General features: G+C 44.4%; 2 protein-coding genes and 1 non-coding gene across 10 annotated transcripts; 1 reads left to right on the top strand and 2 right to left on the bottom strand.

Annotated features, from left to right (window-relative positions):
• Nucleotides 1-974: 974 nt before the first annotated feature.
• Nucleotides 975-111,673, top strand: LYN (LYN proto-oncogene, Src family tyrosine kinase). Of its 8 annotated transcripts, none has more exons than XM_061123329.1 (13): nt 975-1,105; nt 62,953-63,089; nt 66,709-66,754; nt 67,891-67,996; nt 70,163-70,261; nt 70,384-70,487; nt 70,876-71,025; nt 72,442-72,594; nt 80,834-81,016; nt 83,342-83,418; nt 104,634-104,787; nt 106,643-106,774; nt 109,999-111,673. In XM_061123329.1, the coding sequence occupies exons 2-13, from the start codon at nt 62,958-62,960 to the stop codon at nt 110,199-110,201; spliced, it is 1,539 nt and encodes a 512-aa protein (XP_060979312.1). In that variant the 5' UTR covers nt 975-1,105; nt 62,953-62,957; the 3' UTR covers nt 110,202-111,673. The 8 variants fall into 8 exon arrangements, with proteins under 8 accessions (XP_060979312.1, XP_060979315.1, XP_060979311.1 ...); XM_061123332.1 differs by having other exon boundaries at nt 62,953-63,026; XM_061123328.1 differs by lacking the exon at nt 975-1,105 and adding an exon at nt 24,141-24,272.
• Nucleotides 111,674-138,881: 27,208 nt separating this feature from the next.
• RPS20 (ribosomal protein S20) lies at nt 138,882-140,510 on the bottom strand. The gene is made up of 4 exons (XM_061123336.1): nt 140,354-140,510; nt 140,072-140,171; nt 139,741-139,814; nt 138,882-139,101 (listed from the first exon to the last, which is right to left on the bottom strand). The coding sequence occupies exons 1-4, from the start codon at nt 140,354-140,356 to the stop codon at nt 138,919-138,921; spliced, it is 360 nt and encodes a 119-aa protein (XP_060979319.1). The 5' UTR covers nt 140,357-140,510; the 3' UTR covers nt 138,882-138,918.
• On the bottom strand, nt 139,885-139,951 carry LOC133042923 (small nucleolar RNA U54). The gene has a single exon (XR_009689626.1). It is a non-coding gene; the product is annotated as a small nucleolar RNA U54 (small nucleolar RNA).
• Nucleotides 140,511-144,179: the final 3,669 nt, after the last annotated feature.

The raw sequence follows: 144,179 nt of genomic DNA on the forward strand, positions 1-144,179 counted from the left end.
GCCCTATGCAGGTGTCTGCTGTTGACATAAACTCCAAAATCTACTACAGGGGACTAATTATTTCCTTGTAAATTCTGAGCTGCAGTGCAATGCTGGGATTCCAGGGAGCAGGAATCTTGCTTAGAACGTGTGGGTCAGACACTGATTCTCTACCCTGGGTTTTTAAGTGGTATTTACTCAGTTGGACCATGAGCTTGAAGATGAAGTCTTGTTTCAACAAACACTGGTCAGGTATGTGCAGCACGCAAGGATGCTGAGATGGTAGGAGGGAAAGATTAGGGCGATCATGACCGTGTGCAAGGCGCAGTGCCCTTTATAACCTCCCAGCAGCCCTGTCTCCATTTTTCCAGGAGGAAATTGAAGTCTTAAGGAACCAGGTAACTGCCAGACCATCTAACGCCACGGCCACCTCCACCCCCATCAGTACGCCCCCAGGTACACCCTTAAGGACAGACTCTACGGGTTAAGAGCTAAAGGAGACCCGGAGCATCCTCTTTCCAGAGGACTCCAAATGTTGGGGGACCCGAGCGCCCCCTCTGCTGCCAGGAGCACCCCTCTTCCTAATACTGGGGAGTAGGCTGGAAGGGAAGGAACCGAGACGCGAGGGGCTCCTTCGCTGTGCAGGACGCCAGCTGCCGGGCGAGCACCTGGAAGACCCTTCAGTCCGTCTGCAGGCTCCCGGGCTCTGCGCACCGGGACGCAAGTCTGTGCCTTCGAAGCGCTGCGCGACGGCCACGCCAGCGCCCCAAACCTTGGGCAGGGGCCAAACGGTCACTTCCCCGCCCTCCAGGCGCGGTATGCAAATCCGAGCACCAGGAAGTAGCTGGGACCTCCCGGCCGAGCTCGGCGACGGCCAGTTCCTCCGCCACTGCTCCGGGCCGCCGCCGCCGCTCGCTCCGGGCCGTGGCGCCTCCGGGCCGGTCGCCCTGCAGCCTCCAGCCCGCGGCAGGCGGGGCGGCCGCGCCACCCAGGCCCCCGCCCGCACCCCGCACCCCGCGCGCCTCCGCCTCGTCCTGCCTCGCCGGGCCGCCCCGTCGCGGCCCCATTTCGGACCCTCGGCCACCGTGGAGCGCCGCCGCCGCCCCGCGACTCACACACGGAGCTGGTGAGTCCCGGGCGGGACCCGGGAGGGGTGGAGGGGGGCTGCAGCGCGGGAGTGGGGAGCGCGCGGCAGGGCGGTGAGTACGCTCGGATGCCTTCCGCCCGCGGAGACTCGGCCCCGGGAGCGCGATCGCGGGGGCAGGCGGCTCCGCAGGTGTCTCGGTGCCCCGGGCGCAGGGGCGGGGCGGGTGCACCGCGGAGCCCTCCGGAGCTGCCTCTAGGGCCGGATGCTGTCCCCGCGCGGGCGGGGAAGCCCGTCTCCACGCGGAGCGCGCGCGCGGCGGGGATCCCCGAGGGGACCCCAGGCCTGCACAGTCGGGTCTCCCCTGCGGACCCCGGGGCCCCTCCGCGAACTGCGGGCATCTGCCCTTCTCGGGGCCCGGGCGGAGCTTGACGTCCGGGCGCTGCGGCGGAGGCGGTGCGCACCCTCCCGCCGAGCCCGGCGCCTCCCGGCCTGCGGAGCCGCAGCCCCGAGCCCCCTGCGGCCAAGAGGAAGCGAGAGTTATTTTAAGAATTCAGGGGTTGCCTTTCCTTCGCCTTGGGGGAAGGGTGTGAGCGTCAGTTCCCACTTTGCTGCGTTATCTCGGCCACTGTGGTGTCTTCGAGATGCTGAGCATTTATGTTTCATCTAATAGCAAGCGTGATCGTGGGGTATGTGTCTATGTGTGTGTGTGTCTGTTTGAATTACCCCAAATCCACCCAACTTCTTTGTCATCTCAGAAACTCGAGTTGAACCCAGGCTTCTCAGTTTCCTAGCTAAGTGTGAACTGGGGCCCGTTACTGAAATTCTCGGTTAGGGTTTCCTTGTCTACCTTCTGAGCTATTTATTGCATGTAAAGCTCCAAGCACATACTAGGCATTCCATAAACGGGGCTGTTATTATTGCAAATAATTTTGTCCATAACAACGAGACTCCCTGGTTCTTTGCAGTTTGATGATTTTAAACCTAAGACGGCTTATCCAATTTAGCCACTTGACCTTACTGATACACTGCATAATAAATACACCAGTGATTTACTGTCCCAAAGCAGTTCCCGGAGTCTGGCTCAGGCTAAGAACAAGCCAATGAGGAGGTTTGACTTACTTTTGATTTTTTGGCTACCCCCAGCTGTCTGTAGGGTTCAGAAGGGCTGGGGTGGGTGTAGGGGGTGGGTCTCTCTCTCCAGCACCTTCTAAAGCAGGGTGGAGGGAAATAGGCACTTACCAAGTCCTCGGAATCTGTCTTGTTAAGGTAAGCTCTGCCGGAAAAGGGTAGGATTCAGGTGGCTCCTTGTTCTGTCTTGGAAGTCAGTGTTTTGAGGCTTGAAGACATTTAATTTGATCACAAGAGGCTCTTGATGATTGGTCCTCTTTGGGTGCAGAATGGGGTAACCTTCTTCCTGAGAGAAGGATAGAGGGCAGCCGATGTGAAGGGAGAAAAAACAGGAGCCAGGAAGCCTGAGTTTGGGTGTCTTCCATCACTTATCAGAGCTGTGATTTGGGATAAATTACTTGGACCATTTATCCCATCAACATCTCCTTCACAGTGGTAATTAGCATTATATTATGATTTGCCCATATGTGTATAGTCTATTTTCACCACTACAATTAAATGTCCGTGAAAACAGCTTTGTCTGGTTTGTCCAAAAGGCCAGCCCTGGTGCCTGTCACACGGTCGAGATTGCTTGGAAGAAGGAAGGAGGGTCTCCTCCAAGCCTGGCCCCGTGCAAGTCTGAGGAACAGGGCTGGCCCCTAAGGCATCTGTAGCCCACTGGCCCTCTAGTCCTGGCTTCTAAAATGGGAATTGGAGGAACTTGACAGTCAAGCTATCCCAGTGCTAGAGTTCTCCGCTCAGGACTGGTTTCCGTGCTGTAACACTGGGAGAGAAGTCTTGATTTGGAGTGGTAAGATGCAGCCTGCAAAGCTGACATCTGGGCAAGCTGTTATGCAATCAAAAAGACACACAACATCCTAGAATCATCAATGTTGGAAAAGTTTGTAGAGTACTTGTGTGATACCTGAATGCTGCCCATGGCATTCTCTTAGCAGAAAAGTAGTCCAGCGAGGTAGTGATTCAATGATTCCCAAAGCTTTTTAGTTCCATTATTTTTGTATTAAAAAAAAAAAAAAAACCAAGACATTTGAGATGCTAACTGGTTCAAATGAATATATGGTGTTGTAACTTACAAACATGAAATCATATTATCCATAAACGAACCCATATTCATTTAAAATCTGCACAAATGGGAACACATGCCCCCCAGCATGGAACATTGCTATGGCCCACTCACACCACTGATCTGTGACCTCCGCGTCCTCAGGCTTGGGGAGAGTTGACAAGGAAACGTCATCACATCACTAGTTGGGAGGCTGATCAGTGACATGTTAATGTCAGAGACAGTCTCAGACCTTTCCTTGGCTCCTCTGCCAATGGTGGTACTGATGATTTTTGCTGATCCAGGGCTCTGAAGCCTTCTGAACACTGATTTCCTCCAAACCTCTCAGGACCCTGCACGGTAGGCAGGGACCAAAAAAAAAAAGAGGCGGGTTGCGGGGGGTGGGTTGGCATGTCCAAGGTCACAGGCCTGATTAAGTAGTCTCGTTGGGCCTAGTAGGTATGTTTTCCCACTCCAACTCTAAGAGCTTTTCCCACTTTTCTGCCTTTGGATCTGTAGTAGGTACTCCATTACTTAAAAGTAAAGAAATGAACTCATCATTCAATAAACATTTTAAGGACAGAATCACAAGGTCATCTTCTTCTATCACATGGAGAAGGTCTACACTAAGGAACTGTCAGAGTAAATGAGCTGGTGGACAAGTGAGCAGGGTGCGGAGGCTGTTCTGTCGAGCTGAGTTTCTGTGCCTTTCAACTTTGCTACCTGCTCAGGGAAAGGGGAGCCCTGATAAGTCCCCAGATGACATCTGTCCTGGTCACTGTCAGAGCAGCACTAGTCACTGCCTTCAGGGCTATTCCATGCTTATGGGTCAGCATGATGTTGTTGTTTAGTCGCTAAGTCGTGCCCAGCACTTTTCTGACCCCATGGACTGTAGCCCACCAGGCTCTTCTATCCTTGGGATTTCCCAGGCAAGAATCTTGGAGTGGTTTGCCATTTCCTTTTTCAGAGGATCTTCCCGACCCAGGGGTCCAATCCGAGTCTCCTGCATTGGCAGGTGTAATCTTTACCACTGAGCTACCTGGGAAGCCCCTGGGACAGTATAGAAACACTCAATGATACTTTGTAAAAAAGCTCCCCCTAGCTTCTTTATAAACCCTACCTGTATGGTTTTTTTTTGTTTTTTTTTTTTTTATAAACCAACCCTGTATAGTTGTTATAACAGTGAGAGGTGTCATTCGAGGGGAACATACCAGGTGAGGAGACAGGGCCCATGGGATGCATGTGGAAACACGCAGCCTCCTTCCTGGGCTCCTGTTGTGGACCAGGCTCATCCTAAGTCCACACTCCTATAATGGATAGACATTCCTTCCCAGCTTTTAAGACTGATGAGAAGGACAAGGAAGAGGAAGTTGGTCAGAAGTACTGAAAGATTTCTTACAGCTGCCTGGTTTCCTGATACTTAAATTGTGAAACCTTGAGTTCAGTCTCTCATCATTTCTGACATTTATTTTGAGTAAGTTCCCATTTGGGGGAGAAGCCCATGAGTAGAAAATAGTATGGAAATCTTCCCATAGTGGTGGTTTAGTTGCTAAGTCCTGTCTGACTCTTGCGACCCCACAGACTGTAGGCTCCTCTGTCAATGGGATATTCGAGATGAGAACACTGGAGTGGGTAGCCATGCCATTCCCTTCTTCAAGGGACCTTCCCCACCCAGGAATTGAACCCGGATCTCATGCATTGCAGGCAGATTATTTACTGACTGAGCTGCGAGGGAAGCCCTGCCCATGGAGGGATTCAAATTTTTGGAACACACCAGTTTAAAGACTCAGACCTTCTTTCAGATTCCCTTGACTGCATTAGCTGAAAGGGCTGTCTTGTCATTTAGAACAACAAGTTTCAGGAGTTACTTGGGATGATGTGTGGAAAAGGCTCATCCATGCTGGCCAGTTGCAGGGGCTATTATCACCCTGGTTCTTCCCTCTTGGGCTTTCTCTTCAGTCTTGTCCTGACGTTCACTTTGCCTTGTTGTTCTTGTTCAGTTGCTCAGTTGTGTCAGACTCTTCCTGACCCCACGGACTACAGCACGCCAGCTTTCCCTGTCCTTCACCATCTTCTGGAGCCTGCTCAAACTCATGTCCATTGAGTTGGTGATGCCATCCAACCTCTCATCCTCTGTCGTCCCTTTTCTCCTCCTGCTTTCAATCTTACCCGGCATCAGGGTCTTTTCCAGTGAGTTGGCTCATTGCATCAGGTGGCCGAAGTATTGGAACTTCAGCATCAGTCCTTCCAGTGAATATTCAGGGCTGATTTCCTTTAGAATTGATTGGTTTGAGCTCCTTACAGTCCAAGGGACTCTCAAGAGTCTTTTCCAACACCACAGTTTGAAAGCATCAATTCTTGGGCACTCAACCATTTCTAGCTCTCCCATCTGTATAAGACTACTAGAAAAACCATAGCTTTGACTATATAGACCTTTGTTGGCAAAATAATGTCTCTGCTTTTTAGTATGCTGTCTAGGTTGGTCATAGGTTTTCTTACAAGGAGCAAGTGGCTTTTAATTTCATGGCTGCAGTTACTGTCTGCATCTTAGTACTGACTAAGCATCAACACTCCCGATTTGCTGCCAAGCTGTTTAATGGCAGTTGTGTTTATAATCAGAATACAATTTTCCTTTTATAGAACTCTTCCAAAAAGTGTTGGTTACTTATCTCTGCTTTATGTACCGTCGACGTATGTCCAGTCTCTCCTCTCTAACTCTCCTCTCTTCAACTCTTTTCTCACTGTCTTACAGAGCCTGCATTGATAGGAACTGACCATTATTGGTTAACCTCAGTGTAACTGTGTTCTTTCTTCATTGTGCTTAGATGTGTAAGTGATGTTCCATAAAATGATGGACGAATGGGGATATGTTAACAGAGACCATTGGATGGATGTTTCTTGGTGCTTGCTGTGAGCTCTGCTCTCGATGAGCCGTAGGACTCGGAGAAGGAAGTCTTCATTGAGAGGTTCCGAGGGTCTTTAAGTGTCTCATTTCCTTTTTACCATTCACACTTAAGACAAAGTCAGATGTTATCGGGCCTGCCCACACTCTCCCCCTTTCTTTTTTTTTTTTTTAATTTTAGTTTTTTAACACCAAAAACATTTTGTACTGGGGTGTAGCCAATTAACAATGCGGTGATAGTTTCAGGTGGACAGCAAAGGGACTCAGCCCTACATATACATGTATCCATTCTCTCCCAAACCCCTTCCATCCAGACTGGTGCATAACACTGAGCAGAGTGCCATGTGCCATATAATAGGTTTTTATTGGTTATCCATTTTAAATATAGCAGTGTGTACATGACCTTCCCAAAGTCCTTAACTATATCCCTTCTTCCCGGCAACCATGAGTTCGTTTTCTAAGTCTGTGAGTCTCTTTCTGTTTTGTAAGTTCATTTGTATCATTTCTTTTTTAGATTCCACATATAAAGGATGTCCTATAATATTTCTCCTTCTCTGCCTGGCTTACTTCACTTGGTGTGACTCTCTAGGTCCATCCATGTTGCTGCAAATAGCCTTATTTCATTCTTTTTAATGGCTTCACACTCCCCCCTTTCTGTAAGCATCTAACATCACTCTCTGTATTGACCCCGAGTCATGCTGGTTGGAAGATCACTGTCAGCTCTCCCCAGTTCCCCGTTCCCTCTCCACTGGTCCAGGGCTTGGTGGGAACTGTGGTGACTTTTTGGCACTGGTGTGGGTCCCCAGTGAGACAGTAAGGCAGGTCTGGGCTCATCCTGCCTCCAGCCAGAGTGGAGATGTCTCCCAGGTGCTGGGCCTTCCGGGTGCCTCCAGTCTTCCTGGAAACGTTAACCCACACAGGGGCGAGGGCAGCTGAGAAGCTTGTCTCAGAGGGACTGTCTGGAGAGGGAGGCCCACTTCTGCTTTCCAGAGGGAAGCTGGGTCATAGAGCACAGAACTGCAGTGGGAGGCCCCAAGAAAGTGATACTTCCTTCTGCTTCGAAGGCCCAGGCCCGTCATTTGCCTGCAGCCCCACCTTCCTCACCACCCAGCCCTGCTTTTTCCTCTGGGTTGGGGTTCTTTCTACCATCTTCTTGGCAGTTGGTCCTTGAGAAGGCGGAAGGGAGGGGAGGGGAGGGAGGAACAGAATGAAGACAGTCCTCAGTGCGGAGCCTCCTGGGGTGGGGAGACGACTCCCACGGCCATGCTGGATTGTTCAGCCACAGAAAGATGTTCGTTTTGAAATTCTCCATCATGGAAATCATTACAAAACTCTGAGTAGAGGTTTTGAAATCTTTTAATGTTCAGGCAGTATAATTATTTCTTAATCTTAACTACAGTGGTTCAGTGCTGTTTTAAAAATTCTTTAAAAAAATAATAAAAATTCTTTAAGCTGTGTTAGTCAGTCGTGGCCAACTCTTTGTGACTCCCATGGGTGCAGCCTGTCAGGCTCCTCTGTCCAGGGGATTCTCCAGGCAAGAATACTCGAGAGGGTTGCCATTTCCTTCTCTAGGGGATCTTCCTGACCTAGGGATCAAATCTGGGTCTCCTACATTTGAAGGCAGATTTTTTACTATCTGAGCTACCAGCCTCTCCTTAAATACTTGGGGTAGATCAGTGACCTTTCAAACTTCTTTGACCTTGATCCATATCAAGAAGCATCATGTTTTATCTTGTGCCAGAATGCACATCCACCTGTATGTAAAGAAAGAAAGAGGAAGAGAGAAAGGAAATTTGGTGAAAAGCCCCTCCCCACAGCTTGTAGGGGGCGGGGAGTGTGACCCCAGGCAGTCCTCTGAGACCACCTTGGTGAGATGTAAAATACACAGAAGTGAGGAGTCCCTGGTGAGCTGGTGGTTAGGACTTTCTGCTTTCACTGCTGTGGCCTGGGTTCAGTCCTTGGTCTGGGAACTATGATCTAGCAAGCAGCTTGGCCCCAAAATAACTACATAAGTAAAGTAAAACACACAGAGGTGAGCCCAGCTATTCTATAAGCTCCTGTCCAATAAGGTTTATTACACAAACACAAATTAAGATACGTCTGGCTTTCCATGTGGCACTAGTGGTAAAGAACCCGCCTGTCAATGCAGAAGAACATAAGAGATGCCGGTACGATCCCTGGGTTGGGAAGATCCCCTGGAGGGCATGGCAACCCATTCCAGTATTCTTGCCTGGAGAATCCCATGGACAGAGGAGCCTGGCGGGCTACAGTCCATGGAGTCACAAAGAATCGAATATGACTGAAGCAACTTAGCATGCATACAATGAATGGTATACCTTGTAAATATCTTTCAAATAGAATTAAATTATACTTACTACTGTGAAAGATGTTCTTTAAAAAGCTGAACACAAGCTGAACAGTAATATATATTACCATTTCTGAAATACAGTGTTTATGTTGACACAATGATAAACTATGAATATCAATGAGTTTTTTATACTAAAGTTTTCAGTACTGATTTTTTTTGGGTGATGGGTGAATGCTGATTTTTCTTTTTTATGTCTTTCTTTTGTTACAAAGATTATGACTTATGTGGTTTTAGGACAGTGGTGTAATGGGCCATGACGCGTAATAAGCTGGCGTGACAGCAGGAAACTTTAAAGCAAAAATGGCACTTTTGATGGTTGTGTGGATATCATTGTAGGCAGACCGACCCTAGAGGAACTCATGCATTGCAGACAGTGTAAGCAGACATAATATTTTCCTAAAGAAGTGTCTACTGATATTTACTCATATTTAGTACTGAGAACCATTTGTTAGGCCCAGTTTCGGGGAGGAAACGCCGCGGGGGAGAAGGGGTCTGGGGTGGGGAGAACAGACAGGTTCGCACAGCATCCCTGGGTGGCCAGGCAATGATGAGGCGGTTCGCACAGGCACGAAGGACACGTGCCCCCAGGACCCTCAGTGTTGGATTTCACTGTGTAGACCAAGGTGAATCTTGTAGAAAGTCTTTGTAGGAAACCATTTTTTTTTTTTTTTCCCATCACAATCACCTTCTTGACTAGACTCTTATGTAACAAAGTATTGATGATGTTGCCAAGAAATGTAGAGACACGGAGACACTAAGTGATGGCTAAGTGTCCTCTGAATAGGTGAGTGTCATCCTCTGAATAGGTGGGTGATTAACAGGGGGAGGAATGGGGACTTCCACAGAAATTAACCAGGGGCTGGAAAGTAGTATTTATTGCCTTTGTACATGACCTCAGACTCATTTGTAATCACTAGCGAGCAGATACTTGGTCACTCCCCTGGCAGGTGATGACCTTGTCCAGACATTTATCTGAATCTTCTTGATGAGGCAACACTGCTGAGGGGAAAAAGGAGTTGAGTTCTAAGTTTCTGTAGGGTTATCAATATTTTCCATTTGACTTAAATGCAGACTGTTGGGCTTTCCCTGCAGTCCAGTGGTCAGGACTCTGGGCTCTCAGTGCAGGGGGCATGGGCTCGATTCCCAAAGGGTGCCAATAAATAAGTAAATAAATAAATGGAGACTGCTCTACAGCAGTGGCTTGGTGTTGGCCTTGTTCTTACCATATACAAATTGGTGTGTTTAAAAACATCACCATAACCAGGAATGGCAGCAGTTGGACAAAGTGGGATAATCAGGCAATTCTGCAAAGAATGCCCTTGCATAATCAGACATGGCCTGTTGAATATCTGCTGTATTCAGTGCCTGTTGCATGCTAAATTGCATCAGTCATGTGCAACTCTTTGCAACCCTATGGACTGCAGCCCCCAAGGGATTATTAGTTTTAACCTTGAGAGGAGATAGTGTAATGTGGTGGAAAGAAGATGGTCTTCCAGGTGACACAAACCAGAAGTCAGGTGAACTTCTGATCTGCCTGGGGCACCAGGAATCACCAGAGGCTAGGGGGTGAGCTCAGTGTTCTTGGCATTCAAAGATGCCCTCAGGAGTGGGACATGGGGCCATAGCGTGGTTCTCAGAGCAAGATTGGTTTTGCCCTAGACGGGTGAACACAGCACTCTGCAAACAGAAGGGCAGGACTCTTGGTGACAGTGAGGGGATGATGCTTGGTCATGTAGGGTTGGGGGAGAAGGAATTTACCACTTGAAGACCTTAAAGGGAGGCATCCTTAAATAATGAGAGACTTTATCATCCAAAGAGTGATGGACAAATACAATAGTGGACGTGCTCCTAGCTTCAAATAAGTTGCTCATACACAGTTTATGGCCATTAGGATAATTAAACACGCACCCGAAGGGTTGGCTTTTGTCTCTCTGGACCGTGTGGACTTTTCCAGCTGTTTCAACTTTAGTGCATGGCAGGTGTACATAAAAAACAAAATTCAACAAGTTCAGTTTCATAACTGTCTACATACCTTTTATTTTATGGTTTTCAATTATCTTTAAAGTTTTAAGTAAGTGAAGATAACCACTAAATGAGAAATTGATGGTCATTTTCCATAAATTCCTTTATCTGTGGATAACCTTTCAAAATTTTAATAGAAAAAATTTCTGAGCAGTTTGGTAAATGACTCAAATATTACCTTATTCCTATAGTTCTGTCTTCAGCGAAGGCTGTGCTGCACAGCTCCATTTAACAAATGACTCATCCCCTCTGGTGTCAAGTGTCAGCCACTGGACTCTGGACATCACCTGTCTACCTTGGTGTCCAACATGAAAATCAGACTCTCAGAGGAGGAAGATATCTTGGCTGTGTTTCTCGAACATAGGCCTTATCAAGCAGTCACTTTCTCTTGAGCACTGAGTCTCAAAAGTTAGCATCTGTCCCAGTGATGCTAACGGTGGTAGAGGAAGTGATGTTGTGAGAAGCACTGTGACAGGTATATATCCCCGTTGGCCAAAGTCGCCCATTTCATTTTTGCCCAGCTGTGGATATTAAAGAGTTTTTTTGTCTTGTACTATAATGTCTTATTTCTATGGTTTCTGCTTGTTGGTTCTAGTTCTGTGCTGTTTCTGCACAGTTGAAGCCAGCCGCTGTGGGACTGACTACCCAACCACTGTGGCTGTAAGTATGGAATGTGTAGGGACATAGCTGTTGTACTGTCCACCAGCACTATTACTTCACCTCTCTTCTAACAGAGCCCAGATTATGTTAAGATCCAGCTTCTCCATGCAAGTTTCTGCAAAAGTTTTCCACATCCCCATCTATAAACTGGCTCTGATTGGTTAAATGCTACTATTCTTACCAGTGATTGGTTCATGAGTGGTATACTTTGGGTTGGATGGTAATCAGTGAAAAAAAAGATGTTCCACAGATGGTCCAAAGATACAAACAGAAAAGGTGTAGGAGAGAGAGGAAAGAAGGAAAGTCAGACCTGGACAAAAGATAAAAAAAAAAAAAACACAATATGTGAAAGTCAGGAAATTGGAAATTGGAAAGAAGATAGTGTAAGTTATTCTGATCACTAATTTGTGATGTATACTGTATGTGGTTATCTGCTCTATGTTTGTCCTAGTCGCACAGACCGGTGTGGAATTAATGCTGATAACTGGGCTTCTGTAATCACAGTGGATTTTTTAAAATGTATATTTATTGGGAGAAAATTTATGACAAACCTAGACAGTGATTAAAAAGCAGAGACATCACTTTGCTGACAAAGGTCCATATAGTCAAAACCATGGTTTTTCCAGTAGTCATGTTTGAATGTGAGAGTTGGACCATAAAGAAGATTGATCACCCAAGAATTGATGCTTTTGAATTGTGGTACTGGAGAAGACTCTTGAGAGTCCCTTGGACAACAAGGAGATCAAACCAGTCAATCCTACAGGAAATCAACCCATAAATTCATTGGAAGGACTGATGCTGAAGCTCTAATACTTTGGCCACCTGATTCGAAGGACTGACTCATTGGAAAAGACCCTGATGCTGAGAAAGATTGAGGGAAGGAGGAGAAGGGGGTGACAGAGATGAGATGGTTGGATGGCATCACCAACTCAATGGACATGAGTTTGAGCAAACTCCAGGAGATAGTGAAGGACAGAGAAGCCTGGCGTGCTGCAGTCCATGGGGTTGCAAAGAGTCGGACACGACTATGCGACTGAACAGCAGCATATTTAAAAATACTGAGTGTTATGTGTCAGGCATTGTGGTGGGTTCTTGGGGGAAACATAAGCCTTAATAAGTGTGAACTTCCTGTCCTAAAGAGTTTATTGTGTTCTAGTCTGTCTGGGCTGTTCACACACCAGAGGCTGACAAATTAACTTGCTGTGGTCATGGGTGGGACAGTTACTTGCTCAGGAAATCCCTAGGCATCTGAATCAGTGCACAGAAACCAAGAGTTCTGGTAAAGAAGGAAGGCAGCGTGTGAAGTGGTTAGAGCACAGTATATGAAATTAATCACATTTGGCTTCAAATTCCAGGTTTGTCTCTTCCTAGTCATAAGGTGCTGGTTTTGCTGACCTCAGATTTAAACCTCAGAAGCTGGTTGTGGGGATTCCAGAATGTAACAGGTTCAGAACTAAACTATATTTGAAGCACATAGCCAATGGTAGTCATTGTTATGAACAAAAGAAAGTTGCTTAGGATCATTACTACCAAAAAAATCAAACTGACAGAAAGAAAACCCAGAAGATAACAAATGTTGGTGAGGATATAGAGAAATTGGAATCTTTCTGCACTGCTGTTGGTACTGTGAAATGGTGCAGACCCTTTGGAAAACAGTATGGCAGTTACTCCCAAAATTAAACACAGAATTACCTTTCAATTCAGCAGTTCCACTTGTCGGTATAGACCCCCCAGAATTGAAAGGGGGGTCTCCAAGAGATATCTGTACACCTACATTCATAGTAGCATTATTCACAATAGCCAGGGGGTGGAAGCAACCCAAATGTCCATCAACAGGTGAATGGATAAACAAAATGTGGTATATACATACAAGGGAATATCATACAGCCTTGAAAAGGAAGGAGACTCTGATGCAGGCTACAACACAGATAAATCTTGAAAACAGTATGTTAAGAGAAATAAAAGGACAAATATTGTATGATTCCATCTATGAGATCCTTTTGCTGTTGTTCATTTGCTAAAGTCCTGTCCAACTTTTTACGACCCCATGAGTTGCAGCTTGCTGGGCTTCTGTGTCCTTCACTATCTCCTGGAGTTTGCTGAAACTCATGTCTGTTGAATTGGTGATGCCATCCAACCACCTCATCCTCTGCCACTCTTCTCCTCCTGCCCTCAATCTTTCCCAGCATCCGTGTCATTTCCAATGACTCAGCTCTTCGTATCAGGTGCCCAAAGAATTAGAGCTTCTGCATCAGTCCTTTCAATGAATATTCAGGGTTGATTTCCTTTAGGATTGACTGGTTTGGTCAGAAGTCAAATTTATAGAGACAGGAAATAGAATGGTGGTTGCCAGGGGCTGGGGGAAGGAGAAAAGTAGTTGTTTGATGGGCCTGGAATTTCAGTGTTGTAAGATGAAAAGAGTTCTGGAGATGCGTGATGATGGTCACACGAAATTATGTAGGCACTTATTTGTACAATTAAAGATGGTTAAGATGTGAGTTTTGTTATGTGTATTTTAATACAATTTAGAAATGATTTTTTAAAAGTTGTCGAACTTCTCTGGGGATCCAGTGGTTAAGACTCTGCCTTCCAATGCAGAGAGTATGGGTTTGACCCTGGTCAGGGAGCTGAGATCCTACATGATTCATGGCCTTAAAACCAAAACATTAAAAAAAAAAAAAAAGAAAGAAGCAATAAAGAGACTAAACAAAAGTCAGTATTCAATAAAAAGACTTTTAAAAATTAAAAAAAATTTAAAAAAGTTAACTTGGTAAGCAGAAAAGTAAAAGTTGCTCAGTTGTGCCCAACTTTTTGCAACCCCATAGACTGTAGCCCACCAGGCTCCTCTGTCCATGGAATTCTCCAGGCAAGAATACCGGAGTTAGTAGCGGTTTCCTTCTCTAGGGGATCTTCCCAACGCAGGGGCTGAACCCATGTCTCCTACATTGGAGGCAGATTCTTTACCGTCTGAGCCACCAGGGAAGTCCCTGGTAAGCAGAACTGTGTACAAATATTGATAGATGAGGGTGGTCTGGAAACCAGTTAGAAGCTTGTAAGCATGGGCTTCCCTGGTGACTCAGCTGGTAAAGAATCTGCCTGCAATGCGGGAGACCTGGGTTCGATCCCTGGGTTGGGAAGATACTCTGGAGAAGGAAATGGCAACCCACTCCAGTATTCTTGCCTGGAAAATTCCATGGACAGAAGAGCCTGGTAGGCTACAGTCCTTGGGGTCGCAAAGAGTCGGACACCACTGAGCAACTTCACTTTCACTTTCACCCATTCCAATATTCTAGCCTGGAGAATTCCATGGACAGAGGAGCCTAACAGGCTACGGTCCATTGGGTCCCAAAGAGTTGGACATAATAGGAAATTATGTCCAATTTTGTCCAAAATTTCCAAATTACATAATAGGAAAGAATATTTTCAGTGAATTTCTTAATACATGTGAAGAGGTTTTTTTTTTTTTTTTTTTTTAACTTTCCTAGCATAGGGTTTTTTTTTTTTTTTCTTCTTTTAATGTAAGTATAATGTATATGGAGCAAAATACCAAAACACAGACAAGCCTAGGGCTTCTCTGGTGGCTCAGATAGTAAAGAACCTGCCTGCGATGCAGGAGACCCGGGTTCAATCCCTGGGTCTAGAAGTTCCTCTGGAGAAGGAAATGGCAAACCTAGCTGAAAGCAGATCCTCCTGTAACCCCCACCCCAGATCAAGAAGCAGAACGATGCGCACAGCCAGCATCTCCGGGTGCCTCCCCCCGATACATAGTACTTTGTCTCCTCAAAGGCATCTGCCTTCCTGCTTCAAGTTTTAGTTCAGTTTCCCACTTTGGCTTTTTCACAATAAAGTGTAAGAGACTGAAGAGCTGCACAGAGCCATTTGGCTTGGCAGATGAACAAGTTTTCAAGCTGTGGGTTTGGCTGGCACAGGCATGATAGAGGGCAGGTCCTGGTCAGGTTTTATACCCTGGATATTCAGCTGCCAAAACTCTCACACTGTGGGTTTGATCAGAGCCTTATTTAAATACCTGTTTATCCGACCATTAGTTAGTAAAATTAGATTGCACTCACCATATATAGCTTGTTTTTCTACTCATCTCTGCATCGCTCAGTAAATGTATAAATGCAAATGTGGAAATGTGGGTGTGATAAGGGTGGTTTCCAGTGACCCACAAGTAATCAAACATCCTGCTGTGCACACAGACATTTGAAAGTGCCAACTGGCTTTGTGAATTCAGTTATGAGAGTCCTCATAAAAGGGGACTCGTTTTTCTGATGTGAAGGAACACAGCACCCTTGTGACTGACTGTTCCGCTTCTTGTAGTTTTGACATTTATTTTGGTTGGAGGTGAGAGGGTACTGTCGTTTGACCTGCAGGATGCATTAACCCATGAAGTAATGCTTCATCTGTTCATGATTTGGAAACATTTCTCAGATGCTCCCTGGACATGAATGTGCAGGCTTACGACTTGCCCACCCATCCATCAACTTTCAATAGCAGAATTGTTCCATAAATGCTCAGGAATTCAAAATGTTTTTTAAAGTGGGCTGAAGTTTTAACAATTTTTTTCCTGTAATTGAGATCTAATCTTACTGCACTGTGGTCAGAAAAGATGACTGGAATGATTTCAATTTTTTTGAATTTTCCAAGACCAGATTTATGGCCCAGGATGTGATCTATTCTGGAGAAGGTTCCGTGTGCACTTGAGAAAAAGGTGAAGTTGATTGTTTTGGGGTGAAATGTCCTATAGATATCAATTAGGTCTAGCTGGTCCATTGTGTCATTTAAGGTTTGTGTTTCCTTGTTAATTTTCTGTTTAGTTGATCTATCCATAGTTGTGAGTGGGGTATTAAAGTCTCCCACTATTATTGTGTTACTATTAATTTCCTCTTTCATACTCATTAGCGTTTGCCGTACATATTGCGGTGCTCCTATGTTGGGTGCATATATATTTATAATTGTTATAGCTTCTTCTTTGATTGATCCTTTGATCATTATGTAGTGTCCTTCTTTGTCTCTTTTCACATCCTTTATTTGAAAGTCTATTTTATCTGATATGAGTATTGCGACTCCTGCTTTCTTTTGGTCTCCGTTTGCATGAAATATTTTTTTCCAGCCCTTCACTTTTAGTCTGTATGTGTCTCTTGTTTTGAGGTGGGTCTCTTGTAGACAGCATATATAGGGGTCTTGTTTTTGTATCCATTCAGCCAATCTTTGTCTTTTGGTTGGGGCATTCAACACATTTACATTTAGGGTAATTATTGATAGGTGTGGTCCCGTTGCCATTTACTTTGTTGTTTTGGGTTCACGTTTATACAACCTTTCTGCATTTCCTGTCTAGAGAAGATCCTTTAGCATTTGTTGAAGAGCTGGTTTGGTGGTGCTGAATTCTCTCAGCTTTTGCTTATCTGTAAAGCTTTTGAATTCTCCTTCATATCTGAATGAGATCCTTGCTGGATACAGTAATCTAGGTTGTAGGTTATTCTCTTTCATTACTTTCAGTACGTCCTGCCATTCCCTTCTGGCCTGGAGGGTTTCTATTGATAGATCAGCTGTTATCCTTATGGGAATCCCTTTGTGTGTTATTTGTTGTTTTTCCCTTGCTGCTTTTAATATTTGTTCTTTGTGTTTGATCTTTGTTAATTTGATTAATATGTGTCTTGGGGTGTTTCGCCTTGGGTTTATCCTGTTTGGGACTCTCTGGGTTTCTTGGATTTGGGTGGCTATTTCCTTCCCCATTTTAGGGAAGTTTTCAGCTATTATCTCCTCGAGTATTTTCTCATGGCCTTTCTTTTTGTCTTCTTCTTCTGGAACTCCTATGATTCGAATGTTGGGGCGTTTCACAGTGTCCCAGAGGTCCCTGAGGTTGTCCTCATTTCTTTTGATCCTTTTTTCTTTTTTCCTCTCTGCTTCATTTATTTCCACCATTTTATCTTCTACCTCACTTATCCTATCTTCAGCCTCCGTTATTCTACTCTTGGTTCCCTCCAAAGTGTTTTTGATCTCATTCATTGCATTATTCATTTTTAATTGACTCTTTTTTATTTCTTCTAGGTCTTTATTAAACAGTTCTTGAATCTTTTCAATCTTTGTTTCCAGGCTATTTATCTGTAACTCCATTTTGTTTTCAAGATTTTGGATCATTTTTATTATCATTATTCTAAATTCTTTTTCAGGTAGATTCCCTATCTCCTCCTCTTTTGTTTGACTTGGTGGGCATTTTTCATGTTCCTTTACCTGTTGGGTATTTCTTTGCCTTTTCATCTTGTTTAGATTGCTGTATCTGGAGTGGGCTTTCTGTATTCTGGAGGTCTGTGGTTCCTTTTTGTTGTGGAGGATTAACTCAGTGGGTGGGGTTAGACGATTGGCTTGTCAAGATTTCCTGGTTAGGGAAGCTTGCGTCAGTGTTCTGGTGCGTGGAACTTGATTTCTTCTCTTTGGAGAGCAATGGAGTGCCCAGTAATGAGTTTTGAGATGGGTCTATGTGTTAGGTGTGACCTTGGGCAGCCTGTATGTTGACGTTCAGGGCTATGTTCCTGCGTTGCTGGAGAATTTGCGTGGTATGTCTTGCTCTAAAACTTATTGGCTCTTGGGTGGTGGTTGGTTTCAGTGTAGGTATGGAGGCTTTTGGACGGTCACTTATTACTTAAAGTTCCATGTAGTCAGGAGTTTTCTGGTGTTCTCAGGTTTTGGGCTTAAGTCTCCTGCCTCTGGATTTCAGTTTTATTCTTCCTGTAGTCTCAGGACTTCTCCAACTATACAGCCCTGATAAGAAAACTTCTAGGTTAATGGCTAAAAGATTGTCCCCCGTTAGGGACACCCAGAGAGGTTCACAGAGTCACATGAAGAAGAGGAGAGGGAGGAGCCAGGACATGGAAGCAACCTAGATGCCCATCAGCAGATGAATGGATAAGGAAGCTGTGGTACATATACACCATGGAGTATTACTCAGCCATTAAAAAGAATTCATTTGAACCAGTCCTAATGAGATGGATGAAGCTGGAGCCCATTATACAGAGTGAAGTAAGCCAGAAAGATAAAGAACATTACAGCATACTAACACATATATATGGAATTTAGAAAGGTGATAACGATAACCCTATATGCAAAACAGAAAAAGAGACACAGAAATACAGAACAGACTTTTGAACTTTGTGGGAGAATGTGAGGGTGGGATATTTCAAAAGAACAGCATGTATACTATCTATGGTGAAACAGATCACCAGCCCAGGTGGGATGCATGAGACAAGTGCTCGGGCCTGGTGCACTGGGAAGACCCAGAGGAATCGGGTGGAGAGGGAGGTGGGAGGGGGGATCGGGATTGGGAATACATGTAAATCCAAGGCTGATTCATATCAATGTATGACAAAACCCACTGGAAAAAAAAAAATAATAATAATAAATAAAGTGGGCTGAAGAATGTAACTTTCTATTTCATATGAAATATGAAGAATACAGTCAGGTAGCAGAGTACAGAGGTATCCATCTTCCTGTGAAGAAGTCACGGTTGTGGTCCAGACATCAAGGCTGGGAATGACCCCGCCCCGGGGCAGTCGCTGAGCCCAGGGTTGGAGTGCCCACAGCTCCAGCCCCAGGTTCATCTTCCTCCAGCTGCTGCGTTTTCACTGCTGGATGATCCACAGGAATTGGAACCAGGAGGGAAGGTGGGGATGGAGGGAGAGGAGGATTAGCAAGGGGACTGGCCAGAGCAGGGCAGCTTTCCAGGGAAGAAGTGATTTCCTCAGTTGAGAATAAAAAAAAAGAAAAGATGGAAAAACAGTTTAACCAGCTTCCTTACCTATGGTGTGCATTGGCAACAATCTAGCAGCTTCTGAGAACCGTGTTGCTCCAGGGTGACCTTGAGGTGTCTGTCGAGCAGAAGGATTCTTGTAGTACTTATTTTCTTTTAAATCTACCTAAAAAAAATAAAGGTCCCTCCAGAAGAATCCTCTAAGATGGTACAGGGTGGTGTTATTCAACCTGAATGAAAGTTATTAAGGAGCAGACCTTGGGAAGCTGAGCTATAGATTCTAGGGGTGAAACTCTGGGCATTTGCACTGCTGCTGTACAGATGTGAGAGCTGGACCATAAAGGAGGCTGAGTGCCAAAGAATTGATGCTTTCAAATTGTGTTGCTGGAGAAGACTCTTGGACAGCAAGAGATCAAACCAGTCAATCCTGAAGGAGATCAACCTGGAATATTCATTGGAAGGACTGAAGCTGAAGTTCCAGTAGTTTGGCCACCTGATGTGAAGAGCTGATTATTTGGAAAAGACCCTGATGCTGGGAAAGATTGAAGGCAAGAGGAGAAGGGAGTGACAGAGGATGAGATGGTTGGATGGCATCACTGACTCAATGGACATGAGTTTGAGCAAACTCCAGGAGGTGGTGAAGGACAGGGATGCCTGGCATGCTGCAGTCCATGCGGTCACAAAGAATCGGACATGCCTTAGCAACTGAACAACTACAAAATTCTGCTGCCTGCTCCCCCAATCCTGCTTCCTCAGGGGAGATGACCCTGCTCTTAACTCCTAGGTTTCCTATGGGCAGCAGGGTCCAATAGCCCCGACTCCTCACTTGGAGAGCAATTATGGCCTTTGCCTCTCTCAGGCTGTCACTGGCATCAGGGGAGATGGGGTCATTTAAGTCAGTGCTTCCTCTTCTTTGTGAGAGGAGGAATGTCCTGTGGGCGGGACAGATAGAGGACAGGTCACGTGACCTGGCTCCACCTTCGCAGGTGTGAGTCCTCCCTTTCAGAGGTATCATCTCGAGCAAGTCATCTGACTTCTCACGTCTCCCTGTGGCCATCTGCTAGGTGGCAGTTCGTAACAGAAGGTCTTTTGAAGTTCAGCTATGTTTATTTGTATGGATGTACTTGAAACATAATAAAGGCCTAACAAATATTTCATATTTGCTTTTCTTTTTGCTCAAGTGATCATTTTTTTTAGCCATGATAGTCTTTAGGGGGCTGATTCTGTGCAACAATATGGAAGTGACTGCAGAGATTTTGAGAGGGTTGTGGTCCTCTGAACTTAGGTGCACGCTTGGACTTGAGCCCGAAGTGCATTTGGAAATGTTTGTTCAAGCTCAGAGCACCATGTGTGGCTGAAAGGGAGAAAATGTCTGGATGAGCGATGGATAGAGGAGGGAACACACCAGATGACTTATGTTTTTCATGCTGCCTGGGCTCTGTAGGGAGCTAAAGGACCTCTGTAGCTCGCAGGTCCCAAAATTCAGACTGTCTTACTAATGACTAGGTCAAGGTGAGCCTGGAAATCCACTCTGAACTTTCTTTCTGTGGAGGAGACTGATGTCCGAGGCCCAAGCAGAAAAGGAGCTGGGAATGATTAGTTCGGGCACATTAGTTAAATTGCCAAAATGAAAGCCAGTTTCCTTCTTAATTGGAAGAATCTTCTTTTTTCTTTCTTTCTTTTTGGCCACAGGCTTTTGGGCTTCCCTGGTGGCTCGGATGGTAAAGAATCTGCTTGCAGTGCAGGTGACCTGGGTTCAGTCCCTGGGCGGGAGAGATCTCCTGGAGAAGGGAATGGCAACCCACTCCAGTATTCTTGCCTGCAGAATCCCATGGACAGAGTAGCCTGTTGGGTAACAGTCCATGGGATCACAAAGAGGTGTACACAACTGAGCAACTAACATACACTCTTGCAGGATCTTGGTTTCCTGACCAGGGCTGGAACCTGGGCTGGGGCAGTGAAAGTGCCAAGTCCTAACCACTGGACCACCAGGGATTTCCCAGAAGAATCTTACAATGATGCCAGCACTGTTATTACTTGCCTGACTTTTGTATCAGGCCATAATTACCTTTTACAGAAAATATAATAAAAAGAGCAATCATGTATTGAGCACGTGTCCTCTGTTAGATGACCATCCCTTAGAAGGCTTGTTATTGATATTCTTGGTATTGTTAAGGAAACCAAGACTTAGAGATAATAAATGCCTTCTCCTTGACCTGTGTGCATGCTCAGTCAGTCAGTCATGTCCAACTCTTTGTGACCCCATGGACTATAGCCCTCCAGGGTCCTCTGTCCATGGGATTCTCCAGGCAAGAGTACTGGGGTGGATTGCCTTGCCGTCCTCCAGGGGATCTGCCCGACCCAGGGATCCAACTCAGTCTCCTGTGTTTCCTACATTGATAGGTGTGTTCCTTACCCACTGAGCCACCTGGGAAGTCTACTTTCTTTGGTTACTAAGTAAATGGAATATGAGACAGCTCGACTCCCAGGCTGATGTGTTTTATTTAACATTGAAAGGTTATTTTTTAAAAACTCATGGTTATAATATGTGGAAGGTAATATCCTGGATAGTTTATCAAGTTGACTTTATACATTAACTTGAATGCAAACACAGGAATGCAACTCCTCCTGAGAGATCAATAATAAATACAGCTCGGGGACATTTACTGGGCACAGACTGTGTACGTCATCCATTATTCTAAACATTGCTAAGTTTTTATTCACTTAATCCTCACAACAACCTTATGAAATCGGTACAGTTATCATCCCCGTTTTTTGTGGATAATTGAAGGTTAATTAACTTGCCCAGTGTTAACACGCCCACATCTCTGTGGGGTGGAGCTCGAATTTGAATCCTGGAAATCTGACTTTTAAGGCCAACTCTACAGCTATACAGTTCCAAGATGCAACATCTCTGACCTGAGGGAGAAAAAAACCCAGACACTCACAACCAGCCAAAGCAAGAGAGAGCCTTCAGTTCTGACAGTTTGGTGTCATTCTTACTATGATCACAACTTGCAAAGACAAATAAAATTGAAATATTGAAATTGAGCTGAAAATCTGAACATTAAATCAAGAGCCTAATGTGATTAGGATAAAGCAGCTGATTTTATATGCATTAACTTCAACTGGTAACTCCATTTCTCTCTAGTGTCCTGGTCACCATTTGTTAGGAAAGAAATGATTTTCCTCTGCTGGTCAAGCAAAGCAAATCAGTTGTTTTGTAGTGAAGATTGAATCATTCTTGGATTAGCCTTTTCTTCATAGTCCCCTCAAATTTTTCTTTTGCTAAGTTCTCATGTAGCTTGGGGTTTTCTTCCTAATGAAGCAATATCTTACATTATCACAACTCTTTAAAATGCAGCTACAAAGCCTTGGACTTTGAAAAGTTATTAAGATTATAGTTAATAGATTACTAATGGCAAAGGGCTGGATAAAAGGCAAAGAACACGGATCTGGTGAGTCATACATCCATCCTTGCCTCACTACCTTCCTCTGTTCCTTGTGGCATTTTCCGGGATGAATTCAAGATCATCTATGGTTAAGCCTCGGCTAAACCGATTTATTCCCTGGGAAGCGTGTCAACCCTCTGGACAGTGTCTCCATTCAGCACTTGGGTACCCCTTGCTTGCTGTCTCTCTATGGTTCCTCGATGGGCTGTTTCCATTTCTGAATGATTGCTCTCCAAAAAAAATTAAAAGGAAAGTGGATGAGACTTCAACTTTCTTTAGAAGGAAAAATGTATTAGGATCCCTCGACTTCCTTTCATTCCTGGGGTGCCAGGTGACTCTTGAAGTAAAATCCCAATTTTCTCTGGTCTTGATGAAGTCAGTATAAGCAGAAGTGTTTTGACTTTGACGTTAACATAAACATTGCTGTTTAATCTCCACGTCAGTCCTTTTGTTCATTCTTGGGCCCCTACAGGATCCTCTTTTGGTCTATCTTGTGGCCTGGCTGCAACCACTTCTAGGGATTTTCCAGGACCAATAGTCCCCAGATATGGTGCCTGAAGGCTGGGCGTTGGCAGAGGTTGTGTGTCATCCTTGCTTTCTGTGGGCAGGAGGATAGAGCTGGAGGAGTCTTGTGTCCATATTTTTGATGCCGATCCACAAGCAACATGAGTCATACACTGAAATAAATCCAATTGACTGACAGTTTCGACCCGCTGCTGGTCGTGTAAGAACCTCTGGGCTGTAGAACTGCTGCTCCGTCCAGGACCAGCCACTTGCTTGAGATCGTTTGGAGGCTGGGCTGCGTGCAGAGGAGAGAACTCCTTGCTGAGTAGCTCGTGCTCGTTCTTTGTCTAATTGCCCTCTCTGGTTCAACCAAATGTAAACAGATGAGAAGAACCTAAGCCAGAAAGGGCGCTCGGACTGTGACTTGGGTAATAAACTACCCCAAGGTCATAATGGACTCATTCCTGGATAGACATGGGATTGAGTCTAAGGTGAGAAAAGCTGAATGAATGAGTGAGGATATGTCGTCATTTAAAAAATGTCTCACTGTGTTTATGCAGTCAGTAGACCAGATGTTAGATGGAGCCCCTCTTTGACTGTTTCTTTCAAGTTTTCAAGAGAACAATGTGAGCTTATGGGGAACAGTGAAAATTACCTGTTTTTGGCTCTGCTGGGTTTTACTTGCTGCACGGGCTTTTCTGTCTAGTTTCAACTACTCTCTAGTTGCAGTGCGTGAGCTTCTCACTTGGTGGCTTCTCTTGCTGCGGCTCCCAGGCTCTAGAGCATAGGCTCAGCTGCAGACACGAGCCTAGCTGCACTGCAGCATGAGGGATCCTCCTGGCCCAGGGACCGAACCCTTGTCCCCTGCACTATCGGGTGCTCCTGTGTGCCAGACCTGTGGGGTAAAATTAAAAACATGAACTAAACCCCAGTAAGAGAAGAATAATGAATCGAATTCCAGTTGACCCTTGAACAACATGGGTTTGAATTGCATGTGTCCACTTATACCTGGATCTCTTTCCTTAGTAAATACTACAGTACTACGATCTGCCTTGCTTGAATCTGCGGATGTGGTAAACCAGGGCTGACTGTAGAGGTGTCCATGGATTTTCCTCTCCAAGGGGACAACACCCTTAGCCCCACCCTGTTCAAGGGTCAACTATGCTTCTGATATATTTTTTTTTTTTTATTAGTTGGAGGCCAATCACTTCACAACATTTCAGTGGGTTTTGTCATACATTGATATGAATCAGCCATGGATTTACACGTCTTCCCCATCCCAATCCCCGCTCCCACCTCCCTCTCCACCGGATTCCTCTGGGTCTTCCCAGTGCTGCTTCTGATATTTTTGACTGCCAATGTTTCGTGAAATGAACTGGTTGGTAATTTTCTGCTGTTCTAAGTTTTACCTTTAAGGTGAGGAGAAAAGTTATTTCCTAGGAGGCTGCTCTTCACTGTAAGTTCTTTCTATTTCTGTGTTGATAGTATAATCTGAATTCACTGGGTTTATTGAGACTTTATCATTTATAAGTGATGATTAGTTTATTGTTTGTTTATATAGAACTTAAGCTATTTTGTTGTTTATGTAGATCTTGAGGTTTACAATTTGAAGTAGCTCTGCTTTTCATAAACATTCATTCTCTGAGCATTGATTATAAACTATAAGGTAGAAGGACTCTTGAACTAAAGGAAAATGATAGTGATAGTTTTATAGTAGATAAATCTGAGATAAGTATAAGTGAATTAATATTTTTCATAAAATATGCCCCAAAGCTAATACTTTGCAAATACTACCATTTTCTTATGGTTAGAGTATAACCAAATCCAGGGCTAAATAACTTTCCATTTGGGGCCAAGTGGAACAAAATAAAGTTCATAGAATAAAATTAAAAGTTCACAGTTTCTAGAATAAAAAATAAAGTTTGCAGAAGACAAATTGTGATAGGAAAATCAATTTTGCTGCACCAGCAAATTTTTAATAGTGGGCTCCATTTACTAATCAGTGTTGGTTTTTTTTTCCCGTGCTGTTTTTTTCTGATTTGAGTTCAGGTATGGGGTTAGGTTGGTGGTGGATAAATTCCAATGTCCACTCTTGCGTAAGAGCATGAAATTGTAATGCAATATGAGATGTAGCAGCTAGCCAGCAGGACATCTGAAATTAAATCATCTATGGCCTGCCTTGGCTTTCCTGGTAGCTCAGTTGGTAAAGAATCCACCTGCAGTGCAGGAGACCTGGGTTCTGTTCCTGGGTCAGGAAGATTTGCTGGAGAAGGGAAAGGCTACCCACTCCAGTATTCTAGCCTGGAGAATTCCATGGACTGTATAGTCCAAGGGGTCACAAAGAGTTGGACACGACTGAGCGAATTTCACTTTGGGCTTCCCTGATAGCTCAGTTGGTAAAGAATCTGCCTGCAATTCAGGAGACCCCGATTCGATTCCTGGGTCAGGAAGATCTGCTGAAGAAGGGATAGGCTACCCATGTCAGTATTCTTGGGCTTCCCTTGTGGCTCAACTGGTAAAGAATCCCCCTGCAATGCGGGAGACCTGGGTTCCATCCCTGGGTTGGGACGATCCCCTGGAGAAGGGAATGGCTACCCACTCCAGTGTTCTGGCCTGGAGAATTCCATGGACTGTATAGTCCATGGGGTCGCAAAGAGTCGGACACAACTGAGTGACTTTCACTTTCACATAGCCCATCTGGGTTTCCCCAATGGCTCAGCAATAAAGAATCTGCCTGTAATGCAGGAGATGCGGGTTCGATCCCTGGGTTGAGAAGATCCCTGGAGGAGGGCATGCAACCCACTCCTGTACACTTGCATGGAGAATCCTATGGACAGAGAAGCCTGTTGTTGCTAGGGTTGCAAAGAGTCAGACTTGACTGAGCAACTGAATACAACACAAGACACATGGCATGTCTATTACTATGATTTCTATTCTGAAGTGGAGTTCAGTATCTGATAGAAGGATCCCAACACCATTGGACTGTAAAGTCTTTTTCAGAGTAGGTGAAGTCAAAGTATAGGGTTTTTCTAGTGGTTCTCAGCCCTGGCTGCTCACTGGAGTCAATGGGGGAGCATTTAATTCTCCCTGGGCCCAAGCTGCACCCCACCTAATAAAAGGGGGATAGTGGAGGCATGGGTGCTTTTTATTCTTTTTTAAAGATTTTTTGGATGTGGACCATTTTTAAGATAGTTCACTGAATTTGTTACAATATTGCTTCTGTTTTATGCTTCGGTATTTTGGCTGTGGGATCTTAGCTCTCTGACCAGGGATTGAACCCGTGCAGACTGCATTGGAAGGTGAAGTCTTAACTACTGGACCACCAGGGAAGTCCCCATTGGCGCTTTTTAGCACTCTCCTCGAAACCCTGCCTGTGTACCAAGGTTGAACCACTTCACCAGATCCAGCTGTTGAGGATGTCCGGGCTGTATGGATTGAAGTTCAGATCAGTGAATTCAGATGTCCTATTGATATCTGGTCAGTTCCCACCTGAGTGTCAAATGTCTTGAGAGCTGAGATGTGCGGAATAGCTCCCTGTCCCTGGAGAAGGGGCTACCACACTGGGCACCAGTTAGGAGGGTGGGGTGTCTCTGGGTTTAGAGGGCCTGCACCCCCAGTCTCCCCCCCACACACACTCCAGAAGCTTGAGGGTGGGGCGGGACACCCCAGCTGCTGGGAGAGCCTCAGCCTCCAACACAGCAAGTCCAGGTTGTGTTGTGAGGCATGTGGGTACACAGAGCTCCTCCTGCTTCCGACCATCTCCCTTGCACTAGGGGACCACTCCCCTCCCCCCAGGACTCCAAGGTTTGAGGGTCACTCATGACCTCTGCAGAGCAAGGCTCTGTCAAAGCAACCCATGAGAGAGAAAGGAAGTCCGTGTAGGAGCCAGGAAGTAGCATAGTGCCGTTGTAGCTCGTTCAGAGGTTTTGTTTTGTTTTTAACATCCAGATTGACCTAAGTCTCGGAGATGGGGCACTTGTTTAGGCAGAGGGCTAGGGTGGTGAGATTTATCCTGTGAGCTCTGGGCAAATTACCGCATCTCCGAGCTGCTCTTTCACCATCTGTTAGAATTTCTTATCAGGATTGCTTGTGAAAGAGCGTGTGAAAACGGTTTGTTAAGAAAAGGAAAGAAAAGAAAAGAATCCCATTCAATCTCCAGCTTGGGGTGCTGGCCCTCTCGTCTTGGGGGGAAGGAGCAGACTTCTGGGAAACCAGTAGCCCTGCCTGAAAGCTGTTACCCTTTTCCGGCATCATTTGCATTGGTTCCATGAACCATTAGGGTCCATTAAAAAAAAAACAAAACCAAAAAATGCTGACAATCACAGCATGCTGGCGAAGGCGAGGGTGTGGGGAGACTGGAGTGGAAATGGTCCAGCCACTGTAGGAAGCCATTCAGTGGTTTATTATAAAATTCCACATACAAATGCCTCACAGGCAAGCCTTTCTACTTCTGGGTATTTATGCGAGAGGGATGAAGACGCATGTCCACAAAAAGATGTGTACGGTGATGTATATAGCAACTCTTTTCATAATATATACATAAAACAAAAATCCTGTGCATAAAACAAATGTTCATTATCAGAAGAGTGATTCAATAAAGCTGGATGAATGTATTCATAAAATAGGACTACTCAAACCAAAAAAAAAAAAGACACTGCTCCAACAATGACTGGTTGAATCTCCAAAACATCATATTAAGTGAAGGATTGATAAGTCAAACACAAAGAAATACATACTGTCTGATCTTGTTTCTCGGAAGGTCACGAACAGTGGCCAAGGGGAGGAGGTGACTTAGAAGTGGACCCAAGGGTGCTGAGGTTGTGTCCACACAGAACATGGCCATTCTGCATCTTGCTTTGGAAACTGGGATTGTGGGTGGAGACATTATCAAAAAACTGATCTCACAGAGCATTTAAGATCTGTGCATTTTAGTCTACACATTTTATGGGGGGTGGATAATTAAAATTTATTTTTCTTCTTCCTTTTTTTTTTTATTGTGATATACCTAACACAACATTTACTATTGTAACCATTTTAATTTTTTTTAGTTAAAAAATTTCTGGCCACAACGGCTTGGCTTGCAGGACCTTAGTTCCCTGACCAGGGGTGGAACTCTATCAGCAGTAAAAGCGGGGAGTCCTAATCGCTGAACCACCAGGGTTAACCACTGTTAAGTGTCCTGTGACATTAAAAACATTCTCACTGTCCTGCAACCCTCATCACCATCCGTCTCCAAGAGACTCTCTATATTTTGCCTCAGTAAGAACAGCACACTAAAAACGGTGTCATGTGGTGAGGTCAGTTCAGCTGTAACTGAGGTGTTGGCCACATGTGTCCGGACACACAGGACCATCTGCTTTCTGCTGCGGCTCCCAAGCGCAGTGGACACTGTTCTGCTGGACACCTGTGCCCTCCACATCAGCATGGACTTGCCTGCTTCTCCACTGACCAAGAACTCCCAAGGGTCGAGATAGTCCTGCTCATCGCCCTTCCCCGCCATCCGTGTGAGGAAGGCTCCCATGACTGTGTGCTGAACACCTAGTGGTCCTCATGCCAGCAAGCAGCCTGGTACCTTTCCAAGGCTTTCTCAAAGAAAACAGTGCTGCATCTGTTCAATGGCTCAAGAAACCATGTGCGAATTTAGAGTCTTGAACTGAGGAACCTTTTGCACTATTTCCTGTAACCACTGCTTCTGGTTAGCATGTGCGTTCATGTCTCTTGTTCCTTCTTGCTGGAGTCAACTCTCAGGCTCTCCCACCCGACACGGGGCCTTCAGCACTTCCCTTCCTCCTTCTCCTGCGGTTTCCTGGCCCGCCTTCAGGTTGCCTATCTACCCAGCGCAAAGAGCCTGGACCAGTGCAAATATGCCATTCCTCTAGCAGCTCAGAAAAGTCCAAACTAAGACCTCATGTTTTTCTTCTTCAGAAACTCCAACAATTGCCAGGAATCAGAAGGATTATAAAATAAGGGGTGGGGTCTTTGCATGTTGCAATGGGAGGACCTGGCCGCCTTGCTTCTCAGCTGAGTCACAGATGGTCCCCTGCAGGCCCTTCTTCCTCTCCGGAGCCCCAAAGCCAGAAATAGAGTCGTGTGTGATAAGGGCTTCCATTCCCGGACAGCTGAACAGTTTGTGCCATTTCAAAACTGCATAATCCTGTTCAGACACAGTTTTTAATATGTGTTCAGCATTTCCATCCATGGTCTCAATTGCATGCATTTTCTTCACCAGAAAATGCAACCAGCTTACACTGAAAAGAGTGTTTTGCTTAAGGCTGAAGAGTTCCTGCTTTCAACCTACCTTGTAATTTTCATCGTGTCTTTTCCTAGCATTCATATCAATACCGTGGACTCTTAGCTTCCCACTACATTTTTTAAATTACCTCTTTAAAATACAATGAAACGCTCGAATAAGACACTATCCCATCTATCACCTGGTGGGACTAAGACTGATCTCCTGGTGACTCTGAACTTGGAGGGTGGGCGGAAGCACCGTGCAACAGGCAGGAATGTGATTTCACTGTTTGAGAGGGAAAAGTCTGAGTTTGGGGCAGAAAAGGTTATTTGGGGATGTCAACATATTATTATGAAAGTTGGACACGCTGCAGTGAAGACTGCTTACAATGTAAGGAAATCTCGTTTTACAGACGGGAAACTCATTCATTCATTAATCAGCAGTATGTCTTAGTGGTTTAGTTTAGTTGCTGAGTTGTGTCTGACTGTTTGTGACCCCATGGACTGTAGCCCACCAGTCTCCTCTATCCATGGGATTTCCCAGGCAAGAATACTGGAGTGGGTTGCCATTTCCTACTGCAGGGGATCTTCCAAACCCAGGGATTGAACCAAATTATCTCGTCTCTTGCATTGGTGGGCAGGTTCTTTACCACTAGTACCCTCTGGGAAATCCTAGAGAGGGTTGCCAGATTTAACAAATACAAATACAGAATGTCCAGGTTACAATTGAGTTTCAGGCATGCAGTGAATGAATTTTTAGTATATCTCATGCAGTGTTTGGTACGCCCTTATACTAAACAATGATTGGCTGTTTCGTGAAATGCCAGTGTTGCTGGGTGTCCTGCGTTTTCTCTGGCAGTGGGAGGCTGTGGGGCTGGAGCCGGGAGGTCAGACTGAGGACGGGCAGGGGATGTCCATGGGGAAGCCTTGCTGATGAGCTGGGTCTGGGGAGTGAGACAGAGGAGTGCAGGATGACTTCGGGGTCTCCAGCCTTAGCACCTAGGAGGCCCTTTACTGAGCTGGAGAAGATGGGGCAGGAAGCGTGTGTGTTGTTATGCTGGCAAGCCTTGTTTAAGGGCGTGTAAACAGGAAGACATGGACATCTCGTGAATTGTTCCTCGCTTCTCCGTACAGGCCCACCCCTCCAACTGTCTCCCCTTCCTCCTCCCCCACCCCCCATCTTGTGTTCTCTGCTCCAAAGGAATAGAGAAAAGCAGTTCAGGACATAGGTGACTGAGACAAGCTATTTTCTAAATAAACATTTAGATCCCCTAGAGAAGGGAATGGTAGCCCACTCCAGTAGTCTTGCTTGGAGAATCCCATGGACGGAGGAGCCTGGCGGGCTATAGTCCTTGGGGTCACAAAGAGTCAGACATGACTGAGCAACTAACACTTGCACACGTTCAAGCTGCTACTAAGGGAAATGGTGGGAAAAAAGAAATGTGCTTCCTAGGAACTGGGCTATAGAATATTTCTATTAATAGTTCATTGTGTAATATTTCTATGTGCCTCTTTTGCAATGTGTCTTTAAGGATCCATCCATAGGCATAATGAAACAGGACAAACAGGACAGTTTTTGCAATGAAGTGGCTGTGTGGACAGCCAAGGACAGGCAAAATAAACTGGGTGCAGAAGTGTCTTAGTCACAGCTTTTATAAAATCCAACATTACAATGACACCAAACATTACAACTATAATATCTAACGTTACAATTGGGCTTTACAATTGGGTTCAGTGGCAAAGAATCCACCTGTCAGTGCAGGAGAGGTGGGTTTGATTCCTGGGTTGGGAGGGTCCCTTGAAGGAAGAAATGTCAATCTACTCCAGCATTCTTGCCGGGACAGTGGAGCCTGGTGGGCTACAGTCCATGGGGTCACAAAAGAGTCAGACTCGACTTGGTAACTAAACAAACATTACAACTAACTGCATGCTACACTGAAGTATTTTCTGAAATTTTAGCCTAAATAAGAATTTTAGCCTTCTCATTTCTATGTTTATAAAGAAAAAACAAGTGTATACAAGCACAGTTGTGGTACTGCATTTTCTGATTAAAAAGATACATCTTTTTTTTTAATTGGACTACAGATATTAAGATTTCTTTTAAAGTGGTCCTTGTAAAAAGTTCATTCTCCTTGACTTTATTCTTATGTAGGGTGAAGCCACTTGATTAAATAAATATTTTGATTACAGAGGGTTTGGATGTAAAATGGCCCCTTATCCAGAGAATGTTTTGCAAAAGTGAAAACTGGGCATATGCCATGACTTTGTCTTTTTCTCCACCCCTTCTACTTAAATCTTCTAGTAAAACAATTTTACCAAAAATTCCGTATGAACAGTCAAGAAGGCTTATTACTGTTGCTCTATTTCCAAAGTTGCTCTGCTTTCAGTGGGGGACAGAATGTCCCCGAAATCAAACCAGGAGGATCACCTGTAATGTTTGTTATGAATGCTCACTTGCTTCACGTGGATTTGAATTCAGGGGTCTGCCTAGGGCAGGGTCCAAGAAGCTGTGTTTTTAACAAATACGCCAGCCATTTTCATGGGCTGGCAAATCTGGAAAACACTGGCTTGAGTGAAAGAATTAAAAGATAGTCATTGAGGACTTCCCTGGTGGCTCAATGGTAAAGAATCCACCTGTCAACGCAGGAGACAAGAGTTCCATCCTTGGTCCAGGAAGATCCCACATGCTTCAGGTTAACTTAACCTGTACATAACTAACTACTGAGCCCGTGCCTAGAGCCTGTGCTCCTCAACAAGAGAAGCCACCACGACGAGAAGCCCAGGCACTGTAACAAAGAGTCGCCCCTGCTCGCTGCAACTAGAGAAAGCCCTCACGCAGCAGCAGAGACCCAGCACAGTTAATAAATAGATAAATAATTTTAAAAATAAAATACAGTCATTGAATTCCAACTATCTTGAAGGTGTGAGTGAAAGAGCCTTTTGAGAGATTGGAGGAGAAATAACAGCACATAAGTGGTCTCATTAGTTACACAGTTCATCAGAGTTTGTTGACTGTCTGCCGATGGGCTTAAAAGCATCTGGGGCACTGATGGTGCTGCGTGGACAAGACAGGAGCCAGGACGGATGGTCAGTTCTGCCCGGTAGCTCCGGACGGCTTTGCACAGAGGACGAGGCATTTGAAATGGTTCATTTGAAACCAGAAAGAGGAGGTTGCTTATGGGCTGGTGGGGTGGGTGGGGAGGGGTTGTTATTCCAGGAAGGAGCAGGTGTGATGGTTAGAGGAGAATGGGGCCCTCAGGTGTGGGGTTTCCATGGAGCTGGTCCTTAGGGTGCGTGGAGCGAGATGAGCGGCTTGTGGAACCAAGAATGTAGGCTGCTGTGAGGGGAGAGTCTTGCCAAGCTCCATCGTGTGAGGAACGAGGAAACGGCAGAGAGCTGCAGTTGTTTTTGGAAAGATAACTGGAAGAGCACCGAGTGGCGTGGCGGATGGGCTGGGGGTGGGGTAGAGGGAAAACAAGAGGGCTGAAAACCAGGGTAGAGAGTTTCAAACTCGGCTCTGGTGGGAGTGTGAGTCCCGAGATAAGTGAGGGGGTCCAGGCCCAACTTCCAAGAGGCACAGAGAGCAGTGTGTCCCCAGGAGACCAGCCCTCTGCTCCCTAGAAGCATCTGAAGTATTAACATGAAACCTGCTGGAATGACCCCATACCTCAGGGAGCGAATGTTCCCTTCAAGTGAGAGTAGAGAAGAAAAAGCCAGAATGTTCCAGTCTCCATGTGTGAGAGGCTTCAGTCCCTTGGGTCTCAGGGCGGGAGGGGCCCTGCAGGTGGGTTGGCACAACCAGCAGCCTTCACTGGGTGCTGCTTGGACCAGCTGAGGCGTCCAGGCACCAGTCCAAGCCCCGGGGTGTCTTCCAGATTCTGCGGGGAACCCACACATCTGCATCTCCGTGTGACCTGTGTTCCTCGTCCCTCCTCTCCACCAGCCTCATGCTCCCCTCCAGACATGAGAAAGCACCTTCTCAGAACAAAAGCCGGTAGATTCACCTACTTGGTGAAGGGAGAAAGACCAAGGAAAATGCTGTGTTTTTTTTCACTCCCCGACCTTGTTCATTGTGTTTGTAGCGTGGGAACCCAGTTTGAAAAAAATGTGGAAAAGGTGAACAATGACAGTGGGTTTGGTGTTGGGGGATCCTAGGCTGCCAGACTAGGAGGGGGCTTCAACCTTCTGTTGCCCAAGGTTTCTCCTGCTTAGAATTAGGATAAGTGAATGACATCCATGTAGACGGGGAGTTCAGATGGATGTGTGTGTGCGCTCAGTTGATAAGTTATATCCTACTCTTTGCAACTCCATGGACTATAGCTCGCCTGCCAGGCTCGTCTGTCCGTGGGATTTTCCAGGCAAGAATACTGGACTGGGTTTCCATTCCCTTCTCCAGAGGATTTTCCCAACCCAGGGATTGAACCTGTGTCTCCTGCATTGGCAGATGGATTCTTTACCACTGTGCCACGTGGGAAGCCAGATGGGTTTGTGAATTAAATGTAAAAGACCCATTTTATAGTAACACACATTAACCCGGGGTTGATGACTGAGGCTGTGCTTCGTCTTGAAGCCTCATCTGTTATCTGCTCTTCCTTTTGAAAGATGTCTTCTCATTTCAGTTTCCATGGCACTGCATTGCAGTGGTCCAAGATCTCTGAATTCTAGAACTGGTTGCTGCCTGCATTGCACTGCAGCCCTTACTGTCCTTTGCCCGATCTTCTATGATTTTGTTCTGCAGTTCTGGACAGGGACTGGTCAGAAACACCAACCCCCTGCCCTCTACCCCCAGAGAACCAGCCCCTCTCGGGGTGGAACCAGCAGTCTGGGTCTGAGAGAACCTCCAGCGATTCTTACACCTGCGGTAAGGTCCAGAACCACTGATTCACTGGCGCAGTCTCCTTGTTTTACCGACAAGACAGTGATGCCCCAGGTCCAGCTGGGGAGTGGTGTTTGTAACCCATTTCCCAGGAGATGCTGAAGTAGCTGGTCTAGATGACTTCTTAAGTCTCCCCAGCTCAGAAATGTTGACTCTGTTGTCTGTAAAGTGTTGGGGGTTTGGGGGGGTGGTGGGACTTGTCACGTTTCTTAAGTAGATGTTTCTATCTGCCAGTTTCTGCCCTCAGAGGTGTATTCTGTAATCACTCCTTCCGTCTGCCCTCTGCCAAGCTCACCCCTGTGGTCCTGTTTTTCTATCCCAACAGCTCACCCCACCTGCTAAGAAACCCTCTACCTATCAGCATCTAAGGGCCGGTCTTACCCATCCACAGAGGGCAGCTGTTCTGGGTGGGTGATGGGGCACAGTGGTCCTCAGTTGCACTGCATGCTCTCAGGTATGGACTCTCGGGGTTTGGGGGGCAAGTGGTGCTGACCTGAGAGCAAGCAAGTCAACTCAGGCTCCAAGGTTTACTGTCTCTGTCACCTTGCAGGAGTTACTTTACCTGTCAAAGCCTCAAGTTTCTCATCTGTTAAATGGAGATAATATTATATCTGAAAGACTGTTCTAAGTAGTAACTGAAACAATCCATGTAAAGAACTTGACACAGTACCAAGTACACAGTAAGAGTTCCATAGACATTGGCTTTGAAACCAGTAAATTGGAACTGATGAGGTTGTGTTTCCCATGGTGTGCTGTTCTCTCGTTTAAAAATAGTGCTTCTAACTCTGTTCAGTGTTGTGTGGCAGCCTGGATGGGACAGGGGTTCAGGTGAGTTCAGATGGTTCAGGGAAGAATGTGAAAGTCACTCAGTCATGTCCGACTCTTTGCGACCCGTGGACTGTACAGTCTGTGGAATTCTCCAGGCCAGAATACTGGAGTGGGTAGCCCTTCCCTTCTCTAGAGACTCTTCCCAACTCAGGAATTGAACCCAGGTCTCCCACATTGCAGGCGGATTCTTTACCAGCAGAGCCACCAGGGAAGCCCAGGGAAGAATGGATACCTGTATATGTATGACTAAGTCCTTTCACTGTTCCCCTGAAACTATCACAGCACTATTAATCGGCTATTTGTCATGCAGTCGCCAAGTTGTGTCCAACTCTTTGCAACCCCACGGACTGCAGCACACCAGGCTTCCCTGTCCTTCACTATCTCCCGGAGTTTGCTCAAACTCATGTCCATTGAATCAGTAATGCCATCCAATCATCTCGTCCTCTGTAGTCCCCTTCTCCTGCCTTCAATCTTTCCTAGCATTTGGGTCTTTTCCAATGAGTCGGCTCTTCACATCAGGTAGTCAAAGTATTGGAGCTTCAGCTTCAGCATCAGTCCTGCCAGTGAATATTCAGGGCTATACTCCAATATAAAATAAAAAGTTAAAAAATAATAAAAAATAAAAATAGTGCTTTTCAGGCTAAATTTTGTGCTTATCCTGGACTTTATCAGATTACTAGGGGTAATTTTGAAAGGTTTATGCCTTATTTCCAGACCTGACACCACTCTGGGAGGGTGTGTGCAGGGTGCAGATCCCAGAGCAGCGGAGATGGTTCCACTGGAACAGGGGTTCTAGGTGGGTGTCCTGCCTTTGATGCTGATTCCTGAGCACCAGATGTGAAGGAAGGTGTAAACCCCTCACCGTGTCCTGCATGTCACGACGCCCCACCCCTGAGGGACAAGCGCACACTGACCTAGAGGTGTGGGGGTGGTAACATTGTGTGCGTGTGTGTGTGTGTGTGTGTGTGTGTGCAAGCGTGCTGTGTTTGGTTGCTCAGCTGTGTCTGACGCTTTGCGACCCCATGGACTGTAGCCCCCCAGGATCCTCTGTCCATGGGGATTCTCCCGGCAAGAATACTGGAGTGGGTTGCTATGCCCTCCTCCAGGGGATCTTTCCAACCCAGGGATCCAACCCAGGTTTCCTGCATTGCAGACAGATTCTTTACTGTCTGAGCCCCCAAGGGAAGCCCGTGTGTGTGTATACAGACAGAAAAATAAAAGACCAGGTTTCTGTTCATTTGGAATGATGACGGGCTTCCCAGATGACTCAGTGGTAAAGAACCCGCCTGTCAATGCAGGAAAACAGGTTTGATCCCTGGGTGAGAGAGATCCCCTGGAGGAGGAAATGACATCCCACTCCAGTATTCTTGCTGGGATAATCCCATAAGAGAGGAGTAGGCTACAGTCCATGGGGTCGCAAAGGGGCAGACATGACTGAAAGGGACTGATCATGCTGAGATCAGCAAGAGTCATTCTTTTGCAGTTGTTCTTCAAACATTTTTACACACTGGATACGCTAATGATATTGTGTCCAACTTATTGAGAGAATGAAGGAGGGGGAGCTGGTGATATGAACTGAAGAAAGAAGGGAAGAAAAGAGTGCTCCTTGAGGGGAGACCCATGTCTGGAAGGTGTCTGCAGCTCCTGTGTCTCTTAGGGTAGATTCAACAAGTGACAGTGAACCCCCAGCTGCATGGAATTTGAGCTGGAAAAGATGGACATTTGGTTTGACCCACGAGTACTGTGAATGAGGAGACAGTGGATGTCTAGACCAGGTAAAGGAATAGTGCATCCGGGATCCTCAGTGGTAGTCACTGTACTCAGTTCCCCCCAGATTCCCTGATTGGAATTTGTCAGCTGCGGCTCCACAAATAAGATGAGTCTAAACTAGATAACCTGTGGCATTAGTAGTTCTTTGGGTTCCCATGGAAACCTGCTCTGGCCACAGCGTAAGCAGAAAGGAGGAAATATTGGAAGGAAGCTGAGGTCTTACACAAAACTGCCCTGAGCTGAAGGAAGGGCTGAGTAAGCGAGTCTGCAGTGCTCAGGACAAGGGCATCTGGAGACCTCTCACTTCAGATGCTGGGCAGCCCAGCCCTCTGCCCACTCCGTCTCTGATCCACATGTGGGACTCAGTGGTTCTGTTCCCTTCAGTAGGGTCCTCACCATGAACATGTTCTCACCCAGACCTTGCTCACCAACCGTCCCATCCCTCGCCTCCTGTTAACCTGCTTTTTCTGCATCACACTCACCACCACCTAGAAGTCTTAGACTTGGAGACTCCCCTGGAGGTCCAGTAATTAAGATTCTGCCTTCCAATGCAAGGGGTTCGGGTTCCATCCCGAGTGGGATAAGTCAGATCCCTCATGGCCTTGGGGCCAAAAAACCAAAACGTGAAACAGAAGCAATATTGTAACAAATTCAATAAAGACTTCAAAAATGGTATGCATCCAGAAAATCTTTTTTAAAAAGGAATGATTAAAAAGTTTTAGACTTACTTGTTCACCTGTGGAGATTTAAAATTACCGACGCCCAGGCCTGACCCTCAGAGATCCTGATTGGAGTGGTCTGGCGTAGAACCGGAGCTTGGGTGTTTTCCCTAAAAGCCCCATGATATCCAATGCCTAGCTCAGCTTAAGAATCAAGGCCTAAGTGGGCCTTACACATACACTACTATGTGTAAAATAAACAACAAGAACCTGCTCTACAGCCCAGGGAACTCCTCTCAGTGCTCTGTGGTGACAAAGTGAGGATGTGTGCACACGTGTGGCTGAGTCCCTTTGCTGTGCAGCAACTAACACAACAGTGTAAAGCAACTAAACTCCAATAATAATAATAATAAAAGAGCCGTGGCCTAATAAACACATTGGTAGACCAAACACAGGACGTGCTGCCACCAGCACAGCTGAAAATACGCTTAAAAGAATTGAGTGACACTTATGGTTGACGAGGGGAAGGGGTAGGTAGGTAGGTAGGTAGTTTGGGATGGACATGTACAAATCAGTATATTTAAAATGGATAACCAACAAGGACCTACCATCCCACACAAGGGACTCTGCTCAGTGTTATGTGGCAGCGTGGATGGGAGGGGAGTTTGGGGGAGAATGGATACATTATATGTATGGCTGAGTCCCTTCGCTGTCCACTTGAGTCGATCACAGTATTGTTAATCAGCTATACTCCCATACGATATAAAAAGTTTCTTTTCAAAAAAAGAATTGAGCGACACATGTAGAAAGGATTCTTTGGGAAGAATCGGGCAGTTGTGAGTAAGCACACATAAGTGATGTTGACAAGAGCCCTCCCAAAGTAGGTGCCCTGGGGGTAGGGGACAGTGGCCCCGGTTTCCCAGTAAGTCCACGGAGATGGGGGAAGTAAATGACTTCCCAAGGTCGACCAGTAGCTCAACAGTCATACATTCAATCTGCATCTACACCTCTCTGATCCTGAGTGACACTCTTTTCTCCATGGTTCCCTTGTGGGGCCACATGGGGGCTGTGGGTGAGGCCCCCTACTCCCTTGCCTGGAGGTTAAAACCAGAGGAGCTGATGGCACAAGGAAGGATTGTTGAAGATTTGGTTGTGTTACTAAGGGAGGGCACATTTTTAGCAAAAACCAGAGGCGAGAAGGAGAACCTCAATTACTGCAAGAAAAGCAGAAGTCGCTGGGCGTTCAGGGCTAATGAACGGAAATGTGAGGGATCTAAGTGTGAGAGTCTGAACCTAAAAGCAGTTTGGTTAAAAGCAGAGAAAGAAGTAGAGGCAGGGAGAAAAGAAAGAGTGGGTTTTGTCTCCTTAGGGAATTGAGATGTTATTCAGTGGTTGCACTTTTAGCGTTTTGGTGAGAGGGGCAAACAGAAATATGAATGATCTGTTAATGTTGTACTTTTCATCCAAATAGTGGCATGAAAGAGTCTTCCCTGGGGAGAACAGAAAGCCCCCCCTGTGTCGGGGTGGTTTGGAAACGGGTTGCTTTTTACCAGGAGGGATGGACCACGGGACTGCGGGTTCTTACAGAAAAAAAATCTGTAATCCTTTTGGGTTTAACCATTAGGCAAATTGAGCTTCCTGGTTTCAGAAAGAGAAAACAGACCCGTGGGAACAAGAAACTTCCTCCTCCTGGGGCTACTTGAAAGGCCTGCTGTGCCCGTCTGAGTCTCCAGCTCAGCGTGAGGCTGGCTGGAGGGCTTCCCGGAGGTGGAAGGGTGATGGGCAGAGAACGGCCGCATTGCAGGAGGAACTCCGGACATGGTGGCTGAGGCTGCAGGCTTGGGCCTTGGGGTCTGAAGCACCTAAGCTGCCTTTTCATTCGATGTAAACCTGGGGAGTGAAGGACCGGGGGACTGAATCGTGTCCCCGCTGTTTGCCCCTTAGTCCTCTGGGTCCTTCAGCCAACCACACTTGGAGGCCAAAAATAGAATTCTTCAGGCTTTTACTCTCTTGGTGACAAAATCAGAGAAGAGACCCAAAGCCAGTTGAAAAAGAAAGACCTGTAAGTACAGAACTCGTTTGTCTGCCAGATGGGTGAGTGGGGGCTGTAAGACAGTGAGAGGCTTGAGCAGTTCAGTGAGGGGAGCCCCCTGTGAGTGGGGAGGGTTCTGTAATCTGGCCCACTTCCATCTCAGGGAAGGGAACAAAAGTCTGGGATGGGGCTGAAGGTGAGGTGCCTTAGAGGCCTGTCTGCAGTGCTGTGCAAACTGTAACGCTTTAGTTGGTGAAACCCACACTTGTAAAGGCTCCCTAGTGATTTTTATTTAGCAGTATTGTTTGTGCCAAAGGTCCCATGAGCCTTTCTTCTCTATAATCTGGCTCTCCCTGTTTGGGGGGATGGGAAGGGAAAATGGGAAGTAATGCATTGTTTACTGTTTTGAGGTGGAGGGATTAACATATGCTGTTGTATTTAATCCTCACAATAACCCTTGAAGGAGTAGTGTTATCTGCATGGTCCAGATGAGTAGGATGAAGTTCAATTAAGTAACTGGCTGACGTTTTTATGGCTCTTAATAAATACAGGAGTCAGGTTGGACCCAAATTTCCTCATCCTAAAGCCCTTGGTGCCTTCATTTGGGAGAAATAACTGAGTCGAGATTTCAGCCCAGATGGTTTGAATGGCCACAGGCTGAGTGAATAGGTGGCTGCCATGGTCTAGATTTGCCTGAAACTAAAACAATTTGGGGAACTAACATTTGTTGATCATCTATTATAAACCAGATAGATTGTGGCTAATAAAAATAATGGGATCTACCTACAGAATTGCTTCTAACTGCAAACTACTGTATCTGTTCGGTTCAGTCACTCAGTTGAGTTTGACTCTTTGCGACCCTATGGACTGCAGCACGCCAGGCCTCCTTGTCCATCATCAACTCCCGGAGTTGACTCAAACTCATGTCTATTGAGTCGGTGATGCCATCCAAGCATCTCATCCTCTGTCGTCCCCTTCTCCTCCCGCCTTCAGTCTTTCCCAGCATAGTCCGTGGAATTTCTAAGTTCAGCTTCAATTCAATGGAGGTGTTTTGCTGTGTCATGGTGACCAGGTCAGGGGACTGTGTGTGTCTCAGTGGTGGAAGCAGGGTGGTGTACAAGGAGGCTGAGTGGATAGTATGTCAAGGAGTTTACAGTCTCCATGGAGGAGACAGACGCAGACACATTAACAGCAGCTGATGCAGGAGTTACAGACCCACATAAAACAGGACCGTTGGTGGTGTCCTGGGGCTTGCAGCTACATCCCAAATCGATTATGGAGAGAAGTGGTCAGGGAGAGAAGGATGTAGGCAAGACTCAGTCTGAATTAGGCTTTGGAGAATCAGTGGGATTGGCCTACATGGGGAGGCAGAATGGCGCTACCATGTCAGTAAATGCAAGTTTCTGTCCTTGTCACACTGAGCGGCAAGACAGACTGGAGCCAGGCTGTGAGGAGCTGTGTGGGGCCAGCTGAACACTTGCAGTTTTCTCCTGTTGACAGTACTAGAGATGTTGGTAGCAGAATTTGAGATGATGGTATAGTAGTAATAATGGTGTCTTAACACTTCCTGAGCATTTATTCTGCTGTGTCCTCTGTGCCACGATGAATATGTATGAGCATTTCCAAGTGCCAAGCTCTGTTCTCCAGACTGGCAGTCCAGTGGGGTACAGACCTGACAAAAGTCCCGGCTCTCACAGGACTTGCCGTTCATCAAAGATGGACAAGGCATATGCTAAAATAGATCCTGTAAGCTAAATTTGTGTGATCGTGCCATGGAGAAATGTGAATACGGAGTGGTGGGCAAGGAGTGGGTGAATGAGAGCACATCTCAGTTTTGAAGCTTGCCTCTGCGTAAAGGTAGAATTCATTCATTTAATCAGGTGAAGAGTAGAAGGTGGGTCTGATGGATCCTGAATGTAAATGAAAAGATGAGATGATAATTCAGAAATTTGAGCCCAGAGTAGGGAAAAGCCTGATGCCACAGAGACTGGCCAGAAGGCAACCACACTACCCAGAATAGTCACATCTAAAGTGGACCTTTTAGTCATTAGTATCATGTAAGGTTTAGTAGAGGGCATCCCCAGTGACTCAATGGGTAAAGAATCCACCTGCAGTAAGACCCAGAGGAGACATGGGTTCAATCTCTGGGTCTGGAAGATTCCCTGGAGAACGAAATGGCAACCCACTCCAGTATTCTTGCCTGTAGAATCCCGTGGACAGAGGTGTCTGGCAGGCACCAAGAGTGGGGTCGCAAAGAGTGGGCCACGACTGAGCAGCTGAGCATGCACACAGAGTTTAGTAGAGAAAGAAGACTAATGTAGGGGAAAACCGTCAGAATGACGCTATTGGCCTTGTCCGTGCCTTTCCCTAAGCTTAGAAACCCAGCGAGGTTACCCGGAAAGTGACAAGGGCCCAATGGAGAATAAAATGGGACTGCAGAGATGACAGAGGTTTTGATCCTGGGTGACGAGGATGTTGGGGAAAATGAGAGATTTGCCCTACGAGTAATGGAAATTCAACAGAATAGCCATCATGCTGTTTAATTGATTTAGAATTTTCTGGAAGTGACGGGGCATCCGGTCCAGCATCAGTACTCCCTGAGAATCAGTGTTTTCTGCTCAGAGCACAGTGGACAGCCTGGAAGGTGACGGGGTGGGTTTCCAGCGCCAGCACCCCAGCCCCCTCCCCCCACGTGCACCTGCCGGGGCCCCACCCTCCACCCTCTTTCAGCCTGGCTGCTTCAGCTGACAGCACCCACCTGCTGCATCTTCCCCCTCCTGCTGCTGCTCACTGTGTAAAGTTACAGATTCACAGGGCCCCAGCCCCCTCGGTTCACAACCCCCTGAGGGTCTCAGTAAGTTTTTCACAGCAATCTTAGAGCAGAACACCAGAGCCCCATTCCCTAGGGAGTCAGGTCCAAACCACTTCACACACATTCGTTATCACAACTCAGTACCATTTTGAAAAATAATAATGGTGCTAGCAGTAAAGAACCCGCCTGCCAATGCAGGAGACATAAGAGATACAGGTTTGATCCCTGGGTCAGGAAGATCCCCTGGAGGAGGGCGTGGCAACCCACTCCAGTATTCTTGCCTAGAGAATCCCATGGGCAGAGAAGCCTGACAGGCTACAGTCCATGGGGTCACAAAGAGTCACGACTGAGTGACTAACACTTAGCCAATTAACAATGTTGGGATAGTTTCAGGTGGACAGCAGACGGACTCAGCCATACATAGACGTGTATCCATCTCCCCAACGCCCCTCCCCATCCAGGCTGCCGCATGACATTGAGCAGAATTCCTGTGTGGTACTGGTCCTGGTTGGTTATCCATTTTAAATAAAAAGATCATACTTCTATGAAAGTAAAGCAGTGTCGCTTGTCATAGACATTTTGGAAGTGGAGAGGGAGAAAAATAAAAACTGACCATAGAAGCGTGAAAGTGTTTTTATTTTAATTTTGATTTAAACAAAAATTTTTCTAAAGTTTATTTTATTGTATTAATAATAACCAAGTGTTTTCCACTTGTAATTTTAAAACCCATCAATATAATAACGCTGTACTGATTCTCTCCCCCTCCCGTTCTGATTTCATTTGATTTGAATAGTTCTTTCTGGACTTGTTCCTACGTATGTCATCATAACGTGGATTCAGTTTTAATCTGGCCTTGTTAAAATGTTACGTTATAAACATTGTTTTATTCAGTCACAGAGTTCTTTTAGCCATTCTTAAAAATGGATGCTTGTCACTTTCAAGGAGATGTTGTCGTTCTTGTTCAGTTGCTCAGTTGTGTCCTAGTCTTTGCGACCCCATGAACTGCAGCACACCAGCCTTCCCTGTCCTTCACCATCTCCCAGAGTTTGCTCAGACTCATGTCCGTTGAGTCAGTGATGCCATCCAACCATCTCATCCTCTGTCATCCCCTTCTCCTCCTGTCTTCCATCTTCCCCAGTATCAGGGTCTTTTCCAAGGAATCAGTTCTTCAAATCAGGTGGCCAAAGTATTGGCGTTTCAGTTTCAGCATCAGTCCTTCCAATGACTCTTCAGGACTGATTTCCTTTAGGATGGACTGGTTGGGTCTCCTTGCAGTCCAAGGGACTCTCAAGAGTCTTCTCCAGCACTACAGTTTAAAAACATTAATTCTTTGGCACTTAGGCTTCTTTATGGTCCAACTCACATCATTCAAGGAGATACTTGCACATCATTTAAAAACCAAAACAACTGAAACACTTTGAAACATCAGACGCTCACCCCTCCTTCCTAGCACCCACCATCCATTTTACTCACCGGGTCCAACCACTTTCTTATCCTCAATTCCAATAGCTCTACACAATGGTGGAGTCTCTTGAATGCTACCATATAGTTTAGGTGTCTGCTACCGTCCTATTTTTACTTAATCAACTTACTGAACTGTTGATTGACAGCAGTGGTTCTTCAGGATTGCTAATTTCTGATAAAATCCTGTTCATTATGCAAATATGTGTGTGTACTCAGGGTTGCCTCATCTGATGGTCTCTGTCTTTCTGTCTTTTTATGTCTAATTTAGTTGTATCTTTCGTTGATTGTAGATGGCTACAGGAATATCATTAGGAACATGACTTTAATAAACATTAGTAAACTTCTACCTCTTATCAGTTATTTTTCCAAGCTATCATTGTAGAAGTTTGGGAATTCAGTTAAGAGGATTTAACAAGATTCTATTGTATTTTACATAACGATGATTAAGGCAGAGCAGCCTGCCCTTGATCATTGCGATCTTTGCAAAGATTGGGTGCTAGGAAGGGACACGCTAGTAGCTGTGGACAACTTTTCTCAGCAGAAATATTTTAAGGTAATACAGTCATTTCAAAATTGAGGATACATTTTTCTAAAATATCAACTCAGAAGTATGTGGCTCCATGCCCATTCTGTCACAAATTTTAATCTATTCAATTTTTTAAAAATTAATACTTTATTTTTCGGGGTAGCTTCAGGTTTCCAGAAACATTTAGTGGAAAGTACAGAGGGTTTTCCATGTAGTACTCACCACCTTCTCGGTTTCCCCTAATTATTAACATCTTGCATAGTGTGGTGCATTTATTACAATGGATGAGCCAGTATTAATATTAATACATTGTGATGAATGCACATCCACTGTTTTCATTGGGTTTACTCTTGGGGCTGTACCTTTTGTGGGTCTGACAAATGTGTAATGACATGTGTCTACTATTACGGTGTCATACAGAATAGCTCAGTACCCACAAAATCCCCTGTGTTCCACCCATTCATTCCTTCCTCTCTCTGAACCACTGGCAACCACTGACCTTTTAACTGTTTCCATAGTTTTGCCTCTTCCAGAAATGTCATGGCGTTGGAATTATACATTATGTAGTTTTTTCATACTGGCTTTTTTTCATTTAGCAATGTGCATCTAAGTATCCTCCATGCCTTTTTATGACTTGATAGCTCATTTCCTTTTGTTGATAAATAATATTTTGTTGTGTGGTTGGACCACAGTGTGTTCCTCCAGTCGCCCACTGAAGGATATCTTAGTAGTGTCCAAGTCTTGGCAGTTATAAATAAAGCTGTTATAAACATCCATATGCATGTTTTGCTGTGAACTTAAGTTTTCAGTTCATTTGGATAAATAGCAAGTAGTAGAATTACTGAATCAGGTACTAAGGGTGTGTTTAGTTTTGTAAGAAATTGCCCAGCTGTTTTCTGAAGCGGCTACACCATTTTGATTCCCCAGCAGTGAATGGAAGGTCCTCTCCTTCTGCCTTTTGTCCAGACTTGGGTGGTGTCAGTGTTTGGATGTTTGTCTCTCTCGTAGGTGCATGGTGGTATCTCACTGTTTTCATCCACATCTCCCTCATGACATGATGTGGGCCATCTTTCATAGGCTTAGTGGCCATCTTTCTGCCTTCTTTGGTGAGGTGTCTGTTCAGATCTCATACTCATTTTTCGATTGGGTTGTTTTTGTATTATTGATTTTTAAGAATTCTTGTGTATTTTTTTAGACACCAGTCCTTTATTTGTATTTTGCAAAGATCTCCCAGCTTGTGCTTGTCTTTTAATTTTCTTTTGCAGAGCAGAAGTTTTTAACTTTAATAAAGTCCAGCTTTATCAGTTTTTTTCTTCTATGGCTCATACTTTTGGTTTTTTTATTTAAAAAGTCATTGCCAAACTCATGGTCAGCTGGATTTTCTCCTATGTCATCTTCCAGGGGGTGTATAGTTTTACATTTTACACTTAGTTCTGTTATGCATTTTGAGTTAGTTTTTGTAAAAGATATAAGATCTGGATCTAGATTAACCTTTCCTTTTGCATTTGGGTGTCCAGTTTTTCCAGCACTACTTATTGAAAAGACTGTCATTTCTCCATTGAATTGCCATTGCTCCTTTGTAAAAGACAAATTGACTATTTCTGGGCTGTCTGTTCTGTTTACTATACTTTTATTTTTTAAAATTTTTATGCTATTCAGAATGGTGTTTCCACTATAATCTGTACAGTTTTGTGCATACAGTACTACAGTTTTTAGACTGTTTGTTGTAGTGTTTACTATACTTTTACAGTATAGGTGTTTGGCTTTTTTGCTGTTGTTGTTACCTTCAGTGGAAATAGAATCTATTGGTAGCTACTCTTGGCTTGACTTCTTTGAGCCTTAGTTCCTTCATAAGAGGGAGAGGTGATTGTCATTCTTGACAGAGGACGAGATGGTTGGATGGCATCACTGACTTGATGGATATGAGTTTGGGCAAACTCTGGGAGATGGTAAAGGACAGGGAAGGCTGGCCTGCTGCAGTTCATGGGATCACAAAGAGTCGGATGTGACTGAACAACAACTGTTCTAGTTTTATCTCATGATACTAGTTTGTATTGTATTTAAGTATGGAGCCAGGGTGGTGATTTTCTCGTAGAAAGTTTCTGGGTCTAGTCCAACAAACACCAGGTCTGTGTGTGTGTTTGTGAGTCTGTATCTGTGTGTGTAAGCAGGGTGGCAGGCATCTATTGGACAGAATTTTTGGCTATGAATGTCCTTTACATATTATAAAAGAATAGTAGACCTGCCTTTCTCTGATGAGTGACAAAGCATATTGTTCTGTCCCAGTCTGTGACAGAACATATCAATACGTAAGCTCATTACCAGTAATTGAAACATCAGATTTTCTGCCATGGGGGGACACTTGGAAATGTTGGAGACATTTTTGTTGTTCTATCTAGCCATGTGGAGCAGGCAGGGGTGTCACTGGAATGTCGTGGGTAGAAGCCAAAGATGCTGCTAATGACCTTACAATGCACTGGACAGAGCCTACAACATATAATTTTTTGGTTCAGAATGTCAATAGTACTGAGGCTGAGAAAGCCTGTTGCAGAGATGCAGACTTATTTATATCTGTGGGCATGTTTTCCTCTTGCTTTAGCCTCAAGAAAACCTGAAGTTCTGGAGATTTTTGGTCTGCATCTCACAACTGTGCAGACCACTTAAGATATGACCTTCAGCTTTGAGCTATCTTGGGCTTAGTTTCACTTTTTCTCAATTTCATAATAATTTCTATTTTGTTACATCTATTTATGTAATCCTGACTTAAACTTTTTTTTAATTGGAGTACAGCCAGTTAACAAACAATGTCGTGGTAGTTTCAGGCGAACAGTGAAGGGACTCAGCCATACTTACACATGTATCCATTCTCCCCCAAACTCCCCTCCCATCCAGGCTGCTACATGACATTGAGTAGAGTTCCCTCTGCTGTACAGTAAAACCTGACTAACTCTTAAAGTTGAATTTAAACATATCATTTTATATATTTCTAAAGAGAAGCGGCTGGACCACTGATTCTAAAATTCTGAGGCTGGAAATAAGGTTGATGTTCCATCTGCTTCTTGGTGGGTTGTGCATACAGAATTCAGACTCTGCTTTGAATTTCCTCTTCTGGTCCTTGAAATGACACGTTTTCCCTGTGATACCTAACTTTCCATTAGCTCATCTTGTTTTCATAGTGTTCCCTTTTACTGTGAGGAGAAGCGAAACCAAAAACCCCCACTTGTTTCAGCAATCCCCCGTGTCTTCCTCTGTGTGAAATTGCTCAACTAAGAGTTATGCAAATAGGATCAGCTTTGTGTACTCAGTCCCGGGGACTGTCACCGGCATGTTTGGTGGGTTTGTTGTCACGAGAGAGTCAGGACCCTGGCCCCCTCTCGTATAGCTCAGCCCCCAGCCTCCGCCCGGCCTCACCCACCCCTTCCCCACCTCTTACCTCGTTCCCGGCATGGATCTTGGCATGACCTTCCAACTGCCTTAGAGTCAAAGAGAAGAAGGCTTGGAGGTATCCCTGGAACCTACCTCTTGTGTCCACATGAGGAACTGAGTGCTTGTCGCCTCCTGAGATAGCCAGCAGGCGCTTTCTGTCCGTCCAGGGTATGCTGGTATGCGCCTCCTGGACACGGAGCCATTTTCCTGATATCTGTAACCATCTACATGATTGACATTTCATTTCCAAGTGATCTTAGCAAATGTAGATGGATGATGGCTCCGGTTGGAGTCTCCACAGGTTCTTTCCTCCTACAGATTCTCTGGGTTTGAAGGACCTTAGGTTATGGGTTCAGATTCTCTTGTTTTAAAATTTCCATCCATTTTTCTACAAGTTTATGTATGTGTGTGCATATTATATGTTATATATATACTTATATATACTAGAGACTTTGTATATGTATGTATAATTTACACAAAATAAAAACATCTTTTAAAATTTTAGATTAAGGGTAATTAAACACATGACCTAAGATTCTTCAAACTCTGATATGTGTTTTGTATACATATATATATATCTGAATAGGAAATTATATAAATGCCATATATATATACACACACACTCACGTAGGGCTTCCCAGCTGGCATTAGTGGTAAAGAACCCGCCTGCCAATGCAGGAGACATAAGAGACACAGGTTCCGTCCCTAGGTCTTGAAAATCCCCTGGAGGAGGGCATGGTAATCCATTCCAGTATTATTGCCTAGAGAATCCCCATGGACAGAGGAACCTGGTGGGCTACAGTCCATGGGATCACAAAGAGTCAGACACGACTGAAGCAACTTAGCACACATGTACACATACATGTAAATATATATACATATATGATAAGAAGAAAAAGGCAAACCCCATAATACCTGCAAACTCATCACCTGTAGATGAACATTGTGATATTTTAGGATATTTCTTCCTAGATACTTTTCCTACCTGTTTATATCATTTCTCCTCACAAAAAAAATGGCATCTGGCTATATGTGTTGCTTTTTGACTTAAATATATTGTGAATATCTTTTTATGTCAACAGATATAGTGTGCAATATTTTAATGACTACTAGTATTCTTTTTTGTTGAGGTATCATGTTCTAGACCAATTTTACAAAAGTCAGTTGCCTGAAGGCCAATTTGATAAAGTTATCAAATGTTCCAATTTACCAGAAGACGTGCTTCTTTGAACTACTTGAATATTATTTCTATTTTTAAAGAAACTTTAGGCATTTTAATGTTCTCCTGCTAGTTCTTCAAATGGCATATCAACTCTGAGAGTTGTGCAATTAAAAACTTATAATTTTAAGTTTAAATTTAAATTTAGAAGGATCAGAAACTAATTGGAAGTGATCAACCATTCTCAACACAGGGACTTCCCTGGTGGTCCAGTGGCTAAGACTCCTCACTCCCAATGTAGGGGGCCTAGGTTTGATCCCTGGCTGGGAACTAGATCCCACATGCCACGACTAAAGATCCTGCATACCACAGCTAAGACCTGGTGCAGCCAAATAAATAAATGAATATTTTTAAAAAAACATTCCCAACACATATGGTATGCTAAATGTCTGGATTCTAAGGATAAGTTAGGCTGCGTTGATCTGTCGGCTGTTTGTAAAATCAGTTGACATGAAAGGATTAGAAAAATCTTGAGATGTGGAAAGGAAGTGAGGGTGTATAGAGGAATTTGAGAAAGAAGCAGAAGACTTGAGCCTCAGACAAAGCAAAAAACATGCCACTATGTTCAAAGGAATTTTTAAAAATTAACTTGTCCTAAAAGTTAAGAAATGAAGTAGGAAACTACAGAAAAATCGTTTCTCTTATTATGTGTTAGTTGCTCAGTTGTGTCTGACTCTTTGCAACCCCATGGACTGCAGTCCGCCGGACTTCTCTGTCCATGGAATTCTCCAGGCAAGAATACTAAAGTGGGTTGCCATTCCCTTCTCCAGGATATCTCCTATTACACTTAAGCTAATTACTGTTTCCAAAATTACATTCATAAATATTTCAATTTTAATCTCTAAAAGATAAAGAGTCACATTTTCAACATAAATTTAATACCATTATTAAACATAAAAATGATAATTCCTTATCATCAAATATTCAATAAATGATCAAATTTCTTCAGTTATCTCATAACTATTCTTAATAATTTGGCTACCAGTTACTAGTAATCAAAGCTAATATGGTAACCCACTGCAGTATTCTTGACTGGAAAATCCCATGAACAGAGGAGCCTGGTAGGCTACAGTCCATGGAGTTGCAGAGTCGGAGACTACTGAACGACTGAGCATGCACACACAAGGCTAATATAGTTCTAAGAAGACTCAACAATTCTTAGTTTCTAAAAATAGCACATTCTTTTAAAAAAGAATCATAGAAATCTTCAAAAGTTTTTTTTCTTCAAAAGGTTTTAAAACAATTACATTGGATAAGAATTATTATACCCTTAAGCTATTGAATACTAACACAAACCAGCAGTAAACTTAAGCTGTTAAAACATCACATCAAATATGAAATTATATACACTACACAAAGAGTTAAAAGATACAAAATTTGGTAAATTTATCATCTTGTAAGGTGAAAATCCTCAGAGAATTGGTTTTGGGTGAAATGAATTTCAAGAGCTAGTCTCCATTTGTTTAACCAATGACGTATTATCTGGCAAACAAGTCTGTTTTTCTTTTTTCTTTTAATTTATTTTTTAAATTGAAGCATAGTTAATTTACCATGTTGTGTTAGTTTCAGGTGTATAGCAAAGTGATTCAGTTATATATAGTTTTACATACACACACACACACACACACACACACACACACATATGGGCTTCCCTGGTAGCTTAGCGGCAAAAAATCCACCTGCCAATGCAGAAGACATGGGTTCTATCCCTGGGTCAGGAAGATGCCCTGGAGATGGAAACTGCAATCCACGCCAGTATTCTTGCCTGGGAAATCCCATGGACTGAGGAAGCTGATGGGCTGCAGTCCATGAGGTAGCAAAGAGTCAGACACAACTTAGCAACTAAATGACAGTGACATATAACTATATAGTCTATATTTACATTCTTTTCCATTATAAGTTATTTCAAAATACTGAGTATAGTTCCCTGTGCTATACAGTGGGGCCAGTTGATTATCTATTTTACACACAGTAGTGTATATATGTTACTCCCAAACTCCTAATTTGTCTCTCCATCACCTTTCTTCTTTGTTACCCATAAAGTTTGTTTTCTATGTCTGTCTTTTTCTGTTTTGTAAATAAGTTCATTTGTGTCATTTTTTAGATTACACGTATGTGATATATGATATTTGTCTGTCTCTGCCTGGCTTACTTCACTTAGTATGATCATCTCTAGGTCCATTTATGTTGCTGTAAATGACATTGTTTCATACTTTTTATGGTTCAATAATTTTCTATTATATATATATATATATAATACCATTTGCATATATATGGTATATGTATATATATATATATATGCACATATGTACCAAATCTTCTTTATCAATTCGTCTGTTGATGGACACTTAGGTTTCTTCCATGTCAAACAAGTCTATTTCTGATTGGATGGTATTATAATACAGTCTCACAATAAAAATACCTTTCTTAAGAGCTTTGTGTAACTACCCGGTTATTTTCTTAGAAATCTCTTATTGCGAGTGGTGTGGGTGTTGTGTTGAGAAGTGGATACATTTTAAAGGCCCTTGATATATGCTGACATACTCTCTCGCGCCGCCCACCAATTTCATTTCATGGTGAGGAGATGAGAATCCTGAGACCAGCTTAGTCTTGTCCATAACTACAGGACCATCCAGGCCAGACCTGCAGCTAGACATCTGGGTTCCTAACTTCCCCACACCTTTTGTCACTTCTCCACTCTCCTCCAAGCAAGAGCTAGATTTCTCTTCCACTTTCTTTGTGTTGGACACCAAACCTCCAGGTATTTGAACTTCATCTACCTCTGAAACTATCTTGCATTTCTTTCTGGACTCACTCTAATTAATGTAGTGATAAAAACAGTACCAGGTTATTAAATTTCCAAAAATGCAGTTGATTTGCCGTCTTTCATATCTGACTGTTATTTCGAAAGATCTCTGTGTCACAGGATACGTTCACATTTTTATGCCACACGTTCGTGTTATAGTTCATTGCCCGATCCCCGGGTCTTCCTGAAGCTGCACCTGGGTCTTAAAGCACAAAATAAAGAAATGGTTTCAAACTGAATAAAGATGTCAGCAAACATGAGGTATATTAAAATGGATCAGATTTTTATTTCAAAGGCTTGAAGAAGAGTTAATGAAGAGGGAATCAGCCGTAATGCACTGGGTCTCTCATTTCAGCATGGACGGGGGCTTTTTAAAATTAATTTTTATTGATACACTTTTAGTATACTCATGGGTTGTAAAACCATCACCACTCTCTAATTCTGAAAACTGATGCATCTTCTGTGAAACAGTCTTGCAGATTTTTCACACTTCAGTTCAACTGTGCAAAAAATGAAAAAGGGAAAGAAAGGAAAAAGGAGGGAAAAGAAAATTTCACATTATCTAACTCTTCTCTCTCCAGCTCTCTGAGTAGCAGCAGGTGGGAAAACAATCTTAAGTTGACCGACTGGGGTCAAATCATTTCCATTTTAAACAGTCTGTTTTCCATTGTGACTCTACACCTTCAAGATGAGAGTTGTCCTTGTTTCTTCTGCTGTCTTCCAAGATGTCGATAGGTACAAGTTTCTCTTGTATTATTTGGGGAGAAAGAAGCCATCCCCTACCTTAACCAAATGGATGATATTAGTACACGTGGAAATGCCTATTGTTGTTCAGTCACTAAGTCAGTCCAACCCATGGACTGCAGCACACCAGGCTCCTCTGTCCATCTCTATCTCCCAGAATTTGCACAAACTCAGGTCCATTAAGTCGGTGATGCCATCCAACCATCTCATCCTCTGTCATCCCCTTCTCCTCCTGCCCTAAATCTTTCCCAGCATCAGGGTCTTTTCTATGAATCAGCTCTTCACATCAGGTGACCAAAGTATTGGAGCTTCAGCATCAGTCCTTCCAATGAGTATTCAAGGTTGATTTCCTTTAGGATTGACTGGTTTGATCTCCTTGCTGTCCAAGGGACTCTCAAGAGCCTTCTCCAGCACCACAGTTCAAAAGCAACAATTCTTGGGCACTCAGCCTTCTTTATGGTCCAGCTTTCACATCTGTAGATGACTACTGGAAAAACCATAGCTGTGACTAAGTGGACCTTTGTTCAAACAGCAATGTTGGTCTAAAGTGATTTAGACCTTAGCGGGGGCTTTATAGTAGAGAAAGACAACTACTTAAGTTGTAATTGATGGTTCTGATCATGAAGTTGAGTTCTGATGCTCCCTCTTCTTCTGTCCCCCTCCTCGCCCAGGATACCCAGGAGGATTTTCTTTTTTTTTTTTTATCAATATTTTACTCTTTTTTTTTTCATTTATTTTTATTAGTTGGAGGCTAATTACTTTACAATATTGTAGTGGTTTTTGTCATACATTGACATGAATCAGCCATGGATTTACATGTATTCCCCATCCCGATCCCCCCTCCCATCTCCCTCTCCACCCGATTCCTCTGGGTCTTCCCAGTGCACCAGGCCCGAGCACTTGTCTCATGCATCCAGCCTGGGCTGGTGATCTGTTTCACCCTAAATAATGTACGTGTTTCGATGCTGTTCTCTCGAAACATCCCACCCTCGCCTTCTCCCACAGAGTCCAAAAATCTGTTCTGTTCATCTGTGTCTCTTTTTCTGTTTTGCATATAGGGTTATCGTTACCATCTTTCTAAATTCCATATATATGCGTTAGTATGCTGTATTGGTCTTTATCTTACTTCACTCTGTATGATGGGCTCCAGTTTCATCCATCTCATTAGAACTGATTCAAATGAATTCTTTTTAATGGCTGAGTAATATTCCATGGTGTATATGTACCACAGCTTCCTTATCCATTCATCTGCTGATGGGCATCTAGGTTGCGTCCATGTCCTGGCTATTATAAACAGTGCTGCGATGAACATTGGGGTGCACGTGTCTCTTTCAGATCTGGTTTCCTCAGTGTGTATGCCCAGAAGTGGGATTGCTGGGTCATATGGCAGTTCTAATTCCAGTTTTTTAAGAAATCTCCACACTGTTCCCAGGAGGCTTTTCTGACCCCTCTCTCTCTTATAAACAGTTTGGAGAAAAGGTCACAACTCTTCCCTGGGCTTTGCATCTCTAAAAAAGCCTCCAAAAGTAAAGGAAAGTAAAGGAAAAAGGAAAACGGTCAAAGGGCATCTGTAAGGTTTCTGTTTGGGCAGGCAAGGTACATCTCTCAGGCTACATAACCAGTACCAGGTTGCCCAGATAAGAATTGTCTTGGGAGGGAGGTAGGAGTGGGGATCGGGATGGGGAACACATGTAAATCCATGGCTGATTCATGTCAATGTATGGCAAAAACCACTACAATACTAAAGTAATTAGCCTCCAACTAATAAAAATAAATGGAAAAAAAAAAAAAAAAAAGAGTTGTCTTGGGGATGAGTCCCTGTGAATGATCCTGGAACCAAGCTCAACCTGCTTTGGAAGCTCAAGACCACTTTTGTCTGGGATCGTAGGCACCCATTCCTATGTTCCTGGGACTTCCTTTCTCCTCTGAGGCTCCCTCACTCAGCTCTTCTGGAGGTGAGCTCCTTGCATGGTCAGGCAAGAGGCCTTGGGTGGTTGGGAGTACAGCTCCAAGGCCTTTGGGCTCAGGTCCACTTTGACAGGGACCTTTGATCACCAGGCATGGGTCTATCTCTGGTAGTGTCTTCCTGGTCTGCACTGTGCCAGTCAGAGCGAGCAAGTCCTCACCTTCCTCTCGTCTCCCACATGCTGTCTGTCTCCTGCCCTAGAGATGCTTCTGGTCACTCCAGAATGACCACTTACATTTCACAAGGTCAGGCCAAAGGGGGCCGGGGGGGGGCACTTCAGAACCTCTGGATGCGTTATTCACTAGCTCCTGGGAAAGCGTAGTGCAAATGTACACATTCAGTCTGGGAAGTTGCAGTGAAGTGAAAAAAAAAAAATGTTTTTGTTGAGTTTCTGTGTGGCTGCTGGAATAAAGGCACCCATCTTTAAAGAAAGCAAATACATCAGTCATCATAAAAAGAAAATGCTAAGTCATAATAAAAACAAAACAAAGCAAAAAAAAAATTTCTTTGGTAGCACTTTGTAAAGGCAAGAAATTTATGTTCTCAGGGGTTAAATTCTAATACCTTTGTTTTTTGATTTTAAGATCTCGGATTCTGAACATAAATGTGTGGAATAGCTGTTAAAATGTGAGTTCAGATTTAAAGGGGAAGTAGCAATCCAATTTCCTGTTTTTATTTCTTTTAGCTCTCAGAATAGGAGAAACTGGTGATTTAAAAATCTTTCTATAGCCAAGAGGTGAATTTATATGAACTTCAGGCTGAAGTGGCCATGATGGAATATCTTTTAAACTTGTGAAACTTATGGTGAAAAACAAAATATTACCTGAAATGTATATTATGTAAATCCAAACTCAGGAACCTCTTTCATTGCAGAATTCCTTCCCCTCAAAGATCCATCTAGTCAAAGCTATGATTTTTCCAGTATTCATGTATGGATGTGAGGGTTGGGTTATAAAGAAAGCTGAGCACTGAAGAATTGATGCTTTTGAACTGTGGTGTTGGAGAAGACTTTTTGGAGTCTCTTGGTCTGCAAGGAGATCCAACCAGTCCACCCTAAAGGAAATCAGTCCTGAATATTCATTGGAAGGACTGATGCTGAAGCTGAAACTCCAATACTTTGGCTACCTGATGCAAAGAACTGACTCTTTTCTAAGACCCTGATGCTGGGAAAGATTGAAGGCGGGAGGAGAAGGGGGCGACAGAGGATGAGACGGTTGGATGGCATCACCGACTCGATGGACATGAGTTTGAGTAAGCTCCAGGAGTTGGTGATGGACAGGGAGGCCTGGTGTGCTGTAGTCCATGGGGTCGCAAAGAGTCAGACATGACTGAGCGACTGAACTGAACTGAATACACACATTTATGTTCACATCATCATGTTAGTAAAGTGGACAGCAGGGCTTCCCTGGTGGCTCAGTGGTAAAGGATTTACCTGCCAATGCAGGAGACATGGATTTGATCCCTGATCCAGGAAGATCCCACATCCTGCATAGCTACTCAGCCCGTGCACCACAACTATTGAGCCTGTGCTCTAGAGCCTGGCAGCCACAACTACTGAGCCCTCAAGCTGCAACTATTGAAGTCTGAGCGCCCACAACAAGAGAAGCCACCACAGTGAGAAGCCTGAGAACGGCAACTAGAGACCGGTCCCAGGTCCCGGCAACTAGAGAAAAGCCCATGCAGCCACAAAGACTCAGCACAGCCAAAAATAAGTAAATACAATTTTTTTTTTTAAAAGTAGACAACAGAGTGACCTGATGTCTAGGCTACCTTGCCTAACAGAGGGGAGGTGGGAGAAGGGAGAAAAGCTCCATTTAGAAGGTGTAAATGGGGCATGTGCCAGCCAGAAGCTGATTTGGGAAGTGTGCTGCTGCAAGTCCCTCTTTGGGGTGAAATGGGGTTTCCTTGTGCTTCTCATCACAGCTTCTCTCTCTCCCAGTAATGGAAGGAAACCTAGCCTTTGGGCTACATTTATTTATGTGTTATTTAGCAGAGATGTATATAGCTGTTATTACGTGCTGCTTTACTTCTAAGCACTTTACAAATATTACTTGTTTAAGGCACGTCACCCTCATAACAAACTGATGAGCAAGATGAAGTGATCTCCATTTTTTTTCAGAAGGAAACTGAAGCACAGAGGTTAGGTTGCTGGCCAAGACCACACAATTAATAATTGAGGGATGCAGGATTTGAGTTTAGCAATCTGACTTCACAGTTCTTTTCTCCAAAATATTTTGCAAATTGTGGTGTCTTTCTTAGGAATTTTTAAATATATATATATTTTGGCTGCACAGTGGGGCTTATGGGATCTCAGTTCCTGGGCCAGGGATGGAACCCAGCTGACCACAGTGACAGTACCAAATCCTAACCACTAGGCCACCAGGAAACTCCCTTCCTTAGACATTTTTAAGAGAAAATTTCTATATGGGCTGCTGCACCTTACAAGTGGACTTCAGAACCTAAGCAAGTTGATGGTGGGATCCTTTCAAACTATTTTCTGTGCACATTAATTATACACGGATGTGTGCATGTGTGTGTGTGTGTGTGTGTGTGTGTGTGCTGATTGATTACATAAATTGATGGATATATATTAATTTTTCTCAATTAACAATGATTGGTGGTCAAGAGCATCCAAGTTATGCAAATCTCTCTTTTTAACCCTCCTCACTCTTATAATATGCTCAGTTCAGTTCCGTTTAGTCACTCAGTTGTGTCTGACTCTTTGCGACCCCATGGACCGCAGCACGACAGGCCTCCCTGTCCATCACCAACTCCCGGAGTTTACCCAAACTCATGTCCATTGAGTTGGTGTTGCCATCCAACCATCTCATCCTCTGTCATCCCCTTCTCTTCCTGCTTTCATACTGTTCATGGGGTTCTCTAGGCAAGAATACTGAAGTGGTTTGCCATTCCCTTCTCCAGTGGACCACATTTTGTCAGAACTCTCCACCATAACCCGTCCATCTTGGTGGCCTTACATGGCATGGCTTAGTTTCATTGAGTTAGACAAGACTATGATCCATGTGATATAATATGTTAGTTTGGCCTAATTTAATGAGCTCTCCCGTATCAGGATTCCCTGGTGGCTCAGATGGTAAAGAATCTGCCTGCAATGTAGGAAACCTGGGTTCAATTCCTGGGTTGCTAAGATCCCCTGGAGCAGGGAATGGAAACCCACTCGAGTATTCTTGCCTGGAGAATGAAATAGACAAAGGAGCCTGGCAGGCTACAGTCCATGGGGTCGCAAAGGGTCAGACATGACTGAACAACTAACACACAACACAACCCCTGTTGATGGACATCTAGATTGTCTGTGTCTGTCATATAAATAACACCAATATGAACATCCTTGTGCTCTGTGTAAGCACATCTAAAGAACAAATTCTCTACAAGTTCTCACCATAAAAACAAACAAACAAGAACAACAAAAACCCCTAAAAGTGTGAAGTGATGAATGTGTTAACTGTTTTGGGGTTATCTTTTCACAATATGTAAGTATATCGAATCATCACATTGTACACCTTAAACTTATACAATGGTATATGTCAATTATATCTCAATAAAGCTGGAGAGAGAGACTTCCCTGCTGATTTAGGTTCCCTAAAGAACCTCCCGTCCAATGCAGAGGACGGGGGTTTGAGCCCTGGTCGGGAAGCTAGGATCCCACATGCCACAGAGCCACTAAACCCAAGTGCCACAACTAGAGAGGCCCGCATGCAGCAACGAAGACCCAGCAAAGCCAGTAAATCAATAAGATTGTCAAAAAAAAAAAAAAAAGCTGGAGAGAGAGAAAAAAGAACAACTTCTCAGAAGTGGAATTCCAGGTGGACAGCTGCTTCCTTGCTGAGCATGTGGATAACTGTGGGACATTATTTGGTCTGACCATGTGCAGCCTGATGATAAACGAGGACTCATAATTAGCCTTTTATCCCAGAGTTTCTTCAGGTTTTTCTTCTTTAAACAAAGATTTTAGCATTCGAAGGCCCTTCAGTGAGGATGGGGCACCACTAATGGATATTTGCCCCAGTGAACGTCTGGACAGAAAAGTCGCCCAATCCTGTTTTCTGGATATGTTGGTGGAGGTCCCTTTGTGACAGAGAGTCGCCTACTGTCTGTGTCTGGTTCGATCATCTACTTGAGTTTCTATGATGAACAGCATCCTGGGGGTATATTTTCATGTCAGACCCTCAGGTATTATCATGATTAATTCAGATATGCTGGGAAAGATTGAGAGCAGGAGGAGAAGGGGGTCAACAGAGGATGAGATGGTTGGATGGCATCACTGACTCAATGGACATGAGTCTGAGCAAACTCCGGGAGATGGTGAAGGACAGGGAAGCTTGGTGTGCTTCAGTCCATGGGGGTCACAAAGAATCAGACATGACTAAACAACTGAACAACAACGGAGTCCACATGTAAAATGTGCTTTCATTTACTGTTTAAAAAGAAATATCAAATACATTGCTGACAACACTTTATGTGAAGCCCATCCTATGAAACTTTAGAAATTTTATGCTGGGGTGTCCCCGTCCACTGTGGACCCAGGTCAGCTTCCTCTTTCCCAGGAGAGCGCCCTGTGATGCTGGCTGTGGCTCTTCCTGCCGGAAAGCTCCAACTGCAAATCTGGATCCACATTTACATTGTCTTCTTTTCCTCACCTAGAGTTTTCTGTTTCCAGTTTGTTAAACTCACTTTTTGGTAGAAGCATTTCAAATCCTTTTTGAGAAAGAAGCAGGCTATAAAAAACAGTGTCTTCAGCATCATTAATAATGAGATAAAACACGTTTTAAAATAGCTGTTTTTTGGCAAAAAGATAAGGAGAAAAAGCACATACTTCAGGTGAAAGCTATGTGAGTCCACCATTCACTTGTATGATGGTTTGAGGCCAGTCAGATAATCTCTCACGCCTCCATTTACTCCTCTGTAAAATGGGATTAATAATAATAATACCTGGGTCATGGGGTTTCTTCGAGGATTAGATGAGATGCTCAGAAAATTACAGATATTTAATTCAAAAATAAATACTAAGGTGTAAATCCTTATAAAGCATGGCTCCTGTCACTCGCAAACACGTAACTGGGCTCTCAGTTTTTGTTGGGGGGCCCTGGGTTTTGTGTTTTTCTGGTGTCATGGCACAGTGAAAAGAATTGAGGACCTGGTGCTGTTTGTCCTCTGATGCAACAGGATGCTATCTGAGCTCTTTTGCTGGAGTGTTTGAACTGCAGGGACCCAAACTCAAAGCTCAATGCTAGTGGGTTAGGGTCTTCCTCTCCAGTGTGCACACGGGGCTCTCAATTATCTGTGTGATGAGAAGTGAAAGTCATTCTATCGTATCTGACTCTTTGTGACCCCATGGACTGTAGCTCGCCAGGCTCCTCTGTCCTTGGAATTTTCCAGCAAGAATACTGGAGTGGGTTGCCATTCCCTTCTTCAGGGGAGCTTCCCGACCCAGGGATCGAACCCAGGTCTCCTGCACTGCAGGTGGATTCTTTATCATCTGAGCCAGCAGGGATGCCCATGTGATGAGGGAGAGGGAAATCATGAAATATACATAAATAAATAATAATCTGCAGATTAGACGAGCCCCTCACACATCCTCCTGCTTTTAATTTTCATTCTCTGTCTTCCTTCCCATGGCCACTGCTCTCAGACGATCACCATCACCCCTTCAGAGGACCAGACCACCAATTCCCCTGTCTGTGCCATATCACTAACACCCACAGACTGACTTTCTAATCTCATCTGCCTTCACACACAAATGTCTGCACACACGCACAGACACTACAGGGGTAGCTAATATCTTGCAAGCAATTTTTTTTGCATAAAGTCGTTTATACTGTCCTACTATGTTCTCCCTTATCTGACTTTTTATTTTGAAAATTTCAAATCTACAGAAAAAAACATCCTCACCTCAAGTCCCTAGTTCTTCTTAAACTATTTTGCCACATTTGTCCCCTCCTCTTGCTCCCTTGTCCCCCCTTTCTCTTTTTCATTTTGGTGGAAATGTTGACAGTTGGCAGATACCCTGAGCCCACATCCCTACCCGCCTCACGAGCATCTCCTCAGATGTGGACCTTCTGCATGACCAGAGTATCATCATCACACCAATGAACCACATGATTCCCCAGGATCAAATCCACATGTATTCAGATATCTCCAGTGATCCACCCACATGTCCTCCCCTACTCACCTACTCATTCAAAGCTTATTCAGGGAATACTTCTGAAGTTCCCACTTTTTGACACATCATGGACCTGTCTGATTATTTTGATGCTTTAACGTATTTTTCCTATGAACTAGTAGTTAGTTCTACAGGTCTCTATGCCTCTATCTCCAATACAACAACAATGTCTGGGGCAGGGATGTCCCCTTTGCCTTTCCTTGCCTGTCTGGAGCGGGAGGGCCTGGGATGAGCACACTGGAAGCCCAGGGTACCGCAGCCTGAGCTCTTGGTCCATCCCTTCTTTCCACGAGCCCTCCTGGAGCACCTGCTCAGAGTGGTATTTCAGAGAAGAAACAGGCTGGGCCCCCAGCCTGTCTGCTTCAGAAGACCTGCTGAGGAGGTAACGTTTGGGTCCAAATCCGGAAAAAAGACAGAACTGGAGTGTGTTGGAACCAGGGAGGGTCTGGGGAGAAAAGTGGGCTCCCGGGAAACATCTTGGGGAGAGGTGTACACGACCAGGGATGCGTGTGTCCTAGGGGCCCGCTGGGCTGCTCCCCTCGCAGTTCAGGGAACCACTGGGGTCCACTAAGGTTGGTCTTTTCCAATACCGACTTCCCTCCTTCATGCAGCCCCATTCTAATGTGAATAAGGTAAAAACACATTTTTTTTTTTTTGGAGGGTAGGAGTAGGGGTGGAGGAGGGATGGGTCAAAAAAGAACTCCCCTGTTTATTTACAGACCAACTAGAAAACCCATCCCATTTCAGAAACTTCAGCACATGAAAGAAAAAAAAAACCACCGTGCTGTTTTGAGTCAAATAATTACTTGCTTCCCCTTTATTTTGGGAACTACAGCTCACTAGTTTCAGAAAGAGGCGTGACCGTCCTCAGAGGCTTCCTACGTCAGCCAATGAGATGATAAACAAGGTGGTGGTCGCCAAGGCCTGTAGGACCAAAGGCAGGCCAAGCCGGGGCAACAGGGACACGCTCCTGAGGCTTTTTTTAACCCGTTCCTCCTCCAGGAGGTGTTCCGAACTCCCATGGCCCGCCTTCCCCACGTGAAACCGTCCTTGTTCTGTGATGCTCTGGGCAGGGGTCCCCTTTGGCCGTGCCTGAGAGAGACAGTCACAGCAGAGCACCCGCCCCGCTGTGCCCCGGGAGAACTTCCTGGACTGTGTCCAGGGAATCTGCTCTGTGAACCTAGGCGATTCTCGTGTGCCTTTGGGTTTGGGAACACTGCCCTCCAGTATCTTGTAATGGAGTGCATAACCGATTTTGTTCTGTTTTTAATGTATAAATTTGACCATGAGGCTGTGCTGTGAGGAATAGCCATATCCAATTTCAGTTTTAAAGTCACCTTTAGATCTAAAGTTCCCAGTTTGCTTTGGGTGGCGCTCTATACATCCTAGTATAACTGAATAGACAGATAAGAGTTTAGCCTTTAGAAGGGTGGTTGAAATGGCAACCCACTCCAGTACTCTTGCCTGGAAAATTCCATGGGCAGAGGAGCCTGGTAGGCTACAGTCCATGTGGTCGCAAAGAGTCGGACACGACTGAGCGACTTCGCTCGCTTTTCCATCTGTCTCACTGGTTGTGCCCAAGCCCCCTTCTGTCGGGGGTCTTTCCTGAGGCCTTAGGGTGGCTGGCGGCACCCTCTGTGCCTCTGGCTCTGACATCTCTCCTGTTTTCCACACTCACACTTCTCACTGGGAAGTCTACAGGTGTGATCGTGTGGATGTTCCTACAAGCATCTTTTCTCCATACCTGTGTCTTCTCTTTGACTTCCAGTCTCTGTGAAGGCCACCGCCATTGCCCCAGGCCCCAAGCCACATAAGGTTGGAGCCACCCTTTATACTTCCTGGCTTTTCATCATGTTTGCCTTTGAAGCCCCAGGTCCTCTCACTTCACCTTGCATAGTGGCATTCATCTTCAGCCAAGCCTCCCCCTCCAGCCCAACTCCTGGACTTCCCTACTTGTTCCCTGAAGAGTTCGACTTGAACTAGTTCCCCGAAGGGGCCGTGTTCCTGGGGCCAGTTCTTTGCATGTGAAGTTCTCTCTTCCTGGAATCCCTTTACTGACTCTGCCACCCAGCTGACATCACTCCCATTCTGACTCAAAGCATTTCCATCAGGACGCTTCCCTCGCCCACATCCTTTTCCTCTTGCCTGAGGTCAATGTCCTTTCCTATGTCCTGTGCATCCTCTGTCATTGACCTGCCACATTGCATTGTTATTTTAATTCACACATCTTCACCACTAGAATAGGAGCGTCTTTAGGGCAGGAATTGATGCTGACATAAAACTGATGCTCAATAAATTGTTGTTGAATGAATGAGTGAACAGATTATGAACGAGCAACTGGCTTGTGAACAGTCTTCACCTTTTTGACTTGGTTAAATCATCAGCGATGAAGAATAGAAGTGTATTTGTTGTTGTTGTTGAGTCGCTGTCACGTTCTCTTGATTAATGGAGAGACTTTGGTGGCTGGAAGCCAGTTCTGGAATGGTAAAACAATGCCATTGCTTTTGTATTCCAACAGGAACTATGGGATGTATAAAGTCAAAAAGGAAAGACAATCTGAATGACGATGGAGTAGATTTGAAGACGCAACCAGTACGTAATACTGACCGAACTATTTATGTGAGAGATCCAACGTCCAATAAACACCAAAGGCCAGTAAGTAGATAGTCTCAGGGGAGCATTCCCACAGCAGGATCAAAGCATGGCTGCGTAATTTAAACTCCAAATCTGTACCATGTGCATGCCAAAAAACCCCAAAAATCATGTTAATTACTTGGGCCTCAAATAATTTTTGATATGCTTTGTAACTTAATCCTTTAAAGAGTTTACAAATATATTTGAGACAACCAGGCCACTTAATGTACAATAAAGGGGCCTTTGGTCACCTTCTTATGTGTGGCGATTATCACCTTGCCTGTCACTGGTACAAATACCCTCTCTTTTTATGTAAAGACATGTATATGAGCTTGTGTGACTTAGGATGGGCAATAAGATTAGTGGTCTGGAAGCAGAAGGAAATGCTGAATTCAAGTCGGAAGCCAAAATAGGTGCTAATATGCCCTTTGGTAGATGTTGTTGTTGTTTAGTCACCCAGTCATGTCCAGCTCTTTGAGACCCCATGGACCATAGCCCACCAGGCTCCTCTCTCCATGAGATTTCCCAGGCAAAAATACCGGAATGGGTTGCCATTTCCTTCTTCAGGGGATCTTCCTGACCCAGGGATCGAACCTGTGTCTCCCACGTTGGCAGGTATATTTTTTACTGCTAAGCCACCAGGGCAGCCATCATACTTTATCCCATCATGTTGTTCTTCAATTAATTCAAACTAGTACAAACACTGAAGCTGTCATGACTTATTATAGAAAATTAAAAGATTTTTTAAAAAAAGCAACTAATTCTGCCTTCTAACCTAGGACAAATATCTGTACCAGCATTTTTACATGATGGATGTGCTCTCTGATGCGTTTGAGAAATGCTTGGCAAAGAACTAATATCACGTTTCATGGAAGAAAGGAACAGAGCTTTGGATAATTACAACCTTAAATGCACTTTAGTTCGGATCTTAGCTCCTTTCTGTTTGCTCACTGCATTTTTGTACATCCCCCATTGCCTGGTTTTTAATGGAAACCAGCGTTTCAGTGTTTAAGCTGAAAGCAGCTTATTCCACATTAGTCCAAATGCCTTCATTAAGAGTTTTCATTGTTTCTCTAATCTGACATGTTTTTAAATGCCTTGGCATTCTAGAAGTATATTATTGTTGTCACGCCCTCTACCAGCCCTCTCCCCCACGTTCCCCCTTATCCTGCAGGTATGGTGTGTGTCAAGGTCACATGTCATTGTTCAGATTGGTAAGTCGGTGTTGGTATTCTTGCAAAAAAGTAGAGATGAAGAATGAATACATTATGCTGTTAATTCCCTACATGATATTTCTAGACAGATAAATTAATGTTATAATTTTAGGAACTTCCCTGGCAGTCCAGTTTTTAAGACTCTATGCTTCCAATGCAGGGGGCAAGGGTTTGATGCCTGGCTGGGGAACTAAGACCCCATAGGCTGTGGTGCACAACCAAAAAAGAAATTTAAGAAAAACATTGTGGACTTACCTGGTGGTCACTGGTAAAGAGTCCTCCTGCCAATGCAGGGGACGTGGATTTGATCCCCTGTCCAGAAGAACCCCCATGCCACAGGGCAGTTAAGCCTGTGTGTCCTAGAACCCGTGCTCACGAGAAGCCACTGCAATGAGAAGCCTGTACACCGCAACTAGAGAATAGCCCCGTAACTAGAGAAAATCCGTGCACAGCAATGAAGACCCAGCATGGCCAAAAATAAAGAAAAATTTTAAAAAAACATTGTAATTTTACATATAGAAACTCAAAATGTACAAAATTCTTAATAACTTTAATAATTTAGTTATAAATGCTTATAAATATAATATTCAAAAACACATCACATTAGGTATAGATGTGGAGCTATGCTATGGAAATATGACTAACAGAAAATGAAATGATACAAGGACTTGGAGTCACATATAAGTTTCTCATTATAGACTTCAAAGGCATCATAAAAAGGACCTGACTTTTTCTAGTGTCATGTGCTGTAGATTTTACACGGTTTAAAATCCCCCATTTTTTTCTAATGTAATGAAAGAAGATGTCCTTCATTCAGAAAAGCAAAGGGGACCAGTGTAAACTTGCGCACTGTTTCTCCTCTGGGTAAGAGTAAAGGGGGTTGGAAGTTAAGGTAGAAAGCAGAAGTAGAAAGCGTGTTTGAAATCTCTCGGTTCCCTCATGCACCCCCGGAGCACAGTGCATTCTGCCTTCTGTGGTCACAGGTGCCCTGGTTTGTGAACTGGGCAGTTGGGCCTTAGTTCATGGATAACGTTCAGTTCCAGCCAGATGTGCCCAAAACACACCCCTATATTGATTACAGGCTGTATTGTATGACAGCAAGGCTGAACTGACACGAATTCAACAACACTCTAAGGAAAAGACATTTTAGAGAAGAGTGGTGACAGATGAGTTCTATACACGTCTTTTGGCCTTCTGAAGAGTGTGTTCAATCATTTGTCAATTAAGGACTCTTTGATATTTGAAAATCAGCTTGCTGCTTTCAGAATGATTTAATCAGTTTCTCGTCTTCTAATTGTTTCCTCTAACTCCTTTAAAATTAATCATATATTCTAATTATGCAAATCTGAATGAGTTTAAAAATCAGTATAGAACTCCTTGAAATAAGTATTGAAAGATCATCCGGAGCCAAGAGTTTCTGAGCCATAAAAACATAATCCCCTGCTTCCCACCCCCTGCCCTGGAGATTTGATGAGCTGACTTCCATCAGAAATTTAAATTTCAGTACAAGCTGTTTCGGTCCATATTCCATTCAATCACATTAATCAAAGAGAAACACGATTAAGCCCAGGAAGTCTCACACATCCTCCCCATGTCAACGAAGGAAAAAGGAATTTGATTTCCAAAGTGATTGAGGTGGCCTTTTGTACCACCAGGCCCTTCCTGATCATTCAGCTCCAAGCTAAAATAACAGGGATGCCATCTGTCCCCACAGCGGAATCGGGGTCAGCCACAGGAAGCCTGGATCTGTTAGGACTTGTTCTCAGCTGCCAGTGACCAAGCCCTTACAGCAGCTTTTAAACCAAGTCTGGGAAAAGTGAAGATCAGCAATCCTGGCCTGGGTGGCACTTCCACAAGGTCACCAAGGACACGAGTGACCCCCAGGACCCCTCTCCATCTTTTTCTCTGCTGTCTCTGGTCACTGGTATCCATGGCTGCTGAAAGCCCAGCTCATCACTTGCTTCTGGGCAGAAAGAAGAAGGCCAGGGAATAAGAAAGCCGATCCCAAAGCCCCATCACCTGCCTGCAGGTCAACCCCTTGCCATCTGCATAGAAGGCTGGAGAATTGGGAAGCATCACCATGTTGCAGGGCAAACCGCCATCCCCAAGGATATTCGGGCTCTGGTACCAAATCAGGGGGAGGGTGCCGATTGGATCAGCAGCGGCTCAGAGTGCTGGACATGTCCTGTCGCCCCCAGGCCAGTGGTTGCTGAAGAAGGAAAAGCCTTTCCATGGTCAGGGTTGGGGCAGGGATCGGAACACAGCTCCGCAGGACTGTTCCCCTGCACTCCTCTTCTTTCTGGCTTAATAAATTAACAAATCTTAACCCACTTGCTTCTGTTTGAAAATGACATAACATACAGTGTGACTGTAAGCATAAAACGCTAAACACAGAAAATATTTTTCTAACAAATATTCTCTCTTAGGTTGCAGACTCTCAGCTTTTACCAGGACAGAGGTTTCAAACTAAAGGTATGTTTTCATAACGCCATGGTAGTTTCTTTTTTTTATTGTTCGAGTCTCTGTAAAGTGGTTGTCCTGGATGTTTTTGTTGATTTTGAGGGGGCGGGCGGTCGGGTGAGGTAGAAAAGGATAGTTTTATTGTTTTGCCAGGCAAAGGGAGACACACTAGGCTTCTGCCTTGAAAAACTATATGTCTCCGAATTTTTTTTTAATTGTGGAAAAATAGACATAACATACAATTTATCATTTTAGCCATGGCAGTGTTCAGGTCAGTAGCATTAACTACCTTCTCATTTTTGTGCAGTCATCACTTCCATCCATCCATCTCTCCATTTGGGACGATGAACTTTCCATCATCTCAAACAGAAACTCTGTGCCCATCAAGCACACACTCCCACCCGCCCCCCATCCTCCCAGCCCCTGGTACCCACCATTCTACTTTCTGTCTCTATGAGTTTGATGGCTCTGGGGATCTCGTCTAAGTGGAATCAAATGGTATTTGTCCTTTTGCGGCTGACTTATGTCACTTAGCATAATGTCTTTAAGGTTCGTCCTGTTGTAGCAGGTGTCAGAATTTTGCTTCCTTTATTCTGTGGTATGTATACACAGTGTCTTCAGTTTTCTCCTTTTAGCTTTTGTAAACAATGCTGCTATGAGCACAGGTGTATCGTATTTTAAACCTAGAGCTGGAAGTCATTGAGGTCACAGGTCTCTATGATTTGAGATGACAGACTGTACCACTGTGTACAGTGTGTGGCCAACCACAGACCACATGGCCCCCAAGCCCTCTGGGGGGAAAACAGGTCTTCTCTCCCGCTGCCTGTTTCCTCAGTACATCCCTGCCCTCTGTGCCCCGTGACAAGCTGTTACAACATTTCTGCTGTGTGTTCTTTTTTTAAAACACTTTTTATTTTATATTGGGGTATAGCCGATTAGCAATGTTGTGAACAGGAAAGGTGAACAGTGAAGGGACTCAGCCATACGTATACATGTATCCATCCTCCCCCAAACTCTCCTCCCCTCCAGGCTGCCACATGACATTTGGCAGAGTTCCCTGGGCCATACAGTCAGTCCTTGCTGGTTATCCATTTTAAACATTCTGCTGTGGATTCTTAAAGGTCTTCGCTCGCCTTGGTCATTTTCAGATCCAGAGGAGCAAGGGGACATCGTGATCGCATTGTATCCATACGATGGCATCCACCCAGATGACTTGTCCTTCAAGAAAGGGGAGAAGATGAAAGTCCTGGAGCAGTAAGTGCAGCCGGGGGTCTCTCTTCTATAGCACCAAGTCCCGAAGTCTGTCCCTCTCCCTGGGCTTGGCTGCCAGCGGCACAGCACGGCAGACACCCCTCTGGGGGTGGGCACGGAACCCCAGCCTTGTTGCTGCCAGAAGGAGCAGGGCCAGAGGGATTTTCCTCTTAGGCTTTACTGTGAAGCAGTTCCCAAGAGTTTTTCCTTTGAAACCAAACACCATTGTCTTTCCTTATCCATTTGTGCTACCTTAGGCTTAGATCTATGTGGAGTTTGCATTTCTTTTTTAAAAATATTTTATTTTATTTTTTATTTTTTTTTATTTTTTAAATATTTTAAAAATTTATTCTTGGCTCTGCTGGGTCTTTGTTGCTGCTCTCGGGCTTTCTCTAGCTGCAGTGTACAGGCTTCTCACTGCAGTGGCTTCTCTTGTTGCAGAGCATGAGCTCTAGAGTGTAACGGGCTTCAGTAGTTGCAGTACACGGGCTCTCTAGTTGTGGCCTGTGGGCTTCATTGCCTCAAAGCACGTGGGATCTTAGTTCCTGGACCAGGGATCCACACCATGTCCCCTGCATTGGCCGGTGGATTCCTAACCGCTGAACCACCGGGGAAGTCCCTGCATGTTCTTTTAATGACATTTTTACTTTGTTATTTTCCTCAAATTCACAGAGTATATGGGTCCGACCGGGTGTGAATCATCAGGGTGGGGCGCTGAGGCAGCGGTCATCTCGGGGAAAGCCCCTGCTCAGCACTTAGTGCTTCTGTGAAGATGCTTGGACATCATTTTCTTGACCCCTCCAGGCTGACTCACAGGGCTCAGGACCATGCTGAGAATAAGGAACTTCAGTAATTCTACTGGTCTTCATATAGGGTCACCTTGGCCGGCCAACAGGAGACCCTTGGTTGGCTGGAGGAGGGAGACCCTTAGTATAAGGTGTTGAGTGGCTGAGAGGGTTGTCCATTACTGGCTGCGTGTGAACTTGAGCCTCATCCTGGCCTTGCCACTTGATCGCTGTGTGACCAAGACAAGTCCCTTCAACTCTGTATCTTAGTATCTCGTTTGTGAACCAGAAACGGCTTGTGTGTGTGTGTGTGCGTTTTACAAATATGGCACAGGCGTGGAGTGTACCACAGCTTAGCGCCAGTTGTAACTGTCCTTCATGTCTTGCTGGATGAGGGTCCTGTCTGGGTGTGGGAACCTGACGGGAACACAGCTGAGGCTCATCCGTTGGTGACCCATCCGTTCCTCCCTCCCCTGCCCTTTCCCTGGCTCCATGCCTCTCGCAGGATATGCGAGGTGGTGATGAGGCTCATCTGCTTGGGACTGTTTTACGGTTTTCTATTTTTTTTTTTTCCCATGGCATCAGCCTGTCGACACTAGCCATTTCAACAAAGGCGTTTATAACTTAAGAACTATGACCTTTTATTCCCTTGACTCCCATTTCTCTAAGTGTGAAAAGTGAAAGTGTTAGTCGTTCAGTTGTATCCTACTCTTTGTGACCCCATGGACTCCTCTCTCCTTGGAATTCTCCAGGCAAGAATACTGGGGTGATTTGCCATGCCCTCCTCCAGGGGATCTTCCCAGCCCAGATATCAAACCCAGGTCTCCTCCATTATAGGCAGATTCTTTACCCCTGAGACACCAAGGAAGCCCATTTTGTAAATATCCCCTGGGAAGTTAAGAACTCTGCTTCTGCAAGGTGGAAACCATTTTCACCAACTCTTATGCAGCAGCTCTGAGCACAGAGACCCACACTTCAGTCATGAGGCTGTTTTCCTTTGCTTCTGTCACTAAACATATTTGTATTTCATCAGGATGCATCAACTTTCCCCCTGCATTCTGGGGTCCCAGGGTCTTCCCCACTGTCCCACAGCCCACAAGACAAACACCTTAAGACAATTGCTCTTGTAGTTCTTCAGTCATTGAATACAAACCCTTTTCTTCTTTTTTTAATATATATTTATTTGGCCACGTCGAGTCTTAGCTATGGCACGTGGGCTCTTTCTTGGAGGCGCAAGCACTTGCTTGGCTGCCTCATGGCGTGCAGGATCTTAGTTCCCTGACGGGAGATTGAATTCACATCCCTTGCATTACAAGGTGGTTCTTAACCACTGCACCATCAGGGAAGTCCAACAAACCCTTTCTGATGCGGGTTTCTATTCCAGGCATGGAGAGTGGTGGAAAGCCAAGTCCACTTTGACAAAGAAAGAAGGCTTCATTCCCAGCAACTATGTGGCCAAAGTCAACACCTTGGAAACTGAAGAGTGAGTCCTCATCTGGAGTGATCTGGAATGGTTCTTTGTGACATGCTGGATTTCTTGCTTTTTCTTCATCTTTTTTCTCCCTGGGATTACAACACCCATGGGATGTTAATATGTCTTCACAGGTGGTTTTTCAAGGATATAACCAGGAAAGATGCAGAAAGGCAGCTTCTGGCCCCAGGGAACAGCGCTGGAGCTTTCCTTATCAGAGAAAGCGAGACATTAAAAGGTAAGAAGTGACATAAGGCCTCTTAGCAAAGGCTGTTTAGGAAATCGTTCTTAGAAATGATTCTAGAATTCTGTTAAAAAAGAATTATGGGCAGACCTCATTTTATTGAAGTATAGTTGATTTACAATGTTGTGTTAATTTCTGCTGTACAGCCAAGTGATTCTGTTATACATAGATGTAGTGTTTTTCATACTCTTTTCTGTTCTGGTTTATCACAGGTTATTGAATATACTTCCTTGTTCTATATAGTAGGACCGTGTTGTTTATCCATCCTATGTGTCATAGTTTGCATCTGCTAATCCCAAACTCCCAACGCTTCCCTCCCCATAATGCCAATCTTGTTTACAAAATATAAGTGTAATCTTTGCTTGTACTTCTTCCTCTGCAGGAAGTTACTCTCTGTCTGTCAGAGACTATGACCCCGTGCATGGTGATGTGATTAAGCACTACAAAATCAGAAGTCTAGACAATGGGGGTTATTACATCTCCCCACGAATCACTTTTCCTTGTATCAGCGACATGATTAAGCATTATCAAAGTAAGTGAAAACACAAGGTTAGACAAGAAAAGAAAGATACATGTTATGATGAATATATGATATCAAACTTATATAAAAAATTTTTGTATCCTGCAACTTTACAGAATTCATTGATGAACTCTAGTAGTTTTCCTGGTAGCCTCTTTAGAAAGAAGAATCATATTTCTTTTGGATAAAGTTACAGGATCATATTCTGTAACTGGTCCTAAAGTAACCTATAACTATACATTCGACAGTGGCACTAGTGGTAAAGAATCCGCCTGCCAATGCAGGAGACACAAGAGACACCCATTCAGTCCCTGGGTTGGGAAGATCCCCTGGAGGAGGAAATGGCAACCCACTCCAGTATTCTTGCCTTGAAAAATTCATGGCCTGAGGAGCCTGGCGGGCTACAGTCCATGGGGCCACAAAGAGTCAGACACGACTGAGTGGCTGAGCACACACAAACATTCAAGGTCAGATTTGATATTTGAGAATAATTATCCTAGTCCTTCCCACCTAGCTTGTGCTGTTTAATAGTTAATGTTCAAAAATTACAAAGATAGAAATGAGTATTATTTTCATATAGTGCATGACTTTACAACATATCTTTTGATATCCAGACTAGGAATGCAGATCTGTAGATCTGTGTCCTAGTGTAGACATATGTATGTGTGTGTGTAAAAGTAATACATGCCCTTGGTAAAATAAAACAGAAATTACAACAGTAACACCAAAACGATTAGAAGTGGCCAGTCAGTGGTCCTTTGTCCCCAGGCTGCTCTACAACCTTGGTAGGCTGACCCCATGAATAACCTTTAGGTTCATTCCCTTTGTGTTTGAGGTCCGTTGTAGTGGGAAGCTGTTGTTACTGCTTATTTCTTCAAGCTTCTCTAAGGGAATACACATAACATTTGCTTATGTCCCGACGTATGGAGAGAGCAAGTACTCTAGAGTAGTAAGTCCTTCTTCTCTCTCTGTTACCCCCATCAAGTTATTCATCTGGCACATGTGTTGAGTACTTATGGAGCCCTGGCCCTGTTCTGAGGCTGGGCGGGGGAGGGGGGTCCCCTGGTGACCTAACCAAGTTCCCACCATTGTGCCCTGAAGAGTTTACACGGGCTCAGTAATTAAAATTATAGTCTATTAAGTGTCACATCCTGTCAGCCTGTGTTTGTCTGTTTATTTTATTGTTTTTATTTTTATAGATTAGCATTACTGATACATCTGTTATGATATGAAATCAAGTGCATCTTAAATTGCCTTTCATTTAAGAATTCCAAGTCATGGTTACACAGAAGATACCCCCATAAACATTTTAAGTTTGTAGACCTTGGCGAGTTAAAAATGATAAAACTCATAGTCCAGATTTCTCTGTAGATACTGGTAAAATACAGAGGATGACTTTTTCCACATCTACTTTCTCTTTGAAATTAGAGCAGCCAGATGGCTTGTGCCGGAGATTGGAGAAGGCGTGCATTAGTCCCAAACCACAGAAGCCATGGGACAAGGATGCCTGGGAGATCCCCCGAGAGTCCATCAAGCTGGTGAAGAGGCTGGGCGCAGGGCAGTTCGGGGAAGTCTGGATGGGTGAGTGTGTGGCTCGGGAGCCTGAGTCCCTTCTGGAAAAATAAGAGCTCCAGCTGATTTCTATCAGTTTTCTCAGAAGCATTGATGCTTTCATTTCCCTCTGTCCCCCTGGTGCCAAGAACAAGCCTACACAGTCCTACACAGTGATTAGACTCTTTGTCTTCCTTGAGACTTAGGCGTTCTCTTGTTGGATGAATGTTTACAAGGAAGGGGCAGTGGGCGCTTATCCTGGTAAATAATCCTGGTTTGTCCTGCTTTATCTGTCTCCTCTTCCCTGACTCTCATCACCGGATTCTTTGGACATGTGGTTAAGTGCAGGCATTGCAGGGAGAGGTACAGTCGGGCTGTGTGCCTGTGCCCAGTCGCTCAGTCAGGTCTGATTCTTCACAACCCTACGGACTGTAGGCCACCAGGCTCCTCTGTCCATGGGATTCTCCAGGCAAGAACACTGGAGTGGGTTGCCATGCCCTCCTCCAGAGGATCTTCCCAACCCAGGGATTGAACCTGCATCTCTTGAATCTTCTCTATTGGCAGACAGGTTCTTTACCACTAGCACCACCTGGGAAGTCGATAATTAATTCTCACTGCACTGTTAATCTCTGGGAACATGATAATGGAATCAGGGTAAATCATAATTACACAGCTTCACCTTGCTTATTGGGGTCTGTGTGAGTACCTGGCACTCTGTTTCTGGTTGGGTCCACAGACCGGAGGCGTGATCTTGCTTTAGGTGTGTCTCTGTTCCCACTCTGCTGCCTAAATCATCACCTTCTCCTCCTCCTTGCTCTGTCCACCTTTCCTTTTTTATTGAAGTAAAATTCATGTACCATAAGGTCAGTCATTTTAAAGTGAACAATTCACATCACACTGTTGTACAGTCACCACTTCTATTTAGTTCCAGAATATTTCCGTCGGTCCAGAAGGAAGCCCTGTACCCATAGTGCAGACACTCACCCCCACCCCCACTTCCCCAGCCCCTGGACACCACTCTGCTTCCTGTCTGTATGACTGTAATACTCTAGGGCTCTCACGTCAGTGGGATCCTACACACATTTGTCCTTTTGTGTCTGGCTTATCTCCCTCAGCATGATGTCCTCAAGGTTCACCCATATTTGTCAGAATTTCTTTCTTCTTTTATAATCAAACACTGTTCCATTGTATGGGTATGCCACAGCTTATCTACTTATCCATTGGTGGACCTTTGGGTTGGTTCCATCTTTGGGCTATTATAAATAATGCTTCTTTGAACATTTATGTGCAAATTATTGTGTGGACAGGTGTTTTCATTTTCTTGAGGATATACATTCTCCTAGAAGTGAAATTGCTGAGTCACATCATTCTATGCTTCACTTTTTAAGGAACTGTCTTAACTCATTTTTTAAAAAATTGTCACCTCTTTCTCCCCTGAGATATTTGCATTTATTTCTTAATATATTTTTTCCAAGTCCACAGAATAGGAGCAGCTATAATACACGTTGTATATTCTTCACCTAGATTCACCAGTTAATATTTTGCTGTATTTCCTGTATCATTTCTATACATACACGCACAGACGTGTTTTATTTTTGCGGAGCCACGTGAGAGTAAGGTGCAGACGCGATGACCTTCACCCCTGAATACTCACGCAGGTGTCTCCTCAGAGGAGGGCTGTGATCTCACGCTGCACGGTGGTCACATTCAGGAAGTTCTGCATTGATCTGCCGTCTAGTGTAGAGTCGGCATCCTAATTCCCCCCATTGTCCCAGTGATGTCCCCAGGGCTGTCGGGATCTAGAGTTTGCTTTTAACTGACCTGTCTCCTTGAATCCGGAAGAGTCCCTTGGCCCATCTCCATCTTTCAAGACAGGTTTGTCCTTTTGTAGAATATCTCTCATTTGGATTTCCCAGTGTTTCCCGTGAGTTGGTCCAGATTATGCCCTGGGTCACGAATACCATCTAAGTACTAAGTGATGCTGTGTGTTCCTGCATCCCTCAGGGGCACAGAATGATGGTTGGTTTCATTATTGCCTACAGGCCAAGGAGGGAGGGCAGATTCCCTAGTTCCCAGACTGAGCCGGAGGTTGGAGTAACCATGTTTGGGGTGGGGTGGGGGGGCCGGGGAGGGTGGAGGCGGGTCTGAGGACAGACGGCTGCTGCTTTTAGAGAGGTGATAGCTTCTAAGAGGGATGAGAATCAGATGAGCACGTGATGCTGAAACCATCTGGGGAAAGCACTTTTGGATATTTAAATAATTTTAAAGAATCTTCCCTAAGGTAATGAATACATCAGTTACAATAGGGAATTAAAATGTTACATTTAAAATGGAGAAATCTGGCGGACCTCCTTAAAATCAAACAGAACACCAGCACCTTACTCTCCAGTGGCTCAGCAACAACAAAATAGGGATGGTGTAAAAACAGGATGAGGTGATGCAAGTAATCATTTAATATAGTTGACAGCATTTAAGAACGATTGTTATTATTTTAAATAATTATATTATGAAGATAGTATGATAAATTAGAGCAAAGACTATGAAATAGAGGGGAGAAATTACCCAGAATTTCCCCCCTCAACACGAGCTGTTTCTTGGGTATTTTCAGTTAAACTTTTTATTTTGAGATAACTATCGATTCACACGCAGTTGTCTGAAATAATACAGAAATAAAAACATCTGTTCACACAAACACTTTTACACAACTGTTCGTAAGAGCGTTATTCATAATAACCAAAGAGTGTAAACAACCCAAATGTCCATCAGTTGATGAACGGATAAACAAAATGTGGTGTTTCCTTGCAATGGAATATTATTTGGCAATAAAAAGAAAGTCCTGACACACGCTACATGGATGACTTTTGAAAACACGATGATAGAGAAAAGAAACCAGACACAAAGGACCATGTGTCATATGGCTCCCATTTATGTGAAATGTCTGTAAAAGGCAGTTCTGTAGAGACAAAGGAAATGAGTGGTTGCTTCAGGTTGGGGGGATGGCAGTGTAATTATTAATAGGTTCCATTTTGGGGAGGTGGGGACGTGACAATGTCCTTATAATTGATTGTGGTGATGGTGCCACAAATCTGAATATACCAAAACCAATGAATGATATGTTTTAAATGGGAAAGTGGTGTGGCATATGAATTATATTTCATTAAAGCTATTGTAGATGTAAAAGAAATAATACAGAGAGGTCCCATTATAGCCTTTACTCAGTTTCTCCCAAAAGTAACTTATTACAAGACTATGGTATAACTTCACCGCTGGAATGTTGATGCTGAAAGTTCTTTGTTTTTAAATGGTGCTTCCCCCCTAGTTTTGTATTAAAGAAAGAAAAGAAAGAGAAGGAGGGAGAGAAGGAAGGAAAAGAGAGAAGAGGAGGAAAATAGTTTTGATCTGGGGTCTTGTGCAAGTGTGGTTCTGTGAACCTGGCTGCCAGCCAGGGAACTCTTCCTTCGCTGCTGAAATTACGTCAGTTTGTTGAATGCATTTAGCAGGGGAATGCTGGAAATAAAACCAAAGGAACAGTGGGGAGTGATGTGCTACGAATCAGGTCAAAGGATGCGCCCCTCCCATGTGTCTGCACGTCTCATTCTGACGAAGGCTCCATGTAAGAGCAGGGTCTGTCTGTGCAGTTTAGAGCTACTGGCAATTAGCTTTTACTTCTCGAGGGATAAATAAGCTGGCTAGCTTTGCTCATGGATAGAAAAAGGACAGCAGATTAAAAATTGCATCCCTGTTAATCAAGTAAGTGAATATTATCGTGAAGCATGAGAAATGGCTCAGAGGCTCCCAGGCATACTTCATGGTCTGGATTTTTTGGTCCAAAGCACAGTGGACAAATACTAGGAAATGCCCTGATCTGGGGGGAGCAGGGGTGGGGAGAAAACAGAGAGGAGTTTGTCCCTCAAGCTGTTTCCTCTTGTCCATGTGATCCTCGGCCGTCTGGTTCGGGGACCCGTTTTCCTCTGCGGGCTGCTGGACTCTGAGGGAACTGACCTATGAGTGACACAAAGGGTGACGTTTCCTGTCCCCGCTCAGTCTCTGAAGAGACTCTGGGAAAGAAAGGAAACTGATTTTGCGTTCAGGTTTGCTTGATCCATCTTCATGGGAGCCAACTGCGTTGAATGATTCACCAGCCAGCTTCTAAAAGCAACTGCATTTATCTTTTCGTATTAACAAAACCACCTTCGTCCTGTGGTATAGCAAGGCAGCCACACCTGCACTGGGGCGCTCTCTGCTTTACCTATGGCAGAGCGGCACCCGCAAGAAATTATTTACTTCCTTCAAAAGATGAAAAAAAATTTTTTTTTGCCACTTCCTTTTATTTATTTATTATTACAAATTTGTTTTTTGTTCAAGTGCAGTTGACCTACAGTGTTGAGGTGGTTTCAGCTGTACAGCAAAGCGATTCAGTTATATATGAGTCTTTTTTCAGATTCTTTTCCCTTACAGGTCATTACAGAATGTTGAGTAGAGTTCCCTGTAGGTCCTTGTTGTTCATCTGTTTTATACATAGTAGCACATGTGGGTGTTTCCATCTGTCATGCCACATCTCTGTGACCCGTGTGAACCTGCCATTACCGGGCAGTATATTGGTAAAGTACGATTTGATGCTGAGCGCTGAGTAAAACTCATGCCTTTGGTGTAGACGGAAACCTGCCCTGTCGTGCAAATCTCACAGCCCTAAGCAGCCATGAGTTGGAGCTGCTGTCCTCCTAGAGTTGGGTTTGACACAGCTGTGTTGTTTTTTTTTTTTTGACACAGCTGTTTTAATCGCTGCTCTTTTCAAACTCCTTATCAGCATTTTTAATATCTTTCGCAGCTGCAGTATTTCCTGGTGATTTTTTTCCCCTACGCATGGAGAGCATTTCTTTTTTTCTTCATCCATGACCCATAACTTCATGTTCTGTGAAAAGTCTCAGTGAGTCCCACGGCTTTTGCTAGCCCTGCTTCTTTCTCTTCTGTTGCTGTAACATGCAGTGTAACAAGCAGACGGAAAAGTGCCTACCACACAAACGTTCGATTTCACAGCTACTGACAACATGAAAACCTGTGTGGTGACCACTGAATCACACCCGAAGCCCCCATTCACCCTTTCCCGACCACAACCCCACCTGTCCCCCCGAAGGCAGCTGCTATTCTGGCTTTTGTGATCATTTCCTGACTTTTCTTTGTAGTTCTGCTGCTTTTGTGTATGGGGCTGTGTGCACCCAGAGTAGTTTACTTTTGCCCGATTTTAAACTTTATATGAAAGAAACCCTACTATTTATCAATGGCATTGGAGTTACTCCCATGTTCTGGCTATTAGGAACAAGGCCACTGTGAACGTTTTTGGGCTGCTTGGTACCAGGGTACATGAGTTTCTCTAGATGACCAGGGTGGATTTACTGGATCACAGGTGTATGAATCTTTAGTTCCAGTGCTCAGCCCCTCAGTCATATTAGACTCTTTGAGACCCCACAGACTATAGCCCGCCAGGCTCCTCTGTCCATGGGCTTTCCCAGGCAAAATTACTGGAGTAGGTTGCCATTTCCTCCTCCAGGGGACCTTCCTGACCCAGGGATCGAATTCTTGACCACTTGAGCCACCTGGGAAGCCCTCAGCTCCAACAAATGCTGCAGTCTTTGTTTCTAAAGCGCTGTTCTGGGTTACACCCTCCCCACCAATGTACACGGGTTTGTGGTCAGGTGGGTAGTCACTCAGTAAAATTGCACTAGAAAGGAGCCTGCTCTGTCAGCATCCTTCCAGGGCTCTTGAGGATGCTGTTGAAGATAGAAGCTTTACAACTCAGTTTGAGCGATGCTCAGAACAGAGCCCAGAAAGGACCTGCAGGAGTTGTCCCAGCTGTCCTGCCAAGGGCTAGCACTACCAGCACTCAAGATTGTCAGACGTTTGTTATTTTTGTCTTGCTGGGTGGTGGTTTCTTTCTCCTGGAGGTTTTTTTTTTTTTTTTGGCTGCTTTAGGTCTTCGTTGCTGCACATGTGCTTTCTCTCATTGCAGGGAGGGGGCTACTCTTGTTGAAGCATGAGGGCTCTAGAGCACAGGCTCAGTACTTGTGGCACGTGGTTTAGTTGCTCCACAACATGTGGAATCTTCCGAGACCAGAGATCGAACCCCTGTCCCCTGCATTGGCAGGTGGATTCTTAACCACACCAGGGAAGTCCTCTGGAGACCACCGTCATTGGTTTTCACTGAGTGTAAGCTGTGTGTGTACTGATAATCCTGTGACCTGAAAAGGGACTGGATGTTTTCACATCACCATTCCTGAGATGTGTGTCTCTCTTGGGCCTGGGGCTGTTAGGGGGTCACACACCAGGTAGAGGTGACCTTGAGGGTGACTCGTGGTCACCATCTGCCACTCCACCCTCACCTTTTCCTGTCCTTCCAAGAGAACTATGAAAGCAGAAAGAAAAGCTGCATGTGATTACCTCTATTTCTGCTTTCCAAACCACCGAGAAAAGGCTTTTCCAGGAGAAAATCAAGCTCCAAAGTAAGCACATTGTTGGGAACTTCCCTGGCAGTCCAATGGTCAAGACTTCACCTTCCAATGGAGCGGGTACGGGTTCAATCCCTGGTTGGAGAGCTAAGATGCCACATGCCTCACGGCCAAAAAACCAAAACAGAAGACAGAAACAATATTGTAACAAATTCAATAAAGACTTAAAAAATGGTCCACATCAAAAATAATGTTAAAGAAAGAAAAAGTAACCACATCATGGAGGCAGGTCCCAGAAAATCAGTGCCTTGGGGGAACTATATTAAGGAGGCGGTGTTTCCCTAAGTGTGTTCTGGGACATAAAAGGTACATGAAGATGTGTTCTGAGGTTGAGATAGCATGGGAAATGTTGTGGTTAACCGAGCCAGACGGGCATCTTCCTTGCTGGGCTGTCTGCACTCCCGCTGTGTCTCCTGGGTGAGACGGCGTGGGGCAGGCAGGCGTTTCCAGGTGGCTCAACCCAGAGCCCTTGCTTTGCATAGAATCACTGTGTCCAGTTCTCTTTGAAAACTATGAGAAATACTTATTTGACTCCTGTGTATTCTTTGTACTTTAGAGTTAGTAAGGTTTTTTCAAGGGCAAAGCTTTTCTTTCTGATTATAAAAATAATGCATATTCATTGTAGTAAAGTTAAAGAATTAAAGGTATGGTGAGCAAAATTTAAATCACTCATAATTAAGCCAGTACTCGGTGTATTCTGGTGTATTTTCTTCCAGACAGTTGTCAGACTGTGTGTATGTGTGTGTGTGTGTGTGTGTGTGTGTGTGTGTGTGTGTGTGTGTTGTGTAAGAATATCTAATAGACTTATGGTGTATGGGGTTTTTGTCTTGCAATTAAAATCATCTTATTAATTAGAAAAAAATCTAATGAATTAGAGAAAATCAAATTCATTAGACAAAATGGTACAGTGCATATAGAGTTTTGTTTTACCATTGTTTTATAAAAACCTTTTGATTTCAGAATAATTTTAAATTTTTTGGTAAAGATAATACAGAGAATTCTCACACACCCTTTACTCAGTTGCCCTTAATGTTACGTGCTGTGCTATGCTTGGTTGCTCAGTCATTTTGCGATCAATTTCATTTCTGACTCTTTGTGACCCCATGGACTATATGTAGCCCACTAGGCTCCTCTGTCCATGGGATTCTCCAGGCAAGAATACTGGAGTGGGTTGCCTTTTCCTTCTCCAGGGGATCTTCCCAAACCAGGGATTGAACCCAGATCTCTGGCATTGCAGGCTGATTCTTTGCCATCTGAGCCACCAGGGAAGCCCAAGAATACTCAAGTGGGTAGCCTATCCCTTCTCCAGGGGAACTTCCCAACCCAGGAGTAAAACCAGGGTCTCCTGCATTGCAGGCGGATTCTTTACCAGCTGAGCTGCTATCAGGGAAGCCCCCTAATGTTACATATATAGGTTTTGTTTTTCTTCTTCTTATTATTTTTAAAGCATTTATTTGTCTGCACCAGGTCTTCGTTGTAGCATGTGTGATTTTTTTAGTTGCAGCATGTGAGATCTTTAGTTAAGGCTTGCCAACTCTTAGTTGTGTCATGTGGGATCTAGTTCCCTGACCAGGGATCAGACCTGGGTCCCCTGCATTGGGAGCTCAGCATCTTAGCCACTGGACCACCAGGGAAGTCCCTAAAGGTTTTAGATAATGTTAACACTATAGAGTGTATAGAAGTTTTTTCTGTCTATAGCTAAATATTCTTCTAAGTCTGCATGAAGTTTTTGACAAATTACGACCTCCCTTCTTTTCCCTCCCTAGGTTACTATAACAACAGCACCAAAGTGGCCGTAAAAACACTGAAGCCAGGCACAATGTCCGTGCAGGCGTTCCTGGAGGAGGCCAACCTCATGAAGACGCTGCAGCACGACAAGCTGGTGAGGCTGTATGCCGTGGTCACCAAAGAGGAGCCCATCTTCATCATCACTGAGTACATGGCCAAGGGTGAGTGCCCGCCCCCCACCCAGGCTTGTGACCGCCCAGCCCTCAGAAAGGACACCCGGGTGTGTGACGGCCCAGCCCTCAGAAAGGAGAACATCTAGACATTCAGAGACTCCTCAGATAATTCAAATTATCAACAGCAGGCTCACTACAAGGGCTTCCCAGGTGGCACTAGTGGTAAAGAACCCGCCCGTCAATACAGGAGACATAAGAGATGTCAGTTTGATCCCTGGGTCGGGAAGATCCACTGGAGGAGGAGATGGCAACCCACTCCAGTATTCTTGCCTGGAGAATCCCATGGACAGAGGAGCCTGGCGAGCTAGAATCCATGGGGTCAACAAAGAGTCGGGCACAACTGTTTGCTACAAAAACATCAGAAAACACAGGAAAACGAAGCCCTTTCATAAGCCACCTTACTGGAAGTCATCTGTTATGAAATGAACACGTTGTCTTCCCAGTTCTGTGCACTTGTCTCCGTGTACCTGCTGGCCTCAAGAATGGGACCCCAAACCTAGACGGCCCCCCGGACATACTTGTCAAATAAGTAAATACAGACATCAAATAAGAGTATTATTGTTTTGGGTTCCAATTGTGAGTTCTTAAAATTGAAAGCCAGTTCCTCGTCCTTTTTCGCATTATCTAAATGTTCAGAATGACACTTTAAAACATAAATATTTGAAAAACTTGTCAAAGTCAAGTTCCTATGCCATCACAGAGTCCCTGAAGAAGAGGTTTCAAGCGGTCATCTTTTCTCCCACTGCTGTCCCCTTCAGATCAAGGATCTTAAGTCATCATCCTTCTTCCTCCAGCTCAGGAGAAATGCTAATTAAACTGCCCATGATTTCTAGAGAATCTTCAGAAGGAACAAAGATGATACCTAAGCCATCATTCAGAACTAACAGTGACCTCCTGAGAATGGAGATTATAGTGTGATGCCATAACTGAATAGGTTAGAAAGATGAATATTGCATATTGCATTTTCTTATTTAATACAGGTTAATATTTCAGAATATTATAGCCCCTGGAGTCCTTCTAAAAAAGAATATTTTTTTAAGCCCTATCAAGGCTTCCCTGGTGGTTCAGTGGTAAAGAATTCTCCTGCCAGTGCATGAGACACGGGTTTGATCCCTGATCCTGGAAGATCCCACATTCCACGGAGCAACTCAGCCCACGTGCCATAGATACTGAGCCTGTGCTCTGGAGCCCAGGAGCCACAACTACTGAAGCCCATGCACCTAGAGCCCATGTTTCACAAGAGCAGCCACTGCCAGGAGAAGCCTGTTTACCGCAACTAGAGAGCAGCCCGTACAGCACAGTCAAGAAAATAGATGTAAATAGATCAATACATTTTGGAAACGCCCTATTACCTATTAGGTTGCTGCCATTCAGGAACCAGGCTCAGGATCAGATGCTTAAGCAGGAGTTCATAGATACTTGTGGGGTTGATTAACCAATAGTGTTCTTAACCATAAATGTAAACGGTAGCAGTGCCCACCTGGTATTGAGCAGTTACTGTATGCCAGATGGCACTTGGTGTCTTCCCTGAGGACCACACTCATCTTCCCAGCAGTCTAGGCTGAGCACCACCTTCTGTGTTATGGATGCATTGAGCGCTTACTACCTGCCATCACCCTGGCACGTGCTTTAAACCCCTCCTCCCATGGACTGTGGTAGAGTTCCTGGGAACTGCCCACTTGACAGGGGCTCAGACGAGGTACAGAACTTACCCAAGGTCACCCTCAAGTTGGTGCTACAAGTTCTAGAAGAAGGAGCAGGGCATGTTTTAGAGATGAAGTCCGGGGATGCTGGAGACAATGCTGGTGCGCACACTTGCTCTCTTTTAAGTGAGATCTCACTTTCCTCCAAAGCACAGTTGGTTCATCACATCCTCGCTGGGCACCTGGGTGGTGCCTGAGAGATGTGCTGGGCATGGATGGGAGTAGGCCAGTGAGTGCCTGCTGTGGGCATGAGGAGCCCAGCTGGGAGGACAGGCTGGTTTCTGTCTGAGAGAGGCCCTGCAGGCAAGACGCATGCCATAGTGGCAGGTACAAATGCTCTGTAGCAAGAAAAGGAGCATCCACTGTCACCCTTTCTTACCTGGAGCTCGTGTACATCTCACAACAGGTCAAAGGGGATAGGTCAGAGGGGACTGGGTTTGACCAACGTCAGGAAAAGGCACTGTGACCACACAGAATGGTAAAGCAGTCATTTCACCTGGTTCCTCCTCCCTGCCCTGCCAGTAGGAATGGTCATTTGAATTTTGTTTGGATTTCTTTGTATGTGTGTGTATGTTTGAACTGCACTGATTCACTCTTCCTTCATCAACAGGCAGTTTGCTGGATTTCCTGAAGAGCGATGAGGGGGGCAAGGTGCTGCTTCCGAAGCTGATTGACTTCTCTGCTCAGGTGATGTATGAAAAAGCAGCTGTAAAGTGCTGTAAATGTCCCCCTGCTTCAGACTCGGGTTGGAACTGCACTTCTAGGGGGAAGGCATTAGGCTTGTGTTTCCTAATAGACCTTCGAAGGACAGGTCCTTGGAGGTGGCGATGGGTGTTCCTCTTGGAACGTGTGTGCACGTGTTGAGTGTTGACATGGATGCTCTTGCGTCTGACCCAGTCCACCTCTTTATACTTGCGTTCATTTCTGCATGAAAGATAGAAACAGCACCACTGAGCTGATCAGTTTCGTGCATTCTGGAGATGAACTCCATGCGGTATAAGCATGGTACCTTCTCAGTGATGTATATGTAGTATTTAAGTTACTAAGTTCTGATGCCTCAGTGTTCTGGGAAACAGAAGAACTATTTTCCTTCCCTCTCTACCCCTCTTTCACTCCTTCTTGCTGGATGTGTCTTTAGGATTCTAAGAAATGTTCATTTTTAACACTTCTTGTACTAACCTCGGGCTGCCTAGGTGGCTCAGTGGTAGAGAATCTGCCTGTCTTGCAAGAGGTGGGGTTCAATCCCTGGGTCGAGAAGATCCCCTGGAGAAGGGAATGGCAGTCCACTCCAGTATTCTTGCCTAGAGAATCCCATGGACAGAGGAGCCTGGAGGTCTAGAGCCCATGGGGTCACAAAGAGTCGGACATGACTGAATGACTAGCACCTTCTTTTTTTCACTTTCTGAGAAGATGAGACCAGAGGAACAAGTTAGTCCTCACATAAAGCACTTTGAGTAGCAAAGGCCCACAGCACATGCCGTGCAGCAGAGTGTCAGGGGGCAGAGTCGGAGCCCAGCATCCTGGACTGAGCTAGTGCCAATGCTTGGACACTCGGTGGCCACTGTCAGGGGGCCTTTTCCTCTTTGGATTAGTGTCTTCACCTGTTTAAGGGGTATGGTCATTCCTGCTCCAAGGAGAGGTGTTGAGGGTAGAGTCAAATGAGCTGGCGCGGACAGGGTGCTTCGGAGCCAGCGGGGAGACACTGAAGAGACCCTGGGGGTGACTCTCCCCCTCCCTGCAGTAAAGGCGAGGGAGGAAGTCGTCCTGCTTACCCTCACCTCGTCTGCACAGCTGGGGCTCTTAACAGGTTCCTTATCCCAGTAGGCAATTCAAACGGCATCTGCAACTCCAATATCTAGAGTGGAAAGAAGCATGATTGTTGTCGTGGGGGCTGAGGAGGCAGCTCTGACTTATGAACCCTCTTCTCAAACTCTCTAAGCTGCCCCGTGAGGCTCTGTGGGACCCCCAGGCTCTAGGCCAATAGTTTTTGTTTTGTTTTAAGATTTTTTTTGATGTGGATCATTTTTAAAGTCTTGATTGACTTCATTACAACATTGCTTGTTTTATGTTTTGGATTTTTTGGCCGAGAGGCATGTGGGGTCTTAGCTCCCCGAGCAGGGATTGAACCTGCACCCCCTGCATCGGAAGGCACAGTCGTAACCACTGGACCTCCAGGGGAGTCCCCAGGCCCACGCTTTGAAAACCACTGCTGGGCAGTGAGAAGAGAGATGACTTGGGCTCAGCTCTGGACCCCGCATGGACAGGAGTCAGGAGACCGAGAAGGCAGAGGCTCACGAGCCCGTGTCACTCTCGGCACCATTATACGAGGCGGGGGAGCCCTGCCAAGGAGTCCCCACTGGATGCGAATGTTGAGGGGTGTCGTAAGGGCTTGTGCACCTGCTTCTCAGAAGGGGAAGGGGGCTGTGGAAGAGGAGGGCACGTGGCCTGGAGGCCTGGATGGTCATCCCTGTCTAGGTTCTCGGGGTCTCATTCATGCTTGCCATTCTGTAGGGTGGAAATTAGCACATCAGGTTGTGTGCTATGTCTGGGTAGGACTTATCTTGTCACAAGGGTGCTTTGTATCTGGTTTTGTATAGCTTATCTTATAAAACCTTATCTTGATATAATTCTTAAGGTTCAAGTCAAGGCCTCCATCTCTAATCTTTAACTTTCAGATTGTGGGTTCCAGGAGGGGCCAGGGAGCAGTCGAGGTGCCCACCCCTGGTCACCGTCCAAGCCAGCATACTGCATCCAGCTCACAGAATGATGCTCTTGTTCATCCGTCTCAGGCTGGCTCTCCCAGCAGTGACCGCTGGGTACCACGTCTAGTTTAAGAGCAGGAGAATTGAGTGTCTGTGGAGGGTCAGCAGCACCAGGGAGCCCCTAGCAGGTGGGGTCAGCTCAAAGCTCAAGGTCCTTAGAACTGAATTCCATCTCCTTAAGATCATCTTTGTTCATAGGGCAAACCTCGCCTCAACTCTCCCCCAGCCCTCCCCTCTAGGGGGAGCTACTGAGATCTCCTGTTGTCTGTTATTAATTGTCATCCATTTCATCTGCTTGTGGCTTTTCTTATTATAATATTGGAGGGACCCGCACCTTGGCAGTGAGGGTGGGGCATGTATGCCTCAGTTTCGGTTTGAAATCCTACACCGCACACATCCGATCGCTGTCAACCATGCCGGCCACCCCATCCCTCTGTGATAGTCAGTTCCCTTTATGACTGGCACTCCCCACACTCCTCCATCTTCATGGGCCTTGTACAAAGAAAGTCATCTCTGAATTGTTTCTCCTTCTCCCCTCCATCATGTGCCAGTAATGAACATTTTCGCTTTCCCATAGTGAATAACTTGAGAATAGTAAATATTCATAGAGCTGGCCCCAAGTAACACATGGAGAAGGAAATGGCAACCCACTCCAGTATTCTTGCCTGGGAAATCCCATGGACAGAAGAGTCTGATGGGGTCTCAAAAGTCAGACATGACTCAGCGACTAAACAATGATCAATAAGGTGACACAGGACACCCAGTTTCCTAATAAACCAATCTTCTTACCCCTTACCTCCACTTGACTATTGAAAGTGGAAATGGGGTAAAGCAGAAGAATTGGTGGATCTGAGTGGTATTTGAACTCAACAAGCAGTATCCTACAAAATACTTTTATACTTTCTTTCTTCCATCTGCACTGTCAGTAGCATCAGAGATCTGGGAAACTGAGTGTTCACAAGAGGCTATGGTTAAATTCAGTAGTTTTTGCAATGGGAGACTGAGAGCAGAAATAAACCAGTTGACTGATTCCCATCCCCAGAAGAATAAGGAAATGGGGGTGGGGGGGGGGGCATGTGAGGGGCAGTGCTGGGACTTTTCCCAGACTCTCCTTTCAGCAATTCTTCCCGCTCCCCACCAGCTACTTCCCCATGCTCCTCTCCCCTCCGCAAGCTCCCTCAGGGCCCATCAAGATAGGAAGTGAGTTGTGAGAGCTGATTTCATCACTTCCTGTCTCAGGATGGGCTCTGAAAAGTTCCTTGGAGCCCCAGTGTCATCGACCAGCCCACCTCAGGCCACCCGTCTTCCTCTCCACTTAGTGGAGATTAAGAAATCCCAACTGAGTCAGCCATATCCAGTACTTTTCTTGTATTAAAACTATCTTGTGCTGAAGTAGAAAAATGACCCCTTTGCAAAGGAAGTTTGATACTTTCAAAGCAGAGAGACTGTCCAACTGCTTTCCAGCCCTTGCCTCATGTAAGAGACAAAAATGAACTTGGAAAGAGGAGTGGGTGAAATCTGGGAATTTCCTTCAGCAGAGATGGAAATGGGTTTGTAGACTCATCAAACAGAGAAGGAAAGGAAGTGGGGACTTCACAGTTGCAATATGGAGGTCAGATAAATCATCTTGTAATTCAGGGGAATCAAGGCATTTCTTGAGGTTTGGGGGAACAAAAAGTACCAAAAGTCAAAGAACACACAGTCATGTGTGAGTACAGCTGCAGTACTGTCCGTGGCATTTTCCAGGCAGGAATATTGGAGTGAGTTGCCATTTCCTCCTCCAGTGGACCGCGTTTTGTCAGAGCTCTTCACTATGAACCATCCATTTTGGGTGACCCTGAATGGTATGGCTCATAGCTTCATTGAGTTACACAAGCCCCTTTGCCATAACAAAGTTGTGGCATGCTACAGTCCATGGGGTCACAAAAAGTAAGACATTACTTAGCGACTGAACAACAACGAAACTGCAGTAAAGATGGGAAAATCAAAGTTGTTGTTATAATCATGGCAGCAAGTAGCATTTCTTTAACTCTTCCTAGATGATAAAACACTTCTACCTCCATCATTTAATCTGAGCCCAACCACCTTGAAAGCATTTATATTGTTGTCTAATACATTTTACAGATGGAGGGGTGACCTTGGACTTATCCAAGGTTACAGCTGGTGGTAGAACTGCTGTGCTCCATCATGGCTCCTCTGACTCTAGATAACTGGTCCTTTCCTCTGCACCCCACTGTAATTTCATGATCAGAGTTGCCCTGTGGTCATCTGCACCTGACATTTTGCTAATATGTATTTCCCCCTTTTATAGATTTTGATTATCAGAATTAATAATATCTTTAGTGGCTCTTTTTTTCCCCAAAGAATCTCTGTCTCCAAGATGCAAGTCTTTGTGTCACATAATGATTGTGCTCAAGATACATTTTGCCTTCTCGTGTTAAAGGGTAAGCCACATTTAAGTTGGAAATCAGGGTCCAAGGCAAGTCAGATACCTCAGTCTACAATCATGTGATTCTCAGCCTGTTTTACCTAACATTAGAGTGTCTGAGTCTGCCCTCATTGAAGTGTCTACTGATCAAGAAAACAGGGTATAGATAGGGGATCCCTTGTAATAACTCTGAGTTGGAACTGCCAGTTTGCAGAGATGGTCAATTCCACAAAACCGTCTGGACGGGTGCCACCAGCAACAAGGAAGCCCCCAGGTTACTGAGCTGGATGGTTTCCAGTGATGATTTCAGTGGAAGCTGAGCTGGGGCCTCATCCCCTTCCCTGTTCCAGGGTCTCCTCCTCTGTCCCTGATTCCTGGAATCCCTTCCTTTGCCTCTGGAGCCTCCTCCCTAGACCTGACTGCTCCTCCTCCCTGTCCCCACCCCACTCCCCACCTGGCCTGTCTCAGTCATGCTCTCCAAACAACTGTACCTGGTATTTCTTGAATAGAATCGTTTGGTCCTTGTCTTTATTTTTTTTATTTTTTTTCTTAGTCAATCCATCAATAGTTTTTTATTTTTTATTTTTTTTCCCATTTATTTTTATTAGTTGGAGGCTAATTACTTTACAGTATTGTAGTGGTTTTTGTCATACATTGACATGAATCAGCCATGGATTTACATGTGTTCCCCATCCTGATCCCCCCTCCCGCCTCCCTCTCCATCCCATCCCTCTGGGTCTTCCCAGTGCACCAGCCCTGAGCACTTGTCTCATGCATCCAACCTGGGCTGGTGATCTGTTTCACCCTTGATAGTATGCTTGTTTCAATGCTGTTCTCTCAGAACATTCCACCCTCGCCTTCTCCCACAATTTAAAAGTCTGTTCTGTACATCTGTGTCTCTTTTTCTGTTTTGCATATAGGGTTATCGTTACCATCTTTCTAAATGCCATATATATGCGTTAGTATACTGTATTGGTCTTTATCTTTCTGGCTTACTTCACTCTGTATAATGGGCTCCAGTTTCATCCATCTCATTAGAACTGATTCAAATTAATTCTTTTTAATGGCTGAGTAATATTCCATAGTGTATATGTACCACAGCTTCCTTATCTATTCATCTGCTGATGGGCATCTAGGTTGCTTCCATGTCCTGGCTATTATAAACAGTGCTGCGATGAACATTGGGGTGCACGTGTCTCTTTAAGATCTGGTTTCCTCGGTGTGTATGCCCAGAAGTGGGATTGCTGGGTCATATGGCAGTTCTATTTCCAGTGTTTTAAGGAATCTCCACACTCTTCTCCATAGTGGCTGTATTAGTTTGCATTCCCATCAACAGTGTAAGAGGGTTCCCTTTTCTCCACATCCTCTCCAGCATTTATTGCTTGTAGACTTTTGGATAACAGTCATTCTGACTGGTGTGTAATGGTACTTCATTGAGGTTTTGATTTGCATTTCTCTGATAATGAGTGATGTTGAGCATCTTTTCAGGTGTTTGTTAGCCATCTGTATGTCTTCTTTGGAGAAATGTCTGTTTAGATCTTTGGCCCATGTGTTGATTGGGTCATTTATTTTTTCTGGAATTGAGCTGCAGGAGTTGCTTGTATATTTTTGAGATTAATCCTTTGTCTGTTTCTTCATTTGCTATTATTTTCTCCCATTCTGAAGGCTGTCTTTTCACCTTGCTTATAGTTTCCTTTGTTGTGCAAAAGCTTTTAAGTTTCACTAGGTCACATTTATTTATTTTTGCTTTTATTTCCAATATTCTGGGAGGTGGGTCATAGAGGATCTTGCTGTGATTCATGTCGGAGAGTGTTTTGCCTATGTTCTCCTCTAGGAGTTTTATAGTTTCTGGTCTTACATTTAGATCTTTAATCCATTTTGAGTTTATTTTTGTGTATGGTGTTAGAAAGTGTTCTAGTTTCATTCTTTTACAAGTGGTTGACCAGTTTTCCCAGCACCACTTGTTAAAGAGGTTGTCTTTTTTCCATTGTGTATTCTTTTATATACAATGTATATATGTATATCCTTTGTCAAAAATAAGGTGTCCGTAGGTACGTGGATTTATCTCTGGGCTTTCTATTTTGTTCCATTGATCTATATTTCTGTCTTTGTGCCAGTACCATACTGTCTTGATGACTGTGGCTTTGTAGTAGAGCCTGAAGTCAAGCAGGTTGATTCCTCCAGTTCCATTCTTCTTTCTCAAGATTGCTTTGGCTATTCGAGGTTTTTTGTATTTCCATACAAATTGTGAAATTATTTGTTCTAGTTCTGTAAAGAATGCCGTTGGTAGCTTGATAGGGATTGCATTGCATCTATAGATTGTTTTGGGTAGTATACTCATTTTCACAATATTGATTCTTCCAATCCATGAACACGGTATATTTCTCCATCTATTTGTGTCCTCTTTGATTTCTTTCATCAGTTTTGATTTCTTTCATCAGTTTTATAGTTTTCTATGTATAGATCTTTTGTTTCTTTAGGTAGATATACTCCTAAGTATTTTATTCTTTTTGTTGCAATGGTGAATGGTGGTCCTTGTCTTTAAAAGCAGGTTCATATTGACTTTTTTCTATGCAGGAAAATAAATGGAAGAAAATGACTTCAAGTGACCTTTACATGAGTGACCTTTACCCAAAACCTTTAGATGCTTTCGTAGCCTTTCACAGATGAGTCCTTCCTTCCCCACCCCTGGAATACCTGCTTTAAGACACTTGTGTTATCTCAATCCCTGACTTCATATAATCCAATAGAAGACTTAAAACTGAGTCACCAAAAGTCACTCCATCCCCAATTTAAGAGGAGTTTGTTGTCCTTGGCATTCATTCTGAGGTCAAGGTGGAGCTGGAGGCACTTTCCCCAGCTTCACTTTCAGCCTGGGGTCCTGCTCAAGGACCAGAAGGACAACTCTGCGACCACAGGGCCACCAGAGCAGAGAGGTGATGCCCAAGGCCACATGGTGCCCTGCCATGAGTGCCACCCTGCAGCCTTGCCCCCTCTGTGCACTGAGACCCCTTCCCCAGCCTCAGGCCTCGAGAGCCCTGCCCAAGGATGTAGCCCCAGATGGTGGGCTCATAGGTCTTGCCTGGCCCCCTACCCTAGTGGCAGTGGGCTTATCCTTGAGCAAACCCTCCTGGCAAGAATACTAGAGTGGGTTGCCATTTCCTTCTCCTGGGGATCTTCCTGACCCAAGGTCAAACTCAGATCTCCCGCGTTGCAGGCAGATTTTTTACCATCTGAGCCACCAGGGAAGCCAAAAAACTCCTGATGGCCTGTGGGCACACGGCCCCAGCCTTCTTCAGGTTTGCAGCCCACCAGGCTCCTATCTCAGTGTCTCTCCCAAGCCCACTCTTGGAGACCACCCACTCTCTCTTTTCTATTTCTTTCAGTGCACGTACTGCAGTGTGAATATTTGGGCAGTTTTGGCTTATCTCTGTGTCCCAGACACTTAGCACAGTGCCTTGCATGCAACAGGGACTCAATAAATATTTGTCGAATGACTGCACTGACTGACGGGGGGCTGCCCACGTTCAGTGTAAAACAACAGAGCCTGCTTCGCATGGCTCTGAATGGTTAATTAGAAGAGCTTATGTTTCTGGTGTTTTCTGGGCCATTCTTCAGGTGGATTTACCCATGAAACATGTTCCCGGTACATTTCTTTCTCCCCTCCCTCTGACCGTGCTGACTTCCTTGTACCCAGCTTACATGATTGGTCAAAATCACAGTGAGAGAAAAAGAAGGAAGTGGAAGAGCAGTAGCCGGACCTTTCTGAAAAGACAAAGAGCTGCCTTGTTTCCATTCTCTGTGGAGTAAAGAACGCCAGGGGGATGAGAAACTGTAAATGAAATATTGCACATGGCAGCCAGTGGCAGATGCTTTTAATCAGGAAAACACTTTTATATGGACGAGTTTTTCCTCTCTAGTGCCATTCAGATTCCTTTAAGGCTGGAATTTAGGGGTGAAGGGGCTATCAGGCTTTTCTTAGCAACTGGGGTTTCCAGCCCTTGTTACCTGGTTATACACACACACACGCACACACACACACACACACATACACACACCCTCGTGTCTATGACATCACTATCTGAGCTGCTCTGAGCTGGAGAACCACCTGCACGTTGGTTGGTAACCATCATATTATACTCAAGTTGGCAGCCGTGTGTTTTAGCTGATCTTCACTGTTTCCACACCTTCCGTTGCCCCCTCTCTGGATCCCAGGCTTTGAGATCCACGAGCCCCCCGTCCATCCCAGGATCCCTGGGCACTGCCTCTCAGCACAACACTTGCTCAGGCACCCCCCTCCATCCCCCAGAGCCCCAGCCATTGTTGGTGGTCATCCAGGCATGTAGACCCTCACACTCAGTCCTTATGTTTCTTGACTTCCTCTCCCCCAGGACTTTGTTCTCACCTGCCGGAGCCCCACCATGGTTATGACCAGAGACTCTGCCTCTGGGACCCCTGTTCCTGCCCATCAGCCCCCACCCCCATCTGCCTGGTTCCTGCTCCAGGCCTCCAGCTCCAACAGTGTGGGTTCCCTCCAACACCTCCCATCCATTCAGGATGCCCCTGCCTGTCCCCATCCCCACACTCTGCACCACCCCCCATGTCTCTTTTCTCTCCTGACCTGGCTTCTGTGTACCACTTGCCCCCTCCTTTATCACTTACGCTTGGGTCAAGCCCAGCCCTTCACCTGTTTGGCCCCCATTTGCACACGCCAGCCGTGACCACTGCTGACAGAAGGTACTGGCTCTCCTGCTTCTAGACCAGCGGTCGCGCTGCCTAGGGACCCCACACACACACACGTGTCCCTGGACCCACACCCCTCCCCCTCCCACTCTCGTGGGTCACTTGTTGTCGCTCCCTGAGAAGGAGAAGCCAGCACACTCACTCCTTCCTGACTAACGGCCACCTGCACTGGGCACCAAGTCCTGTCCCCTCTTCCTTTCAAGACGTTCGTGTGCATTTAGTCGCTTCAGTCATGTCTGACTCTGTGAATCCATGGACTGTAGCCCACCAGGTTCCTCTGTCCATGGGATTCTCCAGGCAAGAATACTGGAGTGGGTTGCTATTTCCTTCTCCAAAAGGTTTTCCCAACCCAGGAATTGAACCCACATCTCTGGCATTGCAGGCTGATTCTTTACCACCGTGCCCCCTGGAAAGCCCTCCTTTCAAGACATTTCCCTAGAAATTCTGCCCTGCTGTTTTCCCTTCATTTCTGTGCCGTTCCCATAGGAACTATGATACAGCGCTCCCTCTCCCCCTCTCCAGCTGCCTCTACCTCCAGTTAACTTCACCCCATCACGACAAAGGTCCTTGAAGGACCATATTCTCTCTTCACAATTCTTCCCCTCCGGCTCTCTCTCGAGCTCACCAGCTCTCGAGCAAACAGCTCTGGACAAGTCATCCTCAGTGACCCCACGACACAAGTCCAAGGGCATTCCTCAGACTCATAGCGGCGTGCTTGATCTCTCTCTCCTCCCAGACATTCCTCTTCACTTGACTTCTGGGACACGGCTCTCTGGTTTTCCTCCCACTTCACTGGCAGTTTCCTCCTCGGCTCCCAGCATTTAAACCCTGGAAGGTCCCCAAAGTCAGTCCTCGGACCTCCTCTTTCTCCAGATTCACCTCCTGAGTGATCTCATTGAGAGCACTGTGTACTTTCCTAGGGCCGACATAACCAGTTACCACCAACTGGGTAGCTAAACCATCAGGAATTTTTATCCTCTTACAATTCTGGAAGCCAGACATCCTACATCAGTGTGTCAGCGGGGCTGTGCTCCCTGCAGAGGTTCTAGTGGAGGATTCTCCTGCCTCTTCTGCTTCCTGGTGGTTCTTAGAATTCCCTGGCTTGCGGCAGCATTACTGTTTCTTCACAGGCCTTCTCCTCTCCGTGTCTCTTCATGTGTCTTCTCTTATAACAACACTGCTCGTTGGTTTAGTTGTTGTTCAGTTTCTAAGGCATGCCCGACTCTTTGTAACCCCATGGACTGTAGCATTCCAGGCTTCCCTATCCTTCACTGTCTCCTGGAGTTTTCTCAGATTCATGTCCATTGAGTCAGTGATGCTATCCAACCATCTCATCATCTGTCACCCTCTTCTCCTGGCCTCAGTCTTGGTTTAGGGCACACCTTAAATGCAGGATGCTTCCCTGGTGGCTCAGACGGTAAAGAATCTGCCTACAACACAGGACACCTGGGTTTGATCCCTGGGTTGGGAAGATCCCCTGGAGGAGGGTATGGCTACCCACTCCGTTATTCTTGCCTGGAGAATTCTATGGACAGAGGAGCCTGTCAGGCAACAGTCCAGAGGGTTGCAAGAGAGTCAGACATGACTGAAGCAACTTAGCAGGCATGCATTATTTCTTTATGGTCAGTTGTGTTTATTTAGTATAGATGAAATCATGCATCTTTTCCTATATTTATTCTTTGTTTGCAGTTTATTTTTCTGGGAATTATTTCTTTAAGCTTTTAACCAATTTTTTTTGTTATTCATTCATCGTTATCCCTCCCTTCTAATTGCTCTTTTGATTGGATATTAGCTTTGTACCATATGTGCTGTGTCATATGTATTGAACTGAATATTACGGTTTTTCATTTTATTAAAAACTCTCCAGGGAATTCCCTTGTGGTTCAATGGCTAGGGCCCCATGCTCCCAATGCAGAGGGTCCAGGCTTGATCTTTGATCAGGAAACTAGATCCCACTTGTTGCAGCAAAGACCCAACACAGCCAAATAAGTAAAAATAAACTAAACCTTTTTTTAGTTTTAACTCTCCATCAACATGTATGTACCTATTAAAGTATAATATTCTATTCCTGTAACTGTATCGTGATTTCCTTACCATTCCCTGGTTTATGTTCATGTAGATGAATATTTGGGGAATCTCCACTTTTCCATTAATACAAGTAACAAAACTTTTCTTTACTTACTGCACCTGTTTCCTTATGCTCCAGTTGCCAGATAATAAGATCAGAGTAAGAAGGTTTTCGAGTCACTTGACAGTTTTTGTTTTCTTTGAGCAGATTTGCACATTTGCATCATGCGACTTGTCCCTCTGCTGGAGGTATGTGGGGCAAACCCCGTCAGGCCACATTCCTCCTTAGAGGCAACATTCACGCAGCCATCGCACCTCTTCTCTACTGCAAAAGCTTGGGCAGAAGAACCAGTGGCTTTTCTCTCATTCTTCCTTAGGATAGGTTGAGAACGTTTTGCTTCCTTCTTCTCCTTCCGAGGTGATAAGCACGGTTCATTAGCCACAGGTTGCAGTAGGTCGTCTTGATAACAGTAGCAGCGGTGAAATTGATGCAGAAGAGGGGCCAGTAAGCAAAGCAGAGTTCCCATCTTAGTGTTGGTTATTCACTGCCCTTTCCTAGGGGTATGGAGTGGGGAGTCCCTGACCTGACTGGGAGGAGGTGATCATCGACAGGTCATCCCTTTTCAGCCTCAGGCAGCTGATATCAGGGAGCCCATCAGTGGACAGAGTCCAGCTCCAGATCCTCCCAAGGGTGGTGGCAGCCGCTCAGCAGGGGAGGCAGTGTGCACGAGGCTGCACTCGGGCACCTGTGGACAGCGTTCTGCCCACTGCCCCTTGGAGATCAGCCCTACTCTCCATTCACCAATACGACCAGATCTGGATGTGGGTCTTATTATTATTAGCAGTGCGTGCTCAGTCACATCCAACTCTTTATGACCCGTCCTACCTGGCAGACAGTAGCCTGCCAGGCTTCTCTGTCCATGGAGTTCTCCAGGCAACAATACTGGAGTAGGTTGCCATGCCCTTCTCCAGGGATTATTAACAGTAGTAGTAATAATTTTTTTTTATGGTTTAAATAGTAATTTTTATGTTATGTACATCTTCCCACAGTAAAAAAGTTGCTTTAAAAAAAGGAAATCACTACTATTTGCTATGATCCCATTTCATCTTTTTTTTTTTTTACCATTTAAAATTTTTATTTTATACTGGGATATAGCCAATTAACAATATTGTGATAGTTACAGGTGGACAGCAAAGGGACTCAGGCGTACATATATGTGTATCCATTCTCCCCCAAACTCCTCTCCCATCCAGGCTGCCACATAGCACTGAGCAAAGATCCATGTGCTATACAGTAGGATGTATTAATGTTGGGAATTGTTAATCTCCCTCTTGCGTTGAGTAGTCTTGCATTCTCCTTTTCAGTCTCATCTGGACTCTCAGGTGATGCTATTCTTAGCGCATTTCATAGAGTGGAAAAGTTGAGATTTTGAGAAGAAACTTGCCCCTGTTTTGTATAAAACCCAAGATGACTCATTGTAAGTCTCTGACCCATCGTCACAGCCGTCTGACTATCTTCTGCGGCATCGTTGGTCTACTTCCTGCTGATCCCTAGTTGTGTATTCACATCTCGGCCAGGTCTATTTGAGGTTAGACTGAGGAGTGGCCTGGGGAGGAAGTGGTATGGGAGGAGCCCTGACCACTGCCCAGTTTGACTTGGTCCCCCCAGCTGTGCATGGGCGTCCCTGGCCAGGGTGCCACCACAAGCTGCAGAATGCACTGCGCAGTGGTCGGTGGTGGGTGTGGCCCACTCTGCTGCAACCAGCAGACTTTCCACCTTCTGTTCCTGCTTTCCTACAGCTGGAAGCTCGCTGTTTTATGTTTCAACTGTGATAAAATACACATAACCTAAAGTTTACCATTTCATCCATTATTAAATGCACAGTTCAGTGGCATCCGGCTGGCAATGGTATTCCCACTGCTGTGTGGACATCACCACCATCTATCTCCAGAACCCTTTTCATCTTGCAGAACTGACACTGTGTACCCGTGAAACGTTAACTCCGCTCCTCCCTCCCACCAGCCCTCGGCAGCCATCATTCCCCTTTCCGTCTCTGTGAATTTGATCTTCTGAAGACCCTGTCTGAGTGGAATCATTCAGTATATGCCCTTCTGTGACTGGCTTATTTATTGCTCTTAGCTTACTGTCCTTAGGGTTTATCCATGTTGTAGTTTGTGTTAGAATTCCATTCCTTCTTATGGCTGAATCATATTCCATTGTTTGTATAGACTGCAATTTGTTTTTTTTTTTTTCATTTCTGATGGACACTTGAGTTGTTTCTACCTTTTGGCTATTGTGAATAATGCTTCTATGATCAGGAGTGTATCTGTCTGAGATTGTGCAAATATTAATTATCTACTTTTGGTTCTTTGTGCTTTATACCCAGTAGTGGAATTGATGGATTGTGCAGTAATCCTATGTTGAATTTTTTGAGGAACACTCATTCTGGTTTCCACAGTGGCTATACCATTCTATATTCCCATCAGCAATAGCTAATTTCTCCACTTCCTCAACACTGTTTATTTTCTTTTGTGTGTGTGGTTTGGCTGTTTTTATAACAACCATCTTAATGGATGTGAGCTGGTCCAATAAGTTTTTGTAGGGGAAAGTCTATGAGAATTAGTTGACAAATGGTTCTTTCTTTTCTGCTAATGAAGGTAAATCTCTTAGTGATGGAAACTTATTTTGTGACGTTGTCTGTGTGGAAATTGTGTCTTTCTGAGGCTTTGTGGGTCCTTGCATGCTTTTGGATGGATTTTTTTTTTTTTTTTTTTTTTGGCTAAACTGGGTCTTCTCTGTGGCATAAAGAATTCTCTAGTTACAATGCACCGGCTGCCTAGTTGCCCTGTAGCATGTGTGATATTAGTTCCCCAACCAGGGATCAAATCCCTGTCTCCTGCATTGGAAAACAAATTCTTAACCACTGGATCACCAGGAAAGTCCCTGAACTGATTAAATTTTGATCTATCAGAGAACCTCACCAGCCCTAAGTTTGTATGTGTCAAACTCCGCCCTCATCTTTCAGCTATGAAGATATTACAGACTGCACACTTTAATGTGGCCACTTGTTAAATGATCTAGTTATTATTTCTTCTTTCTTTCCTTTCCCCTGATGTCAACTTGCAAGCATTCTGCTGTTTGTAGCCCTTTTAAGAGGAAAAAGCTAGTACAGATACATAATTAAGGGAACAGGGGGTAGGACCAGCCAGCTTTGGATTCAAATCCAAGTCTGTCTAGGAAAAAAATCTTACTTCTCCAAGACTCAGCTTTCTCATCTTTACTGGGAATGCTGGCTACTTCATAGGCTTGTTTTCGGGATTATAAATGCCTGGCAAGGTGCCTGGGCAGAGTAAGCAGCCAAACATGGTAGCTGTCATCATCACCATCACTATTATCATCATCACCGTCACTATCTCCACCACCCTCATCATCATCTCTATCGTTATCACCATCACATCATCACCATCATCATCACCATCATCACCAAAGCCATAGCTTCCATTATTTCTTAGATGTTTTGCTGGAAAAAGAAGAATAAGGAAGAATATTTTAATAACCCAATAAAGCTAAAACATAATTTCTAAGAAATGTGATGCTCAAACATAGCAAGGAATGAGCTCTCTAAGCCATCCCTTCCTTCATCCAAATTATGGATTAAAGAGTGCAGGGATCCAGTATGGAGGCTCAGTGAATATTGATAGATGGAAAAGTACATCTGTAGGAAGTATCACCTGCCACAAAGCAAATGCTGTCCCATTTGGAGTACCAAGGAAATGTGTTCTTACTTAAACTTTCTTTTTGAAAACTGTTTTCTCTGCATTTTATTTTCCTTTTGTCATGAAATGGTCTTTTCAGATCCGTTTAGGATTGACCCCAGGGTGATGGAGAGAACCCTTCAGAGAGGCTTGAGAGGTTTTTACCCTTTGGCTCGGTTCCAGCTTATTAATATTAACACTATTATTATTTTTTAATCTCCCTACATTTTTGCAAGTGATTAATTATTTGAATTCTGTTTTTCCCAAGTGTAGGAAGAAAGTATGTATCTAGAGAGTAAGGCAAACAATGCCTCATGGCACAACTGCCACAACATGCCACAAGAAAACCAAAGTTTAGTCTTTCCTGCTTTCTGGCAGGTTTCTTGTTCTTTCTCTCTCACTGTTCATCTAAGTGACAAATGTTTTCCAACTGGCCAATTCGAAGACAGGCTGGGCTTTCAGTTCCAGTTTTCTTTCGGGCTGGAATTTCCTGGGGCAGATTTTAGCTTTGCTCGAGAAATCACATCAAGTCCGTCAGTTAGGTTCCTTTATTCCATCCACTCTGTCTCATGTGGGCTCTGCTCATCAAAATTTTACAAATCACTCATTAAGCAAGATAGCCTGTTACTCGCCCATTTCTCAGAACAGCAGCTTCCCCGTATTTGGGGTCAGAGGCTCCTCTTTGGTCCTGTCTGGGAAGCTGATTGGCAGTCACCCAATGGTCACACTTTTCCTTCTCACAGCATGTGAAAGGCCCCCCTGGAGAACAGCCATGAGGCTGGGGGTCTGCTTATTTAGCACCAAGATGAGACTGGGGCTTCCCTGATGGCTCAGTGATACAGAATCTGCCTGCAGTGCAGCAGACCCGGGTTCGATCCCCAGGTCGGGAAGATCCCCCGGAGAAGGGAATGGCTACCCACTGCAGTATTCTTGCCTGGAGAATCCCATGGACAGAGGAACCTGACAAGCTACAGTCCATGGGGTCTCAAAGAGTTGGACATGACTGAAGCGACTTAGCATGCACGCATGCAAGATAAGATTGACCTCTAACTCAGGAAGCATCATTTTTAATGTCTTCTCAGTGCCTAGAACTTTTACTGGGTACCAGATGCCTGGGAAATGTTGCCAGAAGCTGCTGGGTTACTGCTCAGGTGGGGGTCCCAGCAGTTCACTTCCAAGTGGTTCCTCCCTGTTTTCTTGGGAGTTTGCATACGCGCACACACACTTGCACACAGAAACATTAAAGAGAGAAAATGTCACCATATATTTCCACTGAAGGTAGAAAAAGAGGAACTAGACATGTATGCCTGCCACGCTGTTTGACCTCAGGAAATGGCCAGGCCATGTGACCGTCAATCAAGGTAGCTTTAAACCAAAAGCCCAGACACATCACCAACGTTGTCTCCTTGTATGATTATTCTCATTTTAGGTCATAAGGGAGCTTTTTACTTCAAATTTCCACTCGCTTCACACACAGACACTCTAATACAAAGTTAGAAATTAGCCCATGGAGACAAGAGACATTTTTAGTTCTTCTTTAGTGTTGGCAGGTGGTTCAGAAAGTCAAGGTTTTCTCATGTTTGCGCGTCACTGAGCCTGATGCTGCCTTGATGCCGACGTGGCTCAAGAGGTAGAGAATCCCCTCCGACTATTTAAAGCTGAGAGGTTAAATCAGTTTTCTAAGCCCTCTCAGTAACAGCCTGACCCCAGAACCTTGATGTGCAGGAAGAGATTCCAGTTTTCCTGCCTCTGAGCTCCGAGCCTGGTATTCTCCCTAAGTTACAAAAGAAACAGAATCTCAGGACACACGTTCTGAGCTGCCCACCATCTGGGCCGTCAGCCCCCTTTTGGCATCCCCATTTGGCACCCTCACCTCCCCGCCTGGGCTCTTTCCTGCCAGCTCTGCTCATCTTGCTCCTTGTTTCTCCTCAGTTGAGTTGTGTGGGGACCTCCTTTCCCCAGCGTTAGGAGGACAATCGCCCATCCATCCTTGAGCCTGAGACCGAGATTTCATTCCAGTCTGTCTAGAACTTTAAATCCTAAGACAGCTGAAGTTGAAAAGCACTGGATCTAATGCAGTGATTCTTCGAGTTCAGTGTGCAGACAAGGAGCTTATTAAAATCCGGGTTCTTATTGAATAAATCATGATCAGAGTCAAACTGCCAGAAAGTGACAAGGGCCAAGGCAGTTCTGCACCTGGACTGCACATCACACCCAGCCAGGGAGGCCTCAATCTTAGGGATGCAGGTTTAGGTGGTTTAGGGTGAGACCTGGGTTAACATAAGATGCCTGGGGAAACAGCCAGCCTGAGTTAAGAAATATGGTCATAAGGGTTAAAACTTAATTTAACCGCTAAATGAGCAGAAGGGAAATTAAAGTCACTTCCAAACCATTGCACTAACCTGTGGCATGACTCTAGGAAAATAATTTCCTTTTAGCCTTGTCGAATTTTCCAAAAGGAAAGATAGTTATTGCTTTTTTCACAATGTATAGGGCTATTTGAATGAAAGACTATTTTCCTGCTTAATTTTAGCCTGGTTATTTTCATTCTGACAGAGTGTTAACCTCATCCAAGCCAAGAATATATCATCATCCATCTTATTTGCTGCTTTTGAGTCATAGGGAAAAACAGGCTTTATACCTTCTTTGCTTAATTTAGCTTCTAGACCAAGAATTCACAATGGGGCAAGATCACCCCCACAGGAGTCAGAACTCATTCGTGGGGGATGAGGAAAGCTTAGATATTTTTGTGGCCCTCCACAGCTCAGACCTACTGGACGAAGTCCTATTACGTTGTATTTATTTTTGTTGTTGTTGTTCAGTCGCTAAATCATGTCCAACTCTTTGCAACCCCATGAACTACAGCATGCCAGGCTCCTCTGTCCTCCACTGTCTCCCATAGTTTGCTTGAATTCATGTCCATTGAGTCAGTGATGCCATCCAACCATCTTATCCTCTGTCACTCCATTCTCCTCTTGCCCTCCAATTTTTCTCCTTAGGGGGTAATAATGAAAAACAGTTGAGAAGCACTGTTCCAGACAAAGACAACCCATGCATGTCCAAGCTTGTATGTCCTTCCTGAACTCTGCCTGGGGAGGATTTGTGATATTTCTGAGCTGTGAAATTTGGACTTAACAACAATGAATTTTCTAAGAGGAAATGTCAAAAGCATTCTTTCCTGTTCTCAGCAAAATAGTATCCTCTCGATGAAAAATTTGAGTTCCAGAAGCATCTGGTTGTGAGCTCTCTTGCTGATGGGACATTCTGGGATGTGACCTGGAGGTCGACCCTCCTGGGCGTCAGTCCTGGCTCTCTCCCTCCCTCTGTGACTTTCAGGAGGTTCCTGTGCCTCTTTAAGTCTCATTTGCATGTGTACAATGGAAATAGAACTTTCCTGATAGATTTGTTTTTCAGATGAAATGTGAAGTAGGTTTAATGAAGGTAAAACAGTGTCTGGTGCATAAAAAGTGCTCTTTTAGTACTGGGAGAAGTGGTGGTTATTACCATCTCTCTCTATATGTCTACCTACCTACCTGTCAGTCAGCCACCTTATTATTATCATCATCATCATCTATGTAAAATACCTCTGGGTGCAAAGGAATCTCCTGAATCAGATTCTGTCCTCATCAGACCTGAGCAACTCCACCTAACTCCTTCACAATTCACCCTTCCCAAGCTGGTGGGATTAACAGATACATGCTGTGTGCATGCATGCATGCATATTAAGTCACTTCAGTTGTGTCTGACTCTTCACAACCCTGTGGACTATAGCCCACCAGGCTCCTCTGTCCATGGAATTCTCCAGGCAAGTATACTAGAGTGGGTTGCCATGCTCCCCTCCAGGGAATCTTCCCAACCCAGGGATCAAACCTGCATCTCCCCATTTCCTGCATTGCAGGCAGATTTAGTACCCACTGAGCCACCTGGGAAGCCCCAGATCCATGCTACTATATATAAAATAGATAAACACCAAGGACCTGCTGTAGAGTGCAGGAAACTATATTCAATATCTTATAATAACCTGTAATGGAAAAGAATCTGAAAAAGAATACACGTGTATTGGGTTAGCCAAAAAGTTCCTTCAGGTTTTTCCGTAAGATCTTATGACAAACCGGAATGAACATATACAGGTACAACTGAGTCACTTTGCAGTACAGTGTAAATGAACTATAATTTAATTAAAAAGAAAGTGGGAGGTGAGCACCACCCCCTCCTTGGATCCCGGAGGATGGCTGAGCCTGGGGGTGATGTATTTATGCAACAGCTCTTTCTTCCATTCTGACAGCTGCTGGACTAAGTGGCCCAGAGGAGGTAGAACATATTCACACAAGGAAAGTTGATCCTAGATTCCATTAGCCCGAGTGGTCTCTGATTTCTTCCTGGTGTTGAGAAATAGAGAAATAGAGCTGGATTTACTTTAGTCAAAGTAAATACAACAACCAAAAAAAAAAAAAAAAGATTAAGGTTTAAAAGAAAGAAAGAAACCCAGAAAGACCAATGCGTACAGACCAGGGAAATAGTACATTTTATATAAAAAGAAAATTTTAGTCTTTTGTGACCTCAGAACAAGTCCTATCCAAAAGCTTTTGTTATGCTCTCATATCCATTGTTTATTCCACTTGGCGAATGCTATTGTTTCAAATCTTTGTCTTGGTGAGTGCCGTTATTATTATTTGCAATGTGAGCTCCTTAACGAACCCTGAGATGAAAAAGATAGCGAGAGTAAGCTGGACTTGCTGCAAGTCTGTTGTTATTTCAGGGAATCATGTTTTTTAAAAATGCATTCAGGCTTATGTAAATGCAGAACTCAGTGAGTGTGTAAGAAGAGCCTTACCAACAAGTTCCCAGGACGCTTTTCATGAGCTGAGCATTCAGGTCTGTCACTGAGAATGAGAGAGATGTGAATCCTTGGTGCCCCAGGCTCAGCCTGTGTCCTCTGGGCTCCTCTGAGTGGTGGGTCACATCCTGGAGGCGTGTCTGGCGAGGGTCCCTGACGCAGTGTCCAGCTAGCAAACCTCGGCTCTTCCTGGTCCCCAGTCCAGTCGTTGGAGTCTCTAGTCCCAGTCTTTAGTCACTGGAGTCAGAAGAAGCATCACATGTATAAGGAGCTAAGCCTTTGCTGAGCCTCAGCGCCTGCCCGCTGAACTGGCCTTTGATGAATGATAAGGAGGATGGAGTTAGGGGGGAGTCAGGCCCCCCAGCCTGAGCTGCCTGGAATTCAAGGTAGAATCTGCAGAATACACTCATTCCTGTGTGAAGGAATCCTAATTAGTTTCCCCTCTAACTGCTCACCAGACACAGCTCCTTGGTCCTTCCCTTCCTTCGGCCCTCCCTTCTTTCATGCATCCCTCTCTCCTTCCTTCCGTCCCCTCCCTCCATCCCTCCCTTCCTCCCTTCCTTTCTTCCTTCTTGATTCTTATTTTATTGAATCTTTACTTTATTCTTGATTCTTATTCTTCCTTCTTGATTCTTAACCCTATTTTAATTCCTTAACCCTGCTTTCCAGTAAGTGATGCATAGCGGTTTCACTGCCCCTGTTTTATCCTTGGCTCATTGCTTCTCTCCTGCCATCTGTCAGCTTTGTGTCTGGGTGACTCTTTCTGCTCATCCTGGAGGGACTGTGCAGAGAGAGCTTGGAGCCTGGGTCCTGTGGGCAGTCGACTAACTGGACAGCAGGGATATGGTGACGGACACCAGTAAATCCAGCTCTGTTTCTCTATTTTGCAACAAGAGGAAGAAATCAGAGACTACTTTGGCTAATGGAATCTAGAATCAACTTTTCTTGCGTGAATATGTGGTGACAGGGACAGCCTGCTCTTGGGTCTGTTAGCACATCACTCCCCCAGCTCTGTTTTCTCTTCTGAAAAGCTGCAACAATGACGTCCTGTATCTACAGAGTCTTCCAAAGGGTCTTCACACATTCAGAAAGGTTGAGACAACTTAAATAGTCATGCTGAGAGTGATTGTCATCATTGGAGATTTGGAGGAACAGTTATTTTAGAGAGGACTCAAGGGGGTGATTATACTTTACCCACTGTTTGAAAAACTTGAACCATCAGAATATCATACAAGAACTCAGAAGCTTTCTGATTTTCCTCTCTGGGCCTAAGTGGAACGTCTAAAGGAGAGCCTTGTTCTGCTTCCAGATTGCCGAGGGAATGGCGTACATCGAGAGGAAGAACTACATCCACCGGGACCTACGAGCCGCTAATGTGCTCGTCTCCGAGTCTCTCATGTGCAAAATCGCAGACTTTGGTCTTGCTCGAGTGATTGAAGATAACGAGTACACAGCCAGAGAAGGTATGTTCCCAGAGCTGTCTTTAGGTGTTTGGTTATTGTTTAATTTTTGCCTATTTTTAACAAAGCAACTACAATAGGCATCATAAAAAAAAAAAAGAATTCATTTGGTACAATATTCAAAATGTACCATAGCTGCAGTTTGTGGTGTATTCTAATTGTTTTTTTTTAAATGACTCTTTCAGTTATCTCTATATGATACTTTTATAAAATTTACAAATGCTGTCATTTGTATTTCAGTTAAGCAAGGCAAAACAAGAAGAGGCTTGGCAGAATCGTAATTCTCTGTTCATATTACATGTCAGAGCTTTTCACCCATTGGGGTACACTTCGCTTCACTGTAGAAAAAATATTTGTAACAATAATTCTATACTATACTATTCGAGGCTATATTCTGGCCTTTTAACTGTTGGGTTGCCCAAAAATTTTGTTCAGGTTTCTCCATTGCATCTTATGAAAAAACCCGAACGAACCTTCTGGCCAACCCAATACAAGTTAAATCATGGAAATTATCACACTCACACACAGAAGTGAATGTAACACTACAAAAACACACTCCTTTATTTCCCCACGTTCCATATTATACATGGAAACCAAAGAACATCCGGAGCAGGGTAAATTCCCGAGTCCCTGGCCTGTCGCTCCGAGGCTGGCCCGTCTGCCTGCACTGGCCTCTCCTGTTGGAGACTGTTCTGTGTTGCTTGTGATCTGAGGACTCTGACAGTCTCATTCCTGAAATTTCAGTGAGTTGTTTTTTGGGGTTTTTTGCAGTGCTTTCTCTTCTGAAAGAGTCAAGCACTTCCTTGACATTCATAAGACTTGTTAAACAAGGATTAATTTAACAACATGTGTGTTATTTCTGGAAGGTGCTTGCAGAATTCATAGGTGTGACAAACAGACTGAACACATTGTTTTGATTTGCGAAACATCTCTTGCATTTGTCATGCTTAAGGTGGTTCTCCTGCCTCAAGTTTCGGTACTCTTCGGTGGACTATAATTTATCTTTGGCCTTAAGCACCTTCAGCAAAATAACAGGTCAAGGAAAACAGTTTGAGGAGAAGTAGGCGAAAGGAAAAGACCTTAATGCTGAGGAAGACTGGGGGCAGGAGGAGGAGGGAGTGACAGGATGAGATGGTGAGGTGGCATCACCTATTCAATGGACGCGAGTTTGAGCAGACTCTGGGAGGTACTGAAGGACAGGGAAGCCTGGCATGCTGCAGTCTATGGGGTCGCAAATTAGTCAGACACAACTGAGCGACTGAACAACAACAGCAAATCTAAAAGGCAGTGAGCGTTGCAGTGAGGCAGCTGCTGTTCTAAGTGCCTTTCATACATTATCTCATTAATTCTGCAGTAACCCGATATGACAAGTAGTATATTGTTTCCATCTTGTACATGAGGAAAAAGGAGAGGTTCAGAAGCTTCTGAAGCCATATAGTAAGTGGGAGAGCCAGGATTCAGACCCAGGAGATCCATTTATGACGTTGGCTTAGTAGAATTTGACAAGCCTGTGTGTGTGTGTGCTCAGGAGCGTCAGTCGTGTCCGACTCTTTGTGATCCCACGGACTGTAGCCCGCTAGGCTCCTCTGTCCATGGAATTTTCCAGGCAAGAATACTGGAGTGGGTTGCCATTTCCTTCTCCAGAGGATCTTCCCGACCCAGGGATTGAACCTGGGTCTCCTGCATTGACAGGCAGGTTCTTTATCACTGAACCACCTAGGATATGCATGTGTTACCCATTCAAAATAAATCATCAAAACTTTCCCCTCCAAAGAAGGAAAGTGTGAGAGTCACATGCCTGTGACTTTTTTGTTTCAGCTCAGAGACCCAAGTAAAGCCCCTGTGTCTTCTCCCCTAGGTGCTAAGTTCCCCATTAAGTGGACAGCTCCAGAAGCAATCAACTTCGGATGTTTCACCATCAAGTCTGACGTGTGGTCCTTTGGAATTCTCCTGTACGAAATTGTCACCTATGGGAAAATTCCCTACCCAGGTACTGCTTACTTACCTATTTCCATTTGCAGGATATATATGAGAAAAAAGACAGGTGGTATGAGACATAAAAAAGATGAACAAATATCCAGAGGAAAGACAAGGGTGTGAGAACTTTGACTGTCTTTAGCGGAAGGTGTTCTAAAATATGCTTAGACACTTCTCCGCCTTCTTGTCTGAGCGCATATTCTGTTGCTCCACTAATGAATTCCACTACTAACAGCCTAGAATGTGCTGGCATGGTCACAGGTATTGCTGAAGCAACATGGTTGGTGGACTAGACACGGGGCTCCTCCCAAGCCTCACACCGGATGGTGGAGGAAACGGACATAGAGATGAGGCAGTATGATTCTTTCTTGGTCAGTTCTGAAACAGAGATTTGTATAATATACTTCGGAGTCTCTGCCACTTCAAGAGACAACCACCTCTGTCTGCAAACAAATGATTCTTTAGATCCTCAACTTACTAGCTGTGGGGAGGTCATTCAGTATTTCCAGATTCCTAACATCTTCCCAGCCAGAGTCTGCCAGCCCTCCCTTTTCCAGGAACATGCAAGCAGAGGGATTTTTCCCAAAGCCGTCTCATTCTTGTTAATGTTGGGCTTTTCTCAAAATCAATGGGTACAGTCAATTTAAAAGTAAATCTTTAATGTTTAAATCATTCCCTCATTCAAAAATCTGAGGGGGCTAAGCATTCCCAAGGTGCCAGATGGAGCAGTCCCAGCTCCTCCCTTGAGAGCTAATAGTTGAGTATTGATTACAATCATTTATAATAATCACTGATAATAAGGACCGTATGTAGGATGGGAAGTATGCTGTTGGGGGAGGGTGTGATGGTTTAGGGATTGGGGTTTGGGGGATGGGTTGCAGGTTCTAAAAGCGATCTGGTAGCAGCAGGGACTCAGTGACTTGACAGAGAGCCCCAGGGGCTGTCCGGGGCTGGGTGTCCCAGAAACAGCAAGAGCAGGGTCCCGAGCAGGGGCAGGAGGTGTGGGGCAGACATGGAGCGGATGCGAGCCTCAGAGGCCGCCCAGGGGCTTCACCTCTGACTTTGCAAGAGACGGGAGGCTTTGGGGCAGAGCAGTGATGTGGCCTCCAGGCTCCTGGTCACTTTCGCTGCTGTTGGGCCTGGAGGGCCGGCGGGAGGGGGAAGCCTTCCGGGTGGGGCCTACACAGTGGGCTGACGATCCTGTGAAACCCTCCAGTGCCAAATTTCATATTCTGACGGCTGCTCTGCTCTAGACACTGAAGTTATTGAATAACACCACTGCAAAATGGGGACAGTATTTCTGAATCAGCCGAGATATCTGATGTTATCTATCTATAATCTATAACCTATAGAGAAAGATTATTTACTCTGCCTGTAACTGACACCTGATCAATAAACACACAGCCTCACAAGTGTTGTGTGGTAGGTACTGCATGCTCCACAGTGATGTGTGGAGGAAGCTCTGGGGCTTGGAGGAGGAGACTGTGGCCCAGAGCCACATCACTAGCTCCTTCGGAAACCTGGCCACCTCGCCTTCACCTGCTGGGCTTATCACCACCATTCATTTCCAGAACAACTTCATCTTCCCAGACTGATACTGTACCCATTAGACCCTAACTCCCTGACCCGCCTGCCCCTCTCCAGCCCCTTGTTGTTGATGTTGTTGTTGTTTATTCACTCAGTTGTGTCCAACTCTTTGCGACCCCATGGACTGTAGCCTGCCAGGCTCCTCTATCCATGGGATACTCCAGGCAAGGATACTAGAGTGGGTTGCCATTCCCTTCTCCAAGGGATTTTCCCGACCGAATCATCAAACCCAGGTCTCCTATCTTTCAGGCGGATTCTTTACCATTGAGCCACCAGGGAAGCCTGCTAAAATGGCCGAATGACCATGTTTTCTTATCCCATTTTAATGATGGCAACAAATATTATTAAAATGGCCTTTTTTTTCCCCTGAAAGCTCTTCTCAGCGTCAAAAATGAACAGTTCAGTGTCTGAGCTACCCTGAGACAAGTGATCATAGTAAAAGCCATCCTCCACAGTCAGTGATCCTGCAGAGCCCGGCAGGGATAGTGGGTGCCCTGGGCTTCCCAGGTGGAGCTAGTGGTAAAGAACTCTCCTGCCAATGCAGGAGACATTTAAGAGACACGGGATGGATCCCTAAGTCAGGAAGATCCCGTGGAGAAGGGAATGGCAACCCACTCCAGTATTTTGGAAAACCTCATGGACAGAGGAGCCTGGCGGGCTACAGTCCACGGAGTCACAAAGAGTCAGACACAACTGAAGTGACGTAGCACGTGGGGACGCTGGTTCCCTCGCCAGAGCCCACCAAGCTCTGCCTCTTCTTATCCTGAGAACAACTTGAGGAGTGGAAATGAAACAGTTGGTCTAGCTCACTTAAGGATACTGACTTCTTTAAGTAAACTTGCAATGAAAAGCTGATTTTGAAAAGTATTGGGAGGAGATAATGGATGAGAAAATGATTTTTTTTTTTAATTACTGGTAGAAGCTCGGGGAAAAAAATAGCGCAAAAGACAGTGAGATGACATGTTAGAATTCGGCTTGTTTATTCACAAGTTCTGTCAGATCCAACATCCTTTTGTCGTTAAAGGGAACTTGCTCTGTCTTCTGCTTATCACATTCACCTGTTTTTACTTTGGCAGCTGAATGCTGCCTAGATCCTCTTTGTACTAACCTCCTTTATATGATTACGTTGCTTACAGAAATGTCCTTAGCCCCTCTACCAGTTTTGAGAGCTGCTGTAACAAAATACTGCAAACTGAATTGCTCATACAACAGAAATGTATTTTCTCGAAGTTCTTCAGGCCGGGAGTCCAAGATCAAGGTGTAGACAGGATTGCTTTCTCCAAGGCTCATCCTTGGCCCTTGAGACAACATCCTCTCCATTTGTCTTCTCTCTGGCTTTTCCCTGCATCTCCAGAGTGTTATAATCTCCTCTTCTTATAAAGACAGCAGGCAGATGGGGGCTTAGGCCCACCCTAAAGGCTTGGTCACCTCTTTACAGGCCCTATGTGTAAACGCAGTCCCATTCTGAGGTCCGGGCGGCTGGGTCTTCAGTATAGGAATTTCCAGAAGAGCGGGGACTGTGGGAACACAGTTCAGCCCACAGCATCCTCTGACATTTGCTCCAACCAGGGATGAAGAAGGCGGGTACCACTGCATCACATAACCCTCAGTCTGGCTTCTAAATGGTACCTGTGGGTTTTTTGCCTCCAGGGAGAACTAACGCGGATGTGATGACCGCCCTGTCACAAGGGTACAGGATGCCTCGCATGGAGAACTGCCCGGATGAGCTCTACGACATCATGAAGATGTGCTGGAAGGAAAAGGCAGAGGAGAGGCCGACGTTCGACTACCTACAGAGTGTGCTGGGCGACTTCTACACGGCCACCGAGGGCCAGTACCAGCAGCAGCCTTAGTGCCGGGGACTCGAGCCACGCACAGGACCGCCGCCTCCCTCCAAAGGGAAAAACAGTCCCTGGTCACTAATTATTTCCTGGGCTGGCTTCCCTGGTTGTCCTTGCTTCCTTCAAACAAGGCTAAAACTCAGGAAGAACTTCTTCCACAGGAAAGGATTCTCCTCTCAAGGGCGATATGCCCACCAGCCTGCACCCAGCGGGCACACTGGCTCTGCAAGTCCAACACCTGGACATGGGTTTCTGAGAAGAAAACACCTATCCCACAAAAGTGCACCCACATCGGCCCCTTGTTTACAAGGGGGCATGTGACACAGAGGTTTGGAGGCCATTTCTGTAAATCGCAGACAGGAGCACAACTGAAATAACCAGATGTCTTCATGACACTTCTTTGTATGTTCTCTATGCTTGAGCTTATTTGTTTAAAAAAAAAAAAATCTACTAATCCAACCTGTTAGATTTCGCAGGTGAAGTCAGATGCTTCCCTGTCCTTTCCAGATTTCTGTGACTTCCCACCCCCTGAAATCTGGACTGGTCAGCACTTCCTTCCGAGATCACTCAGAACCCCAGCTGGGCAGAGGAATCTCTTTCCTTGAAAGTGTCATCAGCAAGCAGGCAGGGCCACCATGTTAAGCGACACAGACTCCCCAGCCATCCAGGTTTTCTCAGCTCCCCTGGAAGGGAGCTTCAGGAACTGCTCTGCCAATAGAAGGAATGTTTTTTAACAGTCCAGCTTTTCAATTCCACAATTTCCTCTATCCAGACTTCTTTGGACCTTGTAGTTTGGACAAACAAGATGATTCTAATCTCTGCAAAACCTTCTAGGACCTTATAAAACATCAGAGCTTTCTTCACTGCTTCAAATGATTCTGAACATTATTTTATTGATCAAGTATTCATTTTAGTTGTACTCTAGAAAGTAAAAATGCCATATTTGGGGGCTATTTTTGTGATTCAGCAATCTTTTCTAAATTGTGTGTGATCTGTGTGAGTCTATTTATATGAGGCTATGCTGGAAACTAAATGAGTGAGAAGGCTTTCCTGAGTCACTGGAGCAAGTGAGAGAGAGGTTTTGTTTGTTAAATTTTTCTACTGTAAGCTTGAATGGAAAATGCTATATCACATCACATTTCACCTATGCTGTTTGTGTATATATCTAATATTTCTATTTTTGATCTTATTTTAATACACCTGGGCCAGTAACATCTCAAGTTTTTCACTGGTGTTTAACATTTCCAACTGTTGTCAATATAAAAATGGGTACCAGTTGGTGGGAGAGTGGGGGTTGGGAGGTGATTCCATTGGTTACATCGTTTGAAAAATGTGTACAAGTTCTTTCTCCACCCTTTGAGTGTTTTCAGATTGGAGAACTGAGGAGTTGGTGGCCTGGACACCCATCATCCCTGTCGGGGGCCCAACAGGATTTGTTTTCAAACAGGCTTAGTAAAGTACATGCATGGGTGCTCAATAGCTCAGTCCTGTCTGACTCTTTGCAACCCCATGGACTGTAGCCCACCAGGCTCCTCTGTCCATGGGATTCTCCAGGCAAGAATACTGGACTGGATTGCCGTTTCCTCCTGCAGGGCATCTTCCCGGCCCAGGGATTGAACCCGCCTCTCCTGTGTCTCCTGCGCTGGCCTGTGGATTCTTTACCACTGAGCCAGCAGGGAAGCCAGGCTTATCTATCAAGCACCATTACAATTTCACTTTGTATGTGTTGCCTAGGTGTTGTGTGCCTGGAGAAAAGGATGAAATATTCTACTTTCCCCTAAATTTTCCCATATAATCTTTTTTAAAGGTCCATTCTAAAGTATTCTAAAATTCTCAACTCATAAGAGCCACCTTCACAAAGGTGAACTATTATCACCATCTAATGTCTGCACAGCTGGTGACCTAACTCACCACACTGCATTTTTTTACATACACACACCTGTTCACACTCCATTGCAGAAGCTTACACATGACCCAGCATCAAGAGAGAGTATAAGGAATCCCCAAAGCCAAAGAACGTCTTAGGAAATGACTAAATTCACCTTCACCTTGTTTTTCTCCATTCTGCTTCGTCTGGCAGTTTTACATTCAACTGTCCCCCACGCACCACCCCGCCCCCAGGTCAAGTCTGAATTCCTTTGCCTTCCGCATCTCTGCTGTCACCTGGGCCTCCTCGCTTGTTCTTGACCTGCGTCCAACTGGGTGGTGCTCAGCAGACAACACGCACTGTTCGGGTTCCTGACTGGCAGAACCAGGGGCTGGGGAGGTACTTGTTTAATCTCGGGGTCCACAGAGATGTGCAGGCTGGTTACATCTTCATGTCCCAGGTCATTATTGAGAATTTGAAAAACACAATGCCCACCCTACTCCCATCCCCAAGATCCTGACTCTGTTGTTCTGCCCTGGGTGGGGGAAATACGGGGGTGTCAGTGAACTTGAAAAGCTTCCCAGGAATCTAAGGTGAGTACAATGCACGCCCAGGTTCAAGAGCCAGCCCCAGCTTTGACCTGTATTGCAAAGTGATCTGCTCAAAAGAAGAACTTCTCTCTCCCTAGATGGCTTGCCTTCCTAAAGGTGGCTGTGGGTGTAGAGGAGGAAGGAGGAGGAGGAAGTGTGGCTTTTTCCTTTCTTACGAACAGAAAGCTCGCTGAACCTAAAGTAGAGCTCGTGGCCCTGACATGTGTCCCTGGGAGGAGGGGACACTTCGTGCTTCCATAGGCCCTCCAGAGGGCTTCTCGGGGTACTGTCAGAATCCCACCGGCAAAGCAGGTCTCGGTCAGCTTTTAGAGCACACAGTACACCACAGAAGGGTACACACTGCACCCAGGAGCAGAGAAGAGGGTCGATTAGAGGAGGGGCCGTATTTGTTTGCTTACACAATGTGACAGATCAAGGGCGCTGAAGTTAAACGTAAGCTCATTTCTCATTTTGCCTGTGCTGAAGGCTTTCCTTTTGCTCAAACAAACTACATCCGAGGAAGTTGAAGCTAAAAGGAAGCAAAGTACCAGCATCTAATAAATTCAACTGAATTAAAACAACTGCTCATCCTATGGGTCAGCCCCCCACCCTTCTGATTTTAAAGCCACTTTCCATGCCCATGCTTAATTCCCATCAGAGCATCTCTCACGCCACCCACCTTTTCCCCCATTCTGTACCTGCATTTCTACTTCTGCTGGTTGAATGAGACATCAGTTCTCTATCTCTACACTTCGACTATGTGAAGTTTTCTGATGAACCGGGGGGTGCCTTGCCTTTCTTCCTGATGGCAATAATGGCAATAGATACACAAAGATACCCATACACCCACCATTCTCTTCATTTTGTGCTTTGGCACTTTAAAAAAAAGATTACCTTGAACTCACACAGTCACTCTGGAATACCTGGACGCTAGGATCGCTGATTCACGGCTGAGAAATTAGTTGCATTCAGGGCCACAAAAGGAATAGAGTGGTTTCTCTTCATATTTTCTTGCAAAATAAAACAAGTGAAATTCCTTTACAGTGGCATCTTTGTGACTCAGCTAGATGTTCTAAGCAGGCAAAGGAACTACTTACAAGATGCCACACTTGAAGTCCAGGCAGATGTGAGAGAAAATTTCTTCTAAAAATTTTAATATGGGGAGAAAAATCATGCAAGTATTTAACTCACCATTCACTCTTTAAAAAGACAACTTATGGAAACTACGCTTTTGAATGAATTGCTTTGATAACATTTGTGCTCCATTTCATGACATTGAGGTTCTATTAAACTGATGAAAATTTATCCCAGAAAGTCCTAATCTGAGAGATGTGTAAGAGGGAAGCCTTCCAGTTTAATTTCCTGTATTCTTATGAATCTAAATACTTGGAGTAGGAGCAAGTGCCAAAAATGTCACAGGGTCCCCAAGATGGTCACCAAGTGATCTCGAATATTTCCCTTAAATCTGGAAATGATAGGGGCAGGTTTGGGCCTCCATCTGTAGGCTACTGATAAGATTTTTCAGATATAATCTGGATTGATCATTGTGCCCTGTTAATACAGAACTTCTAGAATCAAAGGTGGCTTTATTTAATAGCACTAAAAGTCAATGCCATGTCACAAAACAAAACAATCCGTGAATGTTTAAAATTATACTTTATGCTGGGGCTCAGACAAGTTTTTAAACCCTCATCTGCTAACCTTAGGGTCAGATGTGTTTCTGATTTAAGGTTTGCTTTTTTGTTTTTGTTTTTATTTGAAAGGCTAATACAATAAATATACTGAATATTTGGTGGATTTCTCTCAGTGATCACTGGAGAAGAAACCACTAAACAAATAAAACATTTCTGTAGGAAAAATGCCTGCGTTCATAGGAAGTGGAATGAATATAGCCTATACATAGCTTCAGATCAGGTTTTACCACCAAATGAGTTCTTAAAAAAATGTGTGGCTTGGGGTTTTGGAGCCAACGTGAAGGACCAGAGAGCTTGAAGAGTATGTGAGATCTTTTAGTGTTAGTGAAGTGTCCAGTTCAAATTGACCAACAAGGGGTTGTGGTTACTCAAAACCTATTTTATGCAGCTATGCTGCAAGTTGCAAAATATTTATGCATCTCTTTGAAACAACACATGTGTGTATATTAATTGCTCAATCGTGTCCAACCTTTTGTGGCTCCATGAACTGTAGCCCACCAGGCTCCTCTGTCCATGGAATTCTCAGGCAAGAATACTGGAGTGGGTTGCCGTTTCCTCCTCCAAGGGGTCTTCCCAACCCAGGGATCAACCCCCTGTCTCCTATATTGGCAGATGGATTCTTTACTGTCTGAGCCACCAGGGAAGCCCTGAAGCAACGTAGTCATTGAAATACTCTCTGATCAGGGGTCGGCCTGGGGCTTCGAAGTTCAAGTAGGAAGAAATGTCTAGTGGTTTTAGTGACCGCAGAGATGCCAGCGAACTGTGGTTGCTGAAATAGATAAAGGGCGCAGTAGGGGGCAAAGACCACAATCAAAAGGAGATGCTCTTTCACAAAAGACCACAAGGGGGCGTTCCGTTCAATTCTGATCACTGATGGTGGACTCCCAAATCGAACTGCCCTGAAAGTCACTCTGATGTGGGCAAGGGGGTACAGGTGGCAGATGTTAAAACACTTGCCCTGTCAAAGGATTTGAATCCTTCTTTGTAAAGCATTTTCTCTCCAAAGTGGATCATCACTCCTAATTTCTTGTCCCTGTATTTAGTTTGAAAGAACGTTATCCCGTAGTTAATAGTGGTCGTTTGTTACAGTGCTTCACTGAACTGTCTCAGGTGGCCAGCTTTAACGCGACAAGGGCAGTGACGATCATGCAAGTGCAGGAAAACGATTTTGGGGGGCGGGAGGTGAAGAGGATCTTTCTGTGGAGCGGTGGTGGGGCTGATTACAAAGACAGGCCTGGACAAGCAGCAAAAAGGCTTTGTAAAGAAGTGACCATCAGGATTGGCTTAGAGGAGGGACGGGGCGCTGGCAGCAGAAGAGAAGGCTGCAGGGAGAGAGAGGCTGGAGTGAGGGGGGAGGAGGGCAGCAAAGTGGGGGGTGGACATCAAAGGACAGAGCTCCCCAGACTGTAGAGCTAGGGCATGACTCTCAATCTTAGAGGCCTCGGAATTGCCTCTTCATCACAGATTCCTGGCCCACCCCTGAGTTTCTGGTTCTGGGACACAGTGTCATCTTCCCTTGGATCCCTCTTTGGGACCATCCTTGGCTCCAAGAGTGGAGAAGGAGGTGACAGGGGACAAGATGGTTGGATGGCATCATCGACTCAATGGACATGAGCAAACTCCAGGAGATAGTGAAGGACAGGGAAGCCTGGCGTGCTGCAGTCCATGGGGTCGCAAAGAGTCGGACATGACAGAGTGACTGAACAACAACAAAATCTCAAGCTCGGGAATCATATCACAATAAAGTACCAGCTATTTGTTCACTTAGTCAATCAACAGGCAGTTGTGGATCACTTGCCATGTGCCAGGCACTGTGTCGGGTGCTGGCTGGTTGGAATGCACTTCGTTCTAAGGACACCTCGACACGGATGCCCCCCGCCACACACACACATCCACAGTCATTTGTCACTTAGCTCTCTGAACAACAGCTTCCCATCTGTCAACAGCTTTAAAAATATCCCAATTGTATTCCAGAGAGCTGCTCAGTCTGTAATAGGAAATAAAGAAAAGGAGAGTGTGAAAAACTTAAAAATCCAATGAAAACCCTCAACTCCAGAGAATCAAATAAAAATAAATTTTTCTTCTTATCAATCAATAGTATAACAAGAAAGTCCTCTGAGAAGAGAATTCACACATACACAAATTTCTGGAACAAGAGCTGTGGATGAGAAAATAGGACCCCTGCTCCCTGCCCACTCCCCAAGGACGAAGCTGCGACGAGATGAAGTGAAAACCCTGTGAGCTCCTCACGGGAGAATTGGGGGCGAGTGGGGCAGAGAGGATTCCCCACCAGACACATGGACAATGTGCGTGAGGTTTAACCTCTGAATGTGAAACCCCAGAAAGAAATTCCGTGTTATTATGCCACACGATACAAAACGAGGGCTGAACTCTCTTCTTGGAGAGAAAAATAACTTTAAAACAAAAAATGACAGAAAGAAATTCCATTTCATTCTTTTAATGTACGACCTCTGGTTAAATGTGGAAGAGTCTGGCCTGTAGTGTTTTCTGTTTTCAGTCACCTGTGTTAACTGTTTAATGAATATTTTGGACAGCATGGTAGTGTGATTAAGCAGAGGTCTTAGGGAAAAATACAAGTTCTCACTGTTCTGCCCACTTATGAGAACTCCTGAGGGGATAAGGTGACTAGTACCACCCAGGATGTGGAGTCATCTCCTCGTGTATTTTCTTGAACTACGTGGAATTAAGTTAGTTGCATTATTTCTCAGTAAAGGAGTAAGAATTTGTGTTGAGCAGGGCAGCACCCAGGCTCTGAATTAGACGTCATTTCTATGAAAAGCCTATTTCTTACTAAGCAGCTCATTTTGCTTAGCTTCTCGGCTGTTGACCCCTGGCTTATTTGCGTGGTCTGGACAACATCTTCCCCTTCCTTTTCCTAGGCTGCCCTCATACAGCTTGCCCAATTTTGTAAAATCCAAACATGAATCAAGGGTTTCAAAAATATTGCTGCTCTCCTGGACCTAGCTCAACTCCTAGCAATCTTAAATACATGAAATAAGGTGAAAGTGCTTAAAGAACTTGTAGGCTCAAATGTACTCATTTCATCACTGTAATTCTAAAATGTTGAAACAGATAATTTTGAGAGATAATTTAGTCAGTCCCTGTGTGTTAAAGGTCTGTTCTGCATCCAGAATTAAACACTGAAGATACTTATGAGCCAATTCAACGCTAAAGGAAAGGTTAATTCGATGGAGGACATTTTAAGTAATATATATGTAATAACATGGGGAAAATAGCCATGATGTATTGTTAAAGAAACGATCAGGATATGAAATTATTTACAAAGAATGAGTAAACCTGTTTTTTAAAGAGGAAATGTAAAAAAAGTATGCAAAATAATAATGAAAAAAGAAACACTTTCAGAGAACACACGAATAGTAAGAAAGATTGACAAAGTAATGAAGGCTTTTTTTTTCTTTCTACTTTCATCTATCTTTCAGTTTTCATTATTAACATATTACTCCAATAATGGAATAGAGTCATGCTCACAGAATAATAGTGTGAAATCCCATTTGTAGGCTGAACAGAATCTATTTAAAAGTTGCTTAAAAAGAAAAAAATACATCGATAGAGGTATGTCAAAGGCACACAGAAGCCAACTGAAAGATTCCCCCAAGGGCCAAAGCTGGAAAAATGTGAGTAACAAAATAAAGTAGTATCGAGTTATAACCCAGAGGGTAAAATAAATATTCATGAGTCTACACTGTTCTAAAGAAATAAACCAGTGAATAAATGGAGAAGAGAAATTTTTCCAACGCAGAAGAATTCCAGATGATTAATGCAGTAGATACTTCACCTACCAGGAGGTGACTCGTCACACCCAGCTCCTCACGTTCTCAGTGTGAAAAGTGACTTCCTTCCAAGGAGAGGAGGATAGAAAAGGAGGCAAAAGGTACCTTGACACTGGGGAAACAGGAAGCCCGGCAAGCCCCCCCCTCAGCTGGGAGACGAAGGTCAACGTACACAGTGACTGGTCACATCAATAGTGTGGCTGGTGGACACTTCCGAATTGAGAGAGTAGCATGGAAGAATATACATTACCATGCGTGAAATAGATAGCAGGTGAGAATTTGCTCTGACACGGGAGCTCAAACCCAGCGCTCTGTGACAACCTAGAGGGCTGGGACGGGCTGGGAGGCGGGAAAGAGGTTCAAGGGGGAGGGGACATACGTATACCTGTGGCTGATGTGTGTTGATGTATGGCAGAAATCAACACAGTATTGTAAAGCAATTATCCTCCAATTAGAAATAAATTAACTTTTTAAATAGTGTGCACCCTGGAAAAGGAAATGGCAACCCACTCCAGTATTCTTGCCTGGGAAATCCCGTGGGCCTGGTGGGCCATGGGGTCTCAGAGTCGGACACGCCGGAGCCCAGTGAGCACCCTGATGCCAGGCAAGGAGGCGCCCCGGCCTGTGTGGTCTTCCTCCCCGGAGTCCATAACCCAGCCTGACCCGCACAGGAGCAGCAGACACACAGCCAGTCAGTAACCTCGCAACCACCGAGGTCGTCGTGAGGAGCTCCAGGAGACAGGGTGGCGACAAGTACAACAGTCATCCGGAGGGATCCTGGGACAGAAAAAGGACACGAGGTAACAGCTAAGGAAACTGGGTGAAGTCTGGGCCTCAGCTAACAGTGAGTTAACATCACTTCATCAGCTGTGACAAGTGTGCCCCACTAAAGTGAGGGAGCAATAATGGGGACCTGGAGGCGGAGTGCATGGGAGCCCCCATACTAGCTCTGAGATGCTTACGGAAACCTGAAACTGTTCTAAAGTTTATTAGCATCAACAGCAATGAAAAAGTAAACTAGTTCCAGGAGTCTTGGTTCCCAGAAGCCATAAAGAGCTACCAACCCGTCATTTACTCAGCTGCATTATTTAAACAGTCCACTTTGTTTCAAGTGTAGATGCTTATTCACACAGTTAACACTTCATTAAGAACAGAAAGTGAAGGGAATATTTTTATCTGATTTCTGGAAAACACAAAAGAAACATAATCCCTGACAAATGGACTTGAAAAAATTCTGATCAATTCCCGAGGAAGACAGTGCCATCTAGTGTTCTGTCACATAAATGAACCAGAGGTGGTCTGGTTACTTCTTCATCGGCTATACCTTACCTTACATCCAAATACAAAACTGAAAGAAAAATGAAATGGAAGCACTTTTCCCCCACCTTCCCCAGAAGTCCTTTAATACCAAATGGCTTGAGCCATCAAATTGCAATAACTTGGTTTCACTTACAACCTCAGCCTAGAATCTTTGTTTATAAAATGCCTACTTCTATTTTAAAATATTCAGTCCAATAATAATGTGTATGAAAGAGACCTTATCAGAAATACAAACTGATGAAAACTGAGCCACTTTTAAAAGTTACAAAATAACTTAAGCCTTCTAAGATCGCAGAATTGAGATCTCTCAACTCTAAGTGTCTGTTCTAGAAACCATAAAGCTATGTATTAATATTGTGTTATTTAACTTTACCCTAACACATAAAATTCCCTTGTTTAATAAGTCCATGCTTATATTAATATCAGATTGCTATTCATAAATTTATACCTTTATTAAGAATAAAGAGTGAAAGAGGAAAAATGAGGTCAGTTATGGTTTAAAACATCTCAAGGGAAAAAACTGAAATGACTAATTAACATATATTGGTTATAAACCTGAATGTTTTTTCAAAATATGTCATTAAAAAAAGAAACACAGCTGCAACAACTGGCACCTTTCAACTACAAATAACCAAAGTAGCAGATTGCCTAAAATATAAATGGCAAAAATTTATTCCCCCCTATAATTTCCTATATACTTGGCATATAGAATAGATGGAAAAAATCACTTCAGCTGTTAATTTGATTGACACTCTTTGCAGTCTTCTAACCACCAAGGCATGTTAAGATAGGCCCCGGGAGAGGTTATGTCTGTAAGATGTGTGTCCTTGGGTTAGGAAGTCATCTTCCATAATGGAAAAGAATCTGAGAAAGAATATACTATATATTCTTATATATTATATTATATATATATATATATATATATATATATATATATATATATAAAGGCTTCCCTGATGGCTCAGAAGTTAAAGAAACTGCCTGCAATACAGAAGACCCAGGTTTGATCCCTGGGTCTGGAAGATCCCCTGGAGGAGGGCATGGCAACCCACTCCAGTATTCTTGCCTGGAGAATCCCATGGACAGAGGAGCCTGGTGGGCTACAGTCCATGGGGTTGCAAAGAGTCAGACACAACTGAGCAACTAAGCACATACAAGGGTCTCTTAGCAACAGGGTCTCAGGACTTCCAGAGGATGGGAAAGCCCCAGGGAGGCCGAGGAGAGGCAGTGTTTTTAGGACAAAGCACCAAGAGGCTGAGCTGCCACCAACATCGTCTCCAACAGATACAGAAGGACTGACTGGAGCCCTAAGAGGAACAGGCTGGAGTCTCCGGGGTGCTTGGAAGAAGAAGTCTTTGGCTGTGAAAAGACGGTCTCTTGAAGGATACTGGGTCCTCAGTGAGGAAGAGAGATTGCAGTACTCTGTGTTCCCTGGGGAGGGCGCGGTTTCAACAGAAACACCCCATCCCTGCAACTCCCAATAGCAAAAGGGGCGGTGACGTCAACTTTAAAAAATGCACAATGTGAGAACTGTGAGTTAAGTTTCATTGGGGGCAAAATGAGGACTGCAGCCTGGGAGACAGCACCTCAGATAGCTCTGAGAGACCACTCCAAAGAGACAGTGGGGCAAGATTAGTATGTGTGTGATTTTGGTGAAGGGAGAGTACATGCAATCAAGCACAAATTTTCCCAGAAACTTTCTGCTAGTCACAAGGAGCAGTGGTCTCCATGAAGGGTTTTAGTGCTTTTCTAGACACACGGAGATATAAGAATTGGGCTTATGAAATTGGCTCCTGAAAATACCAAGCTACCTGAAGACCTGTCCTGCCAGTTTCCCCCTCCTCCCCTCCACCCGAGCACAGCCTTCCTCATTTCTGCTCTCCACCCTGAACTCCTTTCAGGAGGTGTTGAAGGTCAGCAGCTGCAGTAGCTCGTGATTTCAGCCTTGTAGAAGCAAGTGCCCATGGTGAGTGCCCATTTGTAGTTGACAGTGAGCTTAGTCAAATTTTCTCTGAGAAACATCCATGTACAGCCGTTATAAGTTGATTGAAAAACAAATGAAGATTAGAGACGATACAAGCCTTTCCCTGTTGACTGAACGAAGCAGGATTTCAGTTTTCATGTAACTCCACACCATTTTGCTGTGTAGCCACTTCAGGGGCTGTTCACTGATTTTGCAGAACTGGATACGTCACTGTAGTTACAGAGAGCAAGCAGATCTGAACCGTTTCCATGCCGTTCAGTGCCATCTGTAGGTGAGTTGAGGTCACCGAGATTTATAATTGAATTGAGTGTGGAGTACACGTCACTGCAGGTGTGAACACAACTCCCCATCAACTGGCCAGGCAGATTCATGACCAAGGGGTTATTTGATTAAATTTTCAAGTAAAAAAAAAAAATCCCTAGGGAATCTCTTCAAAGTTGTAGTGAAATTGTGCAATGCTTTAAATTTGCTGTAATAAATTCCATGCCAATCTTGAGTCCTTGGAATTAATAAAAACACATAAAGATATATTGGGCTGTGAGTTCTGGAAACTTGTGGAGAATGGAATGGACATTCTCTAGGAAGCAGGGTGGGCAGAGAGGGTCCTGAGGGCTGGTTTAAATCTTTCTGCCAGCTTGGGATCCCCAGTTTCTGCTCCAGGGACCTTTCTGGTTGTGATAGACCCTCCAGATTTGGTGAGAGGTTGGGGGGAGGGTGCCCTGTGGCTGCAGTTCTCAGATGAGTACAGGGAAATTCTTTGATTTTCCGTTGGTCAGCCTTTCTCATCATAGGAGGGAATGACGACTTCTGAGCTCTTTACCTTTCAGAGCAGAAACCGCATCAACGTGTTGGATCGCTGGAAATATGGCTCTTAATAACCCCACAGCTAGGAAATGAAAAAGAAAGAGGAAAACCCACTCTTCTGGCTGCAATTGATTTTCATAAAGCCCATCTGAAGCCACTTGAGAACCAGATGAAGAATATCTTTGAAGTGGGTTTGGAATTAAGCAAAGCAGAAAAGAATCTACTAACAGTAGGGTGTCCTTCCATCTTAGCATCCAAACTGGGATATTTTGGGGAGTAAAAGGGAGAGGTTTCATTAATTACACGGGGAAAGTTTGTGCATCTCCTAGGATTTTCAGTACTGCATACATTTATTTAGGGCTTCCCACATGGCAACATGGTAAAGACCTGCCCGCCAATGCAGGAGACAGGAGACATGGGGTTCGATCCCTGGGTTGGGAAGATCCCCCGAAGTAAGAGGTGAAACCCACTCCAGTATTCTTGCGTGGAGAATTCCATGGACAGGGGAGCCTGGTGGGCTACAGTCCATGGGATCTCACAGAGTTGGACACAACTGAAGCAACTTAGCACCCATTTATGTACATTTATTCTCCGGGCAGGAAAAAAAAAAAAAAGATGAAAAATAAGTTAGCATCTCTTATTTACTAAAACTCCTTTCTAACAACAACAACAGCCAAAAAAAAAAAAAAAACTTGTTTTATTGAATGTTACTAGATTCTTTGCTGTAGCCACTTTAAAACAATAATCCTGGCACTTCTCCAAGCACATCAATGCCAGTATTCTCAGATCTTTAGTCAGAATTATAGCTATAGAAAGTCCTCTAGTAATTATGGAGTGTAACACCTTTCCTACTAATTATGTTATATAGCCACAGAAGGAAGTTCACATCACATTTGTTTACGATTAGGAAAAAACTATTTCTCTTTAATATTATCATAGAATTGTCGAGTTCAAAGCTGAGATCTCACTTAGCCCCAACTTTTATATACCAGGCATCCGAGTCCCAGGGAGGTCGAACCACTTGCTCAAGGACAAACAAGAAGGAAGAGCAGAAGTGAAGCCCATCTCTGCCAGTACCAAGGCCTGCGCTCCGTCGGCTCCGCTGTTCGTGCAGGCTCGCACATAGACACAGTCACGGCTCACCTCTGCTGTGAGAGGCTCGTCGTGGGCTCTGGCTTCCTTTCACGCTGACTGGACGTAACAATCAGAATCTTTTTCTGTTGCACATCCCCCCTTTCGTTTGTGGATTTCTTGGTCTATCACATGGTAATATTAATTATAGTAAAAAGACCCTACATGAGATCTACCCTTTTAACAGGTTTTAAAGTGTCCACTGCAGTATTATTATCTATCAGTGGAAAAGAATGTATACAAATGAATATCTTTGCTGTAGACCAGAAATTGTAGATGTAAATCAACTATACTTCAATTAGAAAAGGAGAGAGAGAGCCAGAGAGCTATTTTCCTTGCTCAGCAGAGAGGTTAGCTTTCCATTTTAAACCGTGGTATCTTCAGGTGTTATTTCCTTTGCCACTTCTATTAATATAAAAGCCCATTTATTCTTCTAACAGAATTTGTCAATAACTATTTCTTCCTCACACGGATGTTTGTGGTTGGATGTATATCTTTTTCTGTATAAAGACAAGGCATATGGTGTATGAAGGCAGGGTTGTATTTTTTTTTTCAAAGATTTATTTATTTATTTTTATTCTCCATTGCTGAGCAAGCTCTCTCTAGCTGGCCAGGCAAGCAGGGGCTGCTCTCTAGTTGCCGTGACGGGTTTCCGACTGTGGCGGCTTCTCTTCTCACCGCCTCGAGGTGACAAAGTTCCTGGGCCACAACCCCCGAGCCTGTGACCCAGAGCCCAGGAGCCACGCGGTGAGAAGAGGCGCCACCACAGTCAGAAGCCCGTGCGCTGCAACATTCTCGCTCCAGTATTCCCCTTTGCTGGAAAACAAACGCTCCATCCCTTAGCAAAGGAAAAGTATGAGCCAGCCCCCCCTTACCTCGCCAGTCCCGTGTCTCTCCTCACAGGAACCCAGACGAGGCGTTTCATCCACACCTGACTTCTCAGTCCCGTTACCACGCCATGCTCTTTCTCAGCTGCAAGCTGGTCCTCGTTCCTGGAACGTTCCTTCCCCTGTTCTCGTCCTCTTTAGCACTTCCCTGACCCCCCTACCTCTGGCCCCCAACCACAATCTAGTTTATTCTGACCTTTATATCCAAAATCTGAGTTAGGTGAAACATCTAGCTTTGCAATAAAACAAATATGTATTGAGTTGAAACCGTGATTTTATCATAACCACGTTGAAATTTACAGAAAAACTTACGACTTACCAAGGCTTGCCTTCAATACAGAGCTTGGCCCTTCACCTCTTATGGAGCCAAATTCCTAATATGCTCTTAAAGGATCAAGCACATGTTAAAAGAAATAGACCAAATTCCAAAAACCTACAGGGAGACTATTCAAGGAATAAAACTTCAAAGTTTGCATTTAAATATCACAACCCGTTTGAAGTTTTATACGTTTTCACTACAGGACATAAAATTATTTTTCTATAGATAATAATGAGATCTATGGTTACAACAAAGCATTCTTTACTTTTTAGAAAGAAAAACAAAAATATGATGATTGCTACGAGCATTTCCTTAAGTAGGTTCATAGTCAAGTTGGGGTCATGTTATAGAATTTTTGACCTCTTAATCTGCTCTGTTCCTATTAATTCCTGGAATATCACTTCGGGTATTAACAAATCTTTATTTAGTGCATCAGTGCATTGTTAGTCTTTTGGCAGTTAACTTTTCTATCAGATTTCCAGCTGGCCTTAACAGATCCAGCAAAAAACCATTGAACAGAGAAAACGGAGACGTGGCTAATGTGTTCTGGAGCGGGATCAGATCACACACCCGCTGGCGAAATGGGAGCTGTGCCTCAGCGCTCTGGCTGCTCACTTATAACACTTCATACTCCAGAAAGATTGTATTTATGGGGCAAATGTGAACACACATTTCATGGAAGAACAGATATGGATAATCCATAAATATATGGACATCTTCCAGAGAATAAATAACAAGTAAAAGACATAGTATTCACCTTTCATTCAGGAAAATGTCCAAAAGATAATCACAATATCCTGTGCTGGAAGGGAATGAGCGAAAAGACACTGTGATATGTTATGCAAATTCATATGTACAAAGATCTGTAGGGTAGCACTGTTTATGACCAAAACTAGAATAAAAATTATAAATATCTATCCATGAGGTGCCAGATAAATAAATTGCAGTATAGCCATACAATGGAATCCTATGTAATTATTTTTAAAATATTAGAACAGTTCTATAAACAAAAATAAAATGATGGCTGTGATACGTAAGTGAAGGAAAGCAGGACCGTGTGTAGATGGCACTGTAATTTGAGTACCGTGTGCACATCTGGGCACCTTAGGGCCTCATTCCACAAAGGTCACCCTGGCAATTTATTCTATCAGTTTGCTTATACCTGCTCAGCTCAGACCGAAGCTGTTCAGAAGACTGATGACCTCGCTTCATCACTTCCTCTTCTTAGGAGTAAGATCTCAGCCCATCTCATTCCTTCTGAGCACCTGATGACACTGTTGGATCTTCTTTCCAGAAATATCAGGCATAAGCCCAAGCAAAATTTTGTCTGTAATTTCAAAGTGAATTCACTGAAGTCCATCCACAGATGTCTAGCAATCTGAAGCTCCTAAGAAAAGAGCTCTTTGTTAAAGAGCTCACCATAGGATACCACAGAATTTGAGAAAGATGTTATAGCCAGACCTGGATGCGGGGCAGCAGCACGCTCTCTGGGGGGAGTGGGGGGACAGGGGCATGCTTTCTGAAGTTCACTGGGTGTGTATCACCTCATACTGGGCTTCCTAGGTAGCTCAGTGGTAAAAAATCAAACTGCCAACGCAGGAGACTCGAGTTCGATCCCAGGATCAGGAAGATCCCCTGGAGTAGGAAATGGCAACCCACTCCAGTACTCTTGCCTGGCGAATACCATGGATAGAGGAGCCTAGCAAGCCACAGTCCATGGGTCAAAAAGAGTCAGACACAACTTAGTGACTGAACAACAAACAAGTGCCTTACACAGGCTCTTGGAGCCTCAGAAGGGCAAGTGATGCAATCACGTGGTTATTGGACCAAGCAGGGATCTAGCTGTGTTCCAGTCCATTTCCACTCAGCCTCCTGTCACCTTGCTCACTCTTTTAATAAGATAGCTTTTCTAGTAAGCATGATGTCACTGGGAAAGAGAGCCTTGAGAAACTTTCCCGGAAGAGAAGGAGAAACAACTAGAGCAGCATCTCCTTAAGTGAACTCAAGAGCCCCTCATGGTGCCACGGCCCTTGAGGATAGACAGTCTTCTAGCACCTGAGGTTCAGATGGCCCTCTAAAGCCTAGATAATCAGCACACCCTATTTAATACAGCAGGGAACAGCATAGCACATATTAGAAGAGTTCCCCTGAGAGTGAATAATAGAAAAGCTTTGGAAATTAGAGGATTAAACTCCTGTTGTTGTTTATTCACTAAGTCATGTCTGACTCTTTGCAACCCCATGGACTGTAGCTCACCAGGCTCCTCTGTCCATGAGATTCTCCAGGCAAGAATACTGGAGTGGGTAGCCATACCCTTCTCCAGGAGATTTTCCCAACCCAGGGATCGAACCCAGGTCTCCTGCATTACAGGCACATTCTTTACCATCTGAGCCACCAGGGAAGCTCATATGGATGTGGGCAGACCCCGAGGTCTGCAGGACAAGGCAACAAGCAGGAGACCTGGAGCGCTGATGGTTTAAGTCCAGACGGAGTGCAAAGGCCTGGGAACCAGGGGAATCAATGGAATAATTTTAGCCCGAAGGCCAACAGGCTAGAGACCAAGAAGAGCTAGTGTTTCAGCTCAAGGCTGAAGACAGGAAAAAGCCATGTTCTGGCTCAAGGACAGCCAGGTAGGAAGAGTTCCCTCTTATTCCCAGGAGAGTTAGACTCTGTGTTCTATTCAGGCCTTCAGCTGATTGGCTGAAGACTGCTCATGTTAGGGAGGGCAACTTGCTTTACTGTCTGCAGATTTAAATATTAATCTCATCCAAAAACACTTCACAGAAACCCCCAGAAAAATGTTTGGTCAAATACCTGGGCATCTCACGCCCTAGTCAAGCTGACACATAAAATTAATCATCACAGACGTCAAAGAGTCATTTGGGGTCGCAAAAAGTCAGACATGATTGTGCAACTAACACTTCACTTTCCTTATCACGTGAGATGACTTATAATAAATTTCATACATTTCATACAACATATATACATATTTATTATTGATTCTATTTCTCTGGAGAACTGTAACACATCACTGTAGAACATAAACCCACATTTCATAATAACCTCTAACTACTTTAAATGTTTTATACAATAATTTACTGACTTCATTTTTCAGTATGGGCAAAATAGATTGAATATCATTCTGGGGTACACACATAAATGTTTAAGACCACGTGAATTCTCTGTATGTGGTTTTTAAATAATCATAGTTAAGTATAACCACTTCCTAACCCCTCAAAATATTCCTCTGAGATTCATGATGTAAGTGGAAAGGCATTTTGTTTAAAATCTGTGATTCTGCTTAGGATGACTTCAGGTCATCAACTGGATCAAAGTTTTACCTGCTACAGTCCACGGTTAGACAAACACAAAAACATATTTCTCTAGACTGTTAGAGGCCTCTTCCTTTTCTTTCCCCTTTATCCTTTATCCCTCTCTCCCTGAGCATCTCAGCCATGGGTGCAATCACCCCCAGAGGGGGCGGGAGGGCAGTGGCCCCGTTGCAGGGTGTCAGCACCCAGTGGTGGGAGGTGGTGGGACCAGCAGCCCAGCCCAGCCCAGGACATTGCCCGAGAGGGAAGGGCTCAGTGAAGAAGGGCAAGATAGCAGGAGTGAGCCCTGAGTGGGGCTGCAGCCTGAGCAGGTAAGGCAGACATCCAAATTACAATGCCCGTAACCCTAGTAACCCTCCAAAGTGCCAAGGTCATGAAGGTCAAAGGAAGACTGAGGAATGGGTGGGCTAAATCAGGCAAAATAGAACTTTAATGCAGTGCGATGCCTGACTCAGTCTGTTACTGTGCTCTAAAGAGTTAGGACTGCTGACAGAACTTGAATGAGACATGAGGATTAGACCAAGGTGAGCATCCTTGGTCTAATTTTGGTGGCTGCACTACGGTTGTGGGGGCGGTGGGGGGGCGGTGGGTGTATTTCAGACAGGGCTGAAATACACAAAGGGAAGTATTTGAATGATGGTGTCATGTTGATCATTTTTACCCAAATGGGTGACAAAATATTCTTTGCACTGTTCTTACAGCTTTTATGTACGTTTGTGGTTATTTCAAAGGAAAAATAAAAGAAAGAATCTTTAAGGAACATATGTTTGTCAACATTATTTTCTGACATGGCAACAACAAGTTTTGGAATCAACAAGTTTTGGGATCCCAACAAGAATCGGGATCAATGAAGCTTCCTGTTCGTAGTGTAACTGGTTTATTTCTCCTTCTTGTTTTAAAGAGACAATTTATTTATTTATTTATTTAGAGGCAATTTACTTCTTGTTTTTGTGGGTTTTCCATCATTTTCTTTAAACCAAAGTTTAATGGGATTCGTATTTGGAAGTTTCCAGCTCAGTGTTGACGCTTTTAGAAATGAAAACATCTGAGACTTGATAATGTACAATGTGCTTAATCACAAGTGAACAAATGATAAATGATTGAAAACACCTGTTGAATGCTCATAGGAAAACAATGTCCACAGCTCTTTTTTTTTTAATTGCAGTTTGGTTAGAACTTGATCTTTTGCTGAATATTTCATTGTGGTCTTTTTGTTAGGCTTTAAATAGGTAGCGTTTTTGCTTTCCTCGAGCTTTGGCTGAAGTACTGTGAGGATGCAATGATTACCAAAAATAGAAGCAAACAGATGTTTGGAATCCTGTCTTTCAGCTTCCTTTGTCAGGCTGTGTCTCTTCCCTGTTAGTTGTATGGTGAATTCATTTCAGTTGCTATTCTGACGCCTGTGTGTCCTGTCTGGGATATATTTAGTCCTTCAAACTTACACATTTACTTCTTATGAACTGCCTACTTAACTGCAAAAGCAGTCACCACTGAATCTAAGTGATTTTTAAGCAGGAAAAAAAATTTTCTTAAGCCTCCTTGTATTCAGGGAACTCTGTTCTAGATGTGGAGACAAGAAATTAAAGGGGCCACATTTTCAGATTCATTTTTCATTTCTTGAAATTCAAAGCTATTCATTTTCAAATACTTAAATAGTTCTTATTCTGTGCTAACCACTGTCCTAAGTACATTAAAAATATTAACTCACTTCATTTTCAAACAATTCCATGAGGCATTTTCTTATTTTATTGATGAGAAAATGAAAGTGTTAGTTGCTCAGTCATGTCTGACTCTTTGTGACCCCATGGAATGCAGCCCGCCAGGCTTCTCTGTCCACAGGGATTCTCCAGGCAAGAATACTGGAGTGGGCTGCCATTCCCTTCTCCAGGGGATCTTCCTGATCCAAAGATCGAACCTGGGTCTCCTGCATTGCAGGCAGATTTATTTTTACCATCTGAGCCACCAGGGAAGCCCTGGATGAGAAAAGCGAGATACAAGAGGATAAATAACTCAAAGTCTCAGCTAGAAAAGAGCAGAGTCGCATTGCGAGCACAGACAGCCTGGCTAGGAGCCCCTAGTCTCCTTACTACACTACTCCACTCTTCTTCCTAAGGAGATGTGTCCCGGACAGGTAAGAATCAGCTAGAAATCAGTTCAGGATTGCAGACTGAGCCAAGGACGTTGCCTCACCTCTGTTTAGAGACCTCACTGAAACTATCAGAGGAAAACAAAGGATTAAATCAATAACAAGAAGCAGAATGAACAGACATTTCAGTTGAACAGCTTTCTAGGATTCAGAATGTGTGAGAAGAGACGGAATGGAGGAGGCACACCCTAGAATACATTCCCGGTAGGGCTGGTGGTGGGAACTGCCCTTCCTGGGGCTTTGGGTAGGGAGGAGTTGGTGCACCCCTGGGTGCAGGGTTAGAAGAAGGCTACCAACAGGGGCTTAATTTTAAGCTGAGAGTGTGTTGTTGAAACCCCTGTCAGCCTGCCCCACAAGCTTCTGCCTCACTCAGGACAAGAGGGAGACTGCACCTGTCTCTAACCTGAATAACCCCTGGAAAGAGATGAAAGCATCAAGCGTGACCAAGTGTTGCTCCTCATTTAAGTGGTGTCTTAATGGTGTGAGGATCCCCAGTCTTGCAGCTGGCTGCCTATACGTGTACCTTACAGGGAATTGCAGGCCTTGAAAATCCTTCAAATGGTAAAGAAGAGCCTATGAGAGAAGCAGGTCTGTCTACCTAAGAGGGAAGATCTAGACCAGTACCAGAAAGAAAAGCTTAGTTATGATTCTTAACTACAAATAAAAGAAACCAAAGATTCCCCAGAGCTTCAAAGGGAAAAATCAAAATAAAAGACAATTGCCCCTGAGAAATCAGAGGTAATGCCAAGACAAATGTGGGTGGTGTTTACTTTGCCAGGTTCTGGTAAGCACGAGCTTTATCACAGTTATCACAGTAGAGGCCTACACCACCAGGCCCCCACCGATGTAGTTCCTGTATCAGTTACCACAGTGTATCAGTTGTGAGAGAGGCTGCAGAGAGGATGGACTCTGTGGCGGGCGCTCCAGTCTACAAATCATTAACACACGCCTAACAACGTCACTTCTCTCAAAGTCTGGTGATGGCTCAGGTTATTCAGTCCTCACAGAGGCGGCAGAGACGACAAAGCATGGAGCCATAAACCCATGTGGTGTTTTACACAAATGGAGACTTAAGAACGGGAAACTGGCCCACAGAGACAAAAGAACAGCGAAGAAGCAATACGAGAGTGCTGGATGTGAAGTCTGAATCAAACGTAAGCAGGACTGTGGGGCGAATACTGGACCAGGGACCTGTGGACAGTGCAACATTGAGAGATTCAGAAACACAGCCAAAGGGACTTAGTGAAGACAGACTTACTGAGGTGAAGCAGCAGCGTGGTTGTGATGAAAAGGGTGATGATGTCCTAGAGGAGGGATACCATCAAAAAGCTACATGTTAAGAAACTAGACATATTTCATGACCAAAGTCAGAAATATGACAGCTCACCAAGGCAAAGGAAAAAAAAAAATGCCTTAAGTTATGTAATGAGAAAGCAAGCACTGTTCATACTACTATTGATAAGCTTGGGTTTTTGAGTTTTTTTTTTTTTTTTTTAACAAAGATATAGAATATTTTCTTAATATTACTAATGTTTTAGATGATAGTACACTAAATATCAGGCTTCCCAGTTGGCACTAGTAGTAAAGAACTGGACTGCCAACGCAGGAGATATGAGACATGGGCTTGATCATTGGGTCAGGACGATCCCCTGGAGGAGGGCATGGCAACCCACTCCAGCATTCTTGCCTGGAAAAGCCCATGGAGAGAGGAGCCTGACGGGCATCAGTCCACAGGGATGCAGTCAGACACAGCAAAAGTGACTTAGCACAGCACACACATACTGAATACCAGTTCTACCATTTTAAATTTTCCTTTACATTTATAACTGAAAGCAAAGACTTAATTTTTTTGTAAAAATTTATAGGTAACAGATCAACCATAATTTTTCCTGTTGATTATTAGGACCATTTTGCAAGTTTTCAGCTTGCGTGTTTACTTTCTCTGGTCCCATGCTACTGCTCCAAACGAGGCTTGTCTGTACCTAAACAGTTTCCTAGATGGAAGGGGAACCACTAGATTAAAAGAAATTTGAGAAACATCAATCAGATCCTTATTCAAATAAATAAACAGTAAAAACACTCAGAGAAACTTGAATACTACTGGATATTTAAGGATATTAAGAGGTTATTGTTATTTATGATATTTGATTATACTTCAAAAAGAGTCATTAGAGTGATGTCAGCCAGACAGAGGACTAGGAAGCCCCAGACATAGACCCAGTCTGACATAGACACCGACGTAGCAGTGATACACAGACCACAGGATCTTTGTGACACCTCCGGGAACCAGGCGACAGGCTGCAGCACAAGCTGAGCACAAAGCCAAGAAGGGTCACAGTAGGTAAGAAAGCTCCTTGTGATTTGCCTGCCCTAGTCCCACCCACACCCCGGTCCAGGACAGACACCAGAAGAAAACTCCCAGCTTCTCTCTTGGGAGGGAAAATAGAGTGCAACATGAGTCCAAAGTCCTGGCTTTTTGCAGGGCTGCCTAAGGGACTAATTTCAGTCTCTGGAACTCAAGGCATTGATGGGAAAGCAGTATAGTGTGTGTGTGGTTGCCGGACTCGAGGCTGTTGAGAACAAAATCATGTTCAGTTGGAGTTATACTTTGGCCACCTGATGAGAAGAACTGACTCATTTGAAAAGACCCTGGGGCTGGGAAAGACTGAAGGTGGGAGGAGAAGGGGACGACAAAGGTTGAGATGGTTGGATGGCATCACGGACTCAATGGACATGAGTTTGAGTAAGCTCCGGGAGTTGGTGATGGATAGGGAAGCCTGGCGTGCTGCAGTTCATGGGGTCGCAAAGAATCGGACACGACTGAGCGAGTGGACTGAACTGAACTGATACCATGGAGAATGCAGTACTACAGACAGACACCAGAGGGAGTAAGAGATTACAGGCTCCTGAGAAGGAAACAAGTCTATGCCTCTAGTAAATCACACACAAGCCCAGAGAGACATACTACCAGAAAAGTTTTGAGGGGTTCTCAGATCTTCAGCCAAGATGACTTCCCCTACAGACTGGGCTTCCCTGGTGGCTCATTGGTAAAGAATCTGCCTACCGACGTAGGAGATGCGAGTTCAATCCCTGAGTCAGGAAGATCCCCTGAAGAAGGAAATTGCTACCCATTCCGGTCGGTATTCTTGCCTGAAGAATTCCATGGACAGAGGAGCCTCGTAAGCTACAGTCCAGCCCATGGGGTTGCAAGAGTCAGGCACAAATTGGTGAATAAACAACAACAGACTGGGAGGGATGGCCATTTTTCACATGCCCAAATTTCAATACAGGATCACATGGCTTACAAGAAAAAAAAGGGGGGGGGGGGGGACAAACACAGCCCAATCAACTGATCAAAATAAATTTCCAGAAACCAACCCTAAAGAAACAAGAGATCTATGAATTACCAGACACAGAATTCAAATATGTGCTCAATGTGCTAAAAGAGAGCCCAGACAGACAGCTAAAGAAAATCAGGAAAACAGTGGATGAACAAAATAAGAATATCAACAAAGAGGCAGAAATTATTAAAAAAAAGAAAGAAAGAAAGAAATTCTGGAGCTGAAGAATACAATAACTGAGTTAACAAACTGAATAGGAAGATTTAGTGGCAGACTTAATCAAGCAGAAGAAAGAATCAGCAAATGACCTGAAGACAATCATTTGAAATTATTAAGTCAGAGGAGCAGAAAGGATAAAGAATGGAAAAGTGAAACAGTTTGGGGGCTCTGGGACACCATCAGGCAGATCAAAGTAATAATTATAGGAGCTCCAGAAGGAGAAGTGGGGGTGGGGAGGAATGCAGAGAGCTTACTTGAAGAAATAATAGCCAAAAACAGATAGCCAGAATTTTTCTAAATTTGAAGAAAGAAATGGACATACCAAATGACTGCAATGGAATGAAACTAGGGCTCAATAGCAAAGGAAAAACTGGAATATTCACAAATATGTGGAAATTAAACAATACACTCTTGAAAAATAAATAATCTAATTTTATATCTCAAAGAACTAAAAAAAGAACAAACTAAATTCAAAGTTAGCAGAAGGAAGAAAATAATAAAGATTAGAGCAGAGATAAAATAGAGAATAGGGAAACCACAGAGAAATTCATAAAACTAAGAGCTGAATTTTTGAAAAGATAAAAATTGACAAATTCTTAGCTAGATTAACTAGGAAAAAACTACTTAACTAAAATCAGAATTGAAATATAAGACATTACAACTAATGCCACAGAAATAAAAAGGATTATAAGAGAATACTATAAATGCTTATATGTCAACAAATGGGATAACCTAGAAAAATGGATAAATTCCTAGAAATACAGAATTTATTTGTAAATTCAGTCTCTTAAGACTGAATCACGAACAAATAAAAAATCTGAACTAGTAAGGACATTGAAGTAGCTTTAACAAAGAACAGCAAAGAAAAGTCCACAATCAGACAGCTTCACTGGGGAATTCTACCAAACATTTGAAGAAAAACTAACACCAATCTTCTTCAAACTCTTACAAAAAACTGAAGAGGTGGGAACAATTCAAAATTCATTCTGTGAGGGCAGCATTATTCCAATACTAAAACCAAACACTACAAGAAAACTACTGATTATATACAAATATCAAATCATTACATGGTACACTAGAAACTAATATAATGCTATATGTCAATTATGGTGGTTTGGTTTAGTCACTAAGTCGTGTCCAACTCTGGGGACCCTGTGGACTGTAGCCCGCCAGGCTCCCGTGTCCATGGAATTTCCCAGGCAAGAATACTGGAGTGGGTTCCCTTGCTCTCCTCCAGGGAATCTTTCCCAACCAGAACCCATGCCTCCTATATTTCAGGCAGCCTCCTGCATTGCAGGCAGATTCTTTACTCCTGAGCCACCAGGGAAGCCTTCAATTTAAAAAACTCACACCATTATCTCTGATGAATACACTGAGGCAATCTTCAACAAAATATTAGCAAGCCAAATTCAACAGCACAATAAAAAGATTATACACCATGACCAAGTGGGATTTATTCCTGGAACACAAGGATGCCTCAGCCTTGACTGAAGGTCAGATGATCTTCAGTAAGGGTGCCAATTGACGCTTTTGAATTGCGGTGCTGAAGAAGCCTCCTGAGAGTCCCTTGAACTGCAAGATCAAGCCGGTCAATCCTAAAGGAAATCAATCCTGAATATTCATTGGAAAGGCTGATGCTGAAGCTGAAGCTCCAACAGTTTGGCCACATGATGCAAAGAGCCAACTCATTGGAAAAAACCCTGAAGCTGGGAAATATTGAGGGCAGGAGAAGGGGATGAGACAGTTGGATGACATCACCAACTAAATGGAAAAGAGTCTGAGCAGACTCTGGGAGATAGGGAAGGACAGGGAAACCCTACGGACAGGAAATGCAGCAGTCCACAGGGTTGAAAAGATTCAGACACAACTCAGGTTCCAAACAACAAAGGTGCCAAGACGAAGCAGCTGGGGAAAAGAAAAGTCTCTTCCAACCAGTGGTGTTGGGAGAAATACAGATATCTACTGCAAAAGAATGAAGCCATCTACAGAAATCACCTTATACCATATACAAAAGTTGACTCAAAATGAATTGACATAAAGAGGCAACCTACAGAATGGGAGAATTTGCAAATCACATATCAGATAATCAGAATACACAGAGAGCAATATGTTTAGTATTTGTCTCACATGTATTTTTTAAAGAGATAAATTTTATATGGCTAAAGAGAAGATATTGAATAGATTAAAATCACATATACTTGTATTTACAAGAAAAGTTCTGAAGATTTCAATATTAACAATACCTTTTGGGGTGGGTGGGTTCTATGTAAAGAAAAAAAAAGCACTTTATAGGACAAAACGTACAGAAAGATCAAGTTCTCTTGTTCTAGAAGTCTAATTTGCTATGAAAGTGAAAGGTAGTATACCTAGAATGAGAATTAGTTCTTCTTAGTTTCTAAAGGCTAAACTTCGGCTTTGCCATGTTCTGCTTTGGAGTTGGACCTGCGTACTCACTAGTCTGGTGAAGGAAGAAGCAGTTATGAAAGCCAGGTCCTGGGCTCAAATCCCCTGTAAGCAATCTCACCTAACACCATTGGTCAGCAGTGCACCACACCCTGTGGGAATCGAGGTCGCCATGGGAGAAATCTATGCACTTAGCAAATCAGTCTTGATTTTGTTAGAAAATGTCTCCCACAGAGACAAAGGAACACCTAGTATGACCCTGAGATAGACACAAGTACTTACATTTTGCACATGAAAATTGAGGCTCAAAGAAGTATATTATTAAGCCTGCATATCCAGGTAATTAAGTTTGGAACATATTTGACAACACAGCCTAGAATTTCTTGCCCGTTTACCTTACATCCCAGATCCTGAACCTATTTAATACATATATACAGCCTTGACATACTCCTTTTCCTATTTGGAACCAGTCTGTTGTTCCATATCCAGTCCTAACTGTTGCTTCCTGACCTGCATATAGGTTTCTCAAGAGGCAGGTCAGATGGTCTGGTATTCCCACCTCTTTCAGAATTTTCGTTTATTGTGATCCACACAGTCAAAGGCTTTGGCATAGTCAATAAAGAAGAAATAGATGTTTTTCTGAACGCTCTTGCTTTTTTGATGATCCAGCAGATGTTGGCAATTTGATCTCTGGTTCCTCTGCCTCTGCCTTTTCTAAAACCAGCTTGAACATCTGGAAGCTCACGGTTCATGTATTGCTGAAGCCTGACTTGGGGAATTTTGAGCATTACTTTATTAGCGTGTGAGATGAGTACAACTGTACGGTAGTTTGAGCATTCGCCTAACCAACCAGCTGTGGAACTTAAGACTAAAAACCCAGTTAGTTCACTGCAACCTCCCCTGTACTACATTAGCTACAGTTAAGTCAGGATAGGGAAGCCTGGTGTGCTGCAGTCCATGGGGTGACAGAGTCCCACAAAACTTAGTGACTTAACAAAGGAATTGAAGATAATGGCAGTTCCTGAATTTTAAGCGCCAGGTTTTAGCTATATTTCAGGCCCTATGTATTATTGCTATGGCTTAAATGCAATTATCCTTTTGTAATGACAACTGCTAAATGACAACTGCCAGTCACCCTGGCATGTGTTGGTTAAATTTCAGAACTGTATGCAAGTTGTATCTTTTGATTTATGAAGGCACATTTTGCTTAACAACCTACTCTTTAGCCATTAATGATCTTAACTGCCACTGTAGTTTTAGAACTTCCTAGTGCAGAGAATGCTGAAAATTGGGCTAGAGGGCAAGTCAGTAGCTCACTGCCAGGCTGATTTCCTACCAACTTCTTCAGTTTAACTAAACCAGCTTCTCTAAGAAAGGTTAAATCACTGCTGGCCTCAGGAAGAGAACTGTAAGATTCTTCTTATGCAATGAAATTTTGTTTTCCCAAGCTAGTTAGTCTAAAAGTTGATTTGGCACAATGTTGTTATAAATGGGTTAGCATAGGTTACCTTAGCATTAACATCTCTCCAAGTTCTACTTCACTAAAATCCCTTTTCAAAATCTGGTGTTTTGGAGACCTGCTAGAAGGAAAAAAACAGAATCAAAAAGCACTTGGATGTTGTAGAAGTGTTTAGGGATGAGAATTCCAATATCAGAATGACTGTGCAGCATGTGTTGGACATGGGTTGAAAACAGGCTGAAAATAAGGTGTGGGGGCTTGTCAACTTACAGTTATATGAGGTTCTGGCATCTGGCACATAATTGGATACACAGAGAAACCTGAACAGTTTAAACACATGCTAACTGAAGTCACTGGACAAGGTAATCCAAAGTGGACTGGGCTCCTGGGAGAAAAGGCAGGAATTTCATTATTGCAATCCTAAGAATGGCAAATTTTATTATTTCTAAAATGCTTATATACCTGTCATACACTTTTGTAGAATAGACATACAATTGTTTAGGATAGCCACCCAATTATAAACACCAAAGACTTCAACTTTTCATTGGGACATCAAGATGGATCCTCAACCCAGGGGCACACTAAGATTCAGCTGTGCTATTAAGGCTCATAACATTAGGCAAATTAAAACTCAAAAACCGATTTCTATGTCTACACAATGGGAATACAATGTATAAGCAGGGTCCTGGAGCTAGGCAGTGTTATCCAGTATCATGCCAATGGAGGTTTGGATAAATGCAATCTGACCTAAGATGTGTTTTTCAGCCCTAAACATATAAATGCTTAACTTAGCTTCATACTGAATGACCTATATATATTAACTGAAAAGTGATTCCAAGGAGTATATATAAAACATGTATCTATAGATACAACCTAAATCTAAGTACTAGGATTGTTTTATATTTTATTGTATATTTTCTCATCTAAAATATAATTAAGGAACCAGTATCTATAAAAGTTTCCACAACTTACTGAAATTTGCCAAGTTTAAAAGGAGTTATGACAAATGAGCAAGAGTCAGGGCTAGATATTAAGATCTAGCTTCTGAGTTCTTGCCTTTTATCACACTAGGTTTCTAACCACAGCTGGTCACACTAGAATCATCCCAGGCACCTCTGACAGTTCCAAAGTTAAACCCACACACATGTTCAAAAATCCCAATATTCATCAACAGCAAGATCTCATGTGGCAGTTAACACAATTCTGTTTTCAAATGCTGTCATGTGTAAACTAGCTTATTGGCGCCTGGAAAACAATGGAAACAGGGTCAACCACCACAGGCTATCCATGTAATTCTGATTATTCTACTTAAAAAGTGGAATCAATTCCATAACACAACTCTATTCCTAAGACTTGTCAGTATTATGAATAAAAGTCAACAAGATTTAACAACTGATTATCAATTTATTAAAAAGATTGATTTAGGCATCGGCAATGGTGACTTCCACCTCGACTCCTGGCTCAATACTGATGGAAGTGATCTGCTTGACAATTTCAGAGGGGCTGTGCAGGTCAATGAGTCGCTTGTGGATCCTCATTTGGAATCGATCCCAAGTCTTAGAACCTTCACCACAAGGAGTTTTCCTTGTAGTTATTCTCAGAGTCTGCAACAAGAAAAAATGAAAACCAAGCATTTATGGTCTGTTTTGCTTCCCTAGGACACTTATACAATCATTTCAGATTCCATTTGAAAACCTCCCAGGGCCTCAGCCCGCTTTATATAAATACTTTCCAGATACAATTTTTAATAGGAATTCTATTTTCCCTCAGTCACAACAGGACCCTTGGTACTGTGACAAAGGCACACCAAACACCAGCAGCAAAAACCTCCAACCGTTTTACCTCCAGAAAATACATATTTAACACGTACCAGATTTTATCAGCATTTGACTCTGGGTGTTTACTGTTAGCATCAGTAAATAAAAGTCTTTTAGCAGCCAAATCCCTCACCCTAAAAAGCAAAAATGCATTCTGATACCCAAATGCACATCAGAATTACCTTCGAATTTTTTGAAAAATACAAATGCCCAGGTATTGCTTTTTTTCGCCAAAGCTCCAGATGTTTTTAACGAGCAGCCATGTTTAAAAGCAACTGGACTGTAACAGAACCGTTTATTTTTACCAAGTTTGTTTCAGTTTTCTATTTCATATTCAGTGCTCCCATTTCACTTAGTTTATGTTTCCTAATTTCTCCATCTTCTCTCCAACTACCATTTTCCACCTCCTGTCCCCGACACTCTCACCTTGGTAGGCATCCGAACTGGTCCTTTCACTTTGAGATTCTTTTCCTTCGCGCCTCTGATCAAGTCAGCACACACTGCAGAGAAGTAAAAGCATCCTTCAGCTGGTTCCCTTATGGCACAAGAGCCGGCTCAAAGCCGAACCGCCGCGGGCTCAGAATAGCGTATAAAACGATCACCGTAAGTCAACACAGCAATTCTCTCCTCACCGCCAACACGGCACACACCGAGTGTGGACCACTCTTAACTGTTTTTTGAAAGAGGACGCTGGCCCCCGAGCGCCGACCCTGCGCCCAAGAACAAACCCCGAGACCCCCAAATTCGCCGCACTGACCCTTCTCCAGAGACTTCACGTTGCGGCTGGTGAGGGTGATCCTAATCCGGTGAATGGCCACCTCTGGCTCCACGGGAGTCTTGCCGGTGTCTTTAAAGGCCTGGTATCACACAGGTGAGAATAAAGAACCCTTAAGAAGCCTGTCAAGTCCGGGGACCAGAGCGCTCGGAGCCTTCAGTTCCTGGCGGCATCTCACAAGCCCATTCCCTGGACAAGCGAGTCCCGTTCCCTCCCTCTAGCCCAGCGTTGCTCCAGGACGCGACCCGGACGCCCCATACTCACCATGGCTGCGGCGCGGCTTCCTGACCGACTTGTTCCTCGGCGTGAGCGAACAGCGGTGAGTCAGGAACAAGAGCGGGCGGCACTGAGCTCCGCTGCAGCGGCGACCGCGTCTTCCTCAAAGAGGAAGGCGTGAGGCCTGCGGGGTGCTTATATAGTCGCGCTCGCGTTTGCATCCGGGTCCCGCACGCCTCTCCGCGCTGCCCCGGAAGAGGAATCGTCCGGCGGGCTCTAAGGCGGCTGCGCGACCCGGGGATGGGGCTCCCCTGAAGGGGCAGGCTAGGCGTGGCTGCGCGCGCCCCCTGTCGGCCAGGCGGAGTCTGAGCGCCGGGAAGTGCAGTCACGGCGGCGCGGTTCTCGGGGGCACCTGGCGGAGGTGATGGGGAGATTACGACCAGACCTAAAACCCCACAAACTCCCCCGCTTGCTGCGCCGACCGCCGGCCCCCGTGCTTGTGGCTTCTACCCTGCAAAGTCCACTGCCCGTAGAAACCGAATCACTCGTGCTCTGTGAAGCGGTAGCTTTTCTGACCACAACTCACGTGGATATCAGGAAAAATGACTGGTCATGTTATTTTTTTTAATTAGCAGTTACTTTTCATAGCCTGGAACATCCTTTCATGATATTTCATCCTCTGGCTTCCCAGGCCAGCAGAAGCATCTGCAGTCGGTTTCTAGAAAGTACGTGAGCGAAGTTCTTCCCTCCGGACCTAAGGGCAAACGCTCCCCGCGCTGCCCGCTTATCTGGGGGCGTGTCGTGCATCCGAGGCCCCCGCCTGGACACCCAGGCCCTCCACCCGATTCAATTCAAAAGCGTGTTATCTCCTCTGTCGGGATTAAGTGAGGCTGGCCGAGATCCCTGAGGACCTCCCCAATACTGAGCGTCTGTCTGTTCATAGTCATAAGGGACAGAGTACAGTGCACACCCCGAGAGTGGTCGGCTGACCTGGTAGTCAGGACACACATGCTTACAGATGACAGAGTGGTTACGTAGGACGAAATGGGTGAGTTGGGTTTTGATACAGGGCAGAAGTGAGGGTCAATAACCTCCTATTATTTTGCAGGTGAATCTGAGTGCATAAGAATGATTCGCTCTGACTCAAATCTGATCCTTTCAGTTAGGGGCCTTTCTTGAGCCTTTCTCTTCTGTTCCTTGGAGGGAAATTATACTTGAAACAGATCGAATAATATCATTGACTTTTTCCTGGATCGTCGGGGACAGCTAATACCTGGCTATCTTTGGCTCACAAAGAATATGTTCTAGATTTTGCTTCCATTTAACAAGCAATTTAAGTGTTAAAATTTGGACATTTTTCAGTTCAGTTATTTTAAAATGTCATCCGTTGGCTGTAAATACTTTATTAGTAGAATTTGCAGCAGAAAATCCAAAAACCTGCTTTCTTGTTTTACTGGTTGTAACCTAAATGAGACTTCATAACTTTGGGCTTTCATGTCTTGGCATGGCTTGTGCTCAGTCACTCAATCATGTCTGACTCTTTGTGACCTTGTGAACTGTAGCCCACCAAGTTCCTCTGTCCCTGGGATTCTCCAGGCAAGCATACTGGAATTCTCCAGGCTTTCCATTTCCTTCTCCAGGGGATCTTCCCAACCCAGGGATTGAACCAAAGTCTCCTGCGTCTTCTGCATTGGCAGGTGGGTTCTTTACCACCTGGGCATGGCTAACAGCCATAAATAGACAAAAATACAATTGCCTAAACTCCCCTGGTAGCGATCAATCACAACTGCATTAGTACCAAGTATGCATCTTTAGAGAAAGCTTACAGCAGCATTCAGGTTTTACTGGTGCTCAAAAGGGACATGAGTTTGCACAAACTCTGGGAGATGGTGAAGGACAGGGAAGCCTGGCGTGCTGCAGTCCATGGGGTCGCAAAGAGTTGGATGTGACAAGAGAGATTGAACAAACACGTGCTCAAAAGACGGCTAGAAATTCAATGGTGGAGTGCTTGAGAAGTACATTTGTGATTGTGGTACATCTATTCTTAGACTTCCTGACTATAAAAAAGAATTTAAGTATAGGAAAAGGCAAAATATGGCCCAGCATTTATGGGAAAAATTATTTGATGTGACTGGTACTAAGGAAACAGCTGGTTGAGATATTAGATGAATGCAATGAAATATATCAGTGTTTTGAAGTATAACATTTAGTTTCAAACATTTTGTTGTATTTTTCTCTCAAAAGTTATCAACTGCTGCGGTACCCAAATTTGTATTAAAGTTGTAATATTCTAATATTAGTAAGATGTTCATTGAAGAAAAAGTAAAGATTAATGATAAGCACAAAGAAGAATAAAATACAGAATGCTATGTTCAGAGATAGACCACCTATTTACACCCTCAGCTGTGTATATAGCCCTTTAAACTGTGGGCTCGAAATGACAACTCACTCCAGTACTCTTGCCTGAAAAATTCCATGGACTGAGGAGCCTGGTAGGCTACAGTCCATGGGGTCGCAAAGAGTCGGACACGACTGAGTGAATTCACTTCACTTCACTGCATATACAGTTCAGTAAGCTTTATCCACAGAATATTTTGTCACAATAATTATACTTCTGCAACATTCCTTTTAACAACTGTCTTGTATGGGTGAGTCATTTCGTCATTTACACAGCTAGCCCTCTGTTTTGGACACTTAAGGTGTTTTCACTGCTTCACTCTTACAAAAACAGTACAAGAGGCACATGTTCTAGTCCAGGGTGTCTCAATCCCAGCACAGTTGACATTTGGGGCCACCTGAATCTCTGTTGAGGGGGGCTGTCCTGTGTGTTGTAGGATGTCTGGGGTTATCCTGGCCTCTGCCCACTGGATGCCTGTCCCAGCCCCTCCCCTCTAGTTGTGACAAACACGTCCCTAGATATCGTCAATGTCCCCCATGGGACAAAACCGCCCCAAAATGAGAACCACTGCTGTAGACAGATTTTTTAGCTCAGGCTTAATATCTTAGATCAATGACTAGGTATATTTATTTTTTGATGGCTTCATCAAAGAAAAACATATTTTAAATACTTTGGCATTAAGTAAATTGCCCTCTGGGAAGGTTATACCCCAGTAGATACTTCTTCTGGCAGTGTGACAAAGATTTTTGTGTGAAGAATAGAATTAAATTTTTGTCTCAAGTTTAAAAGTATTCTTTAAAAATTTTTTATTGCAGTATAGTTGATTTAGAATGTGGTGTTAATTTCTGCTGTATAGCAAAGTGATTCAGTTGTATACATATATATTCTTTTTCATATTCTTTTCCATTATGGTTTATCACAGGATATTGATTGAAATTCCCTGTGCTATATAACGGGACCTCATTGTTTATTCATCTACATATCATAGTTTGCTAATCCCAAACTCCCAGTCCATCTCTCCCCACCCCCCTTCTCCCTTGGCAACCAAGTCTGTTAAAAAGTATTCTTAAGACCGTTTCAAAGTCTGTGTTTTCAATATGACATCCATAGCTTTCTTGCACTAATTTTTGCAGTTCTTTGGAAACTATCTTGTAAAGCCTTTTCCTGCAGGTATTTGTGTGTTTTTGTGGACAGCCATCTGCTGGTCTTTTGCTGCAATGACAGTGTCATCAAACTACCTCCAAAAGGAAGTTAACAACAGTTCAAAACAACTCAGTTCATGGTGCCCATGTGTACGCGTGGAAAGAAAATAATAAAAATAGATTGCCGAATGTGGATGACTCTGCTTAGACACTATTTTATTTAATTTTTGATCTAAATTGCAGTGAAAACTCCTCACTCTGAAATTTCAGAATAGAAACCAGAAACAGAAAGAATAAAAACTTGGTCTGTGTCCACCTGTGTTGTGTGGAAAGG

The sequence above is a fragment of the Dama dama genome, chromosome 21 (genome assembly GCF_033118175.1).
Source record: "Dama dama isolate Ldn47 chromosome 21, ASM3311817v1, whole genome shotgun sequence".
Lineage (NCBI taxonomy): Eukaryota > Metazoa > Chordata > Mammalia > Artiodactyla > Cervidae > Dama > Dama dama.

Coding starts and splice junctions, on each gene's coding strand:
- LYN (XM_061123329.1), top strand. CDS start 62,958: ATGGGATGTATAAAGTCAAAAAGGAAAGACAATCTGAATGACGATGGA. Junction 67,997..70,162: donor AAGATGAAAGTCCTGGAGCA/GTAAGTGCAGCC, acceptor TTTCTATTCCAG/GCATGGAGAGTGGTGGAAAG. Junction 104,788..106,642: donor CGAGTACACAGCCAGAGAAG/GTATGTTCCCAG, acceptor CTTCTCCCCTAG/GTGCTAAGTTCCCCATTAAG.
- RPS20 (XM_061123336.1), bottom strand. Junction 139,815..140,071: donor CGTGAAGTCTCTGGAGAAGG/GTCAGTGCGGCG, acceptor ACTTCTCTGCAG/TGTGTGCTGACTTGATCAGA. Junction 139,102..139,740: donor CAGTTCGGATGCCTACCAAG/GTGAGAGTGTCG, acceptor TTCTTGTTGCAG/ACTCTGAGAATAACTACAAG.